Raw genomic sequence first — 117,856 nt, forward strand, 5'->3', positions numbered from 1 at the left:
GTATGCTACCAGTGTGCCTATGTCTTCGTTAAGACCCTCTTCCATCGCCTTCCACGTTGGTCGGCTCAGCATGATGGCAAGATCGTCTGCGTAGCCATACTTTCTGGACTACTTTCCCCAGCTTTCTCATTGTCCTGGAAGCTGTCCTCGATGTCCTGACAGAGTAGTGTTACCTGGTCTGCTGTTGATCTTCCACGACGGAAACCAGCTTGTTCCCGTGGGAGCTGTGAGTCCACCACTGGCTCGATGCGGCTATGGATCATCCTCTCCAAGATCTTAAATGGGACACAGGGCAACGAGATTGGTCTGTACGACTTGGGGTCTTCTGCAGGTTTATTTGGCTTTGGCAGAGCTATAACAGAGGCACGGCGCCAAGTCTTTGGGAGCTTTAATCTCCGGTAGCATGATGTATAGAAAGCACAGAGCCAGCCAGATGTTGTTGTGCTCTGGTGGATGACGAACTCCGGGTGGATGTTGTCACGGCCAGGGGATTTGCCTGGCTTGAGCTTGCTAATGGCCTCACTGAGTTCCTCTGCTGTGAATTCTCCCGAGAGGTTGGAATCGACACTGACCGCTCCCGAGATGCAAGACACCTCACGCGATGTCAGTCGGGTGGTGCAGCCCCATCGTGCTGGTGGCAAATTGGTCTGTACGTTTCTGTGTTGACTATAGACGGGTGAACTCTGTGTCAAAGTTCGATGCCTACCCTATGCCCCGGATCGACGAGCTCCTGGGGCCTCATTTCTAAAGCTTTGCGTACCTACGCTTTGCGTACCTACGCACCTTTGCAAAGCAAGAACATTTACGTCGCCAACATTCGGATTTATAAAACGGTGTGCCCGCCAGTGGAATTTGCAAGTTCCACGCCTACTTCCAATCAACTCTGTTGCACACGTGAACGAGCGTCTTGTCCCACCCCTTTTGACGCCCATAGTTGCCTATAATAATAATAATAACTTTTTATTTCTATAGCACTTTTCCTGCAAACGTTGCATATGGTCAGTCAAACGGCCGACAGAACGGCGAAAAAAAATACTTTTCACCCAATCAGTCAATTTCCGCGCAACAAACGTTCTCGCCAGACCATATATAACATGTTCCAGACTGCAGCGACAACGGAATCAGTTTAAACTTGATTCGTCCGACTGTTTACCTTATTATTTATGATAATGTCATAACATCCCAGTATTGGTATAATATGTATAATAACTACAGATCCAATTAAATATGATTCCCGATTAAACTACAACATTTGAGAGGTTGTTTTGCAAAAACAGATACCTCGCTTTGTAGTTATTATACTAAATCATTTCTCTTTTAGATTAGATTAGTTTCAACCTTATTGTCATTGAGAAGTACTAAGACAAGGAAACGCAGATGCATTTCATGATCGTCGCCCCAGACCGAGGGTTTGATGGTTATTTTGTCTTTCTGTCATTTTCAAATAATCGCACAACAGTTGTCTCCTTCTCAACAAGCTGCTTGCTGATGGTCTTGACTTGTAGCCCATTCCAGCCTTGTGCAGGTCTACAATCTTGTCCCTGACGTCCTTATACAACTTTTTGGTCTTGCCCATGATGGAGAGGTTAGAATCTGATTGATTTATTCTGTGACTTGCGTACGTACATGCATACGTACATTTTCCCGAAAATTTGGGATTTATAAAAAAGGAACTTGGCGTGAAACTGTGCGCACCTCTAAGCACACTGGCACCCATGCGTACGCATAGAAACTGGAGAAATGAGCAACTGCGACTCCGCTGGCAGAAGGATGAAAGAGGAGAAACGCTTTGAAATGGATACCATTTCCACCGACATAAGAAATATTGCCTCTCACGTATTATGAAGGAGTGCACACAAAGGATACGTGCACACTGCACATATCTTATTGGTCCTTGTCCTGTACGCATCACACTATATACATATATCTTTACTGTACATATCATATTGATATTCATGCAAACATATTTACTTTTTACAGAAATATTCATTGCACGTAGCGCGAGGTTGACCACCGCATTGACTTCACAGTAATGTTCCTCTTCATAAGGGTAACGTTCCCAATAAGTCCAATGATTGCAATATCCATACAGTGAAGAACATGAACAGGCCCACTGTAGACAATTGACCAGTAACGTGCAGTGAGGTCATTGGCTGGGTAGGCAGTGAGCTATTAAAAAAAAAATCATGCGATTAACGCAGCAGCCAGACTTCAAATGGCATAGCGCATACTATAAAGGCAATCAATAGCCCTTATATCTTTTAAGACCAGAACAGTAGGCAAGAGAAGCAGAACAGCTTGTTAGCCTGGCTACATCCACACAGCCAGTCGTTTTTTTTGTACCATTCCGTTTGAAATGTTCATACAATCTTCTGTCCCTTCCTTTGGGTTAATTGAGATAGGTCAGGTGTTGCCCTCCCATTTTCAATCACATTTCGTTTTTTGCTCAAAACTGAAGGTTGAAAATCTTTTTAACTGTTGGATATCCATGATGCTGATCTCAAGTTAGCTGGGGAAATTTAGAACCGCGGCGCGAACAGCAGAGGAATGCCGCTACGGCAAGCCAAACGCAAACTGTCAATCATGCTGTCAGAGGCAGCCTGCACGGTGCCTCAACGTCCATCAATGAAGACAATGTGAGAACAGACTACGCATGCGCAAACCTACGAAACCGTTGGTCTATCACTTCGCATAGCACAGAGGCACTGCCTCAGCCTCTCGCCAGCAATCAGCTAGCTTTGGGAGCAAACTCTCCTGGTGCCAGGGCATGCATTATATTTTTAAAACAACACATTTTACATCATTTATTTTTATTTTAACAACATTTTAACACATTAAAGTTAAGAATAATGAGTAAAATAAAAATAAAAAATAAAAAATATTTTTGAGATTAAAAAATAATATATATATATAAAAAAAAAAAAAAAGACTGATATTCTTTTTCTTTCTTAAATGCCTGGGTGAGGCACTGCCTACCCTGCCTCACCTGACTGCACGCCACTGCAATTGACTATCATCCCCAAGTACACCCCATCCCCATGTATACAGACTACGAAAACTTTAAGCGCACAGATTACTGAACTATCTATTATTACTAGTTGCATCACTAGTGTATCCTGTCTTAGCTGTAATATTGTCACCTTTATCTTGTATTATGCCTATTGCCTTATGTCTTGTGCTGCCATGTCAGGAACCGAAGCCTACGAATTTTACTCTCTTAATGTAACGTAACAATAAACTTGAAACATGCTTGGCTTTTCTACAATGCAGGTTAGATGACGAACTACATTTCCTTGTGACAACCTTGGTAGGCTACTTGTCAATGACAATAAGATTGAATCTAATCTAAAAGAAAAAACATGATTTAACATAATAAATACAAAGGGAGATATGTTGTACAGTTTAATCGGGAATCATATTTAATTGAATCTGTAATTATTAAACAATACTTGAATGTTATTAAATGTATTATCATAAATAATAAGGTGAACACGTTGTCGATACAGTCTGGAACATAGATATTATACGAGAGTTTCATGTGTTCGTTAAGTGGAACTACTGCGCAGAAATTGACTGGGTGAAATTGTTTTCGCCTTCTGACGTGCATTTCATTGACCAATAATAGGCAAAGCATGGGTGTTAAAAAGGGTGGGGCGAGACGCTCGTTCCCGTGCGCAACATTTAGGGTTGATTGGGATAAAGGGAAGCAGGTGTGGGAAGAGTGGCCCACTTGCACCGCCTTTTGTAAATCAGAATCCAAATGTTCTTGCTTTGCGTACGACGAAACTCTCTTCTCTCGTCTATATAATATCTATATTCCAGACTACGGTGGCCGACAAGGGCAAACACGCTGCAAAGACCAAAAGCATTTCCATTAGGAGAATCGCGCTGCATACAGAAACGACACAAACTCAAAAACACATACAAAATCCAAAACAAATGCAACAACGGAAACGTGCTGCAGAAAGCCAAAACAAATACATTAACAGCAAATGCGCTGCAAATACAGAAACGATACAAAGTCAAAAACACATACAACACCCGACAACACATGCAACAAGAAAAACTCTGCAAATTCACTTCACAACACAACAGAAGTGTTCTGACAACGGAAGTGTTCTGGGGGGGGAACGATAAGTGGAACGGACCGGAGACGTATTTGAACCGTGAGATTTGATCGTCAAGCCAAGGAGAGCCAAGGCAGCATAAAAAAGGTAACATTATAGTGATTATGTTCTTTTTTTTACATTAAGGCTTTAATATTGTGCCATTCTTCTTTCGTTCTTTTGTTCATAAACATTTAAGTTTATATTTTGGGTATGTATTTTCAATGTTTAATATTAAGATTGGAGATAACTGAGGTAACAGTTCGCTAGTTAACGTTAACAAGACCACAGAGTTGGCTAGTTTGCTAGCCACTTTCTAACCGTCTTGAATGAATGTGTACGTTAAAATCCGTGGCTAGCTATTTTATGGTGTTCTTTATGATTGTGTTCTGAATATTATTCTTTGATTATACGTGGATGGATGTCGAGTAGTTAGCTATCATTAACGTTAGTTGCACTGTACTAGGGCTGCACAATTAATCGATTTTAAATCGAAATCGCGATTTGAGATGATGCGATTAGCAAATCGCAAAGCCTGCGATTTGGGATACATTATACAGGGGTAGTGGTGGTCTAGTGGATAGTGAGTTGGACTTGTGATCGGAAGGTTGTGAGTTCAAATCCCGCCTGAAACCACACCACTACTAGTGTGCCCTTGAGTAAGGCACTTAGCCCTCAGTTACTCCAGGGGGAATGTCCCTGTAATTCGTAATTGTAAGTCGCTTTGGATAAAAGCGTCTGCTAAATGGCTAAATTAATTAATTATTATTAGGATCCATTACACACAACAATACTCACTGAAAACAATGTTCAGGGTGTGATGTTTTTTTATTTATTTATGGAACTATACCACACACACACACACACACACACACACACACACACACACACCACAATAATTAGCAACAAGTGTCTTACATTTTGAGCCGTTATGTTTAATGAATGAAGCCAGGTGTGTTCATTGTGTTCAAATTTTGCTGACTGTGGCAAGCATTTTGCATCACATGAGCTTTAATTTGAGAATTTGAGCAGAGTTTTTTGCAACTTGTGTTTTAGCAAGACAAAATGTGTTTAGATTTATGAGAAAAGGAGGATTGTGTTTTGTGAATTGTGTCTTCATGTGAAATGTGTTTATGGTTTTGGCAAATGGGGGCTAGTTTTATTAAATGTGTTTAGAGAACTGGTCATTTGGTTTAGAGAATTGGCTTTTGTGTTTTAGCAATTGGGAAAAACTGTAAGATATGTGCAGTGTGCACGTATATTCTTTGTGTGCACTGACATAATATGTGAGGTAATATTTCGATTTATGTTGGTGGAAATTGTATCCATTTCAAAGCGTTTCTCCTGTTTCATCCTTCTGCCAGCGGAGTCGCAGTTGACATTTCTCGAGTTTCTATGCGTACGCATGGAGTACAGTGTGCGTAGCCTAGAGGTGCGCACAGTTTTTATAAATCCCAAAATTGCCGGAAAATTTGCTTACGCACCTTAGTGTGCGTACGCAAGCTTTAGAAATGAGGCCCCTGGACCGGCTTGGCACGGCAAAATATTACACGACATTGGATTGCACGAAGGGATACTGGCAGATACCATTATCGCCGGTATCCTGGGAAAAAACTGCATTCTCTACCCCGCGGGGTTTATTCCAGTTCACCGCGCTTCCGTTCGGGTTGTTTGGGGCCCCGACCACATTTCAGCGGCTGATGGACCGGATTCTGCGGCCGCACTCTGCGTATGCTGCGGCGTACTTAGATGACATTGTCATCTATGCGGACACCTGGCCGCAGCATATGCAGAGGGTGGCTGCGGTACTGCAGTCACTGAGGCAGGCGGGGCTGACGGCTAACCCGGCGAAGTGCGTGATCGGGCGGGGGGAGATCCGGTATCTGGGGTACATCCTGGGAGGTGGGGAGATGCGGCCGCAGGTGGACAAAACCACTGCGATCACCGCTGCCCCGCGGCCCAGGACCCGGAAGGACGTGAGGCGGTTCCTGGGACTGGCCAGCTACTACCGGCAGTTTGTGCCGGGGTTTTCGGAGCTGGCCAGCCCCCTTACCGACCTCTGCAGGAAGGGGGCCCCAGATCCGGTCCAATGGAGTGAGCTGTGCCAAGTGGCATTCGATGGGATTAAGAACGCCCTCTGTGGGGAGACAGTTTTGTATGCTCCTAACTTTAATGTTTCTTTTTCTCTGCAGACAGATGCGTCAGATAGAGGGCTGGGGGCGGTGCTGACCCAGCAGGTGGAGGGAGCCGACCGTCCGGTGCTGTACCTGAGCCGGAAGCTCTCGGAACGGGAGGGCAGGTACAGCACGGTGGAGAAGGAGTGCCTGGCCATTCGGTGGGCGGTCGGCGCCCTCCGGTACTACCTGCTGCCCTCTACTCCGACCATGCTCCCCTACAGTGGCTCCACCGCATGAAGGATACCAACGCGAGGATCACCCGGTGGTACCTCGCGTTGCAACCCTTCAACTTCACGGTGGTTCATAGGCCGGGGGCGCAGATGGTCGTGGCCGACTTCCTCTCCCGTGCAGGGGGGGGGAGTAGGCTATCGGCCGGTTGTGTCCCCGGCCTCGAACTGGCGGTGGGGGTGTGTGGGGAGCATGGCGCGTTCTGGCCTGCAGAGGGAGCCAGACTGTCGCTGGGGGGGGGATGACGAGCTGATTGCGGACAGGTGTCAGTGATCAGACTCGTTATCCTACTGGTCTATTTAACCTGTGTGTGTTTGTTCCCCCGGGAGAGTGAAGGAGGCGGGGAAAACCTGTCGAGGTGCCCAGAGAGAACGATCTCGAGAGAGAGCCAGAACGACGGCAGAGCAGCAGCGAAATTGCGTAGGCTAGTCCCTCTGTCGTACAGCAGTTTTTGACGCTCTTGGGCCTCGCGCAAATGCTCCCGTGACATAACCCCCAGTGAGTGTAGCTTTGCATGTAGGTCCAGGACGTATTGAATTTCATTTTTACTGTCACTAGACCCTTCCTCCCAGCTTTCTTTAATCAGGTCTAGGACGCCCCGTGGCTTGCGCCCGTACAGGAGCTCAAAGGGGGAAAACCCCGTGGAAGCCTGGGGTACTTCCCGCACTGCGAACAACAGAGGGTCTAACCATTTATGCCAATTACAACGTGGAGTTCCCTAAGTGTTCGTGACATAAAATTAGTGCCTTGGTTGGTGAGGATCTCTTTCGGGATCCCCACCCGGGAGATGACCTGAAATAACGCCTGTGCTACACTCTTTGCAGAGATAGTACGAAGCGGTATTGCCTCGGGGCATCGAGTCGCGTAGTCTATGAGGACTAACACGAACCAATAGCCCTGTGCGCAACGTTCAAATCCGATTATATCCATGCCGATACGATCGAATGGTGCCTCGACCAGGGGGAGGGGGCGCAACGGCGCCCTGGGCAACGCCCGGGGATTGATTAATTGACACTCGGGGCAGGATGCGCACCACCGCCGCACCTCTGCCCGTATCCCCGGCCAATAGAATCAAGCCATTATCCGGTTGAGTGTTTTGTCGTATCCTAAGTGGCCTGCCATAGGGTTATGATGCGCCGCCTGGATTATAGCTTCCCGGCGGCTCCTAGGTACCAACAACTGGGTTACTTCCTCGTCCCTGCGAGTGTCACTCTATCCAGTCTGTCCCTAATCACACCCAGCCCAATCTAATCCCTCATCACACCCAGCCCAATCTAATCCCTCATCACACCCAGCCCAATCTAATCCCTCATCACACCCAGCCCAATCTAATCCTAATCACACCCAGCCCAATCTAATCTATACAGTCTGTCCCTAATCCCTGATCACACCCAGCCCAATCTAATCCCTCATCACACCCAGCCCAATCTAATCCCTAATCACACCCAGCCCAATCTAATCCCTAATCACACCCAGCCCAATCTAATCCCTAATCACACCCAGCCCAATCTAATCCCTAATCACACCCAGCCCAATCTAATCCCTAATCACACCCAGCCCAATCTAATCCCTAATCACACCCAGCCCAATCTAATCCCTAATCACACCCAGCCCAATCTAATCCTATACAGTCTGTCCCTGATCCCTAATCACACCCAGCCCAATCTAATCCCTAATCACACCCAGCCCAATCTAATCCCTAATCACACCCAGCCCAATCTAATCCCTAATCACACCCAGCCCAATCTAATCCCTAATCACACCCAGCCCAATCTAATCCCTAATCACACCCAGCCCAATCTAATCCCTAATCACACCCAGCCCAATCTAATCCCTAATCACACCCAGCCCAATCTGAGGCACGAGCTAACCGCCGCCCGAACACTATGCTTTTTTCCCCCATATCGATTTTATCTTTATTTTTTGTGATCATTTTTTTTTATTATTTCAGGGAGTAAAACAAGGGGAGTGGTAACATACAAATAATCATTGGATTGGATTTATCGGGACGTTACCCACCGAGCACTCGGGAACAGTGAATCGGGAAGTGAACTTGTCCAGCCTCGCGCTATGTGCAATGAATATGAATATAAAAAGTCAATATGATACATACAGTAAAGATATGTACATTGTGATGGGTACAGGACAAGGCAGAATAAGAGATGTGCAGTGTGCACTCCTTCATATATAATGTGAGATAATATTTTGATTCATGTTAGTGGAAATGGTTCATCCATTTAAAAGCGTTTCTCCTGTTTCATCCTTCTGCCAGGGGAGTCGCAGTTGACATTTCTCCAGTTTCTATGTGTACGCATTGGATCACAGTGTGTGTAGAGGTGCGCACAGTTTCAGGCCATTATAAACCCCCAAAATTTGCTTACGCACGTTTTAGGGCATACGCAAGCTTTATAAATGAGGCCCCTGGTGCTAGTCCGTGATTATCGACAGGGGGAGGAGAAGTGGATGCCAGGGGTGGTGGTCTCCCAGGAGGGCCCAGTGGCCGACACGATTGATGTGGGCTCGGGGCTACATTGGAAACACCATACAGAACAGATGCGGACATGTGACCCGGTAATGCTCACATCAGGGGAGCTCAATGAGAAAGCTGGGGTAGTGTACCTGGATCTGACTGCTGCATACGACACCGTGTGGCACCGGGGACTTCACCTGAATCTGCTGAGGACAATACCGGACCGCCACATGGTGAAGTTCATCATGGAGACACTTTCCAACCGCAGCTTCATCTTACAGACCAGCAGTGGCCAGTGCAGTAGGCTCAGAAGACTGAGGAACGGGGTACCGCAGGGGTCTGTTCTCTCGCCGATGCTGTTCAACGTTTACATCCACGACCTACCTGATACAGCATCTAGAAAGTATGGCTACGCAGACGATCTTGCCATCATGCTGAGCCGACCAACGTGGAAGAGGGTCTTAACGTAGACATAGGCACACTGGTAGCATACCTTCGAAGGTGGCGTCTACAACTCAGTGTCGGAAAGACAGTCGCAGCGGCATACCACCTTAGCACCAGAGAAGCCAGGAGGGAACTTGAGGTGCGCGTTGACAACAAATGTCTGGAGGTCCAGCAAGCCCCGAAGTACCTTGGAGTGCGCCTGGATCGGACATTATCCTTCAAGCAACACCTGGAAGAAGTCAAGGCCAAAGTGACATCCAGGGCCGCGCTGATCCGCCGCCTTGCTGGTACAACCTGGGGAGCCTCCGCTAAGACGCTAAAAATATCCACCCAAGCCCTGGTCTTCTCTGCAGTGGAATACTGCGCCCCAGTCTGGAGCAGAAGCCCTCATGCGAGAAAGGTCGACGTGGCTATCAATACCTCCCTCAGAATAGTAACTGGATGCTTGAAGCCTACCCCTGTGTCCCTCTTGCCAGTCCTCGCGGGAATAGCACCGGCCGGCCTCCGACGGGAGGCTGCCACCCTCGCCCTGGCCAGGAAGGCACAAAAGCATGACTGGCACATCCTGCACAACACCACCATAACACCAGCACCTCCAAGCAGACTCAAGACCCGCCACCCTTACAACAAGGCAGCACAAGCCATGCTCAACTCCACCTCTGAGGACATCTCCAGAGATGCATGGTTGGCAGCAGCTTGGAAGCAGGAGTGGGAGTCAGCCGGGCCCTCCCGAATCCACCGCTACATCTGGGACCCAGGAGATGGCGCCATTGGAGGAGACGACCTACCACGCCGGCAATGGACCACACTGAACCGTCTACGTACTGGTGTCGGTCGCTTTAAAACATCAATGAAGGCGTGGGGCCTGGCGGACAGTGCGGCATGCGAGTGCGGTGACCCAGAGCAGACCGCCGACCACATAATCACCATCTGCCCCTTATATAGACCACCCTCAGAAGCCAGCCTCTTCGACCTAGAACCAGAGATGCGGGCATGGCTAAGCGACACCGAGTTGGACCTCTGACGTTACACGAAAGAAGAAGAAGAAGAAGGGGAGCTAACACAACCAGCCCCACTGGCTCAAACAGCTACTGTCCTGATGCAAGATCCAGTGACCTTTTCCCCAGCGGGCGGGCAGGAGCCTTCCCTAACGGGTCACCCATAGGGCTTTCACACCGGCAAAGAACCGTGCCGGTTCGCGTTCGCAAACCAAGTCTGGAACCGGCCGGAGCGTTCAGACCGAAGCTCAATTGGTTCGGAACCTGAAAAGTTGGTTCGCAGCGGGCACCAAAAAATAGTGGTTCTCAAGCGCGAACCAAAACGTAGAACAGTCACGTCGTCAGTGGGTGTGTCATATTCTAGGCTGCAGAGACCAGCAAGGAGGAAGTAGACAAAATCTAATCTAATCTATATCTAATCATTAGTGATCAAAAACAATATCAAAAGTGTCATTATTCTCTTTATCTTCCTCACATGCTCAGCAGACACACACACACGCACACGCGCGCGGACATGCGCGAACGCGAATTTCGTAAGCCATTTCTATTCCAGTAACGGGAGCATGCCTATGTTCCCCGGGTCCTATGTTCCCCGGGTCCTATGTTCCCCTGTTCCGCACTTCCGAAAAAGGGTTCTATGTTCCCCGCTTCCGAAAAAGGGTTCTATGTTCCCCGCTTCCGAAAAAGGGTCCTATGTTCCCCGCCTGCCGTTGTGTCAAGCGACCTCATGTGTCGTTATGTGGTACTGCATGAGAGTTTGATTTTTTTTTTTTTTTTTTTTTTTTGGGGGGGGGGTCTTAAGATGACTTGGAAATAATGAAGAACACAATGAATGTCATAGTATTGTCTCAGCATTTTATATAACTCCCTAGATAGATCATTTTCGAGATGGAATTGAAAATCTTATATTCCTAAAAGAACACCAGTGATATATATATATACACATTATTAAATATTTTTTCTATATTTTTGTCAAACGAAATCAAATAAATACAGTAGAGATATCAATCCAAAATATAGGCTTTTATTGCAACCAACAACAACAACAAAAAAACTATGTTTGTGCAAACATGGTGTTTGTTTCCAAGACCAAGCATCAAAATGCCAACCTATGGGACAATACTGTACATCCCATTGGCAGGACGTCACGTAACAGCGCAGTGTGTCTCTAGGTTACAGTGTCACATATCCCATAATATAATCCCTAAGTAACTAGCCAGTTTTCGTAGCACAGTGAGTGACGTCTTCGAAATCGAAAACACAGGCTATAGTGAGACGCGCGTCAAAAAAGGCTCACAGGCGGAAACTACATCCCGAACGATAGTTCCTCCCTAGGAAATATTAGTTCCCACTTCACACGAGATAGATAGATTAGATAGTTTGACTGTGTGATAGATAGATAATTTTATATTTTGAAAGTGTGATCGATCGATAGATAGTTTGATTGTGTGATAGATAACTTGATATTTTGAAAGTGTGATAGATAAATCGATATATCAATAAAGAAAAGAGTGTAAAAAGAAACAACTTGCATTGCTGTCATGCTAGCGTAGTGGTTAAGGCTGCGGACTGGAGTTCCAAAGGTTGCGAGTTCGAGACTTGACTAAGTCATTCATTTTTTTTTTTTTTTACATTTAACCGAAGATTTCATGCAAAGGTTTCAAACACCATTGTAATCGTGTCAGTTCTTGTAAATTAGCCTGCACCATAATTTTATAGCCTACAATACTTTTTTAGATGAGATTTTAGATTAGATTCAGACAACGAAATGCAGTAAAAAGTGCGCCTGAAGAGGGATTCGAACCACTGATATAAAATGACGAATAAATCCTATGGCAGCAGTCAATACCACTAGGCCATTGTGGCGATATGACGGTTTGTAGCCTGCTGCGGATATCACCACAGTAGTAATATTCATTTATTAAAATATGAACATATAACAATAACTGGGGCTAGTATGACCTACGCATTTAATCGGTCAGCAATTTCTTGCCAAACCATTTCCCTCGCCTTGTTAATTGCGGCAGTATTGCACTATTTTACATCTTATTTTTCCGTCTTCATAAAAATCAATAATTCGGAATGCTGCGCAAATGTAGTACCCCTGCAGAGTGGAGTATCTTCATTTCGACAGATCGACACTTCAGGGCTTTTTATGTCTGCGTGCACGCGCCCATATCGAAGATTTGTAAGCCTGTCTTCTGTGAACACTGATGACACAAGGCTGATCCTCGTTCGAGGAATCACCTGAGGCTTGATTTCCAATCTCGAGTTCCCTGAGCGCCGCTATACTGATCCACCTTTAGTGGAATGACCCGCTGATTAGTCACTTTTACAACGAGGTATGACTTGTAAGGATCATGCATTTGTGGAATGAGCAACACAGCTAAACGTGTGGGTAGCGGCCCAACATTTGCAATTGTATGCATGGATTAAAGAAATATTTTTTCTATATTTTGGTCAAACGGAATCAAATAAATACAGTAGAGATATCAATCCAAAATATAGGCTTTTATTGCAACCAACAACAACAAAAAAAAAACAATGTTTGTGCAAACATGGTGTTTGTTTCCAAGACCAAGCATCAAAATGCCAACCTGAGACAATACTGTACATCCCATTGGCAGGACGTCACGTAACAGCGCAGTGTGTCTCTAGGTTACAGTGTCACATATCCCATAATATAATCCCTAAGTAACTAGCCAGTATCCGTAGCACATAGAGTGTGACACATCCTCTTGCACACATCAAATCCTCGGGGGATCCTGGCATACAGAGATGTAGTCTCTTTCACTCTAGTGTTTTAGTAGTCAGGCACTAATAAGGAGAGGCCTACTGTTTCACTGCTGAAACCTGGTAATCCTGACACATGAGCTCTAGTGCAATTATCAGTCCTAACTCTGGCATCACATATATTGTAATAATAACTATATGGCTTACTAAGTAAACAGGTCCATATAAACTGGAAAGGTACAGACATCTTTCAATAACAAAACTATGGTACAGCAATAACTTGGCAAAAACAAATGAAAGAGCTAAATAACATGTAAACAATGGCATACATGATGGCGTAAACAATGGCGTACAGCTTATTCTAACTAATAATAACAATAATAATAATAATAACAATAACACAATTAGGCCAATAACAATAATAATAACAACAACATAGGCCAAAGTGCTATCAAAATAAATGTGGAAATCTAGCCCATACGGACGCTACGGCTGACAGCCCTCCAGTACGAAGCCAGATCTCTGTGGCCCTGCATGTACTGTCCTTTCAGCCTCAGTAGACGGGCCTCCAACTCCCTCCACTTCCGTCTCCTTGTTGGGGGAGCGTGGCCTCTGTCTGCCATCCCCAGTTTACCCTCTGCAAGCGTTTGCTGATCCTTCAGGTGCCGAAGGAATTTCCAAAGTGAAGGATGGCGCACTTGGACAGCATCGTTCAGAGTACGATGATAAGCTAGAACAAAAATACAGAATTATAACTTATTAGCCTATTAATGGCCTATTAATGTGCAAACTGGTTCTACATCTGCAGGCTGATCTACTAACGGTGTGCAGTGAGGATTGTTGATCTTTCCAATGTAGAAGATAGCGGGCCTTATTTGAAGTATATCTCAACTTCCCCTGTGTGTGAACTTCAATTAGTATTCGTTATTTGGGATCTTAGTAAATCAGGCCCTAAATGTTATTAGTTTGGCATGAACATTTTGACATTGAACATTTTCCCCTCTGTGTCTCCTCCTTTCACAATTTTAAATCCTTTCTTAATCCTTTCTCAATCACGGTGCCCGCCCATGATTGGACTGATGTTATGTCCATCATCATTAGCGCGCCTGTACGTGGCAACTCGTCCACCTGTTTAAAGAGCCCTCCTGTCCTCTGCTGTGTTTGATGTTTCGTTAATTTTTGTTTCGGCTCATAGTTAAACCTCGATATACGCACAGGCCCAGAGGTGATAGGATAAGAATGAATTAACCCATAATTAGCAGACAATATTATATTAACAATATAAAATAATTAACTTAATACTTCAGATTTAGTTATTAGATGAAATTATATATTTTTTGTTCAGATCTGTCATTGTTACACTTACATTCAACATGATTATTGGTCCTTTGCTCCATGTTTCTTTCGAACACATTCCACATCGCTGGTGGGAAGGCCGCTCCAGGATGGACATATGTGTTACGAACATACGCAAGGAAGTCTTGTAACTCAGGGTGGTTCATCAGGGCACGCCTGGTGTTTCTGTGGTTGAGGAGAAGATCAAAATTGATCTGGACCAGAGGCAGAGGCAGGTGTCCTAAGGCCATCACCTTGAGATGAGATGAGATGAGATGAGATGAGAGATGAGATAACGTTTATTGCCATTTATGCATACACATTAAGCATATACATATAGGAATTTGATTTGGCGTTACAGTAAGAGCATTTCTAAATGCAATGCAAACAAAACAACACAGGACAGACAGCAGTGCAGACAGAACACAACAAACCTTGCGGATGACTGCTGCCAGTGGATGGTCATGACGGAATGGACCAGCCAATCCAAGTGCCTGTACCCTCTTCCACAAGGCTTGGTTGAAATGGAAGTAGGATCCTCCGATTCTGGCTTGTGGCAACTCCGTTTCAAGAGCAGTTTTCAGCGCTTGCTCAAAGTCACAGATGACTTTACGCGGACGCCAAAGGTGGTGGGTGATTCTCCTGAGTGACGTTTTGACACACTGGAACACTTGTCGGTAGTGTCCAATTGTACGTTGCTCCATGAGGACATGTACAAGGGGGACAACGAAGCCATGAATGTCCCCGAGTATAGTAAATACTTGGTTGTATGGGCGTGGGCACGACTTGAATGTAGCATCCATGTATAATGTCCTGCAGTGTCGCAGCTGTCTCAGGTTGTCCTCTGTGGAAAACACTGCTATGCCCCACTCACTGTCTTGGTGCAGGAGGAAATGGTCTCTGCCCCATGTCTCAGCCCATTGACCGTCGATCCTTACATCATCAACGGTAGCTGGGACGGGAGGGATTACTGCAGCTCTGGCTCTGGCCATAACAGACCTAACTGAGGAGAATCTTTGAGGAGGTCGCCCGCGACCTCCACGCTGGATGGGACGGCCCCGCTGTAGACCTACGCACTCAGCATCGTAAATGCGTTTGATTGGTACTGTGGGTTCTCTCACCACCTCTCCAGTAATCACTTGGCGAAATTGCGCATTGTTCACCATTTGTGTATCGGGGGCATGCACATGTTCGCGGACCTCCCGAACTTCTATGTTGGGATTGACCCCCTCTACATCAAAGATGTTTGTAACAAGAACTGTCCGGCAGTCTTCTCTCCAACACCGCCACCGAATATTCTGTAAATTTGTGCGGTGTTTCTGTTACCTAAAGTTATCCAGAACTAATATTTTCCCCCCTCGGTCTCCAGTAATTATTTGAGCCATTGTCACTACGCATGTGTTACGAACATACCGGTATGTGAGGAAGTCTTGTAACTCAAGCTCAATTACGATTGACCTTAAAACAATTGATAGGGGGTGTTACGCCCTCTGGTGACTCGGAGTAGAAGGGCGCAACAGAGACACACTAAATATCAGAGTGCAACATTGTCCCCTGACACATACAAGTATATTATATCAATGTGTTTCTATGCAGTATCAATAGCATCTAATTTAGATTTTTTATTTTAGTTGTTTATCTAAAGAAAATAATATTTTAAAATAATGAATTATCTAAAACAATACATTAAAAACAATCTAAATGATATGCTACATTTAGCATATCATGCTACAATGATATGTACATTTCAAGCCTGCAAACTGCGACACTTTAAATGAATGTGCAATAACACTATGTGCAATATGACAACCCTAGGGTACATAAGGTTGCCGAGAATAGGAAATGTTAGAATAGGTATAGCATAGCATAGAGTACAGCACAGTGTTTTATTTGTACAGTATAGTATAGTGGATAGTGTACATAGCCTTTATTTATGTAAACCAGTACTATATCAATGACAATAAAGACCATTCATTCATTCATTCATTCATATTATCAATAGCATACCCCTTTTATAATTAGCATACTGAATTTCATTCTCAGATTTGATATAAAGACTATCAGAGTTGGGTCATTTGTGAAGACAACCCCAACCCAACTCAACTCAACCCAACCCTACTTGGTGAAGACAGGAACCACAGGCAACCGGTGAAAATCACAGGCATATGGGCTACCATGTCAGGTAAAATAGTCTTACTGAAAGACCTTGTATAAAAAATATTGATGGGAATCTATAGCCTACCTTAATACTTGATGTCTTTTATTTTCAGAGAATCCACAGCTCCTGTTTGAAGGGACCGTGTTCCTGCCACTCCACAGAGAAGATCCCCTGACAGGCTGTGAAGAGTACAAGGAGGGAGCAAAGCTTCTCTTGCACCCTCAGCCATCACTGACACCCTCCTGTTCCTACATCATAAATGTGTTTGGGAACCACGAATAGAGCAGATTAATGTATGAATAGAGCAGATTAATGTCTGAATAGAGCAGATTAATGTCTGAATAGAGCAGATTAATGTATGAATAGAGCAGATTAATGTGTGAATAGAGCAGATTAATGTGTGAATAGAGCAGATTAATGTCTGAATAGAGCAGATTAATGTCTGAATAGAGCAGATTAATGTATGAATAGAGCAGATTAATGTCTGAATAGAGCAGATTAATGTCTGAATAGAGCAGATTAATGTCTGAATAGAGCAGATTAATGTATGAATAGAGCAGATTAATGTCTGAATAGAGCAGATTAATGTATGAATAGAGCAGATTAATGTCTGAATAGAGCAGATTAATGTATGAATAGAGCAGATTAATGTTTGTCCATCAACGTCGAATTCTGACGTCTGCCGTGTGAGACCAGGCTGATTAGAGTTAGTAGATTTGTGACAGCCCCCCAGTGTGTCTGAATTGGAGTCCTAGTATACTGTACTTCCAAATGGTTTAGCATGGGGGGTTCAGTACTAGATTTGGGCCGAGGTCCAATAGTGTCCTACCTACAAAAGGTTTTGTACATATAATCATTTTGTTCATATAATAATGTTGTACACATAGTAATCCACAGTATGATTATGTATTTGTGTATGTTGTTTAAAAAAAAAACAATAAAAAAAAAACTAACAGTATAATTATGTATTTGTGTATGTTGTTTAAAAAAAAAAAAAAAAAAAAAAAAAAAAAAACTCATGCAGTACTACATAACGACACCTGGGGTCGCTTGACACAACGGCAGGCGGGGAATATACGGAAGCGGGGAACATAGAACCCTTTTTCGGAAGCGGGGAACATAGAACCCTTTTTCGGAAGTTTTCGGAAGTGGGGAACATAGAACCCTTTTTTTTTTTTTTGCTAAGAAACCGGGGAACATAGGACCCGGGGAACATAGGACCCGGGGAACATAGGGATGACCCCCCAGTAACGGAGCAGCTGATTAGTAAAAGAACGCATATAGAAAGTGTCTTTTGTTTTGTTTCACAGAAAATAGTGTTTATTTCAGATACTGTAGTGGAAGATATTATCCTCTTTTCCAGTGAAGTAGCCGCCATCTAGTTGTGAAATGTTTGTTTATCCCGCCCCTTCATCACCCAGCGTTGATGACGCGGATGGTTCAGGTTACACTGGTATGAACACGGGCTCGTTCGCCAGACAGCACCAAGGTTCGGAGGTTTCCGAACGCGAACGCGAACCGGCACGGTTCTTTGCCGGTGTGAAAGCCCTACCAGTCACGCACACAGAGGCCGCTAACTCAGCGCCAACCAGAGCATCAGAAGTGGGCGATGCTCCCACAGAGACTACGTAGTAGGAGGTACCCGTCGAGGGTAACCAAGCCTCCTGACCGCCTCACCTTATGAGCGGTAGTTCTCCGCCCTGTTGGGGTTATGTGTGTGATTTACAATGTTACATTATTACAATGTTACATTATATAGAGCATGTGCACTAAATGTTACTTTTAACTTATTTGTCCAAAAGGTTTCACTTTGTTTACAATTAGTACCTTTTATTCATTCCATTTGTTGTACTTTAATGAGTATTTTCTTGTGTGAAATGTATGTTAAATAATCGAATAAATGGCACAATAGGTAAAACTACTCCCAGTACTTAATGTAATATCTTTCCTGGTACGGCAGTGTATGAACTACTTTAGAAAACAATCTGTGAAAGTAGTGCCAGTAGAAACATTATCAAGAGAACTGAATGTAAAGCAAATACACCTTTTTAGAATGTATGTTACATTTTTATTTCAAATCAAGTACATTACATCTTGGGACACACTTCAATTATTAAATACACACAACATAAGATTCTTTTGCCTCTATTCGGTTACAGAAAAACAAATAAAATGTGTATCGTAAAGCTGTGCTGACAATAAGTTCTTTTGGCATGGTTCATTTTCAGCCAGTGTTTCTTAAATTAACAAACAAACCAAAAAAACTAAATAAGAAACCTAAAATGACTCAAAAACTATTCAACACCAGAATGTTAAAACTTAGCACCTTGTACCAGTCAAAATATTTCTTGGACTGGTTTATAGTGGATAAGAAGCTATGATAGTGAGGTGGTGCGAACGACTAAAATAATTATCATTCAACATAGAGAACAGTTTCAAAACTGAAACTTCTTAGATAGGCAGACAGTGCAAAATTAAACACTTTCATAAGATGAATTCTGTTATCAGGTGAAAGTGATCCGTCAAACGAGATGTCAAACCTCTTTTTGATGTTGATGTTTCATGAGCCTCATCCACAATATTAGAATACAATTCCCTCTGCATACTTGATGCTTAAACAAGACCAACCTGCCAAAAATAAATACTGTACATATGTGCTGCTAAAAACAGTAAAATGAAGGTATCTGAAGTTTTGCATACAATGGTTTTTAAGGAACTACTGCTAATTCTAAGGCACTGCTTAAAATAAAACACAAACACAAAGAAATGAGAGGCAATGAGATTTAGCTATGGAAACTATGGCAACACACAATCGAGCTGCGATGTCTCCACAACATCTCATTACATCAGTGAAACATGGGCTACAACCAATGGATGACAACAATGAATAATGCAGCAAGTGTTGACTAGGTATAAAATGTTACTGAACCATATAGCCTGTAGACATTTTCCCCCTATAGGGTGAACCTTTACTGACCAGAGGTAACAACAAGCAGGTCTGTGATTGGCCACAGTGCCTCAGAGGGGCTGGTTTGGACATTAACAACGGTGATGCTATGCACATATATTACATACAGTGAGAGAGGACATTCAGGATGGAGTTGGACTCTCTGTCCCTTAGTGACCTTGTGCCATCAAAATTGTAGTTGATGCAAGTATCTTTATCAAAGTTTTTTGTTTTCTTTGTCAGTGCAAAACGCTGAACTCATCTAAGCTAAGCATAGTTAAACGGATGCCTCTCCACTCCCCCCTTCAAAACACATAAGCAAAACTGGGTGAAGGAAAAGTTCTGTGCTCTCTTACGGTAGTGTGGAGGATAAAGAGATTTACAAAGGTAAATTAATCAATGGGGTTATTCAATCAATGGGGCATAGCACTAGTTGAGCTGTTGTGTAACGTTCAATTAGCAAGGTTTCACAAGGATGCATGCCACTTGTTTCAAGGGAGGTTACATTCAGTGTTGACATGCAGATGAGTTTGCTTTCTTAGAGGTGCACTGATGACACAGCTAGGGGACCTATACAACAGGGAACCTTTTCTTTTCAAAGTTGTTTACCGAAACATTGTAGTCAAAGGTATAAAAAAAATACAACAATTCTAATAATGACAATGAAATTGTTATCCAATGTTGTATGAGAAATACTTCCTAACAAAACTTTTTCTAAAAGAAGGGGCATCTTTAAGGGTTCTCTTTTGACATTCTAGTTCATATTCATGATAGATTCCCATCATATTTGGTATGGATTTATCTACTAAAATGATTTCTTTTCAAGAAAACAAATAAATATAATTTGATATTTAAATACTAAAGATAGACCCATTATTTAAATATCTTGGGGCAAAAAAGATAAACTCAAAAAAAGCGGATAATTGTCTGGATCTAACATATCAAATATTGGGGGCTGTTCTCCTAAAAAAAGGAAATAAAATACTGATATGTCATTCACTCATCCTAAACCTGGAAACCACAAGCTTAAATTGCTGTAAATGCAACGCATGCTTTACAAACAGCCCTTGCTATAAAAAATGCAATTATGGTGTGTTCATTTTGGGGATAAGCACAAATCTGAACATATACAAAATCAACTCATACACTTAATAACTTATGACTACATTAAATGCCACCTTTGATTGCTTTTATGAAAATCCTACCAACCCACAACAGTGTTGTTTTTAGTTTGGGCAAGTGTGTAATGCTTGACTCACTTACATAGAGATTACACTCCTGTTGACGTTGGAAAAAGCCAATGGAAGATACTTGAATACGGAATAACCGTGTTAAACACCCGCCCCCCTCCCCCCCAAAAAGAAAAAAATACTTGAAAGAGAGTGAAAAAAATTAATACTTACGGGAAAACCCCATTCAATTCACAAACAGCAGCTTTCTATGAGTATGTCCTGTTTAAATATGTGTTTCAATCTAGCCCACCTGGCTTTTGTCAGCTTTTCTCATGGTGTCTTATTGGTGACTCAAGTAGTGTGGTTGCAGCATGCTTCAAATCACTTCAGTACTTCTGATCTTCCTCAAACATGAAAACTGGCGGTAAAACAACATTCAAATATGTATATAGAAGTAAGACGCTCAAGTGTATTTACAAATGACAAGTAGCAAGTAAATAAGGGGCAACTGTAGAAATGTGTACTCTCCTCAAAAGAGAAAATGGTCAGGCAGCTATGAAACAACTCCGTCTTGTCATCACCAGATAAGACACCATTTTCACCATGAGAAAGCAAAATCAAACTCACATTGTAAACCTCCCGGATGCAAAAAAAACAACAAACTCAAACCACACGCAAAGAAAGAATTGGGATGAGTTTGTTGCGTGCCATGCTCAAGCCTGCCCTGCAAAGTTTTGAGCGATGTCACCCCCCCCCTCCCTGCGCTCGAGTCCCAAACACATAAAATGAGAAATAGATTTTTACACGCAGCTTTCTCACACACACTCACACACATACCATATATAGACTCCAGTCCTATGAGCAATGTATATATACATTTATAACAAAACGATGACAAGGAGAGGGATGGAAGACATACGGTTTCCCTGACGCCGCTTCACTCCCTCCCGATGTGATAGAAGGAGGCATGAAGGGGCGGAGACAGAGGTTATCCAATGAGCTCCTCCGACCGCAACACACTGTGTGGTGTCCTGAAGGTCCTATCTACGTATACTCTCCAAAAAAGATCATCTAAGGCCACAATGTTCTTGGAGAAAGTAAAGTGTAAACACTGCAAACAAAGACACAGGAAGGTGGTGGTTAGACGAGTTAGCGACACACACCCTTGTAGAGAAACACAACAACCCGTACATAAATAAATGACTGGATGAAAAACAACTTCATGACAATAGCTTGGTCATGGAGGAGTGTCAATGTGTAGGAAGGAAAGCGGAAGACAACATGACATACCCCATGATTTAAGGCACTTCAACAGCTACTTCTGGTGTCCTGTTTAGGAGTAGACCCACTGTTGATCTCCTCTTCTTCTTCATGATCTTCCTCCTCTTCCTCCGTCCAGCCTCCCAGCCGGAGAGGGGTGGGCAAAGAAAGGCTGGTTGCATGACTGCTGTGTGTCTGAGAACCTGATTGGATAGAGAGGTGGTCACACTGGCTGTTGTATAAAACCTTTATACTCAAACTCTCCAAAATCACCTCATATACAGTCATGTGAAAAACTTTAGTCAGACTTTTGATCTTCATTTTAACAACATTGAGAGATGGGGGTAATATAACAAAACAAATAAATGTTAATTTATTAAATCGTGTAAAAATTATTTGTCATTTATTACTACTTAAAATGCCTAAAATTAGAATCAAGTGCACTACATCAGGTGCAAATGATTAGAACATTGTTAGAGAGGACTTTGGAGGAGCCTGTCTTATTTAAACCTCAAACATTTAGTTTGGTTTGCTCTTGATTGTTGAAGTGAGTTGTATCACCATGGTGAGATCAAAGCAGCTTTCTGAGGCCTTCAGAAAGAAGGTTGTAGATGCGTATGAGTCTGGGAAGGGATTTAAAAAGATCTCCAAACAATCAGAAATCAGCCATTCCACTGTCCGGAAAATAATTTACAAGTGAAGAACATTTAAAAAACTGCCAACAAGGCCAGGTCAGACAGTCCTAGTAAGTTCAGCCCAAGAGCAGACCACAAGATGCTTAAAGACGTCTCCAACCATCCTAAAATGTCATCACGGGACCTACAGGTAGCTCTTGCCACTGTTGATGTCAAAGTACATCTACCATCAGATAGAGGCTGCACAAGTTTGATTTTCATGGGAGGTGTGCATGGGGGTGGAAAGGTCCTGGTTTGGGGCTGCTTTGCTGCAGCAGGGCCTGGCCAGCGCACCATCATAGAATCCACTATGAAGTCTTTATTGTATCAGAGGGTGCTTGAGGAAAATGTGAGACCGTCTGTCCAAAGTTTGAAGCTGAAGCAGATGTGGATCATGCAACATGACAGTAAACATTCCTGTAAATCCACCAAGGGATCGCTCAAAAGAAAGAAATGAAGTTCTGGGATGGCCAAGTCAAAGCCCGGAGAGAGAGAGAGAGAGAGAGAGAGAGAGAGAGAGAGAGGGAGGAGGACGCGGGACTGGAATGGCCAAGTCAAAGCCCGGATCTTATCCTATTGAGATGCTTTGGGGTGATTTGAAACAGGCTCAAACATCAGGAGTGGGAAAAACCTGGGAAAAACCTTCTCCCAGTCGATGTCAGTTCAAACATCAGGAGTGGGAAAAACCTGGGAAAAACCTGGGAAAAACCTTCTCCCAGTCCATGTCAGTTCAAACATCAGGAGTGGGAAAAACCTGGGAAAAACCTTCTCCCAGTCCATGTCAGTTCAAACATCAGGAGTGGGAAAAACCTGGGAAAAACCTTCTCCCAGTCGATGTCAGTTCAAACATCAGGAGTGGGAAAAACCTGGGAAAAACCTGGGAAAAACCTTCTCCCAGTCCATGTCAGTTCAAACATCAGGAGTGGGAAAAACCTGGGAAAAACCTTCTCCCAGTCCATGTCAGTTCAAACATCAGGAGTGGGAAAAACCTGGGAAAAACCTGGGAAAAACCTTCTCCCAGTCCATGTCAGTTCAAACATCAGGAGTGGGAAAAACCTGGGAAAAACCTTCTCCCAGTCCATGTCAGTTCAAACATCAGGAGTGGGAAAAACCTGGGAAAAACCTTCTCCCAGTCGATGTCAGTTCAAACATCAGGAGTGGGAAAAACCTGGGAAAAACCTGGGAAAAACCTTCTCCCAGTCCATGTCAGTTCAAACATCAGGAGTGGGAAAAACCTGGGAAAAACCTTCTCCCAGTCCATGTCAGTTCAAACATCAGGAGTGGGAAAAACCTGGGAAAAACCTTCTCCCAGTCCATGTCAGTTCAAACATCAGGAGTGGGAAAAACCTGGGAAAAACCTTCTCCCAGTCCATGTCAGTTCAAACATCAGGAGTGGGAAAAACCTGGGAAAAACCTTCTCCCAGTCCATGTCAGTTCAAACATCAGGAGTGGGAAAAACCTGGGAAAAACCTTCTCCCAGTCCATGTCAGTTCAAACATCAGGAGTGGGAAAAACCTGGGAAAAACCTGGGAAAAACCTTCTCCCAGTCCATGTCAGTTCAAACATCAGGAGTGGGAAAAACCTGGGAAAAACCTTCTCCCAGTCCATGTCAGTTCAAACATCAGGAGTGGGAAAAACCTGGGAAAAACCTTCTCCCAGTCCATGTCAGTTCAAACATCAGGAGTGGGAAAAACCTGGGAAAAACCTTCTCCCAGTCCATGTCAGTTCAAACATCAGGAGTGGGAAAAACCTGGGAAAAACCTTCTCCCAGTCCATGTCAGTTCAAACATCAGGAGTGGGAAAAACCTGGGAAAAACCTTCTCCCAGTCCATGTCAGTTCAAACATCAGGAGTGGGAAAAACCTGGGAAAAACCTTCTCCCAGTCCATGTCAGTTCAAACATCAGGAGTGGGAAAAACCTGGGAAAAACCTGGGAAAAACCTTCTCCCAGTCCATGTCAGTTCAAACATCAGGAGTGGGAAAAACCTGGGAAAAACCTTCTCCCAGTCCATGTCAGTTCAAACATCAGGAGTGGGAAAAACCTGGGAAAAACCTTCTCCCAGTCCATGTCAGTTCAAACATCAGGAGTGGGAAAAACCTGGGAAAAACCTTCTCCCAGTCCATGTCAGTTCAAACATCAGGAGTGGGAAAAACCTGGGAAAAACCTTCTCCCAGTCCATGTCAGTTCAAACATCAGGAGTGGGAAAAACCTGGGAAAAACCTTCTCCCAGTCCATGTCAGTTCAAACATCAGGAGTGGGAAAAACCTGGGAAAAACCTGGGAAAAACCTTCTCCCAGTCCATGTCAGTTCAAACATCAGGAGTGGGAAAAACCTGGGAAAAACCTTCTCCCAGTCCATGTCAGTTCAAACATCAGGAGTGGGAAAAACCTGGGAAAAACCTTCTCCCAGTCCATGTCAGTTCAAACATCAGGAGTGGGAAAAACCTGGGAAAAACCTTCTCCCAGTCCATGTCAGTTCAAACATCAGGAGTGGGAAAAACCTGGGAAAAACCTTCTCCCAGTCCATGTCAGTTCAAACATCAGGAGTGGGAAAAACCTGGGAAAAACCTTCTCCCAGTCCATGTCAGTTCAAACATCAGGAGTGGGAAAAACCTGGGAAAAACCTTCTCCCAGTCCATGTCAGTTCAAACATCAGGAGTGGGAAAAACCTGGGAAAAACCTGGGAAAAACCTTCTCCCAGTCCATGTCAGTTCAAACATCAGGAGTGGGAAAAACCTGGGAAAAACCTTCTCCCAGTCCATGTCAGTTCAAACATCAGGAGTGGGAAAAACCTGGGAAAAACCTTCTCCCAGTCCATGTCAGTTCAAACATCAGGAGTGGGAAAAACCTGGGAAAAACCTTCTCCCAGTCCATGTCAGTTCAAACATCAGGAGTGGGAAAAACCTGGGAAAAACCTGGGAAAAACCTTCTCCCAGTCCATGTCAGTTCAAACATCAGGAGTGGGAAAAACCTGGGAAAAACCTTCTCCCAGTCCATGTCAGTTCAAACATCAGGAGTGGGAAAAACCTGGGAAAAACCTTCTCCCAGTCCATGTCAGTTCAAACATCAGGAGTGGGAAAAACCTGGGAAAAACCTTCTCCCAGTCCATGTCAGTTCAAACATCAGGAGTGGGAAAAACCTGGGAAAAACCTTCTCCCAGTCCATGTCAGTTCAAACATCAGGAGTGGGAAAAACCTGGGAAAAACCTTCTCCCAGTCCATGTCAGTTCAAACATCAGGAGTGGGAAAAACCTGGGAAAAACCTGGGAAAAACCTTCTCCCAGTCCATGTCAGTTCAAACATCAGGAGTGGGAAAAACCTGGGAAAAACCTTCTCCCAGTCCATGTCAGTTCAAACATCAGGAGTGGGAAAAACCTGGGAAAAACCTTCTCCCAGTCCATGTCAGTTCAAACATCAGGAGTGGGAAAAACCTGGGAAAAACCTTCTCCCAGTCCATGTCAGTTCAAACATCAGGAGTGGGAAAAACCTGGGAAAAACCTTCTCCCAGTCCATGTCAGTTCAAACATCAGGAGTGGGAAAAACCTGGGAAAAACCTTCTCCCAGTCCATGTCAGTTCAAACATCAGGAGTGGGAAAAACCTGGGAAAAACCTGGGAAAAACCTTCTCCCAGTCCATGTCAGTTCAAACATCAGGAGTGGGAAAAACCTGGGAAAAACCTTCTCCCAGTCCATGTCAGTTCAAACATCAGGAGTGGGAAAAACCTGGGAAAAACCTTCTCCCAGTCCATGTCAGTTCAAACATCAGGAGTGGGAAAAACCTGGGAAAAACCTTCTCCCAGTCCATGTCAGTTCAAACATCAGGAGTGGGAAAAACCTGGGAAAAACCTTCTCCCAGTCCATGTCAGTTCAAACATCAGGAGTGGGAAAAACCTGGGAAAAACCTTCTCCCAGTCCATGTCAGTTCAAACATCAGGAGTGGGAAAAACCTGGGAAAAACCTTCTCCCAGTCCATGTCAGTTCAAACATCAGGAGTGGGAAAAACCTGGGAAAAACCTGGGAAAAACCTTCTCCCAGTCCATGTCAGTTCAAACATCAGGAGTGGGAAAAACCTGGGAAAAACCTTCTCCCAGTCCATGTCAGTTCAAACATCAGGAGTGGGAAAAACCTGGGAAAAACCTTCTCCCAGTCCATGTCAGTTCAAACATCAGGAGTGGGAAAAACCTGGGAAAAACCTTCTCCCAGTCCATGTCAGTTCAAACATCAGGAGTGGGAAAAACCTGGGAAAAACCTTCTCCCAGTCCATGTCAGTTCAAACATCAGGAGTGGGAAAAACCTGGGAAAAACCTTCTCCCAGTCGATGTCAGTTCCGACACTCACACAGCTTTTTCCCCACGGCCATCCGGCTCCTAAATGCTGCTGGTGTCACCCCCCCCCTGACCTGACCCCCACCTATCTACCCTCCCTCCACCCCCACTCAGAGAGCTATGGACTGTCTTGACCTGAACACTTCATCTTTTGGCACTTCTTATATTTATATGTATTTATTACTTTTTGCACTGATGTTGGTTTGTCCTGTCCTGTTGTAAACTGTGCTCCACTGTACCAAACCAAATTCCTAACATGTTTACGTCGTCATGGCAAAAAAGTCTTCTGATTCTGATCAGTTATAGGAAACATTTACTATACATTTATAGGAAACATCTAATTGAGGTTATTTCAGCCAAAGGGGGCAATATCAGCTACAAGACCTTAATCTATAGATATTGTTTGAAAGAAGATGTCATGTCATGGGGTGTCCTAATTTTTTCACATGACTGTAGCATGTCAACCTATGCTCATTAGCTTTAATATCATGAGGTGGATATATCTGTGTGCACTGGATCTAGGGAGTGACAGCTATCTATTAGCTATGAACTAGTCTAGAGTTAGTCTAGTGTGTATTGTTATAATATATACGTCATTTAGCTGACGCTTTTATCCAAAGCGACTTATATAACAGTGAGTGCATACTAGGGAAGTCCCGATCCCATTTTTTCACTACCGATACCGATACCTGGGCTTCAGGTATCTGCGATACAGATACGATATTTGTATTTATTGTTTTACTCCTGAATACTACTTGCCAGCCTTTATTCAAGCAACAAAACAGCAGCATTCAGCATTATAGAAAAAAAAAGAGTTACTGTCTGATTTCTAGTTTTAGTGCCTTCAGGTTTGTATTCTATTTATCTTCTCTTAAAAATGGCAAATGAATTATAGGACCCTTTTAAAAAGTGTAGCCTAGTGACGCCCGCTGGTGAGACCAGAAACCAGTCGCAGAATCGAAGAGGTGTCAACAATATCTGGTTTTCAGTTTTTTTCATAACAGGCAACTTGAAGTTTTAAGTACCCAGTCCATATAATAAAAAACAGTTTAACGATCACTAAATACTTATAATCTGTGGATTGGATTAACTGTTCTCGTTTGCTGCAGGCTACCGGTAAGTGATAATGACCTGTAAACATCGTTTTAGGACGTGTTCAAAAGCAAGGACTGTGTGTTCATCTAATTATGCGTAGTTATGTGTTTTTAGCATGTCCGTGTTCTCTCAGCATGCTGTGATGTTATAAAAAAGCAGTTAGACGTTCCTAGCAATGTACCACTTTTAGCCGCTAGCTGTTAGCAGCGTTTGTTGTTGTTGTTTGATCAGTCACTTTTCTCCTGTCGCATTCCCATTCGGTGCACCAACATTCAAATACTCGTGTCGTCTTGAATTTCTTTCCGATTTCAATGTCTGACACATAATTTGAAAGCTTACCATCTGTAGTTTCAGACTATGTAAATAACCGAAAAATTACTTAAGCAAATGGTTTATGATTTCACCAGCTGGCATCATGACATTGTCAGACTCATTACACACAGGTAGCTACTAGCCAACTCTCATGCATGTGACCACTGACTACTACTGTTGTCATCACGTGAGTGACGCCCCAGATCGCGAGCCCCAGATTGGTGCCTATTTTTCTTTCTGGTGCGATCTGCGATCCAGCATTGAGGACCAATATCGCAAAGATATGCAATATCAATATCGGATCGGGACATCCCTAGTGCATACATTTCAGTATATATGGTCCCAGCGGGGATCGAACCCACAACATAAGCGTTGTTAGCGCCGTGCTCAACCAACTGAGCCACAGAGGACCACTATTGTCAGCTAAATGCCATATATACTGTATTGGACCTCTATTGTTCATCGATTTCGACCTAGACGGGTGGACTTGAACTCGTATCTATCTCCTGACTAGGGTTAGGGTTATCGACAAGTCCTGACATGGGGGCCTTAACATATCCACCAGTCACTCGACTGAACCCGACCTGCAGCGTGTATCAAACTGAGGCAGACAGGACCGACCGTCCACTCCCTCCCAATGTTCTAATCTCTAACAGAAGAGCCGAGAGCTTGAACAAGGAAAGGGACCAGGACCGATGGGAGGTACTCACCAGTGTTGCTGCTGAGGTCTCTCATGGGCACTGGGTTCTGCCACTGGACTGATGTTCTTTGGGGCTGAGAAGTCTGTTGGTGGACCTGGGAGGGGGGCGAAGACGACACAGGAGGGGGAACATCAGCGTGCTGCCAGGAGTGTGTGGGGTAATACTACACTCACCGGCCGCTTCATTAGGAACACTTTTTCGACTGATCGTTAACCAAGGTGTACCTAATGAAGTGGCCGGTGAGTGTGTGTGTGTGTATATATATATATATATATATATACGGTGTAACATTAATGAAAAGAACCCATCTATTGTTCGAGCTGTAACGATACGTAGGGTGCAGTAGAGTGCAACAGAGTGTATGCTAAAACTACATGCAGTGGTTCCCCACAACAAACACAGGGTTCCCACACCTTCAAGCACCTTTCAAGGACTTTCAAGACTCAATTCCCTCAAATTCAAGGACCCAACATGGCATATCCGCTCACAGACAACAATTAAAAAGAGAGGCTTGAATGTGTGAACACTAGATGGTCTCTTGCCTTCTCTACCACAGCACAGCAAAACTATATATTGTGAAATATGTGTAAAGTTAAGCAATACAGAGTTATTTACTAGTTGACGAGCTAAGTAATTAAAAAATATATATATATATCGGTTTTTTTAGAGAGAGAGGGAGAGAGGGAGAGAGAGGAATTCAAGCACTTTCAATGACCCATGTCTATTTTCAAAAACTTTTAAGACCTTGATTTTTTTTCCCTCAATTTCACAAACTTTCAAGGATTTCAAGGACCCGTGGGAACTCTGCAAACATATCCTCTACGCCCGTGTGTTGCTGCTGTCTCACCTCGTGCATGTAGATGGCGTGGAGGCTCATCTCCGCAGAGGCGAACTCTGAGAGCAGTGGGGTGCTCCGGACCCGAGCGTCACTGGCAGACATGCTGAGGACAGAAGAGGAACAGCTGGTATTACTAGAGCGGCAAGGTGCATCACCCAAACACACCTTTACCCGTCCATTCATTCATTTAACATCTTTTGAGAAACGATCGTGTTAAAGGGAAAGGTCACAAAAAAAAAAAAAACTCTGTGCACACATCCCATGACCTCTGTTTAATATATCCAGCCTATAGGCTCTCTGATCCCAAATGGAATAAATCTGGCAAAATCAGCTTTTAGGGCAAACTAACTTTAATAGTGATCTACCCACTTGAATTGAGTGTGGCTAAGGGGGCGCCTGGGTGGTGTAGGTAAGGTCTGGGTGGTGTAGGTAAGGTCTGGGTGGTGTAGGTAAGGTCTGGGTGGTGTAGGTAAGGTCTGGGTGGTGTAGGTAAGGTCAGGGTGGTGTAGGTAAGGTCTGGGTGGTGTAGGTAAGGTCTGGGTGGTGTAGGTAAGGTCAGGGTGGTGTAGGTAAGGTCTGGGTGGTGTAGGTAAGGTCTGGGTGGTGTAGGTAAGGTCTGGGTGGTGTAGGTAAGGTCAGGGTGGTGTAGGTAAGGTCTGGGTGGTGTAGGTAAGGTCTGGGTGGTGTAGGTAAGGTCTGGGTAGTGTAGGTAAGGTCTGGGTGGTGTAGGTAAGGTCTGGGTGGTGTAGGTAAGGTCTGGGTAGTGTAGGTAAGGTCTGGGTGGTGTAGGTAAGGTCTGGGTGGTGTAGGTAAGGTCTGGGTAGTGTAGGTAAGGTCTGGGTGGTGTAGGTAAGGTCTGGGTGGTGTAGGTAAGGTCTGGGTGGTGTAGGTAAGGTCTGGGTGGTGTAGGTAAGGTCTGGGTGGTGTAGGTAAGGTCTGGGTGGTGTAGGTAAGGCCTGGGTGGTGTAGGTAAGGTCAGGGTGGTGTAGGTAAGGTCTGGGTGGTGTAGGTAAGGTCTGGGTAGTGTAGGTAAGGTCTGGGTGGTGTAGGTAAGGCCTGGGTGGTGTAGGTAAGGTCTGGGTAGTGTAGGTAAGGTCTGGGTGGTGTAGGTAAGGTCTGGGTGGTGTAGGTAAGGTCTGGGTAGTGTAGGTAAGGTCTGGGTAGTGTAGGTAAGGTCTGGGTGGTGTAGGTAAGGTCTGGGTGGTGTAGGTAAGGTATGGGTGGTGTAGGTAAGGTCTGGGTGGTGTAGGTAAGGTCTGGGTGGTGTAGGTAAGGTCTGGGTGGTGTAGGTAAGGTCTGGGTAGTGTAGGTAAGGTCTGGGTAGTGTAGGTGAGGCCTGGGTGGTTGATTGATTGATTGAAAACTTTATTAGAAGATTTGCAGAAGTAGGTACATGAAAGTACATATTACATACAAGGTCAACTAATAGGATAAAAACCCAAGAAAGCCACTGGCTTATTTCAATTGGGGTCCTTGATTCTCAATTCATCGTTACATGTAAGACAGACAAAAAAAACTAGTACTATCTACAAGATAATGCAGACAAATAACTAGTACTATCTACAAGATAAACATACATCCATCATGGGAAGAACAATACAACAAAACATAAGGTATGTACAGCGGGTAGGACAGGTGGGGACATACACCACAGGTGGGGGCGGGGGACAAAACACAAAGTATGTACAGTGGGTAGTTCGGGTCTTTTAATCTGATTTTTGATTTAGAGGGTCCAGTTACGGATTGCAGCCTCCTGTAAATGTTTTTTGAGAGTGGTTTTGAAGGTGGGCAGTGTTTTGCACTCCTTTAAGATTATAGGAAGGGCGTTCCACATTTTTACTGCATAGTTTGCAAACGAGTTTAACCCCTTGTTTGTGGTGCAACGCGGTTGAACGTGGTTCGTGGAGCTTCCTCTGGTGTTGTATGTGTGGACGTTGTTCACTTTTTGGAAGTATGTTGACAGGTACTTGGGTGTCTTTGTGGTGTAGCGTATCTTGAAGACCAGGCCCAGTGCAAGCTGCTGCACTCTGTCAACTACTCGTAGCCAATCAAGGCTCAAAAAATGAGCAGCGGTTAGATGTGTCCTAGGGTTGAGGCCTAGCAGAAGCCTAACCAGTTTATTTTGGGCTGTCTGGAGTCTTGTTTTATGGGCCTTTGTGGTTCTATAGTACCATGATGTTACGGCATAGTCGAAGTGACATTGAATGAGAGCTCCTGATAGGGTCCTCAGTGTGTTTTTACTGACAAGTGAGGATATCCTGTACAAGAATCTAGTTCTATGGTTCACTTTTTTGATTACTTTTGCTGCCATTTTATCTCCGGAAAGATTTGCCTCTAAGATGGAGCCCAGGTATGTAATATCCTCTTTTCTTGTGATATTAATGTTACCTACTTTTATTTTAAAATTTTCAGCCTTTCTGAGTTTAGATGGGGATCCGTATAGGATAGTTTCAGTTTTACCTAGGTGTATTGATAGTTTATTGTCAGCTAGCCAGATGCAGATTCTACTCAGTTCAGTGCTTAGCGCTTTTTCCACCTGCAATATGTCCCTGTCAGAGACCAGCAGAGCCGAGTCATCCGCGAACAGGAACAAATTGCAATCACATGCTGATGACATGTCATTCACATATATTAGGAACAGTAAAGGTCCCAATATGCTTCCTTGTGGAACGCCGCAGGTCACTGGGAGGGGGGGGGACAGTGTTCCGTTCACACTAACCACCTGTTCCCTCCCCTCTAAGTAGGATTGCATCCAGCTCACCGATGTTCTATCGAACCCAATTGCTTTCAGTTTATCTAACAATATGTGGTGATCTACTGTGTCGAAGGCCTTCTGGAGGTCCAGCATGACCATGCCGCAGTACTTGCCCGAGTCCACTTCATGGTTGATGTGGTCGTTCAAATAGAGAAGGCATGTGTCAGTGGAATGGGATGTTCTGAATCCTGATTGAAATTCATACATCAGATTTTTTTCGGTAAGGTACCTATCAACCTGTTCATAAACTATTTTTTCCATAAGTTTCGAGATGGAATTAAGAATAGAAACAGGTCGGTAGTTGCCTGGGTCTAATTTGCTTCCTTTTTTATACAGTGGGGTTACCCTTGCTATTTTAAAGTCAAGGGGGACGTGTCCCTGTTTGATGGAGAGGTTTATTATGTGGGTGATGATTGGGGTAATGGAGGCAGCTGAGTCTTTTAGAAATCTGGCTGGAATATTGTCATGGCCCGTGGCCTTTTCTGAGTGTAGAGCGCCCAGCTTTTTAAACACCTCATCGTTTGACACCATGGAGAGTTTAAAATCATCTTTGCGTACACCCAGTTTATTGTAGAACGCACAGATGTGCTCTACACCATAACGCCCTGAGTGGGGTGGTAGATTGTTAACTAATTTAGTGGCTATGGTTGTAAAGAAAGTGTTTAAGCACTTAGCCACATCCAGCTTGTCTGTAAGGAGAGAATCTCCAGATTTTATGCTGATGTTTGTAGACCTGGTTTTGAGTTTTTGACTGCAACCTAGTTGGCTATTAAGTAGCTTCCAAAGGTCACGTGGTTTGTTTAAGTTTTCTTCGATTTTGTTATCGAGGTATTCTTTCTTAGCAGATTTGGTCATGGTAATTACCTGATTGCATAGTTTGTTGCATTGTTTTTTAATTTTCTCAAAGTGGGTTTTGTGATCTTCGTTTAAGTGTTTCACTAATTTTGATTTGCATTTTTGAACTTCAGAGCATTTTAGGTCTCTGACTTTCATAGCATTTAGAATGTCCGAATTCATCCATGGTTCCGATCGGGCTTTAACCCTGGTGGTTCTCATGGGGGCTATACTGTCAATAATATTTAGGAATTTGGTTTTGAAACCTAGCCTAACCTGGTGTAGGTAAGGTCTGGGTGGTGCAGGTAAGGTCTGGGTGGTGTAGGTTAGGGCTGCAACAACGAATCGATGAAATCTATAAAAATCGACAATGAAATTCGTTGGCGACGAATGCCATTATCGATTCGTCTTTTCTTTTTTTTCTTTTCTTTTTTTCGGGTTTTGTTTCCATAACAAACCTACTTCCTGTTGACGCACGCCACGCTGTCTTGCGGCCGGTGTAGGCATCGCGAATCATAGCGAATCATAGCGCTACCTATGGCCGGAAAGGGCAGAACCTATGACCGGAACCGGAAAAGTGGGAAAATGCAGAGTGAAGCTGTCTGCTGTCTGCTGTCAGGACATGCTAGTGAGTTAGCTAGCAGGCTTAGCTCGCTGCTGCCGCTAGCTGACTGTCACTACGCTGCTCGTCCAGCTGTAGTCTGCGTAGCTGTGCTGAGAACCAGAGCACTAACTATGTTTCTATAGAGGAGGGTTACACTAACTATGTTTCTATAGAGGAGGGTTACACTAACTATGTTTCTATAGAGGAGGGTTACACTAACTATGTTTCTATAGAGGAGGGTTACAGCTAACTATGTTTCTATAGAGGAGGGTTACACTAACTATGTTTCTATAGAGGAGGGTTACAGCTAACTTCCTATTGTTTTATTATATAAGTCCTGCTGGGCTCAGCCCTTCCATGGTCTCCTGCTCTCCATGCAAATGCGTTAGTGTGAGTTCTGGCGAAGCGTCAGCTAAATGACTGTAATGTAATGCGATAGCCAGTGAGTGTTTGCTCGCATTCATGAATTCAATATTGCATGACAAGTGTATTTAGCTAGCTGGCTAACGTCAGTGGTAGAGCAGAGGTGATAAGCTAAAGGCTAGCTAGTGGTAGCCTACCAAGCTACCCGTGAGTTAGAGTGAGGCACTGACTGTAGCCTAGCCTATTGTATGGAGTGAGAGGACACATTGCATTGTTTTGGAGCATATCTGTTATATAAAAACATTAGTGTCTTGTCTGTAGCCTATATTGCACTTTGGGTTACTGACCTTTACATTAAGCAAAGTTATTACCTAAAACAGGGGTGCTCACACTTTTTGGAACCAAGATCTACTTTTCAAGTAGCCAGTCTGCCAAGATCTACCAGTCTAGTTTCAACATCGCAAACGTACATGCACGTACTACAAACACACACACACACACACACACACACACACACACACACACACACAGTTCCCAGCCTGCATAGTAAACTCACAATACACTTTCCCTCTCTCTGTCACACAGCCACAGGAGAAGACCATCACAAACCCTCCCTCTTTGCTATTCTCTCACACACATTCACTCACACACACACACACACACACACACACACACACACACACACACACACACACACACATTTGCCAGTCTGCATAGGGAGCCATAGCACAAACCCTCCCTCTCTCTCCCCCTCTCTCTCCCTCTCTCTCTCTCACTCTCTTACACACACACACACACTCACTTTCTCTCACTCACACACTGACAGCCAGTCTGCAGTACCATAGCCAACAAACAGAAAAGTAAACCAGATACAAAACAGGTAGTTCCCTAGTTTGAAAGGAGGAAATAAATGCATTTCTCTACCTTAGTGGGAGACCTGGCACTGGGAGGAGGCAGCTAGTTTCTAATAGTCAGGGCTGTAGGAGCTGGTTGCAAGGTGTCATCAGCCACTGTGGATCTGTCATCGAAAAGGCAATCTGCAGCCTCGAGAAACTTTTTTCACAATTTCGCCGTCTTTGAATGACTTCTTGTGTTTAACAAGAACGTGACTGACGCGATAAGAAGCTATCGTTGCAGCCGTACGTTTTCGCTCTTTTGCCACATTTCCCTTCTTCGAAATAGCCATCGTAGATTTGCTGATCAGACAGACGCATTTCCAATATCACATTGTGTAAAAAAGTCCTCCTCCCATTCTGGATGGAAGTTATACATTATTGGTTTCTTACTTGGTCCAGCTTCCCCACTCATTTGTATAGCCTTTATTTAGTATTATATAGTAAATAGTAGAAATTGGAAGGCTAACTAGGTAATTAGTCTCGCCGGTATTTTGTATTTTGTAGTTGGTGCTGTTGACTGCGCATGCGTGGTGAACCGCGTGTTAGGTGTAGGTGAAAAGATCAGATCGCAGACTGGCTTACCTGTACGTCAATCAAGTGGCAAAAGCCATAGTGAGGATGGATGATAGGCGAACTTTTTTTTTTTTTTTTTTTTTAAATGCCATGCGATCTACCCATACTACCTTTGCGATCGACCGGTCGATCGCGATCGACGTATTGGGCACCCCTGACCTAAAACAATGCATGTATTGAGCTAGAGTTCAACTACTTTATTGAAACAATCTACCGCCATAGTCCATGGCCTGTTGTTAAACCTATTTGATGTAGCAAAGCCTTTTTTATTTATATTATTTTTTATTAATACTTATTCATTTTGCACATGTATATGTATAGGCCTGGCTGATTTAGAAAACATAAAATAACATTTGCAAAATAAATCTTTTTTAATTAAAACAAATTAAAAAATCTACTGTCTCTATCCTCCTTTCTCTCTCTCACCCATCCTTCCTGTCAATCTCTACTGTCTCTATCCTCTCTCTCTCTCTCTCTCTCTCACCCATCCTTCCTGTCAATCTCTACTGTCTCTATCCTCTCTCTCTCTCTCTCTCACCCATCCTTCCTGTCAGTCTCTACTGTCTCTATCCTCCTCTCTCTCTCACCCATCCTTCCTGTCAGTCTCTACTGTCTCTATCCTCCTCTCTCTCTCTCTCTCACCCATCCTTCCTGTCAATCTCTACTGTCTCTAGCCTCCTCTCTCTCTCTCACCCATCCTTCCTGTCAATCTCTACTGTCTCTATCCTCCTCTCTCTCTCACCCATCCTTCCTGTCAGTCTCTACTGTCTCTATCCTCCTCTCTCTCTCTCTCTCTCACCCATCCTTCCTGTCAATCTCTACTGTCTCTATCCTCCTCTCTCTCTCTCTCTCACCCATCCTTCCTGTCAATCTCTACTGTCTCTATCCTCCTCTCTCTCTCTCTCTCTCTCTCTCTCTCTCACCCATCCTTCCTGTCAATCTCTACTGTCTCTATCCTCCTCTCTCTCTCTCTCTCACCCATCCTTCCTGTCAATCTCTACTGTCTCTAAAAAAAAATAAAAAATAAAAAATAAATAAAAAATCCACATAAAACACAAAAAAGAAGAAGGAGTGCGGGGCGTGGTTACCTGTCGATGACGGTGCGGTCGCTGCGGTACACGGGGCTGTCGGGGGGCGTGGAGGAGGGCAGCAGGGCGTGGGAGCGGGAGCGGCCGGCGTGGGGGAGCTGGGAGGAGGAGGACAGGGAGGCCAGGACGCTGGCGGCGGCCGAGGCGGCCGTGCTGGGGGGGAGGAAGCGGCGGTCCCTGGACCCCGTCAGGACAGGGTGGGCCAGGACGCTGGCCAGGAGGGTGTCAGGCTGGACCGGGTCACCAGAGGGAGGGGAGCAACGGGAGATATTACAACGTGACAATTATTTTCATCAATGTCTTGTCACTCGCTCACCCGGCCCACTTCATTAGGTACACCTTTTCAACTGCTCGTTAACCAAGGTGTACCTAATGACGTGGCCGGTGAGTGGTGTGTGTATATATACGGTGTAACATTAATGAAAATAATCCATCTGTTGTTAGAGCTGTAACGTCACGGAGTGCAACGTGAGATATGACAAGGTGAGATATGACAAGGTGAGATATGACAAGGTGAGATATGACAAGGTGAGATATGACAAGGTGAGATATAACAACGTGAGATATAACAACGTGAGATATAACAACGTGAGATATGACAACGTGAGATATGACAACGTGAGATATGACAACGTGAGATATAACAACGTGAGATATGACAACGTGAGATATGACAACGTGAGATATGACAACGTGAGATATGACAACGTGACGACGTGTCTATGTCTTATCTCCTATTGCTTTTATTGTGTTGTATTTTATTTACTATTGTTTTTATGTTCAGCACTTGGAAGTTGCACTCAATGTATGACTATTATGTATGCTGCATAAATAAAGTTTGATTGATTGATATACCACAGGGATGGGCAGGATCAGATGAAATGAGGTTGCATACTGCATTCCAACAGGCTGGTAAAGTGGAACTCACTCATATCACTCTCAACGAACAAGCTAAAACAAGTATATGTCCAGTTATCAACGGAAATCTCAATACAAATGTTTGCTACGTTCGGCATCCGGGCGGCTATTTTCGTTGTCATGGTATTCTTTGGTTATGACACAATCATTTTAACAACGTACACAAAATCATACCGATCATATCAAGTCACATGCATACTAGTATGTCAAACACTTAAAAATAGTTGAGACATGCTCGATCCAGTTGGCCTTGACAATGGAAACAAGTGTCCCCAAAAGTTCCAACTCCAAGGGCCGGTTGCATGAACATAGATTAAGACTGGTCTAAGCCTTAGACTAGTCTTATATTCTGAGGTTAGACCAGTCTAATAAAGACTGCCTGTTGTATAAAAAATAAGACTGACTTATTTTGAGGTTAGAAAGTTTGAAGTCCCCCCTTCAAGCTAAGCTTGATTTAAGAGCTGTGTTGCTATGGGAACGAGTCAGGGCTAGTAGCTAGCTAACACTGTAACTCCAGTGAGGTAAACTACTTCACTGGTTAAAACTGCTAAGCAGTATACTTTTCTCCACATTATATTCCTCCAATATACATACGTTTTTAGCAGAAGAATATTGAGTTTATCTCTCATATCTTTCGTCGCTAGGTGTAGCTGTTTCAGCCGCCATGTTTTTTCTTCTTCTGTCAAGTGTCTTATTTTACCTAGAATGCATTGGGCCAGTTTCACAGACAAGGCTTAAGCCTAATCCTGGACTAAAAAGCATCTTCAATGGAGATTTTACATTGAAAGTGTGATTTAGTCCAGGACTAGGCTTAAGCCTTGTCTGTGAAACCGGCCCATTGTGTGACAGGCTATCTAAGTCAGTCTTACTTTAGTCACTCATAGGTGAGCTTTATGCAACAGGAACATTTTAGAGTCTATAGCAAGTCTGACTTAAAGTGACATCTAGGTCTAAGACTGGGTCTATCTTTATTAAAGTGACATCTAAGTCTAAGACAGGGTCTATCTTTATTAAAGTGACATCTAAGTCTAAGACTGGGTCTATCTTTATTAAAGTGAGATCTAAGTCTAAGACTGGGTCGATCTTTATTAAAGTGAGATCTAAGTCTAAGACTGGGTCTATCTTTATTAAAGTGAGATCTAAGTCTAAGACTGGGTCTATCTTTATTAAAGTGAGATCTAAGTCTAAGACTGGGTCTATCTTTATTAAAGTGACATCTAAGTCTAAGACTGGGTCTATCTTTATTAAAGTGACATCTAAGTCTAAGACTGGGTCTATCTTTATTAAAGTGAGATCTAAGTCTAAGACTGGGTCCATCTTTATTAAAGTGAGATCTAAGTCTAAGACTGGGTCTATCTTTATTAAAGTGAGATCTAAGTCTAAGACTGGGTCTATCTTTATTAAAGTGAGATCTAAGTCTAAGACTGGGTCCATCTTTATTAAAGTGACATCTAAGTCTAAGACTGGGTCTATCTTTATTAAAGTGAGATCTAAGTCTAAGACTGGGTCTATCTTTATTAAAGTGAGATCTAAGTCTAAGACTGGGTCTATCTTTATTAAAGTGAGATCTAAGTCTAAGACTGGGTCTATCTTTATTAAAGTGACATCTAAGTCTAAGACTGGGTCTGTCTTTATTAAAGTCAGATCTAAGTCTAAGACTGGGTCTATCTTTATTAAAGTGAGATCTAAGTCTAAGACTGGGTCTATCTTTATTAAAGTGAGATCTAAGACTAAGACTGGGTCTATCTTTATTAAAGTCAGATCTAAGTCTAAGACTGGGTCTATCTTTATTAAAGTGAGATCTAAGTCTAAGACTGGGTCTATCTCTATTAAAGTGAGATCTAAGTCTAAGACTGGGTCTATCTTTATTAAAGTGAGATCTAAGTCTAAGACTGGGTCTATCTTTATTAAAGTCAGATCTAAGTCTAAGACTGGGTCTATCTTTATTAAAGTGAGATCTAAGTCTAAGACTGGGTCTATCTTTATTAAAGTCAGATCTAAGTCTAAGACTGGGTCTATCTTTATTAAAGTCAGATCTAAGTCTAAGACTGGGTCTATCTTTATTAAAGTGAGATCTAAGTCTAAGACTGGGTCTATCTTTATTAAAGTCAGATCTACGTCTAAGACTGGGTCTATCTTTATTAAAGTCAGATCTAAGTCTAAGACTGGGTCTATCTTTATTAAAGTCAGATCTAAGTCTAAGACTGGGTCTATCTTTATTAAAGTCAGATCTAAGTCTAAGACTGGGTCTATCTTTATTAAAGTCAGATCTAAGTCTAAGACTGGGTCTATCTTTATTAAAGTCAGATCTAAGTCTAAGACTGGGTCTATCTTTATTAAAGTGAGATCTAAGTCTAAGACTGGGTCTATCTTTATTAAAGTGAGATCTAAGTCTAAGACTGGGTCTATCTTTATTAAAGTGAGATCTGAGTCTAAGACTGGGTCTATCTTTATTAAAGTGAGATCTAAGTCTAAGACTGGGTCTATCTTTATTAAAGTGAGATCTAAGTCTAAGACTGGGTCTATCTTTATTAAAGTCAGATCTAAGTCTAAGACTGGGTCTATCTTTATTAAAGTGAGATCTAAGTCTAAGACTGGGTCTATCTTTATTAAAGTGAGATCTAAGTCTAAGACTGGGTCTATCTTTATTAAAGTGAGATCTAAGTCTAAGACTGGGTCTATCTTTATTAAAGTCAGATCTAAGTCTAAGACTGGGTCTATCTTTATTAAAGTGAGATCTAAGTCTAAGACTGGGTCTATCTTTATTAAAGTGAGATCTAAGACTAAGACTGGGTCTATCTTTATTAAAGTGAGATCTAAGACTAAGACTGGGTCTATCTTTATTAAAGTCAGATCTAAGTCTAAGACTGGGTCTATCTTTATTAAAGTGAGATCTAAGTCTAAGACTGGGTCTATCTTTATTAAAGTGAGATCTAAGTCTAAGACTGGGTCTATCTTTATTAAAGTGAGATCTAAGTCTAAGACTGGGTCTATCTTTATTAAAGTGAGATCTAAGTCTAAGACTGGGTCTATCTTTATTAAAGTCAGATCTAAGTCTAAGACTGGGTCTATCTTTATTAAAGTGAGATCTAAGTCTAAGACTGGGTCTATCTTTATTAAAGTGAGATCTAAGACTAAGACTGGGTCTATCTTTATTAAAGTGAGATCTAAGTCTAAGACTGGGTCTATCTTTATTAAAGTCAGATCTAAGTCTAAGACTGGGTCTATCTTTATTAAAGTGAGATCTAAGTCTAAGACTGGGTCTATCTTTATTAAAGTGAGATCTAAGTCTAAGACTGGGTCTATCTTTATTAAAGTGAGATCTAAGTCTAAGACTGGGTCTATCTTTATTAAAGTCAGATCTAAGTGTAAGACTGGGTCTATCTTTATTAAAGTCAGATCTAAGTCTAAGACTGGGTCTATCTTTATTAAAGTCAGATCTAAGTCTAAGACTGGGTCTATCTTTATTAAAGTGAGATCTAAGTCTAAGACTGGGTCTATCTTTATTAAAGTGAGATCTAAGTCTAAGACTGGGTCTATCTTTATTAAAGTCAGATCTAAGTCTAAGACTGGGTCTATCTTTATTAAAGTGAGATCTAAGACTAAGACTGGGTCTATCTTTATTAAAGTGAGATCTAAGTGTAAGACTGGGTCTATCTTTATTAAAGTGAGATCTAAGACTAAGACTGGGTCTATCTTTATTAAAGTCAGATCTAAGTCTAAGACTGGGTCTATCTTTATTAAAGTGAGATCTAAGTCTAAGACTGGGTCTATCTTTATTAAAGTGAGATCTAAGTCTAAGACTGGGTCTATCTTTATTAAAGTGAGATCTAAGTCTAAGACTGGGTCTATCTTTATTAAAGTGAGATCTAAGTCTAAAGCTTCGTGCACACCGCGAACCGTGACCCACCGTTCTGACGCAACCTGGTGGGATGGGCTTGACGCATGTCGCATGCGATGCAGACGCAACATGTGTGCACAGCGGGGGAAGTTTGAACAAAAAGTTTTAACAATGGAGAAGCAATTGATTCTTGCCGTCTCTGGCCAACCAAAAGTTTGATACAGCTACATGCTGATACAGCTACATGTTGATACATATGTAAGGTGAATAGTGAGTTAACATGTTTATTAGTTGTATCCCTTCCTTGTTGTAAAACGTGTTGTTGTTGAACATGTCTGTGACTGAGATAGACTAGATACTTCGGAGGATGTTATCATAGTGTCTGTGATGCTAACGGCGCCATCTTTGCTAGCCTGTGGAGACGCTATGATAGCATTAGCTCCACACGGATTTAACATGAACAGTAGTAGACTACACTTGTAGTAGTAGTAGTAGTTGTATAAGGTGAATAGTGACTGGTTATTCAGTACCCAGTCTGGAGACTAGATAGAAAATGAGCTCCTACGTGGGTAACATCATCTCTTATAAGCCCAGGATACATGATAGCCTTTAGCTAGGCTAGCGAAGTTTCCCACAGAAGTGGGGGGAAAAACGTCAGCTAGATATATAAACTGGTTATTTTGATAAACCGGATACATTTTGTGAATATATATGGTTACTTTCTCGCCTGAAAACATATAAAAACTTCATAAAATGACATATTAACACTTGTAGAGCCAAATTAAAGATTTTCGCCAATGGCGGATTTTACATCTAAAGGCGAAAGTTCTGGTCAAGAAACTACTTCCGGTTGTTTTGACGGACCCAACGCAACGCAAAAGCTGAAATATTTTGACTGATTACCGCACCCTGACGGACAAGAAACGCAATGCAGAGCAACGCAACGGATCAACGCAACTGCCCCATTGAGATGAATGACTTCCGGTGCAACGCAATGACCTGGTGTGCACGAAGCTTAAGACTGGGTCTATCTTTATTAAAGTCAGATCTAAGTCTAAGACTGGGTCTATCTTTATTAAAGTGAGATCTAAGTCTAAGACTGGGTCTATCTTTATTAAAGTGAGATCTAAGACTAAGACTGGGTCTATCTTTATTAAAGTGAGATCTAAGTCTAAGACTGGGTCTATCTTTATTAAAGTCAGATCTAAGTCTAAGACTGGGTCTATCTTTATTAAAGTGAGATCTAAGTCTAAGACTGGGTCTATCTTTATTAAAGTGAGATCTAAGTCTAAGACTGGGTCTATCTTTATTAAAGTGAGATCTAAGTCTAAGACTGGGTCTATCTTTATTAAAGTGAGATCTAAGTCTAAGACTGGGTCTATCTTTATTAAAGTCAGATCTAAGTCTAAGACTGGGTCTATCTTTATTAAAGTGAGATCTAAGTCTAAGACTGGGTCTATCTTTATTAAAGTCAGATCTAAGTCTAAGACTGGGTCTATCTTTATTAAAGTGAGATCTAAGTCTAAGACTGGGTCTATCTTTATTAAAGTCAGATCTAAGTCTAAGACTGGGTCTATCTTTATTAAAGTGAGATCTAAGTCTAAGACTGGGTCTATCTTTATTAAAGTGAGATCTAAGTGTAAGACTGGGTCTATCTTTATTAAAGTCAGATCTAAGTCTAAGACTGGGTCTATCTTTATTAAAGTCAGATCTAAGTCTAAGACTGGGTCTATCTTTATTAAAGTCAGGTCTAAGTGTAAGACTGGGTCTATCTTTATTAAAGTCAGATCTAAGTCTAAGACTGGGTCTATCTTTATTAAAGTCAGGTCTAAGTGTAAGACTGGGTCTATCTTTATTAAAGTCAGATCTAAGTCTAAGACTGGGTCTATCTTTATTAAAGTCAGGTCTAAGTGTAAGACTGGGTCTATCTTTATTAAAGTCAGGTCTAAGTGTAAGACTGGGTCTATCTTTATTAAAGTCAGATCTAAGTCTAAGACTGGGTCTATCTTTATTAAAGTCAGGTCTAAGTGTAAGACTGGGTCTATCTTTATTAAAGTCAGATCTAAGTCTAAGACTGGGTCTATCTTTATTAAAGTGACATCTAAGTCTAAGACTGGGTCTATCTTTATTAAAGTCAGATCTAAGTCTAAGACTGGGTCTATCTTTATTAAAGTGAGATCTAAGTCTAAGACTGGGTCTATCTTTATTAAAGTCAGATCTAAGTCTAAGACTGGGTCTATCTTTATTAAAGTGACATCTAAGTCTAAGACTGGGTCTATCTTTATTAAAGTGAGATCTAAGTCTAAGACTGGGTCCATCTTTATTAAAGTCAGATCTAAGTCTAAGACTGGGTCTATCTTTATTAAAGTGAGATCTAAGTCTAAGACTGGGTCTATCTTTATTAAAGTCAGATCTAAGTCTAAGACTGGGTCTATCTTTATTAAAGTGAGATCTAAGTCTAAGACTGGGTCTATCTTTATTAAAGTCAGATCTAAGTCTAAGACTGGGTCTACCTTTATGCAACCGGCCCCAAGTTAAATGGAGATTAACTCAAATACTCTCAAGTCTTTTGGACATAGTTGTGGTAGGACACCAGGTGTGATGGTGTGGAGGGGGGGACGGGGGGGGGACTCACGCCAGACTGGTTGGAGAGCAGGGAGGAGCAGAGGGGGGCTTCAGAGAGCAGCAGCTGGGCAGAGGGCCCCCCCTGGGCGTCGTGCTGCACCTTCTCCTTCAGGTGGCTGATGAACACGGAGCTCTCCTGCGGTGGCTGCCAGCGGGGGTTCTTGATGGTGAAGTGCATGAGGGACAGCTCCGTCTTGCCGTTCTCCGCCTGCTGGTACACAGAGGCCTCCGTCTGGCCCTCCGACATCCACTGCCAGGGGAACGGTCACACAGTCAGTCAGGGTCAGATGGTCTGACAGACCTGGTCTATCTGACAGACCTGGTCTATCTATGTGAACTATGCCTTTAATCCTGTGCAGAATCCCTCCGCTGACGTGTGACGCAAATGATTATCTACAAGCAGGTCGGGTTATGTCATCAAGGAGCATTTCGGAACATGGAAGACTAAGTCGGCTTCGCTCAAACACAATGCATAACGTCTTTTAATATGTTTTTGATCTCTTTCACGCACTTAAACTTGTTCGGCACAATGGTACCAGTCAAATAGTCCCAACAGTTAAAACACCGTAACTCAAGTTAAATCAAGCTCAGATCAAATATTTTCAAAATAATCAAATACTATTTCAAACCCGGGTCTGATGATGACACCAGCATCCTTTTCCACAACATTGCAAATATCCTGAATGACAAACAGTTGCGACATACTTATTCGACTTACTTACGTTACTCATTATTATTGTGTTTTTTTGCTGCAATTTCAATGTTGAGGAACCAAAGCCAAAGAATTGTACTCTTGTGTACTTGTACAGTAAGATGTAATAAAAGTGATTCCGATTCCGCATCGGATATCCCAACCTACCATCGGGTTTCCGTGACGACGGATGTCCATCTGGGCAAAGGAGCAGATGTCCCCCACGCCGACCACTTCCACGGTGAAGTTGCGGAAGAAGTCGATGATCTCCAGGGATTTGTTCCTCAGGAGGAAGATGAGGATGAAGGGCGTGACGATGGGGCTGAGGAGCTCCTCCAAGATGAAGACCTGAGGCAGAGAGACATGACCAGACATGACCATGTCTGACACGACCAGACCATGACCATCTCTGTACCACGACCAGACCATGACCATCTCTGTACCACGTCAGACCAGACCATGACCATCTCTGTACCACGTCAGACCAGACCATGACCATCTCTGACACGACCAGACCTTGACCATCTCTGTACCACGACCAGACCATGACCATCTCTGTACCACGTCAGACCAGACCATGACCATCTCTGACACGACCAGACCATGACCATCTCTGTACCACGACCAGACCATGACCATCTCTGACACGACCAGACCATGACCATCTCTGTACCACGACCAGACCATGACCATCTCTGTACCAGGGCAGAGACACGACCAGACCATGACCATCTCTGTACCACGTCAGACCATGACCATCTCTGTACCAGGGCAGAGACACGACCAGACCATGACCATCTCTGTACCACGACCAGACCATGACCATCTCTGACACGACCAGACCATGACCATCTCTGTACCAGGGCAGAGACACGACCAGACCATGACCATCTCTGTACCAGGGCAGACCAGACCATGACCATCTCTGTACCAGGGCAGACCAGACCATGACCATCTCTGTACCAGGGCAGGGGTCAGGAGGAGTTACTTATGCCTACAGTAGCACAATAGCCTGGGGGAGGAATGTGTCCCTGCTGGCATAAGCGTCATATTTTGATGTGTTCCTATAAATAAGTACAGCTAAGTAAGTTAACGTGTATTTTTTGGGGAACTTTCAAGTAAGTGAAGTGTTACAAAAACGTCTCAACGTCACACTTAAGAGCTTCAAGAGCTTTACTAGATATCCAGGGCCCAGTCGTTCACAACTGGGTCAGAACAATCCCAATAATGTTTCTATGATTTCCAGGATCAGATCTATCGGGCTGGTTTTTGAGTCGCAGAGTGGGAAATCAGCCAGCTCCATCTGATCTTGGATATAAAAAAGAAAAAAAAGAATGGGGATCATTCTGAATACAGAAACAACTGGGGCCAGGTGTTCAAATGACCTAAGCCCATCTAGAACGTAGCTGCCGGGCCGACCGTCCTCACCGCTTTGTACTGGAACAGCTGGGCCACCTCGTCCCGGGTCTCGCCCTTGTTGGCGGTGCCCCTCCAGTGGTCTGGCATGTAGTGGATGTGGGCCAGCACACACTGCAGTAGCTGCTCCGGGCACCACACCATGTGTTCATCTGGGATAAAGGACCTGGAGGAGTGGTGATCAAACACACACACACACACGCGCGCGCGCACACACACACACACACACACACGCACGCACACACGCACACACGCACACACGCACGCACGCGCACACGCGCACACGCACACACACGCACACGCACACGTCATCTCTCCTGCTCATAGCATTACATAGCACTCCATGGAACGGTACGTCTAATGCGGGGTACATACAAGGATTTTCTGCCCGATTTTGGCCCAATTTTCCCCCTTCCGACCAAAGACAGAAAACGCCCGATTATCAGATGGCTCTTAACATTTTCCTATAACAAAATCCTGTGGTGTGAGGTGTGTTAAGAGTCAATCTCTCCCGACAACCTGCTCGGAAAATGGGCGTGGCCGGCAATCGTAAATGTCAAATGTGTTCAATACTTACGACCAGAAATCCTAGGGTTGCCAGATATTTTGGTGGAATTAGCGGTTTTAGACTGTGGTTAGGGTGTAAAATGTCATTCCCATCTGGCAACCCTGCTCGCGAGTCCAAGTATGACGTGGATGGAATGTAGCCAATCAAGAAGCGAGCTGACTTCTTCTTTTCGTTATTCTGCACTTTATTTGCCCTGTCGCACATGGTTGTCTCGTACAGGTCAGTCAGGGTACTACGTTAGATAATAATAATAATAATAATAACTTTATTTGTATAGCGCTTTTCCTACAAACGTTGCGGCTCAAAGTGCTTTAATCATTATATAATCTTAATTTAATAATTTTGTAATTTAAAGGCAATATTAAAAGGATGGGTTCACGCGAGATTTCTGGCTTGGGGAACGAGACTCTAGAGTCTGGAGACTGTCGTAACGAAAATCTTTATGTCTGTGGGGTGCTGAAATGGGAAAATCGGCGCACACCACACACAATACGATCAAGGCTGTTCAATCCAAGATTTTGTATCTTCATGTGTGGGGTCTGTCTCAGATAAGATTTCGGTTAAGATTTTGAAAATCCTTGTGTGTACCCCGCTTTAGAGCTTTAACACAAGGCTGCGTTTCACTCCACAAAGATGTTTCCTGTCCTGGTTAGGTGTACGCAGTATGGTGGAGGCTACACAGGGATATAGGTGACGCTGCTGATCCCAGACCAGGGGAGTGAACGAAGGCATTACAGTTTAAACGATGAAGCAGGTTTACTAAGAAAGTACCGGGTGTTATTACCTAATCATTGCCTATTTATTACTGGCTCTTTATTCACTGACTCAAGCACAAGCAGTTCCATTTAGTACCAATTGTGCTGAATTTATAGAAGTAAGTACCAGACAGTTGTTACCCCCTTGTTACATCAACAGTTGACATGGTATAGTTATCTAACACTAGTATTCAAAGTGGTACCCCACTCCAAACAGTAATGATTTAATATTTCCATAAAGTCCATAAAATAATCACTTCAGTCTTAAAATACTAAATGCTAACCATAATGTAAGATGTGTCTGTTCTGCTTTCAACTAAATGTATTGAACTTATTTCCTGAAAAATATAGTAGCTGCCTCTTGGTGTTGAGAGTGCAGCCGGGTCTCCTGAATATCAGAGGTCACTTCCTATTGGATATGAGTTGTCTGGTGAATATCAGAGGTCACTTCCTATTGGATATGAGTTGTCTGGTGAATATCAGAGGTCACTTCCTATTGGATATGAGTTGTGTGGTGAATATCAGAGGTCACTTCCTATTGGATATGAGTTGTCTGGTGAATCAGAGGTCACTTCCTATTGGATATGAGTTGTCTGGTGAATATCAGAGGTGACTTCCTATTGGATATGAGTTGTCTGGTGAATATCAGAGGTGACTTCCTATTGGATATGAGTTGTCTGGTGAAGTAGAGCACTTGACAGAGAAACTGGAAATCCACCTGTTGGATTGGAACTTCTTTGAATAAAATAATGTTCAAACGTGAGTTTATAAATAACCTATTGAAAAAGTAATGTATAAGTAAATCCTTTTCAGATATGCACCTAAAACGACTTACGGTGATTGACTACATCAAATTGTCGCGTCCCCGTCCCCGTCCCCCGGTCCCTCACCTGGTGATGGTGATGACCACGCCCAGCACGGTGATGCCGGTCAGGATGTGCTGCACGGTCAGCACGTCCTCGTCGTACACGGTCAGCGCGATGAGCACCGCCAGCACCGAGCCCGAGAAGAAGGCCACATTCTTGGCCAGCACGGCCAGCAGCGGCGAGCTGAAGGAGTTCATGTACTTGGAGGTGGGCTTGTAGCCGCGGCCCAGGCGGCCGTGCAGCTCGTGGTCCAGCTCGTTGAAGTGGCGCAGGTAGAGGCGGCCGTAGAGGGACCAGCGCCGCGCGCCCAGGCTGCCCGGCTCGCGCCGGATGATCTCCGTGTAGCTGAAGAAGGCGTACAGCACCTGCCACACCAGGATGAAGGGGCAGAGCAGCAGGTTGGCCAGGCCCATGAGGAGGATCACCCGGCTCAGCTGCTGCGCCAGCTCCAGACGGTTCCCCGCCCGCTTGTACTTGGGGTGCAGGTTCCACTTGTTCTGGAAGAGCGAGCCGGGCCCCCAGAAGAGGATGAGCTCGAAGTTGTACTTGAGGCCCTGAGTGAGGAAGACCAGGTCGCCCAGCAGGGGGAGCTGCAGGTGCACGGGCAGCAGGGACTTGTTGACCATGGCCACCATGTAGTTCTTGAAGCGCAGGATGCGGTGGTAGATGTCCAGCTCCGTCAGCTCCTTCTTGTGGATGCACATCTGCTGCTCCCTCTGCAGGCTGATCAGACGGTCCTGCACCTCTTGCCACGTGAAGTTGCACAACTCGTCCTAGAAGATCGGGGAAAAAATTGACAGGTTATTTATTGGACAAATTGCATTGTTTAAATTAAATAAGTGGTTCCCGACTTTTTTCTCAAAACCTTTATTGGATTTTACAATAAGAGAATAAACACACGTGAAATAATGCAGGAAATAACCAATAAAGAAGAGAAAGATTCTGGGAGTTAAGCTCCTTATCTTATGTGACCTGTAGAGATAGGCTTGGTCCTGCTAACCTTCTTTCCACCGCTGATCATGACTGTATTCACTCTGATCATGGCTGTATTCACTCTGCTCATGGCTGTATTCACTCTGATCATGACTGTATTCACTCTGCTCATGGCTGTATTCACTCTGCTCATGGCTGTATTCACTCTGCTCATGGCTGTATTCACTCTGATCATGACTGTATTCACTCTGCTCATGGCTGTATTCACTCTGCTCATGGCTGTATTCACTCTGCTCATGACTGTATTCACTCTGCTCATGGCTGTATTCACTCTGCTCATGGCTGTATTCACTCTGTTCATGGCTGTATTCACTCTGCTCATGGCTGTATTCACTCTGCTCATGGCTGTATTCACTCTGCTCATGACTGTATTCACTCTGCTCATGACTGTATTCACTCTGCTCATGACTGTATTCACTCTGCTCATGGCTGTATTCACTCTGTTCATGGCTGTATTCACTCTGCTCATGGCTGTATTCACTCTGCTCATGACTGTATTCACTCTGATCTTGACTGTATTCACTCTGCTCATGACTGTATTCACTCTGCTCATGGCTGTATTCACTCTGCTCATGGCTGTATTCACTCTGATCATGACTGTATTCACTCTGATCATGACTGTATTCACTCTGCTCATGGCTGTATTCACTCTGCTCATGACTGTATTCACTCTGCTCATGACTGTATTCACTCTGCTCATGGCTGTATTCACTCTGCTCATGGCTGTATTCACTCTGCTCATGACTGTATTCACTCTGATCATGGCTGTATTCACTCTGCTCATGACTGTATTCACTCTGCTCATGGCTGTATTCACTCTGCTCATGGCTGTATTCACTCTGATCATGGCTGTATTCACTCTGCTCATGACTGTATTCACTCTGCTCATGGCTGTATTCACTCTGCTCATGACTGTATTCACTCTGATCATGGCTGTATTCACTCTGATCATGACTGTATTCACTCTGCTCATGACTGTATTCACTCTGATCATGGCTGTATTCACTCTGCTCATGGCTGTATTCACTCTGCTCATGGCTGTATTCACTCTGCTCATGGCTGTATTCACTCTGATCATGGCTGTATTCACTCTGATCATGGCTGTATTCACTCTGCTCATGGCTGTATTCACTCTGATCATGGCTGTATTCACTCTGATCCAGGGTTTCCGTTAACCGGTAATTCCCGGACTTTGTCCGGTAAAAGTTGTTGAAGTCCGACAAATTGAAAAGTCGTCGGACATATTGTCCGGTGAAAATAATTCCCTTTGAATACAATTCGCTAAAGTTCACATTCTGATTCCTTCTATTTTAAAAAAGACGAATATATAGGCTATGTATTTCTTTTATTATGATATGATTTGACACCGGCATGATGATGAATCCTAATGTGTAGGCCGGCCTATGCGAAACAGCGCACAGGTGCCACATGGGATTGATGCCAGATGGGATTACAGCTTAACCAGTCTATTACCGCTTAAACACAGTAGCCCATTCGGCGGTAACCCATGCCTATCTGGCAACCCTGCCAACCCGTCCACCATAGTAATACGCAAACGTTGCAGCTCAAAGTGCACCATAGCGAGCGATTAAATTAATGGAAAGATGGCAAAACTCAAAAGCTTGGATCGAGGGCTGACTTTCAATAGATCGCAGCGAGTGAGCTGCTCTGCTACGTACGAAACCCTGACCCAGAATCAGGTCGTCTACGAGTGATTTAGCACCAGGTCCTCCACAAACATGCGGTGCGCATCAGGAGAGGGGCGACACTCATCCGGCCGCACCCCAACCCCGTCACGAACGGCTCTACTCACCGGCCCCGAAGGACCGGCTATCCTGGGCCAACCGAAGGTCCGCGGCGCTACGGTATCGTTCCGTTTAGGGGGGATTCTGATTTAGAGGCGTTCAGTCATAATCCCACAGATGGTAGCTTCGCACCATTGGCTCCTCAGCCAAGCACATACACCAAATGTCACGTCAGAAGCCTACATGCTTGCACTGTTACTGTTCAATAAAATGTTATACATCTAGACATTGTGGTATTTCTTTATATACGTATCCCAGACTGCCTATCAATTGTTTCTCAATAAACAGTTATGTTCTCCCCATTGTCATACTCCCGAGCTAAACGAAATGCCTTCCCAACCAGCAAGACCTGGTTATAGAAATGACGTTGTTTTATTGATTTAAAAAAAAAAGAGTAAAACTGGAAAGAGAAAATAGAAAACTCACATTAATCCCAAACAATTTAACAAACTTCAGTTAACGTAATGTGGAGTCTGTTCATTGATCGATGCTGTCTGTTCAGTTCCCAGTGAGGCGCCCGTTCAGCGCTGGACCCGTTCAGCGCTGGATTTGACGCATGGCATAGCGCGCATGCGTCAAATCATGTTATATTATTATATAGCTCGCATCTAATCGTATCGGATGAGAAATAGACATTAAATGGCATATATAGGCCGCTACACAACAGTAATCACCGCGACAAACAGCTATATTAGATTTGAAGAAAAAAAAATATGATTTTGAAAAAAAAAAAAAATCTTATATTTTAATATGATGACCGGAATATATCACGTTTGTCCGGTAAATCGAATTCTTCCCGGACACGATGTCCGACGGCAAATTTTTCTAACGGAAACCCTGCTCTGATCATGACTGTATTCACTCTGATCATGGCTGTATTCACTCTGATCATGACTGTATTCACTCTGCTCATGGCTGTATTCACTCTGCTCATGGCTGTATTCACTCTGCTCATGGCTGTATTCACTCTGTTCATGGCTGTATTCACTCTGCTCATGACTGTATTCACTCTGATCATGGCTGTATTCACTCTGATCATGACTGTATTCACTCTGCTCATGGCTGTATTCACTCTGCTCATGACTGTATTCACTCTGCTCATGACTGTATTCACTCTGCTCATGGCTGTATTCACTCTGCTCATGGCTGTATTCACTCTGCTCATGACTGTATTCACTCTGCTCATGGCTGTATTCACTCTGCTCATGACTGTATTCACTCTGCTCATGGCTGTATTCACTCTGATCATGACTGTATTCACTCTAGGGCTGCAACGATTAGTCGACATAATCGACGACGTCGATCATAAAAACTCGTCGACGTGGAATTTTAGTGTCGACGCATCGTATTAAAAACACACGAGCCGATAATACAGAGCCGCGCTGTTCATTTGTAATTGCAATGCACTACAGGAACTGCAGCTGATGTTGTGCTGACGACAATTGACCACCAGATGGCGCCGTGCCTAGTGTTTCTGCTATATGGCCGTGATGATAGCGCCCTCACGTGTTCATACATTAGTATTGCAGTGTATCAGATGAGTGCAACGTAAACACATTTAAACGGTATTGTTCATTCAATGTACATTGTTTTGATCTCAATCATTTTAAATAAATAATGTTAACTCATTCATAAAGACAAGTGTAGTGAATCCAGAACCTGATGGATCAACATACTGCTCGGTTGCTGGCAAGGCAAAAACTTTGAGTTGTTATTTTATTTTAAAACATTTGCACATTACCAAGTTTATATTTGCACTTTCATTTGTATTATTTAATTTATTTATTATTTATTTTGTTTCATTGAAACAGAGATTGATTATTGTATGTATTAAATGTTTTGGAAGGTCCAAATTCTGATTTCATGAGTCATTATTTGAATTTGCAATGGGAACGTATGTTAAGCCAGAGAGACTGGACAACAGGGTGACATTCACAGGTGTGCAGACTTGAGAAGGTGAAGTACAACATGCACTGGAGCCCGCGGCCACTGCCACACGACTAATCGGAAAATAATCGACAGATTAGTCGACTACCAAAATAATCGTTAGTTGCAGCCCTAATTCACTCTGCTCATGACTGTATTCACTCTGCTCATGACTGTATTCACTCTGATCATGACTGTATTCACTCTGCTCATGACTGTATTCACTCTGATCATGACTGTATTCACTCTGCTCATGGCTGTATTCACTCTGCTCATGGCTGTATTCACTCTGCTCATGGCTGTATTCACTCTGATCATGACTGTATTCACTCTGATCATGACTGTATTCACTCTGCTCATGACTGTATTCACTCTGATCATGACTGTATTCACTCTGCACATGACTGTATTCACTCTGCTCATGGCTGTATTCACTCTGATCATGACTGTATTCACTCTGCTCATGACTGTATTCACTCTGATCATGACTGTATTCACTCTGATCATGACTGTATTCACTCTGCTCATGACTGTATTCACTCTGATCATGACTGTATTCACTCTGATCATGACTGTATTCACTCTGCTCATGACTGTATTCACTCTGATCATGACTGTATTCACTCTGCTCATGACTGTATTCACTCTGCTCATGGCTGTATTCACTCTGCTCATGGCTGTATTCACTCTGCTCATGGCTGTATTCACTCTGATCATGACTGTATTCACTCTGCTCATGACTGTATTCACTCTGCTCATGGCTGTAATCACTCTGATCATGACTGTATTCACTCTGCTCATGGCTGTATTCACTCTGCTCATGGCAGTATTCACTCTGATCATGGCTGTATTCACTCTGCTCATGGCTGTATTCACTCTGCTCATGGCTGTATTCACTCTGCTCATGGCTGTATTGCAAGAGGTTTGCATGAAATAGTGTCTGCCCAGACATTGTCCTAATTTGAGGGACACCCACTCATTCATATTCTTGGTATGAAAGTACTTTTCTTTGCCTCGTAAAACATGACCTCCATAGAAATGTATGACTCACTCTTGCTAACTGTGCTTTCAATCAGTTGGCGGAGCACAGAGGCATCACTTTACACTAATAATGCTATCTAATTCGATAGTCTTGCTGCCTTTATTTGGATAATCCCTTAGAAAGGTGCAGGATGTAACATTAAAGCTTACTAATGGTTCTACGTGACTATGTTTAATTGTTAGCGCTCAGGGAATGAGATCCCTAATAAATATTTCATCGCCAAACGTTGTTTTGGTCGTTAATAGATCATTCGACTACACCATCTGTAACTCTCTGTAGGAGCTTTCCAAATAATGAGTCACCTCATTTATTTAGTCAATAATTGTCTCATTATCACCCCTCTTCTAGAAATAAATAAATAAATAAAACTTTCAGCATCTAATGCGTTTCATTTGAACAGTATCACTGAAGGAGCCTCACCATTCTGATCTTCAGGGCTTTGATGTAGAACTGCCTGATCTCCCAGTAGCTCAGGATGTTACAGAACACCTTAATCAGCCGGTAGATCCAGAAGATGGCTGCCATAATGAGCAGGAATATGATCCAGCTGTTCTCCTGGATCCTGAGGAGGAGCAGCAGCAGGGATGACAAAAAAAGAGGAAGAACGTCATTTTAATGAAAGGTGATTTTGATATCTGTTCTGTCTGAGACTAGGGGCCCTATTATGCACTTCTTAACTTGCCGTCTTAAGTCTTAATTAAGACGCACCGCCAGGTTAAGACCTACCGCCACCCTTATTATGCGCTTCATACGCGCTACTGCTATTATGCAGGTGTCGCTAGGCGCCCACACATAAGACGTAAGACTCCCGTGCATATATTACTCATTGTGGGAGTGTTCATATGTTAATGAAGTGCGCTAGGCGCCCCTGCTATTATGCGATCTGACTTTGCGCCTAGCGCTAAGAAGTGGTTTGAAAAGTTCTTAGGCGCTAGACTTTATGCACGTTTTGAAACACGAGCGCGCCTCCGCGGTTTGCGCATGCACGCCGACCGACTTCTTAAGAAGTGGGTCAGCGCGCATGCGCAAACCGCGGAGGCGCGCTCGTGTTTCAAAACGTGCATGAAGTCTAGCGCCTATGAACTGCATAATAGCATAGCGCTTATGACTTAACGCAGCCGGTTCTTAAAGGGAATGGCACCTGGCACGCTGATTGGGTTGATTGAGAAGACGCCCAAAACACACCCATGACTAATTTCTGGGCTTAGCGCCGGGTCTTAGGCGCCCACTACCGCACGCATAATAGCAAAGTGGCCTTGACCACGCCTCCACGTCTTAAGTTTAGATCTACCGCCTCGTCTTATTGCTTAAGACTTATGAAGTGCATAATAGGGCCCTAGGAGCTCATTGGACATTTAATGAGTTGTGTTTCGTGTAATAGGAGTTCGAGGCTATAAGTGAATCTGTAATCAAATGTGTGCTAAACCAAGGTAGAATCGTCCATTTCCTATGTTTCCCTTGAGTCCAATCATATATCCTGAACAAACCCATTGACTCTGGGACTTCCACTCCCCACCACACACACACACACACACACACACACACACACACACACACACACACACACACACACACACACACACACACACACACACACACACACACACACACACACACACACACACACACACACACACACACACACACACACACACACACACACACACACACACACACACACACACACACACACACACACACACACACACACACACACACACACACACACACACACACACACACACACACTGAACCCCTGTTTACTGTTAGTGGGGTAGGTCAGTTCAATGCACCCTCCCTGTCTGGGCTGGTGAGTAGCCTTTCCCATTTCAAAACACGGAACACCAAGTCACACACAGGTGAAGATCTAGCCTGGTACATGTAGCCGTCAGACAGTTCCCAACATTCACTGATATTCAGTTCATTAGTACATCTCACATGGAAGGATTTGCCCTGACCAGATTGAAATCTGACCAGTTTCCATTGACACAATTCTGAAAAGAATAGACTAAGCTTAGTCTATCCAAAACAGTGTTGAATGAGTGTTGACCTGTGTTGAAATGGTGTTGAAACGGAGTGCTGTGTAGTTTGTCCACCACTTCTAACCCGGGGACAGCATGTCCCTGCATTTACAATTCCTAGCACTGGTGCGTCATTACCTTCGATATAAACACACATTCATGGAGGTCATGGAGGTTTTAGGGATGGGGTGGGCGGAGGGGGGGGGGTGAGATCAACTGAAACCCAGGATTGTGTGCAGATTGATGATATTGCTGAATACAAGTAAGCACATCTTGGATAGAGATTTGATAGTGCGGGGAGAGGGGGTTCGCAATACAGGCAAATGCTTTTTTGCAAAGGCTGCCTACCTCTTGCTACTGGGTTGGCCCATCTGACCATGCAGGGGCTATCCATTACACTAGCCCTGTTTCCTCGAGCTACTCCGGACACAGTACACAAATAGCCGGCTCCAAGAAAGCCATCCACTTACAGGGATGTTGCAACCTAGTGTTTACACGTTGTGTTAACTGTTATAATCTAGAAACATTAGACTCCTCAGTGTGACTTTTAAACTGAATGTCAATATGACATGAACTTCCAACCTCTGGTTGTAAATCTATTGCAACAAACCATGAAGAACGCCGTAATACTATTCAAATGTGGGAGAGAGATGTTATGGCAACAAAAGCCTGCTCGGTAGGCCACCTCAACACTAAGCCCTTCAACACAACGGCCTAGGCATGACTAACATAACTGTGGGTCAGATTTCACCAAAACAGCCCTGCCGAGCCACTTTGAACACAACTGCAGACGGATGTCAAAATAAGTTCAATCAATGTCAACTTTCGATTGGAATAAGTGAAAAGAATGATCAAAATTTGGCCACTCAAAACATGAGACAGATCCAAATGAACTCATCACTAAAGCACAAACATGTTTCATTAATTCATCAGTAAATTCCCACCCACTGGCAATGTGAAAGTAGGCCACAGCTCCACATTGTGTCTCTATGAATGTGAGCATGTTTTACCGTGAAACCAAATTTGACACAATCCAATGAGCAAACATTAGCCTTTGAATGACTAGTCAACATTGAATTAGGCATGGCAAATTAAATCCACTCTTCAGGCTTGAAGTTCTGCAGGCTCTGACTTGTCCCTGGTAACATTGTGCCTTGTCATTTGAAGATACAACACTCAATGTAAAAGAAGGGTTTACAATATGGCATCGTCTGTCATATCAGAAAACCACCCACGATATACCTATGCAGCAAAGTGCCTTAGATTACTAGAATTGCATAACACATTTGATTTCTGCCATAAAGTCGCTATGATGCTGTTCCATTACAGACTGATATTTTCGACACTGCATACATTTTTATGCCTGGTTAGCTGCAGCACAACTCGCCAGCAGGACCATGTTACAATGATAACCCTGGACGGGCAATAAAGGATGACAATCTCTGTCACAACCGTCTTTGAACCAAAATAGCGTAACTCATGGGCTGTGGTCCTATTCTAGTTTAAATACATTGGATTCGATACCAGTCCAAAGTTTTGGAAGGGACGTGAAGCGGAGAATCAAAATGGCCATTATACAACAGTTAGTTCCGACCAAGTAATTTGATTGGACAAGAGGCATTCCATGAGTGCTGATATACAGTATAACAGCACTGGGACTTTTAACTATATGTATCACTCCGAAATGACCGTTAATACAAAGTAGCTAGCCTGCAGATGTTTGTGTTCAGGTTACTAGGCAACAGTCCAGTTGCGGAACAATTTTTTGTTGACGGAGACAAAATAAATGATTAAATAAACAAACAAATCATAATCTGTTGTCACTTATTACTGTTAACTAATAAATTGCGCTGTAGAACTGTTGTATAAAAGCAATATCACACTCGAGGTCGTGCTGTTATATTGAATATCAGCACAGCTGTGATTGTCTTTGGTACTCGGCCTGCGGCCTCGTACCTACGACCGAATCACAGCCGTGCTGATATTCAGTATAACAGCACTCCCTCTCGTGTGATATTGCTTAATTATTGACTGACCTCTCAGTGCACTGCTGGCTGGGGAGGATGGCGTCTGGTAGGGTAACCTTGTTCCTGTCCAGGGGGTTCTGTCCTGGCCCTGTGTGGTTGACCGCCCGGTTGGCAAACAGGATGTCATACTCCACACAGTTGAAGAGGAAGGTGGTGAACGTGACTACAAACAGGAACTGACTGCAACGAGGAGGTCAATGATAGCTGTGATTAACAGTAGCAGTAGTTTTGAACTCCCAATGGCTGTATCATAGAAGATGACAGAGACACCACACCATAGGACCTTGTACTGTTGTTGTTCATGGTCTGGAGAAGCTACTGTAGGTGCACTAACATTCACCATACACATAGACATATCACATGATAGTACAAGGATAACAAGCTCTGGTACAATCAATAAAAATAGGCTTAGTTATTTGGTTTCTGTTGTTAGCGTGTGTTGACAGGCTTAACTTTGTTTTGATTTTGGCTAATGGCTCTAGGGCCCCATGTGAATAAACCTGTCACACCACCACAGACAAACACCAGATGCATTTATGAAATTGCAGCACTGCTCCTGTTTGGGTCTGATGGCTGAACTTAGGCCTGATTTGCCGACGTAACTGATTGGTGCCACAATCCACATGAAACAGGTCATGTTCATCTCATGAATTAAGCAGAAATTAATTCAATTATTATTATAACTCATTTATACAAATGCACCTAACACCAATACAGCAAGCTGTTTTACTGATTCACATGAGGTGGACAGAGAAATGGATGTGTGTGTGTGTGTGTGTGTGTGTGTGTGTGTGTGTGTGTGTGTGTGTGTGTGTGTGTGTGTGTGTGTGTGTGTGTGTGTGTGTGTAGGCTATACTTACACAAGCTCAAAGAACTCAGAAAGCATCATACAGGCAAAGCCATTCTTCTGATGGAAATGATAAATGTGGAAATTCAAGTTAAGGTAATAAAGTAATAAAAGGGTCAAAGCTACTCTCTTAAGTCACAAGATTTTTCCGCACACTTTGTAAATTAGTCTTCGATGATTAGTGACTCTAGTTTTGTGAACGAGATCCCCTAAAAGACACAAAACAACTTGAGGTGGTGTAGGCAGATATCCACATCATTTAGACTCGTTCTACTGAGGAAAGTGTCTCATTTAGAGTCACTATGCATTACGGGTTGCATTTATATATGACAATATTGTAATGTCAAAATGACATTACAATGTGGCTGAACAGCTCCTTCCTAATGACATCATCACAACAACAGTTCATACATCTGCATTATAAAGCTGCAATTTGAAATGCTACACAACAAGAAATGATCGTTTCCAACTGAATGATTCCAAATAGCTATTATCGTAGAGATGAATGCTAGCTAAAACATTGACTTAAAGCTCCTAAAAGGATATTCTTGTGAAGAAGTTGTCCAGATTCTTTATGTGGTGCCATGAGTCTGCAAATCAGGGGAAACATGGTTTAGGTAAACACATGACTCACAAAAACTATAATTATATAGGTTTATCACTTAGGATTTTGTCAAAAGTTATTGACAAGCTACTGTTGTAGGATTTGTGTTATTATTGTACTATAAGCTAGGAACCGTTGAGCCAATAACCATATAATCAGGCCAGATAATCCTCTGTCATCATTAGGCCCGTGTCCCATCCTTCCTGCCAGCAGCAGTACCTCTCAGGCTCTCTGGCACATGGACCAGCAGGTCCTCCTCCCCGGGGGGTGAGTCCTCCTCAAAGTCCTCGATCCGCTGGTACTCCTGGTAGGCTTCAAAGTTGGCCATTGTGCCTCACATTCTCCCTCGTACTCCCTGAAATAAAAGTCAAGAGAGGCAGACATAGAGACACACACATAAAGCTCTTTCCCCCTGTGGTGACTGGTCTGTTAACCAAACTGACCAGGCAGCTTCCAGTCTCATGACTAACACAGGCAGCTGGAAGGCTGTAGACATGTCCACCTAGTCAGCTAGCTAACACGATGTGAGCAGCCCAGGGGGTTCAGGCTATGTAGCTACTCCATGTAAGCAGGTTGACAGCTAGCTAGAGACAGGCAGAGAGAGAGCCTTAGCTCAGCCACACAGCTGCTGCTGGCCTAGTTAGACTGACCATCGGTTTGGGGTTGAAAGGTGAACTCACCTGCCATACTAACAAAGCCAGAGGATAGCCAGCTAGCTGTTGTGTTTCTCACCTCTCAGCTGATGCTAGCCTAGCCTGGCTGTCCGTGTCTCCTTCACTCTGCTGGGCTACAGACAGTCTGGTCTCGGTCCATCCGCTGGATCTGATCTCTGGTGGTCTGGACTCTTCTGTGTATGGGTTCTTTGTAGAGCGAGTAACGTTCACTAGATTCAATACAACTCGCTAGCAAACGTGATGAAGCATGTAGTGGTTATTGGATAACAGCCTAACTCTCTGGCCAGCTGGCTAGCTGAATCAACCATCCGCTGGTTTCCAGTGTTTTGTCTCACAAACAAATGTCAACACAACACCGATTGACGTCACTTTGTCTGAACAAACGTCACTTCCGTATTCGAAATGTAGTTCTTTTCGGCTTTAATACGAAAAATAACTACATATCGAATACGGAAGTGACGTTTATGAAGTGACTCACGATATTATTTCGCAGTCAGTGATGTGAATAACAGCGAATACGAAAATGTACAACATTATTTTCTGTTTTTAAGATGAAGGAATGTGCCATACAATTAAAAACAAGCCGTCTGATTCCAGCATAGAAAACATAGAAATGCATTATGGGATGTGATCAACATGGCAGCCTGCATGTTGCTCCTTGACTGAACCCTTCTGTGCTGAGCGCTCAGGTTCATTCAATGAATGTAGTTGATTGTCCATGAAAACGTCAAGATATGTTTCACTTACTGTGTAACAGAGTTAGCACCACTGCACCTGTGCGGCCCCTTTATTCGCGTTTGAACAGAACACCAGACGTGTGGAGACAGCCACGGTAGGAGAGCCTGGCTAATCTAGCTAATCAGCTGGCTGGCTAGTGACAGGAGCCTAGGGTCAGGATCTTACACTGACACAGCTATGATCATTGGCAATCTCTATGTCAGTGGCGTGGTGGCAATGAATGATGATCTATGAGATGTGTTTATGAATGATGATCTATGAGATGTGTTTATGAATGATGATCTATGAGATGTGTTTATGAATGATGATCTATGAGATGTGTTTATGAATGATGATCTATGAGATGTGCTTGATGCAGCCAGTCAGTTCTGTTGTCAGTAGCCTCACAGTTGTTGGTCATGGTAAAGCCAGTGAATGAGAGAGTTAAGACCACACAGTAATAACCAACCATGCACCCCCCTCCAAGCTACTTCGGTTTGTCAGTAACAAATAATAGCCATGAAGAATAAAGATAATCTCATCTCTTAACAATTGTTCATTCATTACAGAAGTCGTCTGTATTCAACACCAGTGTCCAATGCACACAACTCCTCTGGACAGCCAAGCCATGCTGTGTCCCATGCCTGGGGTTTGGCCCAAAGAGCCATCCGCCAGTCCACCTGCAAGGCACCGAGACCACCGAGGGGGGCTCTGAAGTTGATCCTGGTACCAGTGGTCCTGACAGTCTCTGCACGGCTGCTTAGCAACGTGGCATATTGCCAGGCGTTTGAGAATAACAATGTTCCAGCAGAAATTCTGGTTAAAGAAAATGTGCCTGAGTTCAACTGGCAGGTGCTGTGGGAATTTGTCAAACCCCAGTTCCTTGCCCTTCTCGGTGCTGTTGTGGTAAGCAACATTAACTTGTCATTAGATAATCTGGCACTACCATAGATTAGTTTTTCTTATGATGACTGATGGGTAGATGATTCACTTACTTAGACAAATGCATTTGTTGTTAAGTCGCTTTGGATAAAAGCGTCTGCTAAATGTCAAAAATGTTGATGTAATGTAAAAAAAATAATCACACATAATAATAAGTTGACCTTTTAGCACTCATGCAGCTGGCATGCCAATTCTGTCGGCGACCAGAATTCATGACATTGGCAGTATTTCGAGGACCTTGTAAGGACTGAGGGTTGAATGAACCAATCATGTATTTGTGTTTACTGTTTAGCTTGCTTTTGGTGCTGCCATCTTGAACATCCAAATCCCCCTCATGTTGGGAGAGTTGGTGAATATAGTTGCACGCTACATGAGAGAGCATACTGGAAATTACTTGAGGGAGATGAGGGGGCCTGCCGTGAAGCTGCTTGGGTTATATGGTCTCCAAGTAAGTTGTTGATTATTTTGTTCCAATTCAAACAAAAATCATGCAGAAAAAACAGTGAATGCAAGAAGTTTAACGTATATTGATCGAGCAATAATATCTTGGAAATATCAGAATACAGGAAATCATGAAGTTAGTCAAATGTTCCACCTATTTTCCACAGGGTCTGTTGACTAGTGGGTATATTATCCTGCTCTCAAGAGTAGGAGAGAGAGTGGCAGCGGATATGAGGAAGACTCTTTTCTCATCTTTACTCAGGTACACACATAGGCCCAGTTGCAGTTTCTTTCTCACACTCCAGAACAATGTATAACTGGTGTGAAAAAAACCTGTTACAATCCTAAGACTGAATACAGTAAAGAAATTAGGATACATGGATCTTAGGCCTTAAGAGGCAGACTAGCAGTCATGTGGCATCCTGGATAACATTTATTGTTATCCAGTTATTTATTTTGTTTTATGGCTCATCTATTAATATATAACGATTGCATTTTTGTTTCAGGCAAGATGTAGCCTTCTTTGATGCGAATAAGACCGGCCATCTTGTGAACCGTCTGACTGCTGATATTCAGGAGTTTAAGTCTTCCTTTAAACTGGTCATCTCTCAGGTATGGCTAAATAGCATTTGGATGATAATGGTATCATCCAATGCCTGTTTGCTGTTTGTTCATTTAAAGACAGCTCTCAGATGGCACTGAGGCAATATACAGTGCCTTCACAAAGTATTCAGACTAGGGATGGATCAGAATGTTTTAGCCTAAACTGACCCGAGTAGCTATTACCAAAGACCTTAGGCTGATCACAAAAAAGGCCACTCTAAAATGTGCAGTTTTATCACACAGCACATTGCCACAGATGTCAGCCTAAGGCACATCTGTGCAATAGTCATGCGGTCTATGCATCTGGATATGCCACACCTGTCAGACGGATGGATTATTTCGGCAAAGGACAAGTGCTCAGATTTCAAAAAAATTGTGAACACAATTTGAGAGAAATAGGCCTTTTGTGTACATTGAAAAAAGTCTTAGGTCTTTGATTTCAACTCGTGAAAAATTGGAGGAAAAACGAAAGTGTTGCGTTTATATTTTCGTTCAGTGTAAGCATTCAAACCCTTTGCTATGACACTCTTAAAATGAGCTAAAATGCAAAAATGTCATCAACAAATCACTCAATAAATTGAATTGAGTCCATCTAAATGCAAGGATAATAGTTGATGTAATATTGGAATTAATATCTTAATTGTTCTTAATCTATTGTTTTTATAGGGTCTCTGATTTACATAGGAATCAGTGGCGGCTGGCCAATAGAGGGCGCTAGGGCGCCGCCCCCACCTTCACTTCCTAGTTGCGACTTGTAAAAGTATTTTTTAAATAAACATTGTTTATTCACAAAATGCGGCTGATATTCTGTCGGCGCCTATCAGCATTCATTAAAAATCCTCCAATACAATAAACATTTTATCTGTGTGTGTGTAAAATTCACTGTGAAAATACATAGGGGAGGAGTCGGTGCGCCGGCCGAATGCAAGTCTATGGCACTGTAAATACTTTTGGCTTACACGTGAGCTGTAGCAGCGCTCCAATTGGCTGTCTCCTATTTCTCGGTCGGGGCGCAAGAAGCGCCCTGAGCATGCGCAGATTATAGGCTTACCTAGGCTGTAGCCTAGGGCCACTACCACTAGGGGTAGTAAAAATAAAAAAATGGCCTGAATATCCCTGAATATCCGGTTGTTAAGTCTGACGTCAAACGTGACGTTTTGCAATTTCCGGGTCTAAACCAGAAATTCTCTGCACCAGAATACCAGTGTACTAAAGCGGTAGAATGACAGTTTAATCGTTTTTTAGACTCGGATCTATTCATACAACAAGGGACACAGCACTTTCCCGTTTTCTCCATATTGTCAGCGTATTTGAGCCTCGGAAAAGCGCTATATCGGCCAAGGCAGAGCACAGAGAGAAGATTGAGGAATGCCTCCTGAGCAACGACTCCAGGCGGATGTGGCAGGGGGTTCAGCAGATGACAAACTTCAGAGCCAACAGGCTCACAGCCGCAGAGGACGACCCCCTGCTGGCGGGAAAGCTGAACACCTTCTACGCCCGGTTCGACGAGGGGCGAACGGAGGTAACCGCAACACAAACACCACTCTCTCCAGCTCTCAGCAGCCTCACCCTCACAGAGCATGAGGTGAGACGCGTACTGAAGGCGGTGGACCCCAGGAAAGCCTCGGGGCCGGATGGCGTCCTGGGACGGGTGCTGAGAGACTGCGCCGACCAGCTGGCCGGGGTTTTCACCAACATCTTTAACCAGTCCCTGTCCCAGGCCACCGTCCCACCCTGCCTGAAAACCTCAACTATCATCCCAGTCCCGAAGAAAAGCACGGTGAGCTGCCTAAACGACTACCGCCCGGTGGCACTCACACCAATCATCATGAAGTGCTTCGAGAAACTAGTCCGGGCCCACATACTCACACGCCTCCCGCCCAACCTGGATCCATACCAGTTCGCCTACAGAGCCCACAGGTCCACAGAGGACGCCATAGCGACGACTCTCCACGCCACTCTATCCCACCTGGAGAGGGGAAACAGCTACGCGAGACTGCTCTTCGTGGACTTCAGCTCCGCCTTCAACACCATCCTTCCAGACAGGCTAGTGACCAAACTACTAGACCTGGGTCTATCACACTCTATATGTGCGTGGATCAAGGACTTCCTGACCGACCGCCCCCAGAGGGTGCGGGTGGGCCCCCACACCTCCACAGCCCTCAGCCTCAACACTGGGTCCCCCCAGGGCTGCGTGCTAAGCCCCATCCTCTACAACCTCTACACCCACGACTTCACCCCCGTCCACCCCAGCAACTCCATCGTAAAGTTTGCAGACGACACCACCGTGGTGGGATGTATCTCGGGGGGGGACGAGGCGGCGTACAGGGATGAGGTAGAGCAACTGAGCAAGCTGTGCAAGGTTAACAACCTGCTGCTAAACAAGTCAAAGACCCAGGAATTCATCGTAGACTTCAGGAGGAAAAAGTCCGAGATCCAGCCCCTGCTCATCGACGGAGAGAGCGTGGAGAGAGTCTCAACCCTCCGATTCCTGGGACATCACATGCGGGATGACCTGGCCTGGAAGGACAACACAAAAGGCACCATCAAGAGGGCACAACAGCGGCTATACACCCTGAGATGCCTCAGGAAAGAACACAACAAGCAGGAGATACTGGTGGCCTTCTACCGTGGCGCAGTGGAGAGCATCCTCACCTACGGCATCTGCAACTGGTTCTACAGCTGCACAACAGCGGAGAGAAACGCGCTACAGAGAGTCGTGAGAACAGCACAGAAGATCACCGGCGCCCCCCTCCCCTCTCTGGAAGAGCTGTACAACACACGCTGTCTCAGGAAGGCCTCCAAGATCTCCAGGGACCCGACCCACCTGGGGCACGTACACTTTATCAGGCTGCCCTCGAAAAGGAGGTACAGGACCCCGGCCGCTAAGACAAACAGACTGAAGAACTGCTTCTACCACAGGGCCGTCAAGGCCCTAAACACAGCAAAGGCCTAAGTTCTGGGCCCAGGACAGTCTGGACGGATTGTATGGCAGCTAGTGCTGAGGCACAAACATGTACATTTCAAGCCTGCAAACTGTGACACTTTAAATAACGTGAAAAAATACTTTTGTGCAATATGACAACCCTAGTTGACTATCTGTGCAGTATAGTACAGTGGATTGTGTACATAGCCTTTATTTATGTAAACCAGCTCCTTACCTTCTTGTGATTTTATTCTTTTTCTAAAAGTGTTTTTTTTTTCCCTTTCCTAACACCAGGGGAGCCACCCCTCCTAAATTTCGTTGTTTGGTACCTGTACTGTAGCAATGACAATAAAGTCCATTCATTCATTCATTCATTCATTCATATATAAATATAATTAATTATTATTATTACTGAGGTATTTCGAAGAGTGCGCCTCAGCCAACGTTGGACCCGGAAACACGTCGCGACTTAACAACCGATATTCGGACAGACAACAAGGAGAGGAGAGACACAGACAACAAGGAGAGGAGAGACACAGACAACAAGGAGAGGAGAGACACAGACAACAAGGAGAGGAGAGAGACAGACAACAAGGAGAGGAGAGAGACAGACAACAAGGAGAGCAATAGAGACAGAACTGAGGTGAGGTGAGCAACAGAGATAGTTCAGGATGATAACAAACAGTTCAGTATGACAGAGACAACTAATAGAAAGACAACTGTATGATTATAGAGTTTACATGTTCAAGGAAATATTGTATCATGCCTTTCTCCATTTGAATAAATAATGCCTAGTTGAATGGCTAAACAAGACAACTGTCTGTACAGTACTATATATATTCTCATGCTAAAATCGACTGTAAATCCAGATTTTAAAGTTGATATTCTTCCCCGTGGAGCATGCCCCCATAACCTGTGCCCCACCCAAAATGTTTAGCACCAGCCGCCACTGGAATCAATTACACACTGTGTGGATCAGGTTGTCATTACAAACTGAGCAAATGGAGAGGAACAAAACTGCGACCCTGAGGCCTGGGGAGACTTACAAAAATCTACAAAGTTGAATGGTGGAGAGGAAAAAGCACAGTCGATGGTCGAACATCATCTCAGTCACTCACACAAAATTAGTTTATAACCATGTGGCCAAAAATAAACCCTTAATGGAAAATAATCTCTCATATCCATAATTGTGTTTTCAAATTCAAGTAATAATGCAAAGAAAGTGGCTGGAAATGTGCCTATTTAGTTTTACTACAAAACATTACGTTTAGTGCAAATCCAGCACATGCAATGCAGTTTCCGCACCATCTCTGGTGTGAAGAACAGTGGAGCTGCATCAGGTTATGGGATGTTTGTCTCTGCCAGGGTCTGGGGAGTTTGTCAGGATCAAGAGAACATGTGCTGAGTTGGTAGTATATATCCTGGTCTACACAGTGTGTCATTGATTCCTATGCAAATCAGAGACCCTATAAAAACAAAGATATTAATTCCAAAATGACATGAACTAGTATCCTTGCATTAAGATGGACTCAATTCAACTGATTGAGTGATTTGTTGATGACATCTTTCTATTAGCTAATTTTAAGAGTGTCATAAGCGAATACTTATGTACATGAGGTATTACTGTATTTAAATGTTAATACATTTACTGACATGTGGGTGTTTCCCCTTTGTCTTCATGGGGTATTCTTCAAATTATTTTAATTTAATCCATTTTAAATGTAATCTTAATCTTTAAACACAGCAAAATGTAGAAAAAGTGAAGGGGTCTGAATACTTTCTGAAGGCACTGTATACAGCTCTGGAAAAAATTAAGAGACCACAATGTTTGTTAAACCAGCATCTCTACATGTATGGCAGCCATTCCATTAAAGTGTCTCTTGAATTCCAACACAGGCACACCTCATTCTACTTAGTGAGGTACTGATTAGGTATAAATATGAAAACCACTGCTGTGGCCATCACTATCCTCTTGCAATACAGTTGGGTGCAAAAATGTGGGCACCCCTAGTCAAAATGCCTTTTACAATTAATATCTAAGTGAAAAGAAGCCAACCTAACCTCTAAATGGTACTAAGTTAAATACGACACATTTCATCACATTTTAAAGCAAGCCGTGTTCGCCCTCTGCTGGTCTGCAGCTTTGTTGTCCCCAATGTCTGCTGCTTGACCTTCACTGACGCTCTCTGTGTCCCTCTGTCAGTAAAGACCTGACGCTCTCTGTATCCCTCTGTCAGTAAAGACCTGACGCTCTCTGTGTCCCTCTGTCAGTAAAGACCTGACGCTCTCTGTGTCCCTCTGTCAGTAAAGACCTGACGCTCTCTGTGTCCCTCTGTCAGTAAAGACCTGACGCTCTCTGTGTCCCTCTGTCAGTAAAGACCTGACGCTCTCTGTATCCCTCTGTCAGTGAAGACCTGACGCTCTCTGTGTCCCTCTGTCAGTAACGCTCTCTGTATCCCTCTGTCAGTAAAGACCTGACGCTCTCTGTGTCCCTCTGTCAGTAAAGACCTGACGCTCTCTGTGTCCCTCTGTCAGTAAAGACCTGACGCTCTCTGTGTCCCTCTGTCAGTAAAGACCTGACGCTCTCTGTGTCCCTCTGTCAGTAAAGACCTGACGCTCTCTGTGTCCCTCTGTCAGTAAAGACCTGACGCTCTCTGTGTCCCTCTGTCAGTAAAGCCAGAATTGAACCCTTCTTTTCCTCACTCAAAACTTATTTTCAACTCTTTTGGCATGGTCAATAGTTATTTTTGTATTCCAATGACTTTTGAGGTATTATGAGTATTACTGTTTTTGCCATCCAGGTGGTCCTATCGCAAGAGGAGAGTGATGACCACAGCAGTGTCTTTTGTTAAATAAGATTCTCTGCAGGTAATCACCTAGTCAGTACCTCACTAAGTAGAATGAGGTGTGCCTGTGTTGGAATTCAACAGACACTGAAATGGAATGGCTGCCATACATGTAGAGATGCTGGTTTAAGACAAATTTGAAGTGGTCTCTTATTATTTTTTTCTAGAGCTGGAGGACCATCTACTGTATTGCAACATCTATTGCTGAAACTGTTTGGGTAATGGAAATCTTGTTTCACTTATTTTGTCCTCTTTATATATCTACAGGGTTTGCGGAGTGTCACACAGACAGTTGGGTGTTTTGTGTCCCTCTATTTCATTTCCCCTAAACTCACTGGTATGATGGTGGTGGTCCTGCCCTGTCTGGTAGGAGCAGGAGCTCTGATTGGTTCATTCCTTCGCAAGCTTTCCCGTTTGGCTCAGGAGCAGGTGCAGTGCAAACTAGTCATATCACCTGGGTCCAGTTGTTCAAAACGTTTAATCTGGATCAGAATGATCCCGATTATTTTTCTCCGATCCAGGATCAGATCTGTCTGGTTAACTTTGAGTCGTATAAGGGAAATCAGCCAGCTCCATCTGACCCTGGATCAGACAAAAGAATCAGGAGGATCATTTTGATCCAGATTAAACATTTGAACAACTGGGCCCAGGTGTTGGTGCTGTCTGTTGAGCATTGATAGTTGATATGTCTCTCTTGACTGAATCACATTTCTGGGTTTGTGGGCGTGTTAGGTGTCGAAAGCAACGGGGGTGGCTGATGAGGCTCTCGGCAATGTGCGGACAGTTAAAGCCTTTGCTATGGAGGAGCGGGAGCTGCGGTAAGTGATCCAAGTAAGATCAGACGTTATGTTGCCAATCCGACGATACCGCCACGTATTTTCATTCAAAGCATTTTGTTTGTGTTTCAGATTATATGCCCTTGAGGTGGATAAGTCTTGTGAATTGAACGAGTCTTTAGGCTCAGGGATCGCTGTTTTCCAAGGCCTGTCAAATGTCGTCCTGAACTGTGAGTTCATATCTTCTTTTAACACTAGCCATGAGGGGTCATTTGACCCCTGAGAGTAAAGAAAAATGTTATCTTTGCACTCAATCAAATTTCAGGACCCTCCTTTCATGACTTTTACTAGATATGTGTGTTCTACCTCCCAGTATCCTTACATTTTCAAAATCACTTCAGGATAAGCTAGTATAAAGCTATTTTGCAGTTTTTCTGTGTAGGAAGCGGCCAACTAGTGGTCGTTGTGTGTAGCAGCATGAGCATTGTAAAGAGGGGGTTTTTGTATTCGTACAGGCATTGTTTTAGGCACCATTTTTGCTGGTGGGTCGTTGATGGCGGGTGATGAGATGTCTCCAGGTGACCTCATGTCTTTCCTGGTGGCTTCGCAGACTGTTCAGAGGTAAGAAAGACAAAGAAAGGGATCTGTCGTTATTAGGGGTGGGAATCGAGAACCAGTTCCAGTTGAGAACTGGTTCCAGATTGTTCGATGCATCGGAACCGTAAGCCTCTGAGGTTATCGGTTCCTCTCATCGATGCTGGCGTTGACAGTTGCGCATTGCAAAAACGCGTGCGTCACGATGACGTCAAGCTCTGAAACTTGCAACAAGGAGTCATGGCGGAGTCTTGGAAGAAACGGTCCAAAGCGTGGCTTAATTTTACTAAGATGCTAGGTACTTGTAACATCTGTAAAATTATCATTCAAAGTAAAGCCCAATTTATACTTCTGCGTAAAATCTACGCCGTAGCCTACGCCGTACCTTTTCGCGCACCTCTCAGAAAATGTAACTACGCGGCACACCTACGCAGACCGTAAGAACTGTGATTGGTCCGCTTGTTATCGTCACATGATTCTGACTTCTTTCTTCCGCTTCTCATCCGCTGCTAGTGATCGTCGTTTGGTTCAATGGTCGTACACACCATCTCCGATGTCTTCTTCTTCTATTGCGTATCATATGTTTGAGTATGATCCTCTGTTGTTCAGCATTATAAGCTCCAACTCCATTATGGCCCGCTCCATTTCAGTCGCCATTGTCACACAGATAGCGATAGCAGAGGGAAGGAAACTCTAGTACCTACCCTAACCGGAAGAAGCACATCTGAGAGGGTGTTCTGACTGTTCTCCACAGCTGGAGACACCACCACGAGTTTTGTAATTTTTTTCACAGTTATATTCTTTTTAGAAAAGGACCATTTAATTATTATTTTATTATTTTATTTATTTTTTAATTATGTTCAAATGTTATGTTCAGATATTATACACTGTGAGTCTCTGAGACTCAAGATAATAAAACAGCTGCGTTGACGCTGTGTAGGCCTACTTTTTTTCCCACAATGAAAATGTATCAGGAATCGATAAGGCAATCGATAAAGAATCCAACTGATAAGCAGAATCGATAATGGAATCGGTATCAATCCCCATCCCTAATTGTTAGTAAAAGGTCTTTCGTTGTAACATGCCAGATGCCAAATTAGTAGTTTCAGTTGAATAGTTCCATTGAATAACTTGCTCTCTCCCCAGGTCTTTGGCCAGCATCTCTATCCTCTTTGGCCAAGTGAGTGAAGGCAACATTGAATTTGAGAACGCAGATGTAGGCTATACAGTAGTAACGTTAGTCTGTGTTTAGTCTGCACAAGGAAAACTAGATGAAAATGTTTCTTGTTGAGACTTTGTAAAGAGTGGAACCTATTGTCTTTTTTACAGATGGTTAGGGGCATGAGCTCTGGGGCCCGTGTGTTTGAGTACCTGGCCTTGGAGCCCACTATCCCCCTGACAGGGGGAGGCCGCATCCCCTACCATTCCCTGCTAGGACGGGTGGACTTCATGAACATTTCCTTCAGGTAAGAAGCCACGCTCGGAGTAGACATCTTACTCCCGCAGATAAGACCACTTAAACAAATAATGTTACCGTACAAGCAGAGGTTGCCATTTTCCTTTATTTTATTTTATTTTTTTATTTTTACTTTTTGCAGTTACCCAACCAGACCTGGCCACCAAATCTTGAAGCATTTCACCCTCACGCTGCCCTCTTGCAAGACTGTCGCTATCGTTGGGGAGTCGGGAGGAGGTAACGATCCAACCGTTTCCATGGATACCCTACACACACTCAATTATCCTGCTTAATTCACACTGCCAAAAGCAAAACGCTTGTAATTATATTTTGGATTTATTTGCCTAACAAGTATAATTATGGGGACGTATACTTAATACTTAATATAATAATCATGAAATGCATCATCAGTCTTGAGTTTATGTGTTTAATTATTCCTCTCTTCATGTGTTTAATTATTCCTCTCTCAGGAAAGTCCACAGTGGCATCTCTGCTGGAGCGTTTCTATGACCCCAGCGCTGGTGTCGTCATGCTGGACGGGCTGGACATCCGGACACTCGACCCCTCCTGGCTCAGAGGGCAAGTCATTGGATTTATCAATCAGGTAATTTTCTCCAACGTAGATTTTTGTTTTTACTTGCGATGTGACTTGACCGTGGAAAGTCAGCTGACTTCAGAGGTGTTTCAGATTCATTCCAGCGAGACGTTCCACTCCTTTTGCGTCTCCGTAGACATTGCCAGCACGTTAGTGCAATGTAAAACGTTGATTTTATCATTTTATAATTTGTTTACATTTTATGAATTACATTTTATTTGTTGGCTGTTTACTTGCTGTGTTATGCAATATACTACCAAATGTACTGTGAAGCACTTTGTGACTGCTGTCTTGATAAGTGCTATACAAATAAATAAAGTAAAATAAAGTAAGTAAAGTAATAGCCGAGTGATAAAAAGATAGTGAGTAACTTGCTTCACACTAGCTATCTCCGACAGTAGTCGCCCGGCTAGTTCACGGCTACCTTGTGTCGCTGAGTCTACCTTTAAGTTCTGACTTTGTATGGGACAGTTTACTTTTGTATGATTTTGCTACAATGATTCCTATGATACTCTTCCTATTCCTGCCCCTGCCTGCAGGAGCCTGTGCTGTTTGGCTCCTCTGTGATGGAGAATATTCGCTTTGGGAAGCCCGAGGCCACTGATGCTGAGGTCCTCAACGCTGCCAAGCAGGCCAACGCCCACGGCTTCATCACAGGTTTCCCAGATGGGTACAGCACTGTAGTCGGTACGTGCTGTTATGCAAGCTTATGGTGAAAGTTGATATTTGATGTTAGGAACTGTTTGGTGCAGTTTTCCCGGACACATGCAGTGCCCTGCGTAAGTAATGGGACAGTGAAGCATTCTTTCTTCTTTTAGTTCCGTACTTTGAACGGTTTGGATTTGAAACCGAACAATTACTATGAGGATAGACATTCTCAGCTTTTATTTATTTCAGGGCACCAAAAGTAATGGAAAAACGGACTTGACAGGTGTTAGAGTAGTAGAGTAGTAGAGTAGTAGGGTAGTAGAGTAGTAGGGTAGTAGAGTAGTAGAGTAGTAGAGTACTTGACAGGTGTTTAGTCCAGTTGTGTTCCATCACATCATTTGTAAGAGAGCTGTCAATGTCTAGTATTGATTCTAATCTTTGTGTTTGCCTTTGGAGGCTGCTATTGGTGTCTGTCAACATGAGGACCAAAGAGGTGAATGAAATGAATCCATTATCAGGCTGGAAAGTTAGAAAGAAACTATTAGAAACTAGAAAGAAACCAAAATCAAGAGTTTGGAAGATCATTAAAAAGAAGATAAAGCACAGGGGAGCTCAACAATCGCAAACGGGCGGGTAGGCCAAGGATGACTTCTACAGGGTAGGCCAAGGATGACTTCTACAGGGTAGGCCAAGGATGACTTCTACAGGGTAGGCCAAGGATGACTTCTACAGGGGATGACCCAACATGTACCAGAATGATTGCAAGTGGGAAGTCTGGAGAAAAAAGGATCTGCCCAATATTTACATGCATACTATGTGTCTGTGAAACAGTGTTATGGTTTTGGCATGTATAGCTGCCACTAGAATTGACTAGCTGGTCTTAATTGATGATGTTACTGCTGATGGCAGTGAAGTGTACAGAAACGTCATGTCTGCTCGAGTACAAGCAAATGCCTCCAAATTTATTGAATAGTGCTTCATCGTACAGTAAGACAATGACCCCAAACATACTGCCATAGAGTAAGTAAGTAAGTAAAGCTTTATTTATATAGCACCTTTTATACAAGAAATGCAGCTCAAAGTGCTTTACAACAGGAATAAGAACATAAAGTGAATATAAAAACATATATAAAAACATATACAAGCATAGAATGAATATAAAAGCAGGGGAAAACAGTAAAAAGAAAAGGTAAAGATAAAATACAATAAAGATACATTTAAAAAAGGGAAACAATGTACAACCTCTGCTGGTTAATCTAACTTTCCATATCCCTTTCATCTCCCTACCTTACACAGTCTTTCTGTACTTCTCACTGGCTTTCCACCAGCACCACAAACATCAGTTCTTGGAAAAGGTCCGTCTCAGTCTCTGTGTACGTTCTCAGTCTCTGCTTGACCTTGCACCAAAAATCCAACTACGGTACTCAGTATCAACATTACAGTTTAATTATTTTGCACAATGCACAATTACCTCTTTCTCAACTAGTCTTTCTATCTATCAGTCTGTGTATGTGAATATAAAAGGAGGGGAAAACAGTAAAAAGAAAAGGTAAAGACAATTCAATAAAAATACATTTTAAAAAGGGCTAATTGATGAAACATTGAACAGTGCAGTAGCTGGCAAATGAGCAGTAGGTAGGTGCAGATGAGCTAGTATATTAAGATACATTTAAGAAATATTTTTATTTTTACAGTTTCAAAATAATGAAACAAGGAAAAAGGCCTTTTCCCAAAAGTTTGGGAACCTTGTCAGCTAGTACTCTTTCAATTCTTGTTTTGGGAATTTTTCGCCATTCTTCCTGGCAGAACACCTCTAGCTCAGAAATATTCCTCGGCCTTCTTGCATGCATGGCATGTTTGAGATCTCTCCACAGATGTTTAATAATATTCAAATCTGGTGACTGATGGCCCTTCCAAAACCAAAACCACCTGTCTTTCCTGAAGGTACTTCATGATTGATTTTTGAGGTATGCTTCGGGTCATTGTCTTGCTAGAATACCCAACCTCTCTTCAACTTAAATTTCTGGACTGACCTTCGAACATTAGCCTCTAGAATGTCTTGATATTTGGTGGAATCCATTCTTCCTTCCACCCGCACAATATTGCCTGTGCCCCCAGCTGCTACACAACCCCAAAGCATAATGGATCCACCTCCATGCTTAACAGTTACCTATTCTTCTCTACAAATGCTTCACCCTTTTTTCTCCAAACATACCTTCTTTGGTTGTGGCCAAAAAAGTTCCATTTTGGTTTTGTCAGTCCAAAGCACATTGTTCCAACAGGCTTCAGGTTTCTCAAGGTTTTCTTTTGCAAACTTCAGACGCTTCATGTTGAGGTCGTAGGAAAGGCTTCTTTCTATCCATGTAGGTGTTTGTTGTTTAAGGTACAGAGGAGAGGAGGGGGGGGCTGACCAGGCACGCTGCTGTGTTGTTGTTTAAGGTACGCTGCTGTATTGTTGTTTAAGGTACGCTGCTGTACTGTTGTTTAAGGTACGCTGCTGTGTTGTTGTTTAAGGTACGCTGCTGTGTTGTTGTTTAAGGTACGCTGCTGTATTGTTGTTTAAGGTACGCTGCTGTGTTGTTGTTTAAGGTACGCTGCTGGTTTGTTGTTTAAGGTACGCTGCTGTATTGTTTAAGGTACGCTGCTGTATTGTTGTTTAAGGTACGCTGCTGTGTTGTTGTTTAAGGTACGCTGCTGTATTGTTGTTTAAGGTACGCTGCTGTGTTGTTGTTTAAGGTACGCTGCTGTATTGTTGTTTAAGGTACGCTGCTGTGTTGTTGTTTAAGGTGCGCTGCTGTGTTGTTGTTTAAGGTACGCTGCTGTGTTGTTGTTTAAGGTACGCTGCTGTGTTGTTGTTTAAGGTACGCTGCTGTGTTGTTGTTTAAGGTACGCTGCTGTGTTGTTGTTTAAGGCACGCTGCTGTGTTGTTGTTTAAGGTACGCTGCTGTATTGTTGTTTAAGGTACGCTGCTGTATTGTTGTTTAAGGTACGCTGCTGTATTGTTGTTTAAGGTACGCTGCTGTATTGTTGTTTAAGGTACGCGGCTGTGTTGTTGTCCTGTGAACAACTAGATTCTCTCTTTTGCAGTGATGTGTGGGTTCGTCTGAGCATTTCTCACCAGATCTCGGGCCAAATTCTTCTTGGTTTTCCAGATCTTGCCTTGACTTCAATTGTTCAATTTATTTTCCATTTTCTGATGATGTTTCTGACAGTGGAAATGGGTAGTTTGAAACATTGCAAGAGTTTTTTGGATCCTTCTCCTTGATGGTGGAAGTGAACTATCTTGATTCTGACATCCTTGGACAACTGTTTAGAGGAACCCATGGTTTTTAATACCAGACACAACAGCCACCGCAGTCGGATACTTTAGAAGGCATGGAGTTACTTCAGAATATATAGTTCAACCCTGGAATTATATTCACCTGACTCATTGAAGCCCTAACGAGTAAATCACCTAACCTGATCTTCTCAGAAGGTAACAAAGAAGAATCCAAAAGGGTTCTCAAACTTTTGCACAGGGCCCTTTTCCTTTTCTATCATTTAAAAACTCAGAAATGTGCAGAAAGGTTTCATGTTTAACTATGTAGCATTTAGTGTTCAGGTTTGCTTTCAATCACTTGGAGATTAATTGTAACAGACATTTAAACCAGGGGTGCCCCACTGCACCCCACTGTATGAATCTGTCCCATTACTTTTGGTGCACTGAAATAGGGGACTATGTATAAAAAGTGTTGTCATTTATCAAAACCACAAATACCATAAAATAAAAGCTGTTTGATATTCTGTTAAAAGCCCCAAGTTTGGAATGAGGCCAGGTTTTGTCCAGTGTCCATTATTTGCTGCTAGAGATCTTATCAGCATCAGACATAATATGTATACTGATCCATTTCTATTTCCCTTTCCCCCCTCACGGGCACACAGGCGAGCGAGGGGTGACCCTCTCAGGAGGTCAGAAGCAGCGGATCGCTATTGCCCGCGCCCTGATCAAGAACCCCAGCGTCCTGGTGCTGGACGAGGCCACCAGCGCCCTGGATGCAGAGTCTGAGGGGGTGGTGCAGGAGGCTCTGGACCGGGCCACGACAGGCCGCACCGTGCTCATCATCGCCCACCGCCTCAGCACCATCCAGAGAGCCGACCTCATCTGCGTCATGAGCAACGGCCGCATAGTCGAGGTGAGGTGCTCCACAGGGGTGTCCTCTGGTTCTGGACCATTTGTGGGAAAGATGTATTAAATTTGTTTTGATATATATAATGTTTTTATGTTTTCTAGTTATTGAGGCTCATAAAGTGAGTTCTAAGAGCATGACTCTTGACCCAATTGGATGATGGATTGCATTTTCAACTTGTTACTTCAACTAGGGCTAACTGCTATCTTGTCCCTTTTAAGGCTGGAACACACTCGGAGCTGCTGAGCAAAGGAGGGCTTTATGCTGATCTGATTCGCAGGCAACGAGCAGAGGGACAGAAATGAACAACCAGTATACACAGCAGCACACACCTGTAAATCATGAACTGGCATTCTTTCTGCAATGCAAAGGGTAGCTGTTGTTTAACAAAATGGCGTAAAGTCTGTTTTTAAGTAATTTTTGTTTGATAAATAATTTATGATTCTATGCTCGCTCGATTACATGTCACATACGTATGAGTGGACCAATTGAACAATTGGATCTAATGAATTGAGGCCTGAGGCTGCCTACAATTGAACTGTTTATCATGTATTGTTGATAGAAACAGAATACATTTATATACTGTACTGTATTTTAGTTGTATCTGGTTTAATCTGGTTTAATCTGGGTTATCCAGGACCCCAATTGAAATAAGCCAGTGGCTTTCTTGGGTTTTTATCCTGTTAGATGACCTTGTATGTAATATGTACTTTCATGTACCTACTTCTGCAAATCTTCTAATAAAGTATTCAATCAATCAATCAATATTTGGCCCTGACTTGTATAGAGTACCTTTTGACAGTAATTGTTATCATTGAATTAGTATGAATATGTTTTTCTCTGAGTGTTTGTCTGTGTGCGTATGTATAAATGTTACTAAATGTTCGTAAATAAATATCAAAGGAGATTACATTGTGAAGATACACCAGATACAATAAATCCATTCAGGATTGTACACAAACTCTTTGTAATTCAGTTGGACCTTTGATGACTTTATGGATACATGTTCACAGGGATTCTTGAGGAGGACACATTGTAACTATTGACAGTGTTGGGATATCAAGCAGATAGTTGCTCAAAGAAGATGTAGTTGGATGATCGCTAACATTCTTTTCTGAGAGCAGTGGGCGGGGCCTGCATGTTGCAGTGGGCGGGGCCTGCATGTTGCACTTCACCATTTGGCCTGTTTCCATTCTGGTCGTTCCAGCAGCTAGCAGGTATAGATAGGTAGCTAGCAGCTAGCAGGTATAGATAGGTAGCTAGCAGCTAGCAGGTATCACAACACTGTCCCCAGGCCTCGGGGCTTCATCTCTCTCTACCGTTAGCTAGCTTACAGGCTAGCCTCGCACTGACCGAACATGCAGAAGTATGAGAAGCTTGAGAAGATAGGAGAAGGTGAGTGAGCCTGTCGAACCAGACACTCTATGTCTGTTAGCACACAGCTAGCTGCGGCTCCTAGCTAACTCCTGGGTTGAGTTGGTTAGCTGCATGTAGCTAGCTGCGTTTATTCTGGAGCTATGGTGTCTTTTTCACACTACAAGTCAATGACTTTATCGCTGTTTGGTCCTCGTGTTTCATTACAGAAGCTTCTCTTTACTAAACTGGCGAGCAGCGACCTGACGTCCCGCTAGCGCGTAGCTACAGCCAGGCTACCTGCGTAGCTACAGCCAGGCTACCTGCTTAGCTACAGCCAGGCTACCTGCTTAGCCACAGCCAGGCTACCTGCTTAGCTACAGCCAGGCTACCTGCTTAGCTACAGCCAGGCTACCTGCTTAGCTACAGCCAGGCTAGCTGCTTAGCTACAGCCAGGCTACCTGCTTAGCTACAGCCAGGCTACCTGCTTAGCTACAGCCAGGCTACCTGCTTAGCTACAGCCAGGCTACCTGCTTAGCTACAGCCAGGCTACCTGCTTAGCCACAGCCAGGCTACCTGCTTAGCCACAGCCAGGCTACCTGCTTAGCCACAGCCAGGCTACCTGCTTAGCTAGCAACATTTAACATTTACCTAACCTGTCACCTAACTAATACTACCTAACCTGTCACTGTCACCTAACTAATACTACCTAACCTGTCACTGTCACCTAACTAATACTACCTAACCTGTCATCTAACTAATACTACCTGACCTGTCACTGTCACCTAACTAATACTACCTAACCTGTCACTGTCACCTAACTAATACTACCTAACCTGTCACTGTCACCTAACTAATACTACCTAACCTGTCACTCACCTAACTAATACTACCTGACCTGTCACTGTCACCTAACTAATACTAGCTAACCTGTCACTGTCACCTAACTAATACTACCTAACCTGTCACTGTCACCTAACTAATACTACCTAACCTGTCACTGTCACCTAACTAATACTACCTAACCTGTCACTGTCACCTAACTAATACTACCTAACCTGTCACTCACCTAACTAATACTACCTGACCTGTCACTGTCACCTAACGAATACTACCTAACCTGTCACTCACCTAACTAATACTACCTAACCTGTCACTGTCATCTAACGAATACTACCTAACCTGTCACTCACCTAACTAATACTACCTAACCTGTCACTGTCACCTAACTAATACTACCTAACCTGTCACTCACCTAACTAATACTACCTGACCTGTCACTGTCACCTAACTAATACTACCTAACCTGTCACTGTCACCTAACTAATACTACCTAACCTGTCACTGTCACCTAACTAATACTACCTGACCTGTCACTGTCACCTAACTAATACTACCTAACCTGTCACTGTCACCTAACTAATACTACCTAACCTGTCACTGTCACCTAACTAATACTACCTAACCTGTCACTCACCTAACTAATACTACCTAACCTGTCACTGTCACCTAACTAATACTACCTAACCTGTCACTGTCACCTAACTAATACTACCTAACCTGTCACTGTCATCTAACTAATACTACCTAACCTGTCACTGTCACCTAACTAATACTACCTAACCTGTCACTGTCATCTAACTAATACTACCTAACCTGTCACTCACCTAACTAATACTACCTAACCTGTCACTGTCACCTAACTAATACTAGCTAACCTGTCACTGTCACCTAACTAATACTACCTAACCTGTCACTGTCACCTAACTAATACTACCTAACCTGTCACTGTCACCTAACTAATACTAGCTAACCTGTCACTGTCACCTAACCAGTACTACCTAACCTGTCACTGTCACCTAACTAATACTAGCTAACCTGTCACTGCCACCTAACTAATACTAGCTAACCTGTCACTGTCACCTAACTAATACTACCTAACCTGTCACTGTCATCTAACTAATACTACCTAACCTGTCACTGTCACCTAACTAATACTACCTAACCTGTCACTGTCACCTAACCAGTACTACCTAAGCTGACCATACTGTGTTTTTTTTTTCTGCAGGTACATATGGAACTGTTTTTAAAGCTAAAAACAGAGAAACTCATGAAATTGTAGCTTTGAAAAGAGTGAGATTGGATGATGACGACGAGGTATGACCTGTTCAGACATACTAATTGAATTACCTTTTACTAATAGCATTATCAGGCATTAGCAGCATTAGGACAGAAATCCAGCATTACGTCTCCTCTTGTCATATCTGATTCTTGCATGCTTGTTTAGGGTGTTCCTAGCTCTGCCCTGCGAGAGATTTGCCTTCTGAAAGAACTGAAGCATAAGAACATTGTCAGGTAGGTCTGCTATGACATCCCTCTCTCCCTCTCCCTCCCTCCCTCTCTCTCTCTCTCTCTCCCCATAAGAACATTGTCAGGTAGGTCTGCTATGACATTCCTCTCTCCCTCTCCCTCCCTCCCTCTCTCTCTCTCTCTCTCTCTCCCCATAAGAACATTGTCAGGTAGGTCTGCTATGACATCCCTCTCTCCCTCTCCCTCCCTCTCTCTCTCTCTCTCTCTCTCTCTCTCTCTCTCCCCATAAGAACATCGTCAGGTAGGTCTGCTATGACATCCCTCTCTCCCTCTCCCTCTCTCTCTCTCTCTCCCCATAAGAACATTGTCAGGTAGGTCTGCTATGACATCCTCTCTCCCTCTCCCTCCCTCCCTCTCTCTCTCTCTCTCCCCATAAGAACATTGTCAGGTAGGTCTGCTATGACATTCCTCTCTCCCTCTCCCTCCCTCCCTCCCTCTCTCTCTCTCTCTCCCCATAAGAACATTGTCAGGTAGGTCTGCTATGACATTCCTCTCTCCCTCTCCCTCCCTCCCTCTCTCTCTCTCTCTCCCCATAAGAACATTGTCAGGTAGGTCTGCTATGACATTCCTCTCTCCCTCTCCCTCCCTCCCTCTCTCTCTCTCTCTCTCCCCATAAGAACATTGTCCGGTAGGTCTGCTATGACATCTCACCACTGCACGCATGTGCCTGTCTCAGTACTGAAAAGTGTACCATTTGTATGTTTGAATACAAGCTACACTATTATCTATCTATTATCCCTAGGTTGCATGATGTTCTGCACAGCGACAAGAAGTTAACACTGGTCTTTGAATATTGTGATCAGGTGAGAGACATGCTCAGATATGCAGATGCAATTCAATCTGGATTGAATATGGCTCTGCAATTCCACAACCGCTTACCCCTTTTGATTGACATACAATACGTTACAATTGATAAGGAATGTGTTTTGAGGGTGACTTGTGATTCTTATCACCATAGGATTTGAAGAAATATTTTGACAGCTGCAATGGAGATTTAGATCCTGAAACTGTCAAGGTGAGTCGTAAGTATTGGAAGAAATGCAGGCCATGCTCTTCCAAGGCTCTGAAAAACATTTTGAGGGATGGCATAGCTCCAAAGAATACCTACAGTCATGTGAAAAATATAGGACACCCCATTAAAACCTTTGTCTTTTTCAACATATTGAAAGATAGGGACATTTGATCTTCATTTTCATTTGAGCACAAGAACCTCATACCAACTGGTTTGGGGCTGCTTTGCTGCAGCAGGGCCTGGCCAGCTCACCATCATCCACTATACTTTATTACATCATTATCATAATATCATCATATTATATATGCTTGAGGAAAATGTGAGACCATCTGTCCAAAACTGTAAGCTGAAGCGGATGTGGACCATGCAACATGACTGTAAGCTGAAGCGGATGTGGACCATGCAACATGACTGTAAGCTGAAGCGGATGTGGACCATGCAACATGACTGTAAGCTGAAGCGGATGTGGACCATGCAACATGACTGAACCCAAACCAGGAAACCAAGGAATGGTTCAAAATAAATAAATGGAGAGTTCTGGAATGGCTAAGACAGAGCCCGGATCTTAATCCTATTGAGATGATGTGGGGTGATTTTGAAACGGGCTGTGCATGCAAAACACTCCACTACCAAACATCACACTGAAATAATTCTGCATGGAGGAGTGGGGAAAAACTGGTAGACAGTACTAGGAAACGTCTAATTGAGGTTATTTCAGCCAAAGGGGTTAATACCAGCTATTAGGGCATAGGGTGTCCTCATTTCTTCCTCAGTAGGAATTGGTACCTTTTGTTAATTTTGTTAAATAAATGATAACAATGTTAACATTTCATTGTTTTTTGGTTCAATTACATCACCTTTATCTATAGATATTGTGTGAAGAAGATCAAATATTGATCTGTCCATATTTCTTAAAAAAGAACGACATTTTTCATGGTGTGTCCTTATTTATTTATTTTTGTTTCATTAATAATGATTTGATATGACGTTTTCTGTCTTTTTGTATGTCTGTGCTGTATTTCCACCCCCTTTACCTGCAGTCGTTCATGTACCAGCTGCTGAAGGGGCTCGCCTTCTGCCACAGTCGAAATGTGCTCCACAGAGACCTGAAGCCACAGAACCTCCTCATCAACAGAGTGAGTGGGATGTCTCCTTATGTTAGGATAGTTCCACAAGCTCACGGAGGATCCACAGGGCTGTCTGCGTCTTAACCCAAATGACAGAAATGGCCATTTCTCAGTTAGTGAGCAAATAATTTACATCTGCATACGACTCCACCGTGGCATGTACACGTGTTGTTGATTTAAGTCTCCCTAAACTGGGATTGATAGGTGTCGAGTGAGGTAAGGGATAAATAATAGTTTGCGGTTATAGGAAAGATAACGGCGTGGAGATGTAAAACGACCCGAGGTTTAGCCGAGGGACATTCACCTCTGTCAAGTTGATTATTTTCCTTACCCTAAACCAGGGGTCGGCAATTAGGTTTGGCCTCGGTCCAAATTTTTTTTGAGCCACTAGATGGCGGGCCCGAACATAATCAAAGGCTAATTTAAGTAATTGATTGTTTAAAAATGTGACACGTTCTAATGCTTTGACTTTTCTTTCGACTGTACACATCGCTAGTCAACTAACACAGCTTGTTTTGTGAACCTGCTAACAATGTAAAGTAGTGTTCTAGTTAACTAGGTAGCAGTCCAATCCATTATGTTGCAGTATTTTGGCTTGATTAGCGAGTTTGTGTTGTGATTCTCAACAACGTTGAAACGTAGTTTCACACTTTTCCATATTTTTGAATAATAAATGTGTGGACTGACGATGTAGCGTAGCCTAACTTATTCTAATAATTATGTAACATAGTTTCATTCTGATAATTATTCCCCCCTCCTCCCAGACAAGGTCACATTATTATTATTGGATTGGTTGTTTGCGTGCCGGGTGAAGTTAGCCAAACATTTAACCTGCTAGCAAGAGAAACATAATGTCACTCTCCAAAGGTCTAAAGAGGAAAGTTGACGGTGGAAACAGGGCATTTAAAGAGGAATGGACAGCGAACTATACGTTCATCCTACCTGGTTTCATCAATGCAAAGCCGTTGTGAGAGACATTTTCCGTGCTCACAATGTTCCCTTTCTATACGCGAGTCGTCCTTTTCGTCAATGAATGCGATAAAGACGCACGAGAGGAATCGATGGATGCATAAAAACCTTGAGAACTGCCTGTGGATTAAAGTGACGTCAATATCACCAGATATCAAGCAAATACTGACCGATGGGAGATGCTTTTTGTTTGCGCCGATTTTGTTTTCAATGTTTTTCAGAAAATTAAACAGAATTTGCGTTGTTACTGTTCATATGTGTGTTGCAGTCACATATACGTAAACATTACGTTTGAATGGCTTACTGAGCTCGTGTTATTTTGTTCAAACCACACACGGTATGTCGGCTATTTCAGCACCGTGACGCGTTGTCCACCTGCTTATGAGGGGTTCAGCGTCAGTGCGCTTCGGTGCACCTTGCTGCCTGATTGTCTGTCCCTGTGTCATTCACTCTCAACATGGATAAAAGTACAATAAGCATTATTCAGGTGGAGTTCGATTCTCTATTCGGACATTATAGGCGCTATATGTGGGACTGTCGGTCCGATATTATTATAAAAAAAAAATATGAAAAAGTGGATTCTCAAAATAATCTGCTGGGCCAAATATTATTGGTGACGGGCCAGCAATGGCCCACGGGCCGCCTATTGCCGACCCCTGCCCTAAACCAATGTGGAGATGCAGCACTAGTAAAGCTAACTTCAGTTAGTGTGCCTGTCAACACTTTAAATTCAGTTCATAGCCAGCCAGCTAGCTACTGTCGAAATGATTGCAAGATTGTGTCCATTACTGCCAAGCACAAGCCACACTGTGCGACACAGATTGTGTCACGTTCCCTTTCTGTCCTGGTTGGTGTCGCTGTGCTATATACAGTTCAGGTCTGTGTGGTTGCCCTGAGTCATGTGGATAACCTGTAAACGCCACTGGGCCCTGCTTCAATATCAGGTGTGGTAGGGGGGGGTTTGCTGCCACACCACTGGGCCCTGCTTCAATATCACAGGGATTTAAGTTCTCCGTCGCTACGACGGATTTCCGTCAATTTATTCCAAGTTGCGACGGATTTATTCCAAGTTGCGATGGATTTTACCAGGTGTAATATGATTTGTAGAGGCATACAATCTATTTTGATGTCGGTATTAGGTATATAAATGATATATAATAGCCTATAGGCCTTTATTGGCTACAACTATGCGACAGTAACTTGCGCATAACACATTTATTTACAGTAGCCTATTGATGATGTTTGCCATAGCCAGTCTTATCCGTTATGCTGTGGCTGAGACTGATCGGGATTAATGTGATTTAAAAATATAGTATACGATCACTTGGTCTTTTGTCCTTTCTGTTTGTCCGTAGCTGTTTTCCATTCCCATAATTCCTGTTTAGTCAAGTCTAGTGTAACGCATAGTGTTACCTAGCTCATTTGTCTAGCAGAGTCGAACACAGCCTACAAAAATGTCCAGTGCTCAAAGAAAATACGAAAGCGGGGCCCACCTGCTATATAAGACATTGCCGCTCGTCTTTAATGGCTTAACTGCTATTTATTTTGATTTATTTTTTGCAGGCCTCTAGTTTTTGGTGAAATGATCATGTGCGTTCACGCGGAAAATCGCTCGCGCACTTTGTGCGCAGAAAGTCACCGCCCCGCACCAGCCCTGATTCTTTTCCGCTTTACACTGCGTTCCAAATTATTATGCAAATGATATTTTTCTCAGATTTTCCTAAATAGTCGATGCAAATGACAATCAGTATAATTTTCAAGTCATCAACCGTTAGAGTATAATTCAAATTTTATTGAACAAACCTCCCAATGATAACAGTATTTTTTTTTTAAATAAAAAACTCAAAATGCACTGTTCCAAATTATTATGCACAACAGAGTTTCAAAACCTTTTATAGGTTGTAAAGAACTAAAAATGGTAATTTGATGAATTTAGGGTTAGGAGGTCATATTAGGAGGTCATATTTACTGAAATCAAAAGCTATTTCAAACAAAAACATCTTAACAGGTCAAGTTACATGTTAACATAGGACCCCTTCTTTGATATCACCTTCACAATTCTTGCATCCATTGAACTTGTGAGTTTTTGGACAGTTTCTGCTTGAATTTCTTTGCAGGATGCCAGAATAGCTTCCCAGAGCTGCTGTTTTGATGTGAACTGCCTCCCACCCTCATATATATTTTGCTTGAGGATGCTCCAAAGGTTCTCAATAGGGTTGAGGTCAGGGGAAGATGGGGGCCACACCATGAGTTTCTCTCCTTTTATGCCTATAGCAGCCAATGACACAGAGGTATTCTTTGCAGCATGACATGGTGCATTGTCATGCATGAAGATGATTTTGCTACGGAAGGCACGGTTCTTCTTTTTGTACCACGGAAGAAAGTGGTCAGTCAGAAACTCTACATACTTTGCCGAGGTCATTTTCACACCTTCAGGGACCTTAAAAGAGCCTACCAGCTCTCTCCCCATGATTCCGGCCCAAAACATGACTCCGCCACCTCCTTGCTGACGTCGCAGCCTTGTTGGGACATGGTGGCCATTAGGGGTGGGCATCAATGATCGATGATCGAATAATTGATCGATAAGGTCTTGGTCGATCACAACATATTTTGATCGATAATCATTAATAATTTTTTTTTTTTTTGAATAATAATAATGGAAATTAGTTTGTCCACGTGTCACCAGATTGCGTTCGTCTCTCACCCCTGAACATGTTAACATGATCATCTTTCTGAACAAGAACCAGTAGGCCTGCTGCCTACAGTCTCTCGCTGGAGTTTACATTTAAGTTAAGCTGGACGCTCTTAAGGACACTAACGTTTTCAGTCATCCTCCTATTTGTGAGTAACTGTTTTTTTTACTGCTCCTATGGTGAGTTACTTATTTTCTATATTTTTATTTATAACGTAAAATGTGTTTTTAAGTTAAACAATTTAGGCTACTCACTGCCTTGTTTAAGAGGATTGTTATCTGACTGTAGTGTCTAGTTTGGATGTGAATGAATGAATGTGTGCAATAGCAACACAAATAAAAAAAAATCCCCAAGGAAAACATGCTTGTTATTTCTGCCCTATTTTTTTGTCCCGATTTTTTTTTTGATTTAAAAATAAATAAATATATACAAAAAAAGCTTATTGATTAATCGATAATTGATCGTTAATTCGTTACGATTATCGGAAAAAAAAATGGTGATCGTTTGCCCAGCCCTAGTGGCCATCCACCAACCATCCACTACTCCATCCATCTGGACCATCCAGGGTTGCACGGCACTCATCAGTAAACAAGACTGTTTGGAAATTAGTCTTCATGTATTTCTGAGCCCACTGTCATGCTGCAAAGAATACCTCTGTGTCATTGGCTGCTATAGGCATAAAAGGAGAGAAACTCATGGTGTGGCCCCCATCTTCCCCTGACCTCAACCCTATTGAGAACCTTTGGAGCATCCTCAAGCAAAATATATATGAGGGTGGGAGGCAGTTCACATCAAAACAGCAGCTCTGGGAGGCTATTCTGGCATCCTGCAAAGAAATTCAAGCAGAAACTGTCCAAAAACTCACAAGTTCAATGGATGCAAGAATTGTGAAGGTGATATCAAAGAAGGGGTCCTATGTTAACATGTAACTTGACCTGTAAAGATGTTTTTGTTTGAAATAGCTTTTGATTTCAGTAAATATGACCTCCTAATATGACCCCCTAACCCTAAATTCATTAAATTACCATTTTTAGTTCTTTACAACCTATAAAAGGTTTTGAAACTCTGTTGTGCATAATAATTTGGAACAGTGCATTTTGAGTTTTTTATTTTAAAAAAATAATACTGTCATCATTGGGAGGTTTGTTCAATACAATTTGAATTATACTCTAACGGTTGATGACTTGAAAATTATACTGATTGTCATTTGCATCGACTATTTAGGAAAATCTGAGAAAAATATCATTTGCATAATAATTTGGAACGCAGTGTAATCCCTGAGATGTGGTAGGCAGGGTTCCCACGGGTCCTTGAAATCCTTGAAAGTTTGTGAATTTGAGAAAAAGAAATCAAGGTCTTAAAAGTTTTTGAAAATAGACATGGGTCATTGAAAGTGCTTGAATTCCCCCTCTTAAAAAATGTTTTACTACTTTGCTCGTCAACTAATTCTGTCTCAAACTATGCCATGTTGGGTCCTTGAATTTGAGGGAATTGCGTCTTGAAAGTCCTTAAAAGGTGCTTGAATTTGATGTTTCAGAAGGTATGGGGAGGTCTGTTGCCACCCCGCTGCGCAATCACGCCTAACAACTCCCTTACTTGTGACAATACTGAAGATAAATCATGGCCTCTCTGGCATTTTTGCTTAAATAACGACGATGTATCAAATTGGTGATAATCCCAACACTGATATGATGTGTTCCATGTAGAACGGTGAACTGAAGCTTGCTGACTTTGGCTTGGCTCGAGCTTTTGGAATTCCAGTAAGGTGTTACTCAGCAGAGGTGAGATATTGAAATCTTGAGATGTTAAAAGGTGTTTGCCTCATAATTCATTGTATATTACTGTTATGCCGTGTACTGTGAAATTGATTAACCTTAAGATATGAGCAAAAGAGATGAGCTCATTGAACACTAACCAAGGATGTGTGGTGAATGACTGGTGACAGTCCAAATCTGTCTGCCTGCGTACTCTTTGAATGATTGTTTGCATTGGTGTGCTGTGGCTCTGTGTCTAGGTGGTGACGTTGTGGTACAGGCCTCCTGATGTGCTCTTTGGTGCTAAACTCTACTCTACCTCCATAGACATGTGGTCTGCTGGATGCATTTTTGCTGGTATGTGGAATGTCCATTTTTAATATACAATGATGACACATTGCACAGCAACTTCCTCCAATGGGATGAATGTAAATTATGTACTGACCTGTTTTGTCCCTAATTCTCTATCTTGTATGTGGGTATTAACTATTTTAACATCCTGGGATGGATCACTGTTTTGACTTAAGTTTGTTTTATATCTGTGTTTTTTTATGTGCACATCTGGGTTATTTCTGGTTATTTTTGCTACTTCCTGCAGCTTCCTGGCTAAACTCTGAAATATAGTGGAAAAAAACTGGCCTTGTGGAGGTCTTCATGTGACATTCATGTCAACACTACCACTTTACAGGAGAGTAAGCGCACTCCTGCCAAAATCTCCTTGCAGTTTTCAAAACAAAGTGTTTACCCCCAAATATGTCACTCAGGGTCAAATCCTCAAACTAGCGACACCTAGCTTTTGATCTACAGAGGCATTCAGAAGCGTCATGTCGTAAGGTGATATGGACAACAATTTTGAGGTAAATATAATAAAAGTGTCCCTTAAATGGGCAACAACTGCAAATTTGGGAAAAGTCTATGCCTTAAACTGTTGTGGCAACCGCTAGGATCGCCCCGGGGAAATGACGCACCCAATCAGAGAAGGACACAGAGACCAGGGTATAGTTTAGCCCCTCTGGCTGTATTTAGATCGCTGATAAGTCCAACTGAGGTCTTTCCTTGCCTGGAGAGCGGTACGAGGGGATAGTCCAACCACGGGTCTTCTTCTCCGTCTGGAGGGTACACCAGGGTGCGAGGGACTCAGGCGTTCCTGGTCTGACAGCAGCAGTGTCTCAGAGGGACCTAGGCGTTCCTGGGCTGACAGCAGCAGTGTCTCAGAGGGACCCAGGCGTTCCTGGTCTGGGCTGACAGCAGAGGGAGTCTCCTGTCGGGGGCCGTGCGGCCAGCCACACCCGGCGCTTCACTAGGGAGACGGAGCAGAACACTTGAGATTAGAACGCCAATTCACTATTGCCGGTATCCAGGCGCTCACCCTTGTCGCTACTCGCCCGGCACCCCACACTCTCCCTTCTGGCGGTCAGCCCCGCCCCTTTTCTGTGCTTCCTCCGCGAGGCACAGGTGTGCTGAGTGGGGCTGATTAGCCCGTGGTGCGCTTCCCGCGGCCGTCCGCCTGATTGCCTAACGTGGGGAAGCTGCACGCAGGGGGACTATCTCCCCACTATGACGCTGCCCTGTGGCCTCTGTCCGTGGTGCTAGAGGTGGCTGTTCCCCAGGCGGTGACGAGGGGTCGCCACACTATCTGACTCTGTGGAGGACTGTCAACATGCACCTCGCTCACTCAGGGAGAGCGGAGCCAGAGGAAAACAAGAGCAACGTCCCACGGTTATGCTCCGCTCCCTTCTCCCTAGATACAAAGTTGTGGAATACAACAAATCTCAGGAAAAAAAGGAACGTCCTGTCACAGCCAAACTGACTGTGTTCGGGGAAGCCCAATCGATGGCATATACCGTATTTTCCGGACTATAAGTCGCTCCGGAGTATAAGTCGCATCAGTCAAAAAATGCGACATTAAGAGGAAAAAAACATATATAAGTCATACTGGACTATAAGTTGCATTTATTTAGAAATATATTTCACAAAATCCAAGACCAAGAACAGACATTTAATCTGGAAAGGCAAGTTTATTCAACTACACAATAGCACACAGAACAACAGGCTGAATAGAAGTCTGGTATGTTAACATAACACATTAACAGTTATTCAGCTACATAATAGCATAAAGAACATACCTGGGAGGCTGAATAGGCTAAATGAACATAACAAGCCAGCGAGTCCAACAAGCAAGTTACCAGTAAGCAAGTTCACCAAGCTACCGTTTGCTTAGCTTCAACAAGCTTATGTTTTAGATAACTTCTTCAGGGGTATAGGAGCAGCATATAGTTGTCACAAGCCCAGAGCGGCCCAGAGCGCCCTCTGTCGGCTGTAGACGGTAATGTTTACTCCTTGGTTCATGTCAGTCAGTATGAAATTATATATATATATATATTGACATATAAGTCGCACCTGACTATAAGTCGCAGGACCAGCGCGACTTATAGTCCGGAAAATACGGTACATACATTATAATATTGGGCGCAGGTTCACATTTGTCCGTTTTCTGATCGCTTTACTTGAAGAACAAAAACGGGGGTATGCCATATAACAACGTAGCCCCGTCTGTACTAGGATTTGACAAAACTTGTGACGACGACAACTGGGACATGCAAGCGGGATTATTGGGATTCAACAAACCCAAAAGGCCATTTTCGTTGTGCCATCCATTCTATATCGCCGTGCTCCCTGTAAGCTGTGGCCAGCGGAGCGATGGAAAGTAGTGACACGTTAAGATAATGAATCATGCAGGCTGATGCACCTTACGTATGTAGCTAGCTGACAATGTTTTTGTTAGTTGTGCTGAAGTCCGATGTATCTGATGTGTATGCATTACAGTTCCTACATTCACTGTGTTTCCCAAAGAACATGTCTGTTTTGAATGGCTTATGAAGAATTCCCTGCGTGGTCCTTTGATTGGCAGAGAACTCAGAAAAGGTCCAATTATGAACCCACTACTCAACATCATCCCATAAAGTGCATGGGGGTGGGGGGGCCTGGGGGCGTAACCTTGTTTTCGCTCTATCTCCGCTGACCCTGAATGAGGCTGGTATGTGAGGTCCATCTGAGAGGTTAAGGCACACAGACAAATGTCCCAAATATGCAGTTGTTCCCCCTATTAAGCACAAAAACACATCACAAAAAAGGAGTTTGTGCAACATCTGACAACATAAAATCGCTATTATTGTCTGGTTAGAGCATGGCATTTATAAAATGATGCCTCTGTGCTTTTTAGAGTATGAAGCTGCTTGCTGAAGCTGCCCTGCCCCTGTTAGCTGCCACCGTATCGCCAAGCTGAGCCCAGCTGGCTGCTGGACATGGCTAAATAACCCAGATACGCAAACAACAACTATGCAACTCAACTCGATAACAGCATAGATGGATACACATTGTTTTAAGAAGTATTGAACCATTCCTTTCAAGTTGAAACAAGAGTTAAAATGTTTCCGGTAAACAGGGAATGCCACTGACTAAAAGTCTTGTCTTTTCATTTAGAGCTGGCAAACGCTGGGAGACCTCTTTTCCCAGGAAATGACGTTGACGACCAGTTGAAGAGGATCTTCAGATATCCTTTGATATATGTGTAGATATCAGCTGACAAGGCTATGTCTACTTGTAATGCGGTATTCTGTAATGTGATGTTAATAGCCGTAATTAGTGGTGAATGTCTTTCCTTAAAGCATTGACACATTGTTGGGTACGCCAACTGAAGAACAGTGGCAGACGATGACAAAACTCCCAGATTACAAGGTAAACCCCCTCAGGTTGTCATTTGGAGTTGTTGAGCCATACATTTTATGTTTTCTAATCCCTGTTTGAAAAAGTGAGGGGGAAATGACACTTCCAGAGTTAGTCTGAGATGGTAGAGACCTTCTCTGAGCTGCTGTTGGTTGACATCCTGTACCCCTCATGTTCTTCCCTCTTGCAGCCATACCCCATGTATCCAGCCACCACCTCACTGGTGAATGTTGTCCCAAAACTAAGTAGCACAGGACGGGATCTGCTGCAGGTCGGTACTGGCTCCGCATGACACACAGTCATTGGTTCACAATGCGTCAGCATCCATGCCGCAACTTGAAAATGTACAGGAACATAGTAGTAGTAGTTAGGGTTGGAAGCTTTTGGGCAAATTCCCGAAACTTTTCCATTGGAAGTTATGGCCGGGAATTTTGCTTAAATTCAGGACACACATGAGGTACTTCTAGGTCTTGTGGTTAAACTATCCCCAATTCAATGGAATTGCAATGCACTACTCTGTAATGTACAGCTGATTCCCAAAATCTGGCACACTAATGACATGCTATTGAGCCCACACTACTACACTGTCTGAGCTAAGCACTACGTGCTTTCTGCTAGGTTAGGGTTAGGATGGGTTAGGGTTAGGATGGGTCAGGGTTAGGATGGATCACTGTCTGAGCTAAGCACTACATGCTTTCTGCTAGGTCAGGGTTAGGATGGATCACTGTCTGAGCTAAGCACTACATGCTTTCTGCTAGGTCAGGGTTAGGATGGATCACTGTCTGAGCTAAGCACTACATGCTTTCTGCTAGGTTAGGGTTAGGATGGATCACTGTCTGAGCTAAGCACTACACGCTTTCTGCTAGGTCAGGGTTAGGATGGATCACTGTCTGAGCTAAGCACTACATGCTTTCTGCTAGGTTAGGGTTAGGATGGATCACTGTCTGAGCTAAGCACTACGTGCTTTCTGGTAGGTTAGGGTTAGGATGGATCACTGTCTGAGCTAAGCACTACATGCTTTCTGCTAGGTTAGGGTTAGGATGGATCACTGTCTGAGCTAAGCACTACGTGCTTTCTGGTAGGTTAGGGTTAGGATGGATCACTGTCTGAGCTAAGCACTACATGCTTTCTGCTAGGTTAGGGTTAGGATGGATCACTGTCTGAGCTAAGCACTACATGCTTTCTGCTAGGTTAGGGTTAGGATGGATCACTGTCTGAGCTAAGCACTACGTGCTTTCTGCTAGGTTAGGGTTAGGATGGATCACTGTCTGAGCTAAGCACTACATGCTTTCTGCTAGGTTAGGGTTAGGATGGATCACTGTCTGAGCTAAGCACTACACGCTTTCTGCTAGGTCAGGGTTAGGATGGATCACTGTCTGAGCTAAGCACTACATGCTGTCTGCTAGGTTAGGGTTAGGATGGATCACTGTCTGAGCTAAGCACTACGTGCTTTCTGGTAGGTTAGGGTTAGGATGGATCACTGTCTGAGCTAAGCACTACGTGCTTTCTGGTAGGTTAGGGTTAGGATGGATCACTGTCTGAGCTAAGCACTACATGCTTTCTGCTAGGTTAGGGTTAGGATGGATCACTGTCTGAGCTAAGCACTACACGCTTTCTGCTAGGTCAGGGTTAGGATGGATCACTGTCTGAGCTAAGCACTACATGCTGTCTGCTAGGTTAGGGTTAGGATGGATCACTGTCTGAGCTAAGCACTACACGCTTTCTGCTAGGTTAGGGTTAGGATGGATCACTGTCTGAGCTAAGCACTACGTGCTTTCTGCTAGGTCAGGGTTAGGATGGATCACTGTCTGAGCTAAGCACTACATGCTTTCTGCTAGGTCAGGGTTAGGATGGATCACTGTCTGAGCTAAGCACTACATGCTTTCTGGTAGGTTAGGGTTAGGATGGATCACTGTCTGAGCTAAGCACTACATGCTTTCTGCTAGGTTAGGGTTAGGATGGATCACTGTCTGAGCTAAGCACTACATGCTTTCTGCTAGGTCAGGGTTAGGATGGATCACTACTACACTGTCTGAGCTAAGCACTACATGCTTTCTGCTAGGTTAGGGTTAGGATGGATCACTGTCTGAGCTAAGCACTACGTGCTTTCTGGTAGGTCAGGGTTAGGATGGATCACTGTCTGAGCTAAGCACTACGTGCTTTCTGCTAGGTTAGGGTTAGGATGGATCACTGTCTGAGCTAAGCACTACATGCTTTCTGCTAGGTTAGGGTTAGGATGGATCACTGTCTGAGCTAAGCACTACGTGCTTTCTGCTAGGTTAGGGTTAGGATGGATCACTGTCTGAGCTAAGCACTACATGCTTTCTGCTAGGTTAGGGTTGGGATGGATCACTGTCTGAGCTAAGCACTACATGCTTTCTGCTAGGTTAGGGTTAGGATGGATCACTGTCTGAGCTAAGCACTACATGCTTTCTGCTAGGTTAGGGTTAGGATGGATCACTGTCTGAGCTAAGCACTACATGCTTTCTGCTAGGTCAGGGTTAGGATGGATCACTGTCTGAGCTAAGCACTACATGCTTTCTGGTAGGTTAGGGTTAGGATGGATCACTGTCTGAGCTAAGCACTACATGCTTTCTGGTAGGTTAGGGTTAGGATGGATCACTGTCTGAGCTAAGCACTACATGCTTTCTGCTAGGTTAGGGTTAGGATGGATCACTGTCTGAGCTAAGCACTACATGCTTTCTGGTAGGTTAGGGTTAGGATGGATCACTGTCTGAGCTAAGCACTACATGCTTTCTGGTAGGTTAGGGTTAGGATGGATCACTGTCTGAGCTAAGCACTACATGCTTTCTGCTAGGTTAGGGTTAGGATGGATCACTGTCTGAGCTAAGCACTACATGCTTTCTGCTAGGTTAGGGTTAGGATGGATCACTGTCTGAGCTAAGCACTACATGCTTTCTGCTAGGTTAGGGTTAGGATGGATCACTGTCTGAGCTAAGCACTACATGCTTTCTGGTAGGTTAGGGTTAGGATGGATCACTGTCTGAGCTAAGCACTACATGCTTTCTGGTAGGTTAGGGTTAGGATGGATCACTGTCTGAGCTAAGCACTACATGCTTTCTGGTAGGTTAGGGTTAGGATGGATCACTGTCTGAGCTAAGCACTACATGCTTTCTGGTAGGTTAGGGTTAGGATGGATCACTGTCTGAGCTAAGCACTACATGCTTTCTGCTAGGTTAGGGTTAGGATGGATCACTGTCTGAGCTAAGCACTACATGCTTTCTGGTAGGTTAGGGTTAGGATGGATCACTGTCTGAGCTAAGCACTACATGCTTTCTGGTAGGTTAGGGTTAGGATGGATCACTGTCTGAGCTAAGCACTACATGCTTTCTGCTAGGTTAGGGTTAGGATGGATCATTACTACACTGTCTGAGCTAAGCACTACGTGCTTTCTGCTAGGTTAGGGTTAGGATGGATCATTACTACACTGTCTGAGCTAAGCACTACGTGCTTTCTGGTAGGTTAGGGTTAGGATGGATCACTGTCTGAGCTAAGCACTACATGCTTTCTGGTAGGTTAGGGTTAGGATGGATCATTACTACACTGTCTGAGCTAAGCACTACGTGCTTTCTGCTAGGTTAGGGTTAGGATGGATCATTACTACACTGTCTGAGCTAAGCACTACGTGCTTTCTGGTAGGTTAGGGTTAGGATGGATCATTGGGGATCATTCACTACATGCTTTCTGGTAGGTTAGGGTTAGGATGGATCATTGTCTGAGCTAAGCACTACGTGCTTTCTGGTAGGTTAGGGTTAGGATGGATCATTGTCTGAGCTAAGCACTACGTGCTTTCTGGTAGGTTAGGGTTAGGATGGATCATTGGGGATCATTCAATATTCCCTTTCTTTTGTTTAAGTGAAATCATCCCATGTGAAGAGTGAAGTCACTCATTTAATTATAGTTCAATTCATAACAACAACAACAATTATATTGGAAGGATTTCAATTTTTTTCATTTGCATCCCTATTAGTAGTGTTTTCCTCACTTGTAGCAAGTGCAGTTAGCTCTGGACTTGCTACGTAGAGGACATGTGATTTTCTGTGTGTGCCTGTGTACACTTGCATCTACTGTAAGCAGGCAGCTTTGCCTGGAAGCTTTGCTTGTGGAATGTTGCCTTTCTAACACATCAGTGATTCAAATCCTATGTATTTTTCTCTCAGAATCTGTTGAAGTGTAACCCTGTCCAGAGGATCTCTGCAGAGGAGGCCTTGCAGCACCCCTACTTTGCAGATTTCTGCCCACCCTAGATGCCAAAATATCACTCAACTGAACCTCAGCCATCGGAATCAATCCTCTTTTCACTCCATCTTGTCAACAGGAGTCTGTCCCCAACCAGGCTCATCCAGCACCTGTTTTACAGAGACCTCCCTCCATCCTGTCGTGCCTCCTTATGGAACTAAGTGTTTGTGGCTCTGCGAGATTTTCCGTTCTGTTTGCAAAACCTGTCTGTCTGCTCATTTGTCTTTGTTTGGTACTTCTTCTTTTAACGCACTGATATGGACACATGACATGTAGCGATGAACAAATCTGGACCCGGAGAAGCAGTTCAAACTTGAGCCATTATCTGCAGAATCAGAGCAGAGCAGTTTGGACAACTGAAGTAGCATGCTGCATACTGGCAACAAAAAACTATGCTGTTCTGATACTTTGATGTGCTACTGCTGTACATGTTTATATTTCATGAATAGATCATAAGGTTTTCGACAGACAGACATGCAGTTCATTCTTCATCATAACAATGTTATACTTACTTTAATAGGAGATTGTGAAAATAAAGTGGGGAAACATATTTATATTTATCAGTTACTTCTCAGGCTTTTTTTTTTTTTTTTTTGCTGTTCCTGTTTGTGCACTTTGTAAATGGCAGTTGCTTTTTGAATGGTGTAGATCCAGCTATATCAAGTAGGTTGAACACTTAGAGCTGGGGTATTGTCAAGGAAGGGGCCAACAGATGTTTGTCATGAACATTGGACCATATGTACTTGAGTCATTGCTTAACTTTATACATTTATTTGTTCTTATTCTTTTACATTTTATTTGACTTTTTAATCATCTTCTATCATTGACCCTAAGTCTTACAGCTTTTTTGATTGTGTGAGAGGGGAAAATCCAATGATCCCTGATCTTACCGCATAATGATTGTTTTTACAGCACTCCGACTTCATTTCATTTTGGCAAACGGCTAGCAAATTTTGCTGTGTTGTTTTTACCCTAGTCAGATAGTGATTAGTTATCCCTGGTAATGCCAAAATGGAGTTGCTGTCCTAGAACGAATCAACCAACCCCAATTGTTATCATCGATAGGGAAAAGATATATGTTCATTTTGTTGTAAGATGACAAGAAAAATAGAATGCATGTATTTATTGATAATTGAATGTCTGCTTACTTGTGCATATTAAAAATACATTATTTTTCCCCCCACACTTTTCCTGAGGTACAGAGGCATTCCTTTGAATAATGAAATATGACATAGATCCATGGCATTTTTAAGGCTATGTATATAGTATGCATAATGCTTTGAATGTTTGCTTTTGAAGTTATGATTTAAAAATTAAACCATAGGAGCATCAATTCATCACAGTATTTCATTATCTCATTGTAAAAGGCAAGCAATTTCTTTGCTTATTTTTGACAGACTGCTGTAGATTAGTTTAAAGATGACATGACTTTCATTTCATTTTGAATGAGAAGTGGACTTTGCACTTTCCTATTATCCTTTTTGTTTGATTAGTAGGACTTGGGTCAAGTATTTAGACTTTTGCTGTCAGTGGTCTGTGTACATTTCACAGCATTTCACAACACAATGGTTCAATATTCAATAAAATGGTAAAAAAATATATAATATGCTGTTGTCTGAAAATGATTTATGTTGTGCCCATACTTATTATGTTGCTGTTATACTGTTAGATGTAGATTCATTGTTTTTACATCCTTACTTTTAGCAGTTCATATATTTGCCTTTTACCCAGTCTTGCTACATAAGTATCATGAGACATACGGTAGGTATCCTGTTGTTAAGGAATCACAAGTTATATCCTGTTGTTAAGGAATCACAAGTTATACTGCAGGCATAATGGTGACAAGACATTGAATGAATTTCAGTAGTTCATAGATCTAGAGCTCGAGCTTGACAGGTGAAAGCACATACCTGGGGGCAGTTCTGTTAGCTTCCTCTCCTTCAATAACGTCATATTTTAGAGATCCTAAAGAGATTTTGCGCACACGCACTTGTGCACACAACAGCTAATGTCTGAAATGTATTTATTTGTTTATTTAAAAGGGACAATGGACAGTCATTGACTCTCCCTGAATTAGCTGGGTAACTAAATTGCATCAGCAGTCCCGCATTGTACTACCGCTACTACTCTGCCAAAATGGTGGCGTTAAGGACCATTACTCAGATTTTCGGGTTGCGTGACGTCAACTCGCCGGGCTCATATAGCTCATATTTCATAAAGCTCATATTTCATATAGCTCATATTTCATATAGCTAAAATGTCATAAAGCTCATATTTCATATAGCTCATATTTAATATATAAAGCTCATATTTCATATAGCTCATATTTCATATATATATATAGCTCATATTTCATATAGCTCATTTCATAAAGCTCATATTTCATATAGCCCATATTTCATATAGCTCATATTTCATATATATAGCTCAAATTTCATATAGCTCATATTTCATATAGCCCATATTTCATAGAGGTCATATTTCATAGAGGTCATATTTCATACATATAGCTCCTATTCCATAAAGCTCATATTTCATAGAGCTCATATTTCATATAGCTCATATTTCATATAGCTCATATTTCATATAGCTCATATTTATATATAAATATATATATATATTTATCACATAGTGAACTGCACCAACTCAGTCACCGTGGACAAACGGGTCCGGGTCTACCCCAACACGAAGCCATGGATGACTGGGAAGGTCCAAAAACTGATAAATGAGAGGGACAACGCCTTCTTCGCAGGGAAGCGCACACCGCTGTACAGCTCCACCAGGGCCAACCTAAAGCGCGGCATCAAAGCGGCCAAGGCAGAGCACAGAGAGAAGATTGAGGAATGCCTCCTGAGCAACGACTCCAGGCGGATGTGGCAGGGGGTTCAGCAGATGACAAACTTCAGAGCCAACAGGCTCACAGCCGCAGAGGACGACCCCCTGCTGGCGGGAAAGCTGAACACCTTCTACGCCCGGTTCGACGAGGGGAGAACGGAGGTAACCACAACACAGACACCACTCTCTCCAGCTCTCAGCAGCCTCACCCTAAAAGAGCACGAGGTGAGACGCGTACTGAAGGCGGTGGACCCCAGGAAAGCCTCGGGGCCGGATGGCGTCCTGGGACGGGTGCTGAGAGACTGCGCCGACCAGCTGGCCGGGGTTTTCACCAACATCTTTAACCAGTCCCTGTCCCAGGCCACCGTCCCACCCTGCCTGAAAACCTCAACTATCATCCCAGTCCCGAAGAAAAGCACGGTGAACTGCCTAAACGACTACCGCCCGGTGGCACTCACACCAATCATCATGAAGTGCTTCGAGAAACTAGTCCGGGCCCACATATTCACACGCCTCCCGCCCAACCTGGATCCATACCAGCAGTTCGCCTACAGAGCCCACAGGTCCACAGAGGACGCCATAGCGACGACTCTCCACGCCACTCTATCCCACCTGGAGAGGGGAAACAGCTACGCGAGACTGCTCTTCGTGGACTTCAGCTCCGCCTTTAACACCATCCTTCCAGACAGGCTAGTGACCAAACTACTAGACCTGGGTCTATCACACTCTATATGTGTGTGGATCAAGGACTTCCTGACCGACCGCCCCCAGAGGGTGCGGGTGGGCCCCCACACCTCCACAGCCCTCAGCCTCAGCACTGGGTCACCGCAGGGCTGCGTGCTAAGCCCCATCCTCTACAACCTCTACACCCACGACTTCACCCCCATCCACCCCAGCAACTACATCGTAAAGTTTGCAGACGACACCACCGTGGTGGGATGTATCTCGGGGGGGGACGAGGCGGCGTACAGGGATGAGGTAGAGCAATTGAGCAAGCTGTGCAAGGTTAACAACCTGCTGCTAAACAAGTCAAAGACCCAGGAATTCATCGTAGACTTCAGGAGGAAAAAGTCAGAGATCCAGCCCCTGCTCATCGACGGAGAGAGCGTGGAGATAGTCTCAACCCTCCGATTCCTGGGACACAACATGCGGGATGACCTGGCCTGGAAGGACAACACTAAAGGCACCATCAAGAGGGCACAACAGCGTCTATACACCCTGAGATGCCTCAGGAAACAACACAACAAGCAGGAGATACTGGTGGCCTTCTACCACGGCGCAGTGGAGAGCATCCTCACCTTCGGCATCTCCAACTGGTTCCACAGCTGCACAACAGCGGAGAGAATCGAGCTACAGAGAGTCGTGAGAACAGCACAGAAGATCACCGGCGCCCCCCTCCCCTCTCTGGAGGAGCTGTACAAAACACGCTGTCTCAGGAGGGCCTCCAAGATCTCCAAGGACCCGACCCACCCTGGGCACGAACACTTTGTCAAGCTGCCCTCGAACAAGAGGTACAGGACCCCGGCCGCTAAGACAAACAGACTGAAGAACAGCTTCTACCACAGAAGGCCTAAGTTCTGGGCCCAGGGGCCTCATTCATAACGGGTGCTTAGATCAAATGTTGATCTTACCCGTGTCGTACGTAGAAAACCACGTCAACGTAGTGATTTATAAAATTTCAACGTGAGTCAATTTGATCGTGGAAACGATCGTAGCTCGACGTCGAGTATTCAACTTGCTTACGTACATTACCTACTGGTTATGCGGAGTTATTACAGGCATGTGAGCTGCACTGGAAAAACGTTGCCTACTGTAATTCATGCAAGTGGCTCGTAATAAAATTAACGATGTTGTTATCAGCCGAGAAAATGAGTTTAATTCAAGATTGAAAGGGAACTAATGTTTATGATTGTATTTCAGTCTTTCTTTATATCCCTCCGGAGCTGTCTATCTCTCTTCAACATGCCTATGCCTTGCCCGGCCACGCGCTAAATGATACTGGATTTCGAGTTGAGTCGGGATGAGGGGGAATGGCATCCCCCCTGAAATAAAAACAGTCCAAATCATCCCCCGTCTAAAACTGCCATCCCCCCTTTCCATCCATTATGTCATTTTATCAATGAACGTGGTATTACTGCCCTCTCCCCTTCCAGACGCACGCCTACCCTATAATATAGTATTAATGCCCTGTGATAGCGGCTCAAATAGCGGCTGAATGAAGCCAAGTGCTATAATATAATATAATACAGACAGTATATAATATTGTCAGTATTGTCTGTCTGTATTATATTATATTATAGCACTTGGCTTCATTCAGCCGCTATAATTGAGCCTCTATCACAGGGCGTTAATACAAACCTCATTCACCTACGTTCAATTCCAAGTATGTTTGGTATTTATAGAAGGAAGCACGTACGCAACTTTAAACCATCTCAGCCCGTTTTATAAATAATGCTCACGTCCGTTTAGAAAAATGTGCTTACGTGAAAGTCAAAGATGACGTTCAAGTATTTCTTTATGAATGAGGCCCCAGGACAGTCCGGACGGATTGTATGGCAGCTAGTGCTGAGGCACAAACATGTACATTTTCAAGCCTGCAAACTGTGACACTTTAAAATAATGTGAAAAAATACTTTTTGTGCAATATGACAACCCTAGTTGACTATCTGTGCAGTATAGTACAGTGGATTGTGTACATAGCCTTTATTGATGTAAACCAGCTCCTTACCTTCTTGTGATTTTATGCATCTATGCTCTTTCTAAAATGTGTTTTCTTTTTCCTTTCCTAAACACCAGGGGAGCCACCCCTCCTAAATTTCGTTGTTTGGTACCTGTACTGTAGCAATGACAAATAAAGTCCATTCCATTCCATATTTCATATAGCTCATATTTCATAAAGCTCATATTTCATATAGCTCATATTTTATATAGCTCATATTTCATATATAAAGCTCATATTTCATATATAGAGCTCATATTTCATAAAGCTCATATTTCATAGAGCTCATATTTCATATAGCTCATATTTCATATATAGAGCTCATATTTCATATAGCTCATATTTAATATATATATAGCTCATATTTCATATAGCTCATTTCATAAAGCTCATATTTCATATAGCCCATATTTCATATAGCTCAAATTTCATATAGCTCATATTTCATAGAGGTCATATTTCATAGAGGTCATATTTCATACATATAGCTCATATTCCATAAAGCTCATATTTCATAGAGCTCATATTTCATATAGCTCATATTTCATATAGCTAAAATGTCATAAAGCTCATATTTCATATAGCTCATATTTCATATAGCTAAAATTTCATAAAACTCATATTTCATATAGCTAATATTTCATATATAAAGCTCATTTTTCATATATAGAGCTCATATTTCATATAGCTCATATTTCATATATATATATAGCTCATATTTCATATAGCTCATTTCATAAAGCTCATATTTCATATAGCCCATATTTCATATAGCTCATATTTAATATATATAGCTCAAATTTCATATAGCTCATATTTCATATAGCCCATATTTCATAGAGGTCATATTTCATAGAGGTCATATTTCATACATAGAGGTCATATTTCATACATATAGCTCATATTCCATAAAGCTCATATTTCATAGAGCTCATATTTCATATAGCTCATATTTCATAAAGCTCATATTTCATATAGCTCATATTTCATATAGCTCATATTTTATATAGCTCATATTTCATATATAGAGCTCATATTTCATAAAGCTCATATTTCATAGAGCTCATATTTCATATATATATATAGCTAATATTTCATATAGCCCATATTTCATATATATATAGCTCATATTTCATATAGCTCATTTCATATAGCTCATATTCCATATAGCTCATATTATAGCTCATATTTCATAGAGCTCAGTGGTACATCGCTAGTAATGTCTAACTGAGTTCTTGCTTTTGACACCCCTTCGATTCTGCGACTGGTTTATGGTCTCACCAGCGGGCTACACTTTTAAAAAGGGTCCTATAATTGATTAGCCATTTGTATGAGAAGATAAATAGAATAAAACCTGAAGGCACTAAAACTAGAAACCAGACAGCAAAGGCCCTTGCACACCAATACGTTTTTTTCGCATGCATATTTTTTAATCCGTCATCCGAAAAAAAACGTTACGCACAGAGACCTCACTGACCTTTGCGTTTTATTAGAGTCCGATGCATTTATTTGTTATATTGACTTTGCGAAATTTCGCAATATTCTAAAATATTCGCAATATTCTACATTCTAAATGCTTGATTTAGCAAAAGGTACAAACAAGTGAGAGCAATAGCCTATAACTAAAACCAAATGGTAGACCACATCAGTAGAATGTATTATAAGTAGAAAAGTACAAGCTTTATTTCTTTTAACAAAGTGTGGTGTGCATCTCCAGGGGGGTATTCCACGAAGCTCGATAAAGTTCTAAGCCTCGATAAAGTTCTAAGCCTCGAAAATGTTAGCTTGCGTTCGGTGCCATCAATGTGGCTCAAATAATTCGCTGCTTGGTTGAGCTCCTTCTGAGTCAGATATAATTAGCCTGCTCCCGACCAGGCTAAAACACAGGCTATAGTCATCCGTGCGTCAAAAAAGGCTCACAGGCGGAAACTAAACCCCGAACGACAGTTCCTCATGTGTCTTTTAGGAAATATTAGTTCCCACTTCACACGAGATAGATAGATTAGATAGTTTGACTGTGTGATAGATAGATAATTTGATATTTTGAAAGTGTGATCGATCGATAGATAGTTTGATTGTGTGATAGATAACTTGATATTTTGAAAGTGTGATAGATAGATCGATAGATCAATAAAGAAAAGAGTGTAAAAAAAAAAGTAATTGTCTCAACTTGCATTGCTGTCATCACAGTGGTCTAGCTGGCATAGTGGTTAAGGCAGCCGACTCGAGTTCCAAAGGTTGCGAGTTCGAGACTTGACTAAGTCATTCTTTTTTTTTTTTTTTTTACATTTAACCGAAGATTTCATGCAAAGGTTTCAAACACCATTGTAATCGTGTCAGTTCTTGTAAATTAACCTGCACCATAATTTTATAGCCTACATACTTTTTTAGATGAGATTTTAGATTAGATTCAGACAACGAAATGCAGTAAAAAGTGCGTCTGAAGAGGGATTCGAACCACCGATATAAAATGACGAATAAATCCTGTGGCAGCGGTCGATACCACTAGGCCATTGTGGCGATATGACGGTTTGTAGCCTGCTGCGGATATCACCACAGTAGTAATATTCATTTATTAAAATATGAACATATAACAATAACTGGGGCTAGTATGACCAACGCATTTAATCGGTCAGCAATTTCTTGCCAAACCATTTCCCTCGCCTTGTTAATTGCGGCAGTATTGCACTATTTTACATCTTATTTTTCCGTCTTCATAAAAATCAATAATTCGTAATGCTGCGCAAATGTAGTACCCCTGCAGAGTGGAGTATCTTCATTTCGACAGATCGACTCTTCGGGGCTGCGTATGTCTGCGTGCACGCGCCCATATCGAAGATTTGTAAGCCTGTCTTCTGTGAACACTGATTACACAAGGCTGATCCTCGTTCCAGGAATCACCTGAGGCTTGAATTCCAAACTCGAGTTGCCTGAGCGCCGCATTTATTTATATCGCAGCTATACTGATCCACCTTTAGTGGAATGGCCCCCTGGCAGTGTGATATCTGTAAACATACTATCTGTAGACTCTCTGCTCAGGGTTGCCAGGTGGGATTGAGAATTTCCAACCTAACCAGTCTAAAAACGGCAAAATCCACCAAAAACCAGCCAATCTGGCAACCCTGTCTCCGCTGCATCAGAGTCTACTTGTTGCGCATAATAGGCCAGGGTTTGTCAAATCCTTTGTTGGACATCTCGTTTCTTAAGTCCTGGTATATTGTGGCATTTCTTTACTGTTTGCCATCTGGAATACCCAGGGAGACGCAGACAGCAGAAGTAGAATAGAATAGTAGAATAGAAAAAGAAACCTCTATAACCATGCTGAATGATGTACCTGTATGATGCACTGGCAGTCTATGACTGTGAACCTGGCCGGACCCTGCCCTTCTGCCTGAGTTTGAGTAGGATGCTGCCCAAATGAATGTTATTGTTTAGTGATGCTGCCCAAATGAATGTTATTGTTTAGTGATGCTGCCCAAATGAATGTTATTGTTTAGTGATGCTGCCCAAATGAATGTTATTGTTTAGTGATGCTGCCCAAATGAATGTTATTGTTTAGTGATGCTGCCCAAATGAATGTTATTGTTTAGTATGATGCCCAAATGAATGTTATTGTTTAGTGCCGGACGCTGTCGTGGTATTATATTGTGTGAATTATCATCTGTATGTTGTTTTTCTTTCACTCGACTAACCGCCGAGATAATACTTACATGTACTTCCGTAAGCATTACTCCAACTGTCCTGCAGTTCTAATTTGATGATGTGTCCCAGTCTATACCATGGGGGAGTGGTCAATAACAACTCTCAAAAGGCTTTTGACGGACGCTTGAATAAAGGCTGGCAGTCTTTAAGCCAACTGTTGTTGTGGACTATATACTGGGGAAGTATTTGTTATTATTCAGTAGTAAAACAATAAATACAAATATCAGATTGATATCAATATCGCAGATACCTGAAGCCCAGGGGCCTCATTTATACAAAATTAAAAAAAGTACTTGAACATCATCTTTGACTTTCACGTAAGCACATTTTTCTAAACGGACGTAAGCATTATTTATAAAACGGGCTGCGCTTGTTTAAAGTTGCGTACGTGCTTCCTTCTATAAATACCAACGCAGGTAAAATGAACGCAGGTGAATGAGGTTTGTATTAACGCCCTGTGATAGCGGCTCAATTATAGCGGCTCAATTAAGACAAGTGCTATAATATAGGGTAGGCGTTCGTCTGGAAGCGGGAGAGGGCAGAGTAGGGTGGCTTCTCGGTAAGTTGCGTTTGTAACGTTTGATCATGACAGCTAACCAGGCACATGATTATACTCAGTACTCAAGTTGTAAAAGAAAATCAGGGGAGGTGATGGATTTTATCATATGAGGACAATTTTAGCATCCCCTCAGCATCAGTGACTTCAGTGTCAGTAAAAATGTCATTGCATGTGTGCGTGCCCCCTCGCACCTTGAAATAGCAGTAATACCACGTTCATTGATAAATGACATGGGGGGATGGCCGTTTTAGAAGGGGGACGATTTTGACTGTTTTTATTTCAGGGGGATGCCATCCCCCCTCATCTCGAGTGCTGATTATACTGTAATAATATAATGGTCTTATTCTTATCAGGTGGTCTTATTCTTATATGACTGCGACCTCCCTTTGCGAACTCCCAGACACCGGAGAAACTCCAGTATAATATAGCGCGTGGCCGGGCAAGGTTCGTTGTGGAACGCACTAGGCATGTTGAACGGGAGATAGACAGCTCCGGGGCCTCATTTATAGAACGTGCTTAGATACAATTTTGATCTTACCCGTGTCGTACGTAGAAAACCACGTCAACGTAGTGATTTATACAATTTCAACGTGAGTCGATTTGAACGTGGAAACTGAAGAAATACGCTCCTCAATGTCAATCAAGTATTTAATGACAAAGATGAAGAAGCCCTGCAGTGATACAAAATAGAAGCATGAACTGAGACAGTATGCTAACGCTCACATCTGAATATAATACACTAACGATAATATAACAATATATATATAATGTATAAAGTATAAGCAGGGTAAATGTATAATATGTAACTTAACCATAAACATTCGAATAACAGACTTACAGAAATTAGGTGGACAGCTTAATAGACAACCACCGTAACATGAACGTCTGAAACTAATCAACAAATAAAATGGCCGACTCCTAAGTGAGCCGGACAGCATAACAAGCGAGATACTGCCACCTAGTGGACGGCGGTATACCCTTCATCCCCCCCAGTCCGGAAAGCTATAAACTGAAATAGGTAACCGGACTCAGTCCCGCGTCCAACGGCCTGTTTCGGGCTCGTAGTGCTTGGGTGGCTCCCTTGTACGGCTAGGCCACGTAGGACGGGGCAGCAACAGTGGCGACTGCGACACTGGAAGCGAAGCGTTCGGGGTGGCATCAGCGGGGACAGGGTCGCCCTGGGACCCGAGGCCAGGGGCCGCCTCACCAGCAGGCGCCGGCAAGGAGGAGCCCAGAGCCGCGCCACAGGGTCCATCCGCCGGCTGCACCACCGGGCACGGTTGGACAGGTAGGGAGCGGTGTACCAGGGGCGTAGGTGGAGGGGACATAGCAGCTGGCTGCTGAGGAGCATATGGGGTGTAGCCATGGAGGAACCGCCGGTTGCGTAAAGTCAGGCGTCCAGACCCATCAACCTTAACCCGATACTGATCGTGATCACGTGACTCCACCACCACCCCTGACCTGTCCCACTTGTTAGGGTCAGGGCCCTGCTGATTCTGGAGGAACACCCTCTCACCAAGTGCCAGTGGGCGGAGTGGCCTCGAGTGAGCCTGCAGGGACTCGGTGGTACGGGACATCCGGGTCCGAAGGGCATCCTCCTTTGCCGCCCATGCTTGGCGCCAGAGCGGTCGGATATGTGGGTTCGAGAACTTCTCAAGCCTGTTGACGAAGGAAAGCGAACCTCGAAGGGGGTGACCAAAGATAATCTGCGCCGGTGAGAGGTTGCAGTCGGGGTCAGGCGTGTTGCGTAACTGTATCATGGCACGCAGGAAGCGGTCATGATCGAGACTGCCAGTCGGGCCAGTGTTGGACATCAGGAGGCGCTTAGCAGACTTCACTGCAACTTCCGCTCTTCCGTTTGACTGTGGGAAAGCAACAGAGGACACACAGTGTTTGACGCCCCACAAGCGGAGGAAGTCCTGTGTCTGGCCTGCTGTGAACTCCGGACCACCGTCGCTCGAAAGTTCCACCGGCACGCCAAAAGAACCAAAGAACGCAGGGAGGTGGCGAACCAGCCCAGCTGAGCCTCCCATATCAGTGCCTGCTGTGGAGCATAGGACCTCCACCCAGCCCGATAGTCGATCTCCGATAACTAGGTAGTGACGACCTCCATAGTCAAAGAAGTCAGCAAACACCGCCTCGAATGGGGTGGACGGTGGTGAGGATGGTAGGGGGGGCGTGGCTGCTTGTGACGGAGCGTTCCGGTTACAGTCCACACATCCGTACCTGGCAGCTCGGATGTCCTCTGACATACCTGGCCAGTAGACTATGGCACGGGCCTGTTGCCCCATCGCCGAGATCCCTTGGTGGGCGGCATGGAGGTGTCGAAGGACGCTGTCGCGGAGGGATGGGGGGACCATGACGCGGTCGTGATATAGCAGGATGCCGTCCTGTGCGTAAATGGACTCACAGACTGGTGATAGACTCGACAGGTCGGGGTCGTTCATATCAACCCTGTCTCCATGTTCGATCAGGTGCAGAAGGTGGCTGAGGCATGCGTCACCTGCTGTTTCTCGTGCAAGGAGGGTCCAAGAGACGGCTCCGAACTCTTGTGCATCAGCGTGGATGGAAGCCATAAGTGCTGAAACCACGGCGTCAGGCACGCCCGGCAATCCCAGTGAGAGGCCGTTCGCTGAGCCTGATGGAGACGGATGTCTTGAGGTTGCGTCAGCGGCATAGTTGCTCTTTCCAGGCAGGTGCACAATGTCGAAGTGCCATGGGAGGGTACGCTGCTTGAGTCTAAACAGGCGTGAGTTTGTTATCTCATCTAGCGTACGGTCGCCAAAGATCTTCACCAGGGGCTTATGGTCGGTAACTACGACGAGGTTGTCGCTCCCCTGTGTGAAGTACTGTGCTTGCTCCAGACCCCAGGCCACGGCTAGGGCCTCTCCTTCGATGGCCGCATAGCGCTGTTCGGCCGGGGACAGGAAGCGTGAACCAGCGAGGGTGATCCTCCATCCTCCCGGGCAGCAGTCTGGTATGCCCGAGGCGCAGCTACAATGTTGTTGGAGCAGGAAGTAACCAATACCGCGCTTGGACCAGTCAGGGCGGAGGCAGGTGCGCTTCTGCATGTCGTAGATCTCCACGCCCTCACGGATGGCTTCAACAATAGCACGTTTGGACGTTTGAAAGGCTTCCTCCAGTTCGGGTGACCATGAGAATTTACAGCGTGGGCTGAGGAATGGCTTGAATGGAGCCATCGTGTCGCGCAGCTGGGCATAGTTCGACACCTGGTTGACAAGGCCGAACCAGCTCCTGACATCCGTCGTGGAGTCCGGGGTGGGGAAGTCTCGGATAGCGTCCAAGTACTTGGGGAGTGGCTCGATAGTAGTGTCCGACACCCTGAAGCCAGCGAACTCGACGTTCCTCTCCGCAAACTGAAACTTGTCCGGGTTCAACACGATGCCTGCCCGGCCGACACGAGTAAGGAAGTCGATGGTCCTCCACCAGTGCTGCTCCAGGTCGGTGTCATAGTGGATGGTGTCATCCACACAACGTTCCTTACGCTCATAGTCCGAGAGGACCGCATCGAAACGGCGGTTGTAGCCATCCCCCGACGATAGGAAACCTTGTGGCGCCCTGGTGTAACGCCAGCGGCCAAAGGGCGTGATGAATGTGGTCAGATGACGATCCGATTCACGCAGGGGCACACTGTGGTAGCCATTCCAGGCGTCCGTGACAGTCTTCCAGGTGTCCTTTGGGATACGACGTGCGAGGTGGAATGGGGACTCGGTGGCGAAAGTCTCACGTAGGCAGAACTTGTTGAGAGGTGAGAGGTCCACGGTCCTGCGGGGGGAGCCATTGTGTTTCCGAGTGACCACCATACGATGGCACCATGTCACTGGTTCGCCGTATGGCACACGTTCAATGACACCAAGGGCCTCATCCCGGAGAAGGTCATCGTGGACTCTCTGCTGCCAGTGTAGAGGCACAACGGCCACGGTGTGGCATGCTCTTGGCGTGGCTGCGGGGTCCACATGCATTTCAATGGGTGGCCCTTCCATGCACGGCAGCGCCCGATGAGGGCAAGTGTTGAATGTGGATGAGGCGTATCTCCCGAATAGCCAATCCTTCATCCGGCTGTTGTTCTCTGGTGTGACAGGGAAAGGTAGCGCCGTAGGGCGTTCCGGAGGGACCGTACGCTGGGGACATGAGCACTGGGCGCTGTGGGGGTTACTCGGGTCGCCGCAGCCGCCGTTGGTGGACCTCGTAGCATTGACGGACAGGGGCTGGTTTGGCGTGTAAGACCCACGCTTGTAGTTGGGCCCCCCTACGATGTCACCTGATGGGAAGTCCATAGACAAGAGGCCGAGGTTGAGCAGCGACTCGTAGGATAGGTACATGGCCCGGACTGAGCTGCTCACGTACACCATGGAGCGGCAGGACGCCACTCCACCGCTGCTGGAGGCTGTCGAGAGTCTAGCGAAGAATGCGCCTTCGACAGCTATGGGGGAGCGGTTGGCGGCCGACATGCTGAGATGGACGGGACGCAGGTCGTCACGTGAGAATCCGCAGGCAATGAACTCCTCTAGGGACCAAAGGTCCGACTGTGCACCAGTGTCCGCGATGGCGGATACCCTCGCACCGTTGACCGAGCCACGGTCGCCGGTGCCTGCACTCGGTCCGACAGGCATGTCAACCAAGTGATCAGCGCTCGGGGATGGTCTCTCAGCCTGGCCCTTCTCCATTCGCCCTAGGAGAAAATGTGGTGCTCAAGTCTGATGGGCGTGGGGGCGTGGCGTTGGTGGTGACTCCCACGACGTCGGCCAGGGCGGGCATCAGACTGAACCGACGAAATCTGGGAGATCGGTTCTGACTCCACGGCGGCCTGTTGACTGCTGGCAGATGGCTGCGGTCGCCCCTTGCGTCGGCGGGCCCTATAACAGTCGATACAAAGCTGGTGGGGCTTGGTATTCCATCCGCGAGATCCCTCTGTGAAGACATTAAAGGTTCTCTTACACTCTGGGCATGGGACTCGTTTCGCCACGTCGGTTCGGAAGCGGCGTTGGGGTTGACTTTCAACAGGCTGTCACCAAGTTCCGGCCCAGCGCACTGAAACAACTGGAAAGGGGCCTCGGCGGCTCCTATGCCTGAGCCAGTGCAGAAGACGTCCCAACGACGGATGAACACGTTCCATTCCTCAATTGATACGCCTACGTCGACTTTAGGCCGATCCAGTTTCGGGCCTCGGGGGGACGGCGAGGCTGTGACAGGCGATGTGCTTTGATGGGCAAATCCATGATTAGTCAACAGGGCAATGGCGAGTGCTTCAGACACGTCTTCAGTTCCGAAAGCGCAGCCAGGGACGGAGCATACAACGACGACCATGGCTGCCTGGCTTCTTCATGAAGAAATACGCTCCTCAATGTCAATCAAGTATTTAATGACAAAGATGAAGAAGCCCTGCAGTGATACAAAATAGAAGCATGAACTGAGACAGTATGCTAACGCTCACATCTGAATATAATACACTAACGATAATATAACAATATATATATATAATGTATAAAGTATAAGCATGGTAAAAAAAAAAAATCTTCTCCTACAAGATGGCAGCGCGCTCGCACGTGAGGCTCGGAGTGGCTCCGACGCTGGTGCTTCTTAGTGTTTTTAAGTACATTTGTATGTACATTTTTATTTTAGTACTTATAGGGAACTGTTGTGTAAATAGTACCTACAGCAGACTAGACTTACTAGAAGTTGGTGCGCAAAACGAGAGGACTGTAACAACGGAATTCTTGGAACAACAGAACATTCCACTCAACATTTCTCGCTTACCGAGAGAACAATGGTTCACAATCCCAACTCTGAGACGCAAGCGACGGCGTCGAGATAGTAAGCAACGCCGAGGCTGCTAGCTAGGCTGAAGAGAAGCCCGGACAAGCCAGCTTTGCCGAGTATCTTCCTCTCCAACGTCAGGTCTCTGGCTAACAAGATGGACGAACTGAGACTGCAGGTAGCTTCCAATAACACCGTGGGGGACAGCTGTGTGATTATTCTCACAGAGACCTGGCTCAACGACTCCATCCTCGACTCGGCCGTCGGGCTAGAAGGCCGTACTTTACACAGAGCGGACCGGACTTTGCTTAGTGAGAAGACGCGCGGAGGCGGCCTCATTATATCTACGAAGGACAGCTGGTGCTTAAACACGAAAACTGTAAGTAGCCACTGCTCCCCAGACCTGGAATACTTGACTGTTAAATGCCGACCCACATACCTCCCGAGGGAATTTAACGCAGTGTACATAACATCTGTTTACATTGCGCCAAACGCGGATGGTAGCTTAGCATTGGCGCGGCTACATGACGTCATCAGTGGTGAACAAAGCGCGGACCCACAGGCAGTCCATATTATCGCCGGAGACTTTAATCATGCTGACCTGAAGGTAGTACTACCCAAGTTCTATCAGCATGTTAAATGTGCAACAACAGGAGAAAAAACACTGGATAAGGTATACACCAACATCAAGCTTGCTTACAAGGCTAGACCGCTAGCTCATCTAGGCATGTCTGACCATGTGTCAATCCTCCTGATCCCAGCCTACACTACCATGAGGAAAAGTGCTCCCATCACCACTAAGACTGTCAGAACCTGGCCAGCAGGGTCCGCTCCACTGCAGATCTGCCTAAATGACACCTCATGGCAGGAATATGAGCATGAGGACCTGGAACAGTTCACGTCGTCGGTTCTGAACCACATAGTGAACTGCACCAACTCAGTCACCGTGGACAAACGGGTCCGGGTCTACTCCAACACGAAGCCATGGATGACTGGGAAGGTCCAAAAACTGATCAATGAGAGGGACAACGCATTCGCAGGGAGGGGCACACTGCTGTACAGCACCACCAGGGCTAACCTAAAGCGCGGCATCCGGGAGGCCAAGGCAGACCACAGAGAGAAGATTGAGGAATGCTTCCTGAGCAACGACTCCAGGCGGGTGTGGCAGGGGGTTCAGCACATGACAAACTTCAGAGCCAACAGGCTCACAGCCGCAGAGGACGACCCCCTGCTGGCGGAAAAGCTGAACTCCTTCTACGCCCGGTTCGACGAGGGGCGAACGGAGGTAACCACAACACAAACACCACTCGCTCCAGCTCTCAGCAGCCTCACCCTCACAGAGCATGAAGTGAGACGCGTGCTGAAGGCGGTGGACCCCAGGAAAGCCTCAGGGCCGGATGGCGTCCTGGGACGGGTGCTGAGGGACTGCGCCGACCAGCTGGCCGGGGTTTTCACCAACATCTTCAACCAGTCCCTGTCCCAGGCCACCATCCCACCCTGCCTGAAAACCTCAACTATCATCCCAGTCCCGAAGAAAAGCACGGTGAGCTGCCTAAACGACTACCGCCCGGTGGCACTCACACCAATCATCATGAAGTGCTTCGACAAACTAGTCCGGGCCCACATAGTCACACGCCTCCCGCCCAACCTGGATCCATACCAGTTCGCCTACAGAGCCCACAGGTCCACAGAGGACGCCATCGCGACGACTCTCCACTCCACTCTATCCCACCTGGAGAGGGGAAACAGCTACGCGAGACTGCTCTTTGTGGACTTCAGCTCTGCCTTCAACACCATCCTTAGTGACCAAACTACTAGACCTGGGACTATCACACTCTATATGTGCATGGATCAAGGACTTCCTGTCTGACCGCCCCCAGAGGATGGGGGTGGGCTCCCACACCTCCACAGCCCTCAGACTCAGCACTGGGTCCCCCCAGGGCTGCGTGCTAAGCCCCATCCTCTACAACCTCTACACCTACGACTTCACCCCCGTCCACCCCAGCAACTCCATCGTAAAGTTTGCAGACGACACCACCGTGGTGGGCTGCATCTCGGGGGGGGGATGAGGCGGCGTACAGGGATGAGGTGGAGCAGCTGGGCAAGCTGTGCAAGGTTAACAACCTGCTGCTGAACCAGTCAAAGACCCAGGAAATCATCGTGGACTTCAGGAGGAAAAAATCTGAGGTCCAGCCCCTGCTCGTCGATGGAGGGAGCGTGGAGAGAGTCTCAACCCTCCGATTCTTGGGGGTGCACATACAGGATGACCTGTCCTGGAAGACCAACACAGCAGCCATCATCAAGAAGGCACAACAGCGGCTCTACTTCCTGAGAGTCCTCAGGAAAAACCACATCGGACAGGAGATGCTTGTGACCTTCTACCGCTGCGCAGTGGAGAGCATCCTCACCTACTGCATCTGCGTGTGGTTCTCCAGCTGCACAGCCGCAGAGAGGAAAGCGCTACAGAGAGTCGTGAGATCGGCCCAGAAGATCACCGGCGCCCCCCTCCCCTCTCTGGAAGAGCTGTACAACACACGCTGCCTCAGGAAGGCCTCCAAGATCTCCAGAGACCCATCCCACCCTGGGAACGAACACTTTGCTCGGCTGCCCTCGGACAGGCGGTTCAGGACCATGTTCGCAAGGACAAACAGACTGAAGCTCAGCTTCTACCCCAGGGCCATTCAGGCCCTGAACACAGGAAAGACCTAGGTTCTAGGCCCTGGACAATCTAGACAATTTGATGGCAGCTACTAGATTGAAATCAAGTGCAATACTGAAACACAACTGTGAACATTTCAAACCTGCAAACTGCGACACTTTAAATGAATGTGCAATAACACTATGTGCAATATGACAACCCTCGGGTACATAAGGTTCAGAGATAGGAAATGTTAGAATATTTATAGCATAGCATAGAGTACAGCACAGTGTTTTATTTGTATAGTATAGTATAGTGGATAGTGTACATAGCCTTTATTTATGTAAACCAGCTCTTTTCCCTTCTTTTTTTTTTTTTTTTTTTCCTAGCACGAGGGGAGCCCCCCCTCCTAAATTTCGTTGTATGGTACCTGTACTATATCAATGACAATAAAGACCATTCATTCATTCATTCAAATGTATAATATGTAACTTAACCATAAACATTCGAATAACAGACTTACAGGAATTAGGTGGACAGCTTAATAGACAACCACCGTAACATGAACGTCTGAAACTAATCAACAAATAAAATGGCCGACTCCTAAGTGAGCCGGCCAGCATAACAAGCGAGATACTGCCACCTAGTGGACGGCGGTATACCCTTCAGAAACGATCAAATCTCTACGTCGTGTTTTCGACTTGCGTATGCAAATCACCTACTGGTTATGCAGTTATTACAGGCATGTGAGACGCTCTGCCTACTGTCATTCATGCAAGTGGCTCGTAATAAAATTAACGATGTTGTTATCAGCCGAGAAAATTAGTTTAATTCCACATTTAAAGGGAACTATTGTTTATGATTGTATTTCAGTCTTCCTTTATATCCCTCCGGAGCTGTCTATCTCTCTTCAACATGCCTATATATAAGCACTATAATAATTTAATATAATATAGGATATATGATATAACACTATAGTGCGCTCCACAACGGACCTTGCCCGGCCACGGGCTAAATGATACTGGATTTCGAGTTGAGTCAGGATGAGGGGGAATGGCATCCCCCCTGAAATGAAAACAGTCCAAATCATCCCCCTTCTAAAACTGCCATCCCCCCTTTCCATCCCTTATGTCATTTTATCAATGAACGTGGTATTACTGCCCTCTCCCGCTTCCAGACGCACGCCTACCCTATAATATAGTATTAACGCCCTGTGATAGCGGCTCAAATAGTGTAAGTGAAAGTGGCTTGTAATCAAATTAACGATGTTGTTATCAGCCGAGAAAATGAGTTTAATTCAAGATTTAAAGGGAACTGATGTTTATGATTGTATTTCAGTCTTCCTTTATATTCCTCCAGAGCTGTCAAGGCAACGCCATCTCCCCTTCAACATGCCTAATGCGCTAAATTATACTGGATTTTTCTCAGGTGTCTCCGGTGTCTGGGAGTGAGCAGCCATATTTTCAATGTCACCTGATAAGAATAAGACCATTATATTATTACAGTATAAGCATTTGCTGGTTAGTTGTCATCAGCACTGACGTTGAGGGGGGATGAGGGGGGATGGTTCCCCCCTGAAATAAAAAAGGTAAAAATCATCCCCCTTCTAAAACTGGCATCCCCCCTTTCCATCGCTTATGTCATTTTATCAATGAACGTGGTATTACTGCTATTTCAACATTTCGTTTTGCGCATATTGAGTAAAATACTGTAGGTGAGGGGGCACGCACACGTGCAATGACATTTTTACCACCAAGTCACTGACACTGAAGTCACTGACACTGAGGAGATGCTAAAATTGTCCTCATATGATAAAATCCACCACCTCCCCTGATTTTCTTTTACAACTTGAGTACTGAGTATAAGCATGTGCCTGGTTAGTTGTCATGATCAAACGTTACAAATGCAACTTACCGAGAAGCCACCCTTCTCTGCCCTCTCCCGCTCCCTTGGCTCTATAATTGAGCCGCTATCACAGGGCGTAAATACAAAGCTCATTCTCAAGTATATTTGGTATTTATAGAAGGAAGCACGTATGCAATTTTAAACAAGCGCAGCCCGTTTTATAAATAATGCTTACGTCCGTTTAGAAAAATGTGCAAGTCAAAGATGACGTTCAAGTACTTTTTTATAAATGAGGCCCACAGTCAACGTAAATTTAAACCTTCATTTTCAATCAAGCACAGATTGTCTCATGGATGCAAAACATGCACAAGTATCAGTTCAGTTCACTTAGGATTAGGAGACAAGGAATGAAAGCGTCTTATGACCTGACTGACCCCATACAACATAGATTTAACCCACTAACTGACAAATATTTCCAGAACACTCACCACCTCTAGTGCCAAGTGTTTTATGTGGTATTTACCTAGAAACAATACTTTGACCATTCACCATTGGCACTAAATTAGTTACTAGTATTAGTTAGTAGACTGGTGTAAGGGTCCAAGCTTACACAAATCCTATGCATTCAAATCTATGTGGAGGAGTCCAAACTTCCGGAGAAGGGTGGAGAATTGGGACACAGGCTTGATGAGGCTACCACTTGGAGCCCGTTCAGGAAGGTGCAACGTTACTAAACAGTCAGATAGAAATGTCTTGTGTAGAGCCGGTATGAGTGTCAGTTAAGTCATGTTAACATGTGAACGTTCTCACAAAACACACCTCTGGTTTCACCTGAAGTAGTCAAGATGTACAGTATGGAAGAACACTGATGATGTTGAGACACGAATTGTTGTGTACCTACTGTGGTTAGTAGGCTACTCAAATAAACACGGAGAAACGGACTGTAGTTTACTAGCTTCTTTACTTGGAGTAATGACAACGTTACATTGCATGTCACGTCCTACATAGGAATGCTGGGAGGTACGTCCAACAGGTACGTAATAACGTAGTGACGTAACGTATGTCGTGTTTTGTAAGTAAACGCGTGAGACAACTGTTAACTAT

The 117,856-nt window shown here is 44.0% G+C and overlaps 3 protein-coding genes across 3 annotated transcripts; 2 read left to right on the forward strand and 1 right to left on the reverse strand.

Moving 5' to 3' along the window:
- Positions 1-21,577: 21,577 nt before the first annotated feature.
- Positions 21,578-60,356, reverse strand: atg9b (autophagy related 9B; the record flags this gene model as incomplete). The annotated part of the gene is made up of 14 exons (XM_080546421.1): positions 21,578-21,879; positions 22,059-22,231; positions 29,142-29,226; positions 29,980-30,073; positions 37,084-37,313; positions 44,478-44,717; positions 45,327-45,506; positions 46,587-46,740; positions 48,788-49,536; positions 54,950-55,091; positions 58,587-58,757; positions 59,438-59,502; positions 59,971-60,014; positions 60,248-60,356. 13 exons carry the CDS (start codon positions 60,354-60,356, stop codon positions 22,077-22,079), a joined length of 2,418 nt encoding a protein of 805 aa, XP_080402547.1. The 3' UTR covers positions 21,578-21,879; positions 22,059-22,076.
- A 984-nt stretch (positions 60,357-61,340) lies between these two features.
- On the forward strand, positions 61,341-78,171 carry abcb8 (ATP-binding cassette, sub-family B (MDR/TAP), member 8). Its single transcript, XM_080546294.1, has 16 exons — positions 61,341-61,534; positions 61,989-62,325; positions 62,654-62,809; positions 62,970-63,064; positions 63,309-63,414; positions 69,445-69,606; positions 69,910-69,995; positions 70,086-70,183; positions 70,469-70,574; positions 71,694-71,727; positions 71,877-72,013; positions 72,146-72,240; positions 72,474-72,607; positions 73,138-73,285; positions 77,168-77,418; positions 77,634-78,171. Exons 1-16 carry the CDS (start codon positions 61,437-61,439, stop codon positions 77,715-77,717), a joined length of 2,127 nt encoding a protein of 708 aa, XP_080402420.1. The 5' UTR covers positions 61,341-61,436; the 3' UTR covers positions 77,718-78,171.
- A 550-nt stretch (positions 78,172-78,721) lies between these two features.
- On the forward strand, positions 78,722-98,227 carry cdk5 (cyclin dependent kinase 5). Its single transcript, XM_080546652.1, has 12 exons — positions 78,722-78,807; positions 80,834-80,922; positions 81,053-81,120; positions 81,878-81,938; positions 82,094-82,150; positions 83,188-83,283; positions 88,643-88,717; positions 88,951-89,047; positions 92,174-92,243; positions 92,368-92,428; positions 92,607-92,687; positions 96,598-98,227. The coding sequence occupies exons 1-12, from the start codon at positions 78,771-78,773 to the stop codon at positions 96,682-96,684; spliced, it is 879 nt and encodes a 292-aa protein (XP_080402778.1). The 5' UTR covers positions 78,722-78,770; the 3' UTR covers positions 96,685-98,227.
- The last annotated feature ends 19,629 nt before the right edge of the window (positions 98,228-117,856 follow it).

This window comes from Nansenia antarctica, assembly GCF_963989245.1.
Source record: "Nansenia antarctica genome assembly, chromosome: 16".
NCBI classification, from domain to species: Eukaryota; Metazoa; Chordata; class Actinopteri; order Argentiniformes; family Microstomatidae; genus Nansenia; species Nansenia antarctica.

Bases quoted from the DNA above. Each gene is read 5' to 3' on its own strand.
- abcb8 (XM_080546294.1), top strand. From the start codon at position 61,437: ATGTTTCACTTACTGTGTAACAGAGTTAGCACCACTGCACCTGTGCGG. The intron at 70,184-70,468 runs GTGAGTTCATAT...GTATTCGTACAG, and splicing joins GTCAAATGTCGTCCTGAACT to GCATTGTTTTAGGCACCATT. The intron at 72,608-73,137 runs GTAATTTTCTCC...CCCTGCCTGCAG, and splicing joins TCATTGGATTTATCAATCAG to GAGCCTGTGCTGTTTGGCTC.
- cdk5 (XM_080546652.1), top strand. From the start codon at position 78,771: ATGCAGAAGTATGAGAAGCTTGAGAAGATAGGAGAAG. The intron at 83,284-88,642 runs GTGAGTGGGATG...TGTTCCATGTAG, and splicing joins AGAACCTCCTCATCAACAGA to AACGGTGAACTGAAGCTTGC. The intron at 88,718-88,950 runs GTGAGATATTGA...CTCTGTGTCTAG, and splicing joins TAAGGTGTTACTCAGCAGAG to GTGGTGACGTTGTGGTACAG.